This window comes from Vulpes lagopus, chromosome 16 (assembly GCF_018345385.1).
Source record: "Vulpes lagopus strain Blue_001 chromosome 16, ASM1834538v1, whole genome shotgun sequence".
Classification (NCBI taxonomy): Eukaryota; Metazoa; Chordata; class Mammalia; order Carnivora; family Canidae; genus Vulpes; species Vulpes lagopus.
Window position 1 is genome coordinate 50,667,549 of NC_054839.1, and position 144,179 is coordinate 50,811,727.

The following is a 144,179-nucleotide window of genomic DNA, read 5'->3' on the forward strand; positions in this document are numbered from 1 at the left end:
TGATAAAATGTAGGTTTTAACCTTTTGGGAAGTCTTTTTCTACAATGTCAGCAGCAACTCCAGACCTGTCAACTCAACAATACTTTACAACTAATGCCTTTCACAATGTCTGAGGTAGAGAAAGGAATCACAATAATACCACCTAGGATTCTGTGAGATTGGAAACGTAGTGGCATACATTGGCTAGTTACTTTGTGTATGGAAATAGGTGAGTCGACAATGACATGAAGAGAAAAAAAAAATACCTGCAGTAGAAAAATCAAGTCACTGGAAAGAATAAAGGTATTTTATCAGGGAATGTTGAAGACTAGTGCATGCCATGTCTGAATTAAAATAGTCAACTATTAACATGTCATTTTAGTGCTTATCTCCAGAGTTTTCAAAGACTCATTTTTGTTTGCATCAAAGCAGAAAATATTAGTCACTGAATGGTTGATAATCAATCTGGATTTTTGACTTTTCTGTCTCTATGGTTATTTATTCATTTTTAGACACTTATTTCTTCTGTTGCCCTCATAGGATGTCAATATCAATTGACTTTAACTTTGTCAATCTTTCATCATGCAAACCCTTGAACTACTATTTCTGCTGCCCATTTAAAAACAATTTTATTGACCAAAGGAAGGATATTTGGTATAGCTCTAGAATTCATTCACCACCGAGATCTAATTATGCACCGTCCACTCATTTAAGAGGCATTTATTGAGTGCCTATTATTTTCAGCTATTGTACTAGATACAACAGTGGGCAAACAGACATGGTCTCTTCCGAAAAGAGGCAGGAAGTACTTAGAACTGAAAACCGACCATGCAATAAAACTTGATAGGAAAAATGGTTTGAGGACAGAATAAATGTTCTAGTTCTAGTGGTGAGAAGGAGCAAGCAAGGAGAAAGAGAAAGCAATTTGATTTAGTAATTAAAGTGGAAGCGGCATTTGGTTCAATATGCCTGAACTTGTCCATAGATTAGCTGAAATATGTTATATGATTTATAAATTCCTAGAAGAGCTCCTACAATAAATAAATAAATAAATAAATAATAAATAAACAAACAAACAAACAATGCCTATCCATTTCAAATTTTCATAAAAAATCTTACGGTGGTTAAAACAAATTCTCTTTTAAATGCAGAATCATCTAGAAGAATAACAGATTACTATTGATACTTATTTGTCTCTCAATTGGATTATTTTGGGATTCTTAAATGACAGTCAACTGAAACGAAAGCCCGGTTTTTACTGGGGACCAACATAACAAGACTATAGCATTGGTTGGGAGATTTTAATATACCAACTTCATGGAAAACAGCTTAGGGCAGAAAGACATGCAGAACGAGGAGCTGTGACCCCAGGGAGAAATTTTTCCTGCTTGTATAGTTACATGCTCACTAGTCAAGGTTATGCTAACAAAGTTGTAAGATTTATTCTTAGACTTTATTCAAGAATAACACAGGGATTGATTTTAGATAACTCCCTCTCGAAGAAATATAACTTTAGAAAGGAATATGCATAGACAGATGATAGGTAGATACACAGAAACATTTCTATGAGATAATTGGCAATAATATTCTCATTGTCCAGGAAAGAAAAGGATATAGTGGGTACGTGACTAAGGTAGGAGAGTAAATAAATGAAAGATTGGGAGGGATCTGTTTTTCCTAATAATGTTTTGCTTCATAATAATGAAAACTTCCTTCTTTTAATAGTGTCCACTTCCTTCCATATTCTTCTCTGTTTCCTTCATTTTCTCCAGTGTTTGTCAGACATAGTCTTCTCACCTCTTCTTTTCTGTCTCCATCTTTGTCTTCTTCACCATCCCATCACCTGGTTATGAGATATGATCTAGGAGCTCTTTTATTTATTTATTTATTTATTTATCTTTTTATTTATGATAGTCACACACAGAGAGGAGAGAGAGAGAGAGTGAGGCAGAGACACAGGCAGAGGGAGAAGCAGGCTCCATGCACCAGGAGCCTGACGTGGGATTCGATCCCGGGTCTCCAGGATCGCGCCCTGGGCCAAAGGCAGGCGCCAAACCACTGCGCCACCCAGGGATCCCCTGATCTAGGAGTTCTTTAAATGCATAGCTCCTATCAAAAATCACTGAAGACCTAATTAAGGATATACATTTAACACAATTAAAATAAATAGTTTCTTTAATACCTTATGGAATAGTTCATTGTATGGAATGCTTTCTATTAGACTTCAGCTTCTAGAATGCTTTGAATTCAGAATTATTTTTAAAAAATAATTTTTAAAAGTTCTTTTTCAGAAGACTTTTGCTAGCATTAAGTTATTCAGTGGATTAAGGTCAACAGTGAAGGAAGTATTAACTAGAAATCTACTCCTGAAAAAATTATGAAGTTTATAATGTAAGATATTTACCACTGAATGTGTAACATAGAAAGAATTCTGCACTTGTGGCATTATTTTCTCCTCAGTGTATTTATATAATAAATCTACACTTAGATAAAACTCTGTTTCTATATTTAGAAAGACTTAAATGTTTCTCAAATGTTTAGGTAAATCTCAAAAGTTCTATTATGTCTCAGAGTTATTTTTTAGAATTAGAAGTAATACATAGAAGTTGCTTAAAGTTATTTTAACCTCAGAATTTTTAACATACATTTTGAAAATAAGTATTTTTGTCTTATTTAGATACTGTATTTTACGTATGTATTTTCTAATCTTTAAAGATATTTTCTCTCACGAATAGCATTTTCTTTATTTTGGATGATGAGCTATACAATTTCCCTACATCTTTTTTGCCGGCTGCAAGATTTTTTTTAAAAGATTTTATTTATTATTTATTCATGAGAGACATAGATTGAGAGGCAGAGATATAGGCAGAGGGAGAAGCAGGTTCCCTACAGGGAGCCTGATATGGGTCTTGATCCCAGGACCCCGGGATCATGACCTGAACTAAAGGCAGACACTCAACCACTGAGCCACGCAGGTGCCCCCACTTGCAAGATTTTTATTAATGACAATCATGTTTATATTAACACAAATTATAGAAAAAAACCCTAAATGTAGAAGATTAAGCCATATATTATATTCCTTTGTTTTCTTTCAGTGACAAAATTAGTAGTGGGTCCATATTTTTTCTAATAGACATGGGAACAGGTACTAATGATGCATTGAATTCTCTACAATTGGATCAAGGTTGTAAAAATAAATAATAAACTATTCATTCTAGGTTAATGCATTTCTATTTCCATAATCATTTTAATTATGCATAGCAGAAACAAATGGTTTATCCAAGGAATCTAATGTATTCAAAGAATATATTTAGCTTGAAGAAGAATATGTACAGGTCCAGGCTTACACTTTTATATGCCATCACCACTCTTGGGATGAGAAATGAAGGGTTTTCACAGTCAAGGGCATTGAACAACTAATTTCTTTTTGTCTAGCTTTTATTTCTTTTGATAAATATTTTCCACTTTTAGCTTTTGGTTCATAGCTCTAATTTACATTTCATGTTATTTAAATTTTCTTATTGAAGGACATTTGGGAGTAAGGTTAAAAGTACTGCAATTTTGGTCAATAATATTTATTATGTATCCAGAGTATACGGTGAGTACATGCGTCTGTAATAAGAAACTGAAGAAATAAAAAGCACAATTCCTTCTCTTCAAGAAGCACAATTTTTATCCAAACAGCTGCATCATCTCACTTTGAAAGGAGATAGACATCTTAAAAGTCCCATGCAAAACAAGTTGTAAACATAGCTGCATGCTTAAATGCATGAGTTCATTATTAAAAGAGATCCCACAGCCAATTAAAAGTTAGGTTATTTTATTAACCTTATTTAACTTAGGGATCCTTTATATATAGTTACTGGTGGGGATATAGAATACTTTAAAGTGGCAGTATAAGGTCAAGTTCATCAAAAATGGTTCCACGGAGGAGCAATTGAGATTACTGAAAAAAGAGCTGATTATCCAACAGAGAGCTGTAAGAAACACATTACAGAAAAATTTTACTAATTTGTCTGATAGAACACATCTCATAAGCTCTCATTTTGTTTTGTTTTGTTTCCTTTTATTGGCACTTGGGTGTTTGAATGACCTACTATTGTAAGTCAGAAAATCCTGGCCCTTCAAGGATTTTGTTTGGCCTAAATAGTGTTCTTAATAACTTTATATGGGGCAGACAGCCCCCAGTTTACCTAGTTCCTAGGTTCTATGTTGTCTTACATTCAGACTGAAAGTATTTAGGTTTACTACCCCTGATTATAATCCTTATATTAGTTGAGAGCCTACTATGTGCAATAATGCTATAGAAGAGGGACTTAGTTCTTAGTTCTTATCTTCATATGGAGCTTACAGTCCACTAGCAGAATAGCTACCAAATAAATAATTACATGATTAACTTGAACTGATGTTAATTAAGTACCTCAAAGGAAATTACACATGAAATTGGAAGTTTAACAATAGGATTTAAATGAGAAAAGTGATACCTAAGCTAAAACTTGAAGAATTAGTTAAGTCCTACGAAGGGCTATCCAGGCACTGTGCCCATTTCCTAATGAGGAAAATGAGGTCTGGGGAGACTAAGTGACATTCATGACCAATTAACAGAGGAAGGAAATTCAGGTCTCCTGGTACTCAGGATGACATTGTTTTCACCGTCAAGTGTTTTTAACATCCATTTAAAATGATCCAATCCTATAAATGCAGTGTTTTTGTATACTAAAGCTTGCAGATGTATGAACTACTTCAAAAAAATTAAATGAGCAGAGATAATTTGATTGCCTTTCACTGTTTTACGAGGTCTTCTCTAATTGTCATGGCTAAAGACCATAGGACAAATAATGAGACAATTCATTAATTAGGATCAGTTTTTAACCTCCTTTAACTAGTTAAATCATTTGTTAAAGAGGTACCTTTATTATCATCTTAAATAAAAGTGCATACGGTGTATAAATGTTTCCTTTTATATAAAAAAAACTAAGAAAATTTTATTTTGGACACAGAAGGTAAAAACAATCACATGCCCAAACCAGAGACAATATGAAGGTTGTGTTTCAGTGAACATATGACCTATTATACTGGATAGAATTATAATTAATAAATATGTCAATTTTTCTTTGCTGGTTTTTGAATATGATTTTCATTTTGCTTTAAAACATGTGATTGCATGCCAAAAGTTTGATCTAAAGAGGTCAAAATCTCTAATTTTCCTATGTGTACTTGGAATGCACATGATCGGTCAGAGGCACTCTGATAAAAATTATTGGTGTCAGATTTCCCAAGGGCAGTTTTTCTAGTCTTGGGCTCCCATTCCTTCCCTGAGAATTCTGTAAACAATTCAAAAGGCATCTTTAAATCAGTGAACCACAAAGAATAACTTTTAAAATCTTGTGATTTTTACACAAGTTTATCTCACCTGGGAAATAACAGAGTCGATTCCTTTACCACGATACTCCGTCTGCTCCTTTGATTTAGGCAAATAGTAGACAGAGGTTCAAAAAGTTAAATGAATCCAAATCTACCCAATGTTCTACTTACAAATATGGGATGGATGAGAGGTGGGGACAGTAAAATGAAAAACCTTAATGTGTATACTGCTTTCACTAGGCATTGTTTTTTATATGAAACATATATTAAATAATTTAAACTTCATACCAACCCTATAAGAGACATATTATTAACCTCATGTTATAGATGAGAAAACCAATGCACAGAGCTTAATAAATTAGCTCCATTTCTATAGATTCTGAAGAATTGGAACTCAGGCAGATGATTCCATAGTCACTGTCCATTTAGAAGGTATCTTTGGAATCAGCCTGCATTCAAATCTGGATCTCTAAAATTTACCAGTTGTGAGACCTTGGATAACCTAATTCTCTTCTCTGAAAATCAAATTCTTTATCTATAAAATGAGAACATAAAAACTACCCACCTCATAGGGTTACCAAGAGGACCAATTGTGATAGTCTGTGTAAAGCACCTTAGCAGAGTGTCTGATAGACAGAGAGCACTCTACGTATTTACTCCCATGATCACTGTTATTATGTTATTATAGACTGAGAAATGGCCTTATCAGCCCTTTGCCCACTCATGCCAAGAAAGATAGCTATATGTCTTCCCAGAGACGTTGGTGCAAACAGTGATCAAAATCTGAAATATCCTCTATTTTAAATATCCTTAAGCTGAAGTCACAAGACAAAAAAGCATTCTGAGTAACATCAAATTAAATGAATAAACAAACAAACAAAACCACTTCCATTGATTGACCTAACAATTTCAAGTTGCAAAGGGGATTCCCTGACAGGTGAAACTAGTTATTGATTCATCTCCTTGCTTCCACTTCTCCCTACCTTGAATAACAAAGTATTGTTCTGAAGAAGAACATTAAAAATAGAATTATCATATGATTCACTAATTCCACTACTGGATATTTACTCAAAGACAACGAAAAACCTAATTCTGAAAAGATATATGCAGCCCTATGTTTATTGCAGTCCTATTTACAACAGCCAAGATATGGAAGCAACACAAATGTCCATTGATAGATGAATAAAGAAGCCTGGTGTGTGTGTGTGTGTGTGTGTGTGTGTGTGTGTGTGTGTACACACATACATACATACAATGGAATACTACTCAGCCATACATACAATGGAATACTACTCAGCCATTAAAAAGAATGATATCTTGCAATTTGCAACAACATGGATAGACCTGGAGGGTATAATGCTAAGTGGAATAAGTCCATCAGAGAAAGACAAATACCATATGATTTCACTCATATGTGTAATTTAAGAAACAAACAGATGAACAAATAAAGAAAAAAAAAAGGAAACATAAAGCCTGATTCTCAAATACAGAGAACTGGTGGTGCCAGATGGGAAGTGGAGTGGGGGGGAGATGGGTAAAATAGATAATGGAGATAAAAGTACACTTATCTTGAGAGCTGAGAAATGTATAGAATTTTTGGATCATATTGTACACCTGAAAATAATATAACAGTATATGTTAATTATACTTGAATAAAACCAAAAAATAATTATCTTTCTGAGAGACTATCTCATTATCTTTGTTGTTGGCTTTTATTCTTTATACAGTTTGGAGATAAGTGCAATGTTCTGCGATATAGATGGTGAGAACACAGAGTATAGCAATAGTAATCAAGAAAAAAGGAGAAGTCAGAGATATCATAATAGGCCTTTGTTCCAGTCACTGTGGAGGATCAAGGGGGTATAATAGCACAAAGCGAAGAACAATTGATTCTCGTAGATTAGAAGAACAAATAGATGGTGATGTCAATATTGTAGACAGAAGGACAAGAGAAAGAAAAGATGGAAAGTAATGTTTCAAGTATGTTGAGAGTCTCATCTCAGAGCAAAGTGTCAAGGCTGAAGATCAAGGCTGAGGGTTTCCAACTGTATCTAGACGTCACAATCAATTGTGTGTTTAAAACTTGAGAGTCTATTAATTCTTACTCTAGAATCCTATACTCTATACATTTTATGCTCATTTATTAAATGGAGTAATTATTCCAATCCCATTTTTTGGAGCCCATCCTATTTGACTCACACAGAAAGGAAAAGAAAAAGAGAGGATCCCAGCCATTGCACACCATCAACAACCAGAACATCAAAACAAAGTTTATGGTAATTATCCTTTGCCAATTTCCATATACCATTCTATTCAGGCTTTTTATAACTTCTCCTTTCATTAAGGGTAAATATTCATCATGTTCCTTGTAACTTGGTTTTATCTATGTATCAATTATAATTTATAGAAAGTGATGAGACACGGATGCGGTGTGCACTTACCTGGTTTCAGAGTCCCTCAGACCCAGTCTGTACTCCAAACCTTGGGAAAGGAGGGTGCATTACTGCCGAACAGATATTTCATTTATCCACAGTTTGACCTATGCCACAGCTTCATCTCATTCCCACAAACGCACTACCCTGACTTTTTTCCTCCTGGCATATAATCAATAGTAAGGGCATTATTCATGTTTTCCACACCTATGTGAAGTCAAAAGTTCCTAAGTTCACCACAAATCCAGGGAGCCCTCCTGCTGACCAGACCTGAACCCTTTATTAAGACTGTCCTCTGTTAAAATATTGAATGTAAAGTTGATTTCTTAGTGACGCTCTGGTACTAAAGTATCAAAATAAGTTTTCTAAGAAATGTGTTTTAAGTGAATTGCTCAAGAAATTTATTTTTTGTTGTATAGGCAAAGAAGTTGTTGTTAGTTCTTTAATCAATTTTGAAATAAGAGATAAGTGAGTAGGCTGTACAAAATTATCCAATCACTTTGTGAGGTTATACTAATAAAAATAAAGAGCTTCAGTTTACAAATTCTATAATTTGACTGGCTCTGAATTATAAATGCCAATTCTTATCCTACAAATGCAAACTCACCGAGGGAATATCAATGGAAAACAATTACTAGGTGGATTTTTGTGCTTTGGTTCCACAAAATAAAATACATTTAGTGTTTTCAAATCAATGCTGGAGGAAATGTCAAGATGGGAGTACACATTTACTCATTTTGCAGAGATGTCCAAAGCTATTAACTTTCTGCACTTTAATTAGAAAAGCAATGCAAAACTATTCCATTGCTCAATTGTAGGAAATTCAAGGCATTTGGTATTGGGAAAGAGTCCTGAAATCTTATAGATCCAAATGTATTTTTAGTATATTGGCAACAGTTACTAAAAATGCATTTCTATTTTTATGGCTATAAGCTTGATTCTTTAAGAAACCCTAGGCATACAAAGATAATGGATATTGAAAGAGGAAGATAATTATAGGAAAAGTAGGATGTTTAGGCAGTTTTTAAAATATGATTTAAATTTTCTTACACAATGTATGAAACCACTCAGTTTTAAACTGAGTTTTAGGGTGGGAATTGCCATGGTTGCTAAGGTGGTTCTCAAAGATCATTATTAACAGATTGTGAATTTTCCTGTTTGTTTGAATTGCATCTTCTTTTCTTTCATATGCAATTATTTAAGAATGAAACATCCTTCTGATGTTCAGTCACACTAAGAGAATTAATATGCCATATGCCTTAAGTCTGAGACACTTTCCCTTATTGTCAATGCTCAGATGTGAATATAGGAAAAGGGAACTAGAGTATTTTATGCCTCATGGTAATCCTCATTCCTTTATTAAAATTTTTACACTTATATTGAGCTTCACAGATAAGCAATGGAGATAAGTGGAGAGCTAAAGGAGATGTGGGAAGAGAGAAAAACAAGCAGAAGAAATAATGCTCTGAGACATCTGACACCTTTGAAAGTTCCTATGAAGAATCTCAGGTGCCACAGGAGAACAGCAGGATCACGGCTCATCCCCACCAATTTCAAAAGTGGTTGTCTAGGTGTTTGTTAAAATTCCTTGTCTGAGTTTTGAAAAGTAGGTTAGTGATTACTTTGTTTCTTTTTTAAGGAAAAATCTGATTCCTGACCTGAGACTATGAGATGAAGCCAAGAGATCACCAAATAAGATCTTGAAGATAAATAAAAACACTCTGTTTAATTCATTCAAATTCAGTAGCCTGAATTCTAGCTGTAGGCCATATGTTGCATGAGAATGGAAGTGATTATGACAGAGTTCCTGGCTTTAAAAACTTATGCCAGGAATTGTGGTGGACTGTAGCTTCTGACACAAGTTATGCAGCTAGTGGAGTCCAAGGCTGAATTTCTAAGCCTACATTGCTTGCTTACTTTTATGGTTTTAGTGTTTCAAGTTTAATGGGAATAGCATGGACTTTGGGGTTAGATGGTCCTGATCATTTTACCAATCTCCTCTTAGTATTCACATTTCTCACCCATGAGATAAAACCACCATCTGTGACACTCCCTGTAGGCTCCGCCTGGAACTTTTACCTTTCCTTGGTTTTAACCACAAAAGTCAAAATGGTTACTACAAAAAAGTAAACGGTACAAAATAAAAACACTATCATGTAAAGCTCTCCTTCACTTTTGTCACCCACTACGACCCTACTCCCGAGAGTCAATTTTGACAAACAGATTGGAGTGTACTGGCCTTTATTTAAAAAAATTAGCCTCTGGACATATAAGAACTGAAGACTACATCAACCGTGAAAAACTTTCCATTTATTAGATGTAAATGGAACTCTTTCAAAGTAGAAAAAGAAAATATTTTACTGGTGGCACATATCTTAAAATGTAATAAGAGATCACTATATACAAGTATGAACTTATTGTTTAAAATAGAATTTTCCTGGGGCACATGGGTGGATCGTTGGTTGAGCATCTGCCTTTGGCTCAGGTCATGATCCCAGGGTGTGGGATCAAATCCCGCATCGGCTTCCTGCAGTGAGTCTGCTTCTCTTTCTGCCTATGTCTCTGTCTCTAACTCATGAATAAATAAAATCTTTAAAACAAATTAAAAATAGGATTTTCCTTATAAAATTTAAATGCACCTCTCCAAAGCAAGCTATCATCAGCCTCTGAAGTTGGATGGAGATGGATATATTTCAGTTTAATGTGGTTGTTACAGTATCTGGCTCAGGAGACATGTAGACTAGATTCAGATTTTAACTCATCTGCTTACTAAATGTATGAATTTGTGAAAGTTCCTTAGGCTCTCTGTTTCTTAGCTTCCTCATTATATAATGACTTAATCATAACACCTATTTCATAAAGTCATTGTGAACATTAAATGATTTCAACCATGTAAAGCAATGGCCTAGGGGAAACAATAAATGTTAGCAATTGTTTTCTCTAATAAAATAGAATTGATAAAATTAACTATGGTTAAATAAAAAATAAATTATTAACAGTTCCTTTTCTACTTCCCGATATCATAAAAAAACTTTCAATTTAAAAAAATATTAATACAATAAAACATGTTTAAAATATGTGTACAAACCAACATTTAAGTATATTATCTCACTTTCTAGAGAATCCACACAAATTTAGTAACAAGGCAGCAAATGGAACATTTTCCCTCTGGGCTCTTACTACAGCTTTTTGATACATCTGCTTTCATTATTTAAATAAAGTTATAAATAAAGGTTTTTCTAATGCATGGGTAATGTGTCTATTTAAGTCATTAAAGTACTTTAGGTCCCTTATCTCCTTTTGATGTGAAAAGTTTACTATACTATTTGATTTTTTTCTTCCTAGTATACTTTTATCAGAATGCTCTTTTTTTCCCCTATCCCAAATCAAGCAGCTGTCACATTTACTAACTCATGCAACTGATTATAAACTAAGCCAACAATATAATGACAGGAAATCAATCTAAAATTGTAGACAATATGGACATAATAATTTTGTGTCCTTGAACACAGAGAGTCATTTTTAAAAGATAAGGGATTATTTAGTACTTAAAACTGAACAACGGTTGTAACTGTATTTGAAGATAAAAAATATTGTCCTATGTTCTCAGCCTACAATCACCTTTTATATCTTATAAATCTTTGTACACATAAATATAAAAAAATTGTTTTGATGGTTAAAGTAAAAGATATAAACTCTGGTTATTTAAATCTGATAGTTCTCTGAATTTTAATAGCTGACAGTAATTAAAATATAAAGACAAATACAATTTGTCGTGTTATACTTCAACAGTATTGTTTTACATACACAAAAACAGAGAACTTAGGTAACTGTGGTTCAAATCCTAGAAATACTGCTTTCAGGCTATGAGTACTGGTAGCAGGTTACCTGCTCACTATGTTTTTTGTTTTGTTTTGTTTTATTTTATTTTATTTTATTTTTTTAATATATAAAATGGAGATGACAACAGTACTTATTTGAGAAATTCACATACAGTGTCTAAAAGTGATAGAACATTCTAAACATGCCATTTATATTTACTACCATTACTATTTTTGTGCGCTTTCTTGCTCAAGTCCAAGCGTTATCTTTGCCAACAGCCTTTGTCACACAGGAGCTGAGTTCAGAAAGAATATCCTTGGGTGACTGATCATTGTTTTGGAAAATTCGAGCACAAATACTCTGGTGAAGGAAGCCTTCATTGGCATGGAAAGATAGACATAAAACACTGAAATGCACAGGAATCAGAACATTTTTCAGAGAAGTGAAAGTAATCCACACAGCATTAAAATCACTGAAATAAAGATCAGATGACCTACTAGTAGTACTTGGCTATTACCTTAAATTATCTAAGCCCAGCTTTTTTCCCACTTACCCCATGGTTTGTGAATTTACAATAAGTCACCCACAGGAAATGTGGTTCTAGAGCTCAAGAATGAAGTTGGGGAAACATTCTTGCTTTTTGCCTATCCATATGATCACAAGAACAATGTGTCAGTCCTTTGGGAGTCACGATGTCACTTTAGTGTTAAAAACTAAAAAACTTTTCAATGATTCTCATTGTTTGCCAGAAATCCAAATTTCTCTGGTCTTTCCTATTTCCGTTCAAGTACACTGGATTTCTGTTTATTCATCCAATTTAAAGGGAATTAAACATTTCTTTTTATCACAATGTAAAACATTTTCCCATTTTTTTTTACTTGATTTTTTGATCTTTGACAGAGTATTGGCTCCAATAGGGCAGGGGCAATATGAGTTTTGTTCAATTCTTTTTTAATTTTTATTTTTTAGAGAGGGAGGAGGAGGGGCAGAGGGAGAGAAAGAATTCTAAGCAGGCTCCATACACAGTGCAGAGCTCAATGTGAGGTTTGATTTCACAATCCTAAGATCATGAGCTGAGCAGAAATCAAGAGCCGGTTGTTCAACTGACTAAACTACCCAGGCACCCCAAGTTTTATTCAATTTTTAATACTTAGCTCTAAGCACAATGCCTAGTACACCATAAGTGAATAATTTATAATATTTTATTTTATTTATTTATTTTTAAAGATTTTATTTATTTATTCATGAGAGACAAAGAGAGAGAGAGAGAGAGAGAGAGAGAGAGGCAGAGACACAGGCAGAGGGTGAAGCAGGCTCCATGCAGGGAGCCCAATGCAGGCCTGGATCCCAGGACTCCAAGATCATGTCCTGGGCCAAAGGCGAGTTCTAAACTGCTGAGCCACCCAGGGATCCCCAATTTATAATATTTTAGAACAAATTAATCTACTACTGTAGTTTTGACTACCAACTTCAATTTGGTATATCCCAAAGCCTTATTTCCATTCTAGGGCTCTTTCCCAAAATTTGTACTTGTTTATCTATTTGTTTATCTGAATTTCCACTAAACTCTTTACCTAAAGGTTCCACAAGAATGTGAATGTTAGTATTTCCAAATAAATGTATAATTATTTCCCCTTTCCCTTGTCTGCCTCTTATATTAATCTCAGTTAGTGACATGTCTATCAAACAAGTCAACCCGGAAAGAAATCTAGTAGCTATTCTTAGCGTCTTCCCTTACCACTCATATTGGGGGATAAATCACAAAAATCTATCTTGCAAATTTGGCCAATATTGCTCCACTGAATACGATTTTTTAATCCATCTCCAGGAAAAATAAAAAGTGGTTGACAAATCTTCTCTGAGAGGAGCAAGAATCAGAGAACATGGGACAACTATACCTTACTTTACATTTCATCTTGATGAAAGGAAGCCAAAGAGGTAGATTGAGTTACACATGGCAGCTTTAATGAGGAAAGAATAAAGTACCTGCAGGGCCCACTGAAATAAGAGCTGTTAGCCAAAGGCTAACAGAATTTAGGCGAATCAGAATTACTATTTTCGGGGAATTTACTTTGTGTGCCAAGTGTCTTGCGTATGTTAAGACATACAATAAAGTACTCCTCTCTATACCCCATGAAGGAAGAGATGTCCAGCATAGTAGAGCAAGATTCTAGTACAGTAATACAACTGACAATGTTCTCCACAATACTTGTTAAAAGAATAAATAAACTTGTATTGGTAAGAAAAATGGAAGCTTAGAAAGATTAAGTGATATACCGGGGTTTCTGCAGCATAAAATGTGGCGGAATTCAAACCAGTTTTTCTTGTTTCAAAGTTCTGCTTATAATCACTATAATGTATTGTTTCCTTTAGAGTTAAATACTTTCTGTGCCCAGAAGGTCCCAGGATTCCCGAGATTTCTATAAAGAATTGTTGTAAATAATAGTAAATCAATTCAGTGACTAATCTGGGACTAAAGAAGCCAAAGTTGATTAATACTTCTAAGCTGTTGAATGAGGAGGATGGAGACACAGTCCACTGATGGAAAAGGCCAAATTTATGACCAGATTTTTTTTTTTCTTGTTGAGGGTAAGGAGATGCATTCTACTGCAGATTTGCAGAATGTGAGGCTACAATTAGACATGGAAGAGACTATGCTGATAGTAGTCTCGGTTTTCTAAAGTGATTAAAGCTAAAGACAAACATTTGAGCATCACCAACATGGAATTGTTGATGCAAGCCATGGAAAGAGACTGATGCCTCTTGACAGGGAGTACAGAGAGAGAAGCAAGAACAACACTTCAAGAAATAGCTGCATGGAGAGGATGGAGAAAGAAAATAACACCAGCAGAGAATACAAAGGAGGAGCAGTCGGAGATCTCATATTGCTTCTTAATCAAATGGTGGAAACCACAAAAAATTCAGTTGTTCAGGTCACCAGGGTTAATCGAGCCATCAGTGTTACCAAGCCAAAGGTGTGACTCATTCATCCAACTAATGTAAGGGAGAGAGATGAAAATAAAGAGGTATTCTTAGTTTTAATACTGAATGTGGGCCAGCAGTACTCTCCAGGGTATACCGTGCCAGCTGCCAAGAAAGAGTCCCTGCATCATCAGTTCCTTTGGCAGCCATTTGGGTGTTTCAAGTCAAACCTTGAGCAAAATCTGCACCTTTGCTCCCTGTGGTGTTCTCAGATCCTAGCAAAGAGGCCAGCAGTGTAACTGGCAAGTAGTAGGGATGATAAATTAATACACACATGTAGACTGAAGCAGTTCTATCCTATCTGTGTCACACCCTGCCTGGCCAGCAGCTGCTTGAAATAGCTGAAGAACTAAAGAAGTTGGGAAAATGAACACTTTCTTATTTGAGAACCAGAGATTTTTCAAACACTGGAATCACCTATAGTGTTTGTTAAAATTTTAATTTCTTGGCTTCGTCTCTAGAGAGTCTGAATCAATGGATCTACACTGGGCCAGGTACCTGCAGTCCTAAAGAGTTTATAGATATTTCTGGTTTTGAATTGGCCTCTGAATATATATTTTTAAATCACTGTCTTCAATAGTATCTGCTGAGAAAATCTTCATGGATAGAATATATATCTGAGCAGATACACTCTTTTTAGACATCCAAACACCACTTTGATTATTAATGTTTTACTATTATATCATTCACTTCAAAGTAAATGATTAGTGTGCATATATTAATTCAACCTTTTTGCAACTTAATTATGTGAAGTTAAATACACTATTGTTTTCTATCCTAGAAAAAAAGATGACAAAAATTAATCAAAATCTGAGAAGTTTGAGGACATCATAAATCATGACCCAAACCCTCTCATATTTGTACTTTTGATAGATTACTGAGGGGAGCACATTCAGGAGGCAAGGGCTATCCATAGAGAATATTCTGCTTCAAATTCGAATCTAAGAATAGATAAGATTCCAGCCAGCTGCAACTGACATGACATGGAGTGAGGGATGCGGAACTTTCAGAAATAATTAGGTCCCAACACATTCAGAATGTTATAAATAATAAATGAAACCTTGAATTGGCTAAAGAAACAGAATTGGTGCTAACTTGAGAGCACAGGTGTTATGTGTTTGGTATTCCTTGCCTTGCCCATGAGGCAAGCAGACACGTTCAATACAACTTAATGAATCTTCTGGGAAGGCCCCAAATAGATTACCTCACAGGAGCCCAGTGCAGGAAGTGTCAAAGACTGGCTAACTGTACTGCAATGAGAAAGAAGATACACTCCTGAACATTATTGACTATAGAGGCAGAGTAATTCATTGTTATGCACCAAAGCTCAGATAGATCATTAAGAACCTTTACTTCGTATCCTCTGAAACACCAAACAAGATTGCCTGATAGTCATGTTTTTGTGTGCGTGCGCCTGTTGTTTCTTGTACTTCTGTTTTTAAGAGCTGTCCTGTCTCAGTAAGGTGATAATCTTTCTTATTTTACAAACTTGAATATTTATTATGGGTCAAGCATTATTCTCAGTACTTTGTAGACGTTAACTTATCTATTCCTCATAACCATTTTATGGACAAAGAAACTGAAGCAAAAAGGGGTTAAATACATTGCCCAAGGATATGTAGCAAGGAGTGATAGTAACACATGTGGGAACCTTACTCCAGGGATGGTCAGCCTATCACTTTGTTGTGCTGCCAAAGTTCTGAGGAACTAGAGGCTTAGCATTTGCACACTTATGTCCTTATCAACAGACTGTGGACAAGAGAGTCTCACGGCATATCTGTAGAGCAATGGGTTTATTAAGATGTTTCCAAGGTGAAATGAATCACACCATGAAAGGATATTGGTGCTGTCCAAGGTCAGTAGTTGAGATGCGTGAAACTAATGAATACTGTATTTGTGCTCTGTCCCTACCTCTAGAAGGGCTCTCTAATTAAAGACAGGATGGTACAACAGAAACACTAGAATCAAACTGAAGAGACTCTAGTTCATCTCTGACATCTCTGGTTACATGTATATAATCGTGGGTGATTTCTTTGTTAAACGATTAAATGAGAAAGAAATGTTAGTTGTAGCTTTTGTATGTTATGAACAGAATAACATTCTTTTCCAAAAGAGCAACCCACACCTTATGTGGAAGACAATATATAAAACAAATTAAAGCAGAAGCATTAGAAAGGAAGGGTTTGCATAGTGACTCAGTACTAAATACTTTGGCTTGTTTTCAACTCTTTTTTTTAGATGATCCTAAGGTGAATTCACAGTAAAGGACTTCACACTTGGCAGTGAACTGTACACTACACTGAACACATCTGTGAGTTCTGGACTTTCTGAATTGTTCTTGATCTCATCTTTACGTGTACCACGTTCTGTTTCCTACAATGGTTAGTGTTCTGAATTAGACAAGGAGAGGAGTTTTCTTCCCAGAGCTCAGCAACAATCACTGCTATATTTAAAACCACACAAAAATGGCTTTATAGCCATGGCAAATCTCTATGATTTAAAAGATTAAAGATACTGAAAAATAACTAAGTATTATGAGCCTTCCCCCAAGGTATTATCACTGCATACTTAACAATACCGAATGGTACCCAAAGCTACAACAAAACTACCTCGGACATGACCTCCAACCATTATAATGTTATCACTAAAGATGTCAGTGCATTGTGCACAAGTGCTAATGACTCTCATAAATTCAGAGAAATCTGGGAGCAATGGAGTTGATCTACTACTACTATTTCATTGACATTCCTAAGGAAAGGGTAGGTTAGTCAAATGGAACAGAAAGTAAGCAATAACAAAAGCCAATAAGCCAAATCAAAATTGATCTCATAGTATATATTCATCCTCATGAAATAATGTTAGAACTTTATTAATTACAAACATATTTATATATTCATTTTTACCCACTAAACCAAAGCTAGAAGCACAGATGAGTTGAGGTTCCACGAGTATTTGGGCATGTTTCTACAATATTAGTGCAACTGTAAAGGGGAATGACAGCATCTCCATGGGGACTGTTTCAGTGTTAAATAAAAATTCAAAAGCTTTTGCAATAAAACATGCCACATAAATACTATTATTATATGTTTCTTGGTATTACGAAATTTGATGAGTTAGAAGAAAAGTCTCCTAGGGTCGATGTGCAGGGAGTGTATCTTTTGATTTTATCAAATTTTAAATTCTCATGTGTGGATTTCCTTTGAAGAATTATTATATTGTTAACAATATATTATAGGCACTATCTTTCTTTGAGGTTAAGTTTTAAAATGTTAGTTTTACCAAAAACATAATCTTAAACAACTCAAACAAGCAATTCACCACAGTGAAGGACCATAGAGAATTGAGTACATGGGAAGTCATAAGTACTTCACTTGATTGCATGTATACTTGGCTTTCCTGTGGCCAAAATTGATGCCACTTCTTAAACAAACCCTCTCATGGGTAAATGCTTGTGGAGTTCTGTGGCAAAATGCTATATAATTCTTTGCACATAAAGGGAAGTTAAGCTGGAAGTGAACCACAAAAAGCAAGTTCATTATTTGAACTGACTTCTGGGCTGGATTTTTCACATCTTCCAAGTCTCCAGGATTTTCAAGGAGACCAAGAACTCTCAAATGAACACACAAGGGCTAAGCATAGCATAAAAACCTGCATATAAATTTCGGGGCTTTGATTCTATTTCTCTTTAGTCATCTGGAACCTCAACTCATTATATACATTTTATATTTTTTGAAACATTAAAAATATTTTGAGGTAAGCTCCAAATCCTGGATAATAGCTCAGAGTTCTTTAGGAGGTAAAATGCTATCTAAATATTGGGGGAAATAAGAATTATTCTTTTAAGCTCGTGCATAAAACAAGTACAAATGTATACAAGTCATAAGACCAAAAAATCTAGGCCAAGTGTAAATAACATTTTGGCAATTAAACAATAAGTAGGCTGTTTTTTTGTAATAAGTTTCCTTTCACTGATACTTTCTACTCTGATGAGCAGAGCAAGAATGTAGAAACAAGATTAACTCATTATTCCTATTATATTGAATATCTTCTGTGTACCAGGAACTGGGCTAGGTGTAGGTGTTATCGAAGAGCCAGCACCTCAATCTTCCTTAATGCAACTACCAGTTAGGAGGCAGGTTCTACAGGCAATAGATACAACAAATAAGTATTCTGCAAGGTGTTTGAGCAGGCAGGGCCATCTATGTGTGAACTGGATTCTGTGGATGGAGCAAAGGAAATGTGGGCTGTGGACATAGCTTCTTGAGGAGCTTATAATTCAGTTGAAAAGAAAAGACAATCACGCATAAAACAAAATGGTACCAACAGGATCAGTGCTCACTTGAGTAACCAAATGATAAAGACAAAGACTGCTTTGAGAGTTCAGGAAAGAAGGAAGTGATATTAGTTGTGGGATTTGACACAACGACTTTTGCTCAAGACTCATTTGCCCTGAATTTAGCAGACAAATGCTGGGCTAGTACTTGAACATATCACATTTTGATAATTTTTAGTTTACTGCTGTATTAAGCCATTTCAAACTCTTGTTTTAACTGCATAGTTTAAATGGTGTTCCAATGGACCCTTGGTTTTAAAAAGTTAAAATATTATGACCTCAAAAATCTTTTTTTTGGTAAATTTAAATCAAGATAGAAAATATATACATGATGCAAATTGTACCATCATTGTAAATGACATAATTTCTTGCTATATATAAGCTGAACTTTCCATTGACTCTCCCATTTATATGATGATTTCCATAGTGAAGTGAATTGCATGAATTCTCTATTTCAGATGTATTCAGCTCAAGGAAGTGAAAAAAAAATCCTATCCATTAAGGTCATTCTTGCCTGTTGCAGAGCTCTGAGAGCTGTAGCTTTGAGGGCTTGAATGTTATCTTTTGAATTAAGATGATGCTCTTGAGAAATAGGCCTTTTTATACTTTGTTTTACATTTAAAGAAGGGTATTTTTCTGAGGATACAAGTCCAATATCTTGCCAAGCTTCAAATTTAAGTTAACTGTTTTTGTAGCTCTTCTTTATTTCTTGATTTACTTTCAATTATAATACAAATGGATATTTGAAATTCTCTAATCTATGTAGATTATAAATTGACTGCATTGATTTTTTTTATTTAGTGATTAAAATCTTAAAACAATTGCTCTAAATCTTTTTGTCTATCTATAGTACTAAACCATTTTAGGCATAATTTCACATTATTAGAACAAGTTCAATTCTTTCTAAACCTTGGAAACAGAAGTAAAATCTTTAACACATTTAAGTCTAAAGGATGATACAACTTCTGCTAACAGCTTTCAAGTACAACTGCTTGTAAAAAAGTTTTACCATTGATTTGAAGTTTGGTAACTGCAGTTCTCAATGATTTCATCAATAAAAATACTAATAAACCAACCAATACACAAGATTGTATTACAAGAAATTAGGAAAAAAATAAGTGACAAAATAAAACTATTTTCTCCTTAATGTTGTAAGTTTGACCAATTCTAATAAAGTTAAGCAAAATTTAAAATAAACAAGTATGGCATTTATAGCTCAAACACTATAGTTTTCTTTGCATGGAATTTTGTTTTAGTTAATAGAAATATATATTAGAGTGTTTACAAAATATGTTTCTTTGAATGTTTATATAATTGGAGAAATGGTTGCACATTTGTAGAAATATATAGACTACTGGTATGAACAAAGGCATATAATTTTATACCAGGGCTTCTAAGTGGCTCTAATATGCTCATTAATATAATAATAATAGTGATACATATTTTCATCATTTTAATGATTTATTTGGACATACATATCATTTCAGATATTTTCAATTAGAAGGAACAAAAAAATAGAACTAAATAAACATGGATTAAAAATTAAGTTCAGAGAATTGGCTTCTGGCTCCTTATGTAAAGAGTTTAGAAGTTCTCACCCTGTCCTCAACAAACTTAAAAATCAATAACTCTTCTTGGATCCCAAAGAAAGCACTGGACACAGGGAAAACCATTGCCCCCATGATTGTAGAGATAAGAGAGGAGAATTCAGAAAGCCATGGCTTGCCACAGCAGCCACTTATAGCAAGAAGCCACCCTGGGAACCAATACCAGGGTAGGAAAACCTGAACTATAGTTACAAATTGTTTGAGTCTCAGTATGCACAACTCTGGGAGTTTAAAGCTCTAGGTGGTGGGCAATCATAGGGGACCCTGTAACATGAGGAAATATATGTGAAGGAGTTTGACAAAAACTCTGAAGGAGTTTTTACAGTCAGTATCAGATAAAAATCCCCTGAACTTCAGGCAGTGAGAGGGGAAAATAAAGCATTTTTAATTACACCAGAGCACTCTTTTCTTATTAACAAGGTCTGCTCTCAGGGGAAAAAAAAAAAGAAGCAAAGTATAACATGCTGGGGTATTTAACAGAGCCCACGTGACCCAGAGAAGAGAAACACCCAACTCGAGCCATTCCAGTCAAGCCATGAGGGAGAAGGAAAATACCAACTTCAGCCCACTGTAGCAATCCTGTTCCATCTAAGGTGTAAGCAAAAAATAGAGAAACTTTCATGAAACTTACAGTTCAGAGGCATAGGCTCACTAAAGGATTGAAACCTAGTCATAGAATTCTAGAAAAGTTACACTCTCCCCACACCTCACCACCACATTACTAAGGCACATTTATGGCAGTTCCTGTTCTCTCATGCACATAATGCCTGGCTATCAAGGAAAAATTAAAGGCAACAAAAGTAAAAAATAAAACAAACAAACAAACAAACAAAACACAGTTTGAAGAGAAGAGTATGCATCAGAACCAGACATGGCATAGATGTTAGAATTATCAAACTAGGAATTTAAAACAAAAATAATTAATATGTTAATGGCTTTAATGGGTAGATAGTAGACAAGAACAAATGGGCAAGATAAGTAGAGAGACAGAAATCCTAAGAAAGAAGTAAAAATGAATGCTAGACACAGAAAACACTATCACAGAAATGAAGGATGCTTTTTGGTGGGTTAGTTAGTAGACTAGACAAGGGTGAGGAAAGAGTCGTCTCTAACATAAGAAGATATTTCCACAAAATCTTTGAAAATTGAAAAGCAAAGAGAAGAAAGACTGAAAAAAGGCAGAAGATCCGAGGACTGTGGGACAACTACAAGAGGTGTAACATACATATGATGGGAGTATTAGAAGGAGAGAAAAGAAGAGAATATTTGAATCAATAATGACTAAGAATTGAGCCAAAATGTCAGACACCAAACCACAGATCCAAGAAACTCAAAGAATAACAAGCAGGATAAATGTATACTTAGGCATGTCCAAACCACAAAAAATCAAAGATAAAGAAAAAAATCTGGAAAGAAGCCAGAGGGGGAAAACAAACAAACAAACAAACAAACAAAAAAACCCAAACACCTTACCTATATAAGAATAAAGATAAGAATTGCATGCAACTTTTCTCTTCAGAAATCATGTGATGAAGAAGAGTGGAATGAAATATTTAAAGTGTTCAGAGAAAAAGAGCCACTAACCTAAAATTCTGTGTCCTGAGAAATTAGGCCTTGAAATTGAAAAAGAAATACTTTCTCTGACAAACAAAAATTGAGGGAATTTGTTGCCAAACTTATAAGAAATATTAAAAATATTTCAGAGAGAAAGAAAATTAATAATGTCAAAGTTTGATCTACACAAAGGAAGAGCACTGAAAAAGGAAGAAGGTAAAATAAAAACTATTGTTTTTTTATACATAATTAATATAACAGTTTGCTCATGATAATAACATCAATAATGTGACTGATTATGCATGTTTATATATGTTGCAAATATACATATATGCTTACGCATTTTTATATATAAGTGAAATGAATGATAGCAATGACACAAGGGATGGGATCAGGGAACTTGGATCATTTTGTTTTTAAGGTATTCATGCTATCTGTGAAGTGGTATAGTTTAAATATAAAAGCAGTGTTTAGAGGGTTATTTGAAAGTGGATTTGGGGGACACCTGGTTGGCTCAGTGATTGAGCATCTGCTTTCGGCTCAGGGCGTGATCCCGGGGTCCTGGGATCAAGTCAGGCATCAGGCTTCCCGCAAGGGAGCCTGCTTCTCCCTCTGCCTATGTCTCTGCCTTTCTCTGTGTTTCTCATGAATAAATAAATAAAATCTTTAAAAAAATAAAGATTTAGATTAACTATAAATATATATAAATATATATTGTTCATATATAAATATAAACTATATATATAAATATATTTTATATAAATATCTATAGCAAATCTAGGGCGACCATTAAAAAAAGTAAAAATAGTAGTATAACTATTATGCTATAAAAGGTGAGAAAATGCTCAATATAAAATGCTCAATTAAAACCACAAAAAGCTAAAAAAAATAAATAAATAAAAATAAAACCACAAAAAGCAGAACAAAAGTTGAAAACAAAACAAAACAAAAAAAGAAACAAAGAACAAAAGCAACAAATAAGAAATGGTAAGAACATGGTAAATATTAAACCAAATATATCACTTTGAATGGCAATGGTCTAAAAGCAGCAATTAAAAGACAAAGACTATCAAAGTATATCAAAAACAAGATCGAAATATGTGATATTTATAAGAAGCACAATTTATTTCTTTTTATATTTTATAGATTTTATTTATTTATCCACAAGAGACACACACAGAGAGAGGCAGAGACATAGGCATAGGGAGAAGCAGGCTCCATTCAGGGAGCCCAATGTGAGACTCAATCCTGGGACTCCAGGATCATGCCCTGAGCCGAAGGCAGACATATAACAGCTGAAGCACCCAGGCATCCCAAGAAGCACAATTTAAATATAAAAACACATATAGAAGAAAATACACCATGCCAACCCTAATCAAAGGAAAATAGCATTAGCTACATTAATTTCAGAGAAACTTTATGCCAAAGCAAGTAAAATTTTCGGGGATGATGAAGGCCATTACCTAAAGATTAAAGGATCAATTTTAAAAAAAAAAATAAATAAATAAATAAAGGATCAATTTTCCAAAAAAAATAATCCTTAACATGTATGCTAACATGAAACTCCTAACAAGAGAGTTTCAAACAATGAGACAAAAATAAAAGTGCAAAAAGAAATGACCAAATCCACTATCATAGTTGGAGACTTCAGCACCCCTTGCTCAGCAATGGACAGTAGCAAGGAAACAGTTAAATTCAACAATACCATCTGTTAACTGGATATAACTGATAACCAGAGATTACTTCATCCAAAGGCAGCAGAATATATGTTTTTCTCAAGCCTCCATGAAGCATTCACTGAGAGACAACATTTGGTGCCATGAAACACGCCTTAACAAACTGAAAATAATAGAAACCATACAACGTCTGCCCTCAGACCATGATGGAATTATAAGAGAAATCAAGAACAGAAAGATAGCTGGAAAATCCGCAGAGAAATTAAACAACGTACTTTTAAATAACCCATGGATCAAAGAAGAAGTCTCAAGAGAAATTTTAAAATAGTTTAAATACATGAAATTGAAAACACAATTTATCAAAATCTGTGGGATATAGGAAAAGCAGTGTTTAGAGGGAAACTTATAGCATTTAATGTATATATTTGAAGAGAAAGGACTACATTCTATAATCTAAGTGTCTACCTATGGAAACTAGAAAGAAAAGGGCACATTAACTCCAAAGTAAACCAAAGAAAATAAATAATAAGAATCGGAGCAGAAATCAAGGAAACTGAAAACAGGAAACCAATAGAGAAAATCAATAAAACCAAAAGCTGGTACTTTAATAAATTCAATTAGCATCTAGCTAGATTAACTAAGAAAAAACCAGAGGAACCAACTTACTAATATCAGGAGTGAAAGAGGGGAGATCACTACAGATGTTATGGACATTAAAAAGAATATAAAGGAGGGGATCCCTGGGTGGCTCAGCGGTTAAATGCCTGCCTTTGGCCCAGGGCGTTATCTTGGAGACCCGGGATCGAGTCTCATGTCGGGCTCCCTGCTTTGAGCCTGCTTCTCCCCCTGCCTGTGTCCCTGCCTCTGTCTCTCTCTCTTTCTGTCTCTCATAAGTGAATAAATAAAATCTTAAAAAAAAAAAAAGAATACAAAGGAATACTATGGACAGCCCTAGGCTCACATATTTGATAACCTAGATGAAACAGACTAATGCCTTGAAAGATAAGATTTCCCAGGAAATCTTTCAACAGGAAATTGACAATCTGAATAGGCTTATATCTATTAATCAGTCATTAACTACTCAGTAATCAGTGTTTATTGAATCATTAATTAATAACCTTCCAAAACAGAAAGCACAAAAACTCAAACGGATTTCCTGGGGAATTCTAGAAAAGTGTTTTTTTTTTTTTAAAGATTTTATGTATTAATCATGAGAGACACAGAGAGAGAGGCAGAGACACAGGCAGAGGGAGAAGCAGGCTTCATGCAGGGAGCCCGATGCAGGACTTGATCCCAGGTCCCCGAGATCACACCCTGAGCCAAAGGCCACCCACCCACTGAGCCACCCAGGTGTCCCACAAAGTTTTAAATAAGAAATTATACCAGCTGTCTACAACGTCTTTCAGAGGACAGAAGCAGATTCATTCTCTGAGGCTAGCACTACTCTCATACTCAAGCCAGACAAATAATGACAAGAAAAGAGAATATATGTACCTTCCCCTCAGTTTTGCTATAAACTTTAAGCTGCTCTAAAAAGTATTAACTAAAAAATGCACATTGTACACACACACACACACACACACACACACAAACTAAAGTAGTTTACCATCTCAATAAACAAAGTCTAAAGGATGAACAGTTATGTTTGATTTTATGACTCGACAGTGTTATAATGCAGCCATACTTTGATTTGTGATCCTTAATGTGTCAGAATTTCCTCAGTTTTGATTCCAGGATGAGACACGGAGGCAAGTGTTCCAGATTCAATTCTAAACAAAATTGTTCATTTTTCCCCCAGTGCTTTATTTGTTGTCTTCTTTGCTTTTTCTCCTCCTTCTCTTTCTCCTTCCTTCCTCCCTCCCTCCCTCCCTCCCTTCCTTCCTTCCTTCCTTCCTTCCTTCCTTCCTTCCTTCCTTCCTTCCTTCCTTCCTCTCTCTCTCTCTCTTTCTCTCTCTCTTATGGAACAAGGAAATCTGTCTGGAATTTACTAAGCTCATCTATCCTTACAGCCTATTTGTACAAGTTACACCATATGATCGCTTGGCATGAAGGTCAAAATGACCATACCAGGTTTACACTAGTCATCTGGACTGTGATGAGGGCTCTGGCATCAACCACTTGTGTTTCTCTTTCCTAGAATGAGACTTGTTATGTGGAGGTATTTGGAGAAACAGTAATCTATAAAATGAATAATGTATAAGAATCCTCTACAGTACGTACACCTGGGGACTAGAGGAAATAGGTCCCCCTGTGTTTTGGGATCTGGGATACTGTTTTTGGTGATAGGAAGTTAAGAATAAGCATCTGGTGACAGTATAATTTATCTATTCAAGAAACTAAAAAATACAATGAGCCATCTTTGGATTTTTCTCTTAAAAGTTATTATATCTTTTCCCTTTATGTAAAGCTAAACACAGTATCATGCTTCCATTGAAACCTACATGGAAGTAAAAGGTGATATGGTATAAAAATTTTGAGTAAAAATAATAGTTTTGTTATTTGACTCCACTCAATATAATATAAATATTGAACTCATACATCTTTTACACTTAATGCTTTCCTGGGAGATAAATCTTGAAACTTCAATCACTCTTTTGACTATTATTCTAAAATTGGAATTCTATTCATATAGGAAGCAGATGGTCCAAACATGTAAGAGATATAATTGTGAACACAATAATTATTTTAAAATGAAATAGTTAAATAGAATTTTTTGAACAATGTTTTAATATGATTGTAGGCACAAATACTGTAAGTAAATACATAATACTGTATGTGAAATATGGTTGCCTTAGGGGCAACCTTGTGGCAAAAGGATCTGCATTCTGCATATCATTAGGTCCATCCAGCTATTGTGACTCTTCTCCCTTCCTGCATCATCACAAATTTATTTATTGATTAGTGGTAACATCTCTTCTGTAAAAAAGGCCTTAGTCAAATTCTCTTAGTCAAAGAACTGCTCCATAATCATATTTATCATATTTAAAACATATACTTTGAACATGGGACATATTATTGCATCTAACATAAAATGTCTTGCATTAAAGTGGGATATTTTAAAATATGTGTATCTATCTTTGTAATATATCTAGCATAAAACTGTGAATATAACAGTTACTTCAAAGATATTTGGGAATTCATTCCCTCCACTTAAAAAAAAATCAGGACCTTAATTTACAGTTAACGGAATTTATCTCAGCTAGCTTATCATATTTTTCTTAAAATTTTAGTTATTTAATGTAATTCAACCTTATTACAAACATAAACTAACAGGATTGCTTTAAAAAATCTATCTTCCCCTTACTTCATAGGAAGAATGTCATTTTGTGCTGCTGTTATGAAGATTTGACTCACAGAACTTTGGACTGTGGTCAAGAGGAGGGTGCTTAGAAAGTTTTATGGGGATTAAGTATATAAAGGAATACTTAATTATGTTGGAGGGAACTTTCTTCTTGAATTATGAGAATTTCCACAAACAGAAGAATTGGAAGTAGTAAATATTCAAACAAAAGCACAATGTGGAAGTAAGATGATTTTGGGGGGAAAGATGGCCAGTTCACTGCAGCAAAATTTGGACACAAGATTTGGATTGAAGATGAGACGAGACTAGAAATGTTCATTAGGTCAGGTTTTGATGACCATGTATTTTGAGCATATGCTTGGCTGCCTTGATAATATTTCTACAGAAATGCAAGCAATTAATTTCTTTCATCGTTTACTACTAGAAAATATTATTTGCTGACATATGCTTTCAATTTTTTGATGAAGATAGCTTGAACATTGCTGTTCAAGCTTCCTCTTCTTTTACAAACTTGAACAGATTTATTATTTTTCACAATTCTCTGATTCCGCTTGGCATGTTGATGTGAGTAGAAATACTAATAGCAAGATGTTTGTGACTTTATGAATGTACACATGAGGTAACCACAAAACATTTTAGTTAGAAATAAACAAGTCTCCCTGCTTTTTGCTCAAATGATTATTTCAACAATTGAGGAGAGATTTATCAGCAAAATCTTACTATCCTCAATTTTCAGAGAATAGGTTCCCTGTTGCCTTTTTATAGCCCTTTCTCTAACTCTACATAGGTGAAGAGATCATGAATAGACAGGAAGAAGAGAAGTTGGGTATGGGAAGGAAACACTTGGGTTTAAGAAATAGGTTTAAATATAATTTCCTCTGGGATGCCTGGGTGGCTCAGCAGTTAAGTGTCTGCCTTTGGCTCTGGCTGGGCGTGATCCTGGAGTCCCGGGATCGAGTCCCACACTGGGATCCTACAAGGAGCCTGCTTCATCCTCTTCCTATGTCTCTGCCTCTCTCTATGTGCCTCTCATGAATAAATAAATACGATATTTAAGAAAAATAAATAAATATAATTTCCTCTGGATCAGGCCTAGGACAAAAATAATAAACCAGCATTTGCAATAAAATAATGACAAAATTCTTTACATGAAAATGTTATAAAAGAAAAATCTCTGTATGTAAAGAGGGAACTAGTTTACTGTCTCACTGACTTTAAAAAAATGTTATTTGGGATAAATAGATTGTCTTTCTTGATGCTGAAATGCGGTACTACATATTTTATGCTTAAGTAATACTGTCACTTTTTATTTGCAAACTTATCCATTTTACCTATAGCATTTTTGTGTATCCATTCGTTTCTAGTGAACCAAACAAGACCTTAAAACTATAGGATTCCTAAGTCAGATACTTATGTTTACATTAAAAGAGAGCTGAACTCAATAGCTCAGAAACTAGATTAATCTTTTATTATTCAAACATCACAAATGAATCATATTTTTAAATCACACTATTTCTGTTAAATATATATAAATAAGGCTCAGTTCTACTAAGTCACTTAGGATACAATTAAATTTGCTTGACACCCTTGGCCCTTTATACTCTTTTTTAAAGGCAACTATTTCTTCTTCTTTCTCATGTTTACCATTTGGCCTAGTAATCATGCATTTGGGTATTATTTTAAAATTTTAGGAGTTGTAAAAAAAAAAGCTGTGTTAAAATATTTACTTCAGTGTTAACACGGTGGAAAAAAATGAGAGCCACTCCAAATATCCAATGATAAGTTAATGATGAATTAAAGTAGGGCATAATCTCAATGTATACTTTCACCCACAATTACATAGATTATATGATAACATGGAAATAAATTCAAGCTGGGCAAATATTTTATATCCATTCTAATGGCAATTATATAAATTTTGCTATAAAAATGTTTAGAAGGATGCTTTGCAAAATGGAAATACTCATACGGAATCACAGAGAATGATAAAGACAGAAAAAGAAAAGATATATAACAATTGTGTTTTAAAATGGTAAAATTTCAAAAAAATCAACATTTCTTTCATGTTGAAATAAACTCATTAAAAGTAGCTAAAACTACAACAGGTTTGACAGTTATTTATTGTTCTTCATTGTGCATGTTTTTATAACTGTGGTATTTGATGACTTAAGGATTTGGTAAATAAAATGGTCTCCATAGGCAAGTATCCAAACAATTATTTAATGAGCTGTAAAATATGACACATTGACTTTTTCCATCAAAAACTTCTTGATATGCTAATAGTGTTAAATATTTGGAAGTCATGTTGCTGTTGCTGAATATAATAAGTGTCTTGAGGTTAGTGTGAGATGTTTTCATAACTTAAAGGCAATAGACCACTTACATTTGTGATTATTAAGATTGGTTAATGGGAAATACCCAAAGTTAAATAGCTAAGAAATAAGATTTCAAAAGAAATAAATGCTAATTTAGAGCCAATGGGACAATATTTCATCTTTAACAAGGCTATTTTCTGTAACAGGACCATGGTAGGACACTTCCTCATTTGTCCAGGACATACCGAATTAACACTCTTTTTGAGGTATAATTATTAATAGCTTCATCTTTCTCTCCCAAAATGTACAAGTCTAAATGGTAAATTATATGGTCGACTTAAATTATGTTTAATGATTAAGGATCACACAAAACACACTCAAATTTCATCTGTAGAATGGAACAGAAAGTGATTTTGAAAGTAAGTATGTAAAATTATGAGAAATATGAACTTGGTGAATTGCTGCAGATGTTCTTAGAAGGGTCTGTTTCAAATCCAGATCTTGTTTACCTGACTTCTGACAACCTTCTAATGGGGGTCACATTATGAGAACCCTGCTTTTTCAGCACCGAGCTCTCTGTCTGTCTTTGAAGTTGTTATACTTCACTTTGATCTTAAAATCATTTTTCACAGTGTTTTGATGATTACTAATGGTTAAAGTCACAAAGTCAGAACACGACTTTACTCATTCTCTTTTGCAGGCTTAATGGGAATGTCATAGCTAAACTCCTAAGTTCTTCTTTGATAATATAGCTGAAGTTTTTTCAAACTCATTTTTCCATCTTACAGAGAATAAAAGATATATACACATTTGTGGGGTGAAAAAGAAACCAAACATATCTTGGAAGTTTTCTTTTTCTTAGATGGAGCTATGCTATCATGAAAACAAGAGCAAAGCCGACAAAGTATGCAAAGAGACTAAGCTATGTTTAGCATGGTTTTAGCTGTTGGTCATAAAGCGAGATTACAGAAAAATCCAGAATAATTTCAAATAGAAGGCTGCAGACTTAAATCAATGATTAAAAGACCCTTGAAGATTTTTCATAAGCTAACATCTCTTAGGTTGAAGCTTCTACATGATCTGACAAAACAGTCCATTTCCTATGCCCTGCTTTTGTTAAAGCAATTTTAATAGCTTTCCTATATAAAAATGTTGGGTCATCATCATTATCAAATGGGATATGGTTCCCGTACAACTCATAAAACAGTGCTATGATATGAGAAGTAGATTAAATAGACAAAGTCACTGCCCTGTTAGTACTTTAACTCCAGGAGGCAATTATTGGCAAGCAGTGGGAACCAGTGATGACTTTCCACTGAGGGGGAAACGAAAATGCAAGCAATACCCACTTAATTGTGTTTACTATGTTTCTGGAAATGCTGAAGAAGTTTCTTGGAATTAAAAATTGTTTGGCTGAAGGGCCACTTAATTGAGAACTCTGTCTAGGGGAGATGAAATTTAAAGGAAAAGGCATGCTAAGCACACAAAGCAGCAGGTGTATGGATTAAACATCAAGTTAACAGCATACAAAGTAGGGAAAATTTGTGAAAATCAGTGATACAGGGTGTCTTTCAATAAGTAAGGTTGTCGTGATACCCAGTATAGCTCATTGTTTCCAAACAGAAATACAGGCTGAAGATAAAGGGACACAAAAGAAGCTATAGCAATTATCTGTCCCTGCTTCTGTTTAAAGGCAATTATTCCACCTATAGCATTGATCTCATCCTCTGCTATGTTCTCTGGGGTTTGCCTCCCTTATCTTCAAGTTTGCTGTTGGTTCTAAATCTTTGCATTCTTCTATAAACATTCTCAAGTCTATTCTTTACTTTATCCAAACAAAACAGGACACTCTTTTTTCACCTTGCACTCCAGTTTCCTGTCTCCACCCATTTGGGTGACATTCCTTACGGGTAGTCTATCCGAAACTTCAACCTAGAAGGAGTGCCCTACTTGTTTGTATTTTTATTTTATTTTGCCGAAGTGTATGCAGTATCAATTAGTTTCACATTGGTAAGTATGTGATAAGGAGTATGTTTTGACCACTTTATAGTTAATTTCCATAACAAGGCATTGGAAAAAGGTATAATCTTATTAGCCCCATTTTAAATATGAGAAAAATGAGGGCCAGTGAAGTTAAATAATTTGCCTCGTTCGTAAACTGTAGGAGGAAGATTCTAATCCCAAGCACTCTGGCTCCAGATTTACGTGCTCCTAACTCCTCTGCTCTCAGAAAATTCTCTGTCACTGCTTTAGAAACTGCCAAGCTGTCAGGAATGTAGAAGCACTGCTAGAGAGCTCCATCAGTTGATGCTAAAGAATTGAACAAGGCCCAGACCACACTTCTTTGTTGGCTACACTGGCAACTCAAAGGTTTATCCTTAAAACAATGAAAAGTATGGGTGGGTATTCAGGGCACAACAGTCTGTGTTTAGAGTGCAACAAAATATTTGAATGACACACATACTGAATGACACCCTATATATAGTGCCAGGTACTGTATGAATGCAAATTGGTATCTCTCTGTAGTATTCCCTCTACTGAGTAATCTCTCACCAGATTCAAGGACAGGAACACTATGGTTCTGCAGCCTTTTCTGAGCAATGAAATTCACTACCCATTCATCCGTTCATCTTTTTATTTATCGTCGAATGCAGAATTACTAAGTACCTAATGCGAACCAGTAATATGTTGGATGAGCCCAAGTTCATATGGTGTAGGAGACCATCCTGATATTCTGATATCTAAGTTAAAGGGAGAAAATGACCAAGTTACATATTGTATCCCTCACCTCCCACTTAATAACAAGGAGAAGCAACCTGGCAGTGTTCTATTGATGGTTCCCTTGATGTATTGAGACTGACTGCATTCTCCTCTAAAGTTTTTTGGTTTTCTTTTGCCACTTACCAATTCTTCCTTCACATCCCACCTTTCAATCAAGTTTCTATGTCATTGTCTATTGAACTTGGGTATTGATCCCACTTCCCTAAGGATAACTTTCATTATTTCCCAGTTTATTGCTGAAGTCTCCTTGATGATGACTAGTGCCTCCTTGTTGATTGCTCCTGTTATCTACCACCAAAGTCTGAGGGCCATTTCATGCCTTTGGAAGTTTTCTATAGCTGCTAAGTATCTCAGAGAACCTAACAAAAAGGAGCAGAAGAAAACTGATTGAATTTTAATTGGCCTGGGAATGCAGTTACACAATCATTTATCTCATCGAAACTACAACCTTTTATTGGCTTGTCTCTAGGAAAATGAAAAAAAAAGTATAGGATAATAAATGCATTATGTATGGATCTATATTATTTCCTTTTTATTCATATTCTATATATTCCAAATTCTGATAAAAATTAATGTAGGCTAATAGAGTGCCAAACTCACAATATTTAATACATGTTAATTTATCATAATAGAAATAGTCCCAACTAGGTTAATTTCCTCTTGATAGTAACAAAAAGGTATACTTTATTGGTAGCAATGTTGGTCACTTGCAAACTGTATGTACCTAATCCTGTGAAAGAAACAAAATTTAATTACCTCAGTGAAGATGACTACATTGTGGTTGACTAATTTACTGATGAATAGAACTTGCTTATTAGAAGGCCAGAAATGCACAGCCCTCTTTCGTTTAATAGGATATAGTAGAAAGAAATTGAATTTAGGTGTCAGATTGGATTTAAATCCATTTTTTTCAAGGTACTTACTAATATTTTAAATAGAGAAGCTACCCATTTGTAGAAGCTACAACATTTCTGAGTTCTCTTCTCTCATCTGTAAAACAAGGATAGTATTGTCTGCTTTAAGGATTCAGGTTATGAAATTAGGTATCTTATCTAAAGTGCCTAATGAATTATCCCACATATCATAAATATTTAGTACGTGGTAATCATTACAGTTTACAGTGCCTCAATCCTTAGCCATGTAAAGTTACATTATTTGTCCAAAAGCACTGTTTTCAAGGAAGTATTTTTTTTTACTCAGAATTTTTCTCTGGCTTTTCATTATACATAAAAGAAAACACAAAATACTCATAACAAACTCTTCCTTCCAAATAAGTTCATCTTCTTAACACAGGAACAAACCTTGGTATCTCCCTTTCTTCTTTTATATGATTTTCAATCTGCTGATAGTTCGATTCTCTCCTCCTTCATGCCTGTTTAAGTCCTATCCTATTTCAAGGCTGAACCTAAATAATTCCACTTCAGTTCACAATAATCTTATTCTTGAATGTTTTATTTATTTATTTTCCACTCATATTGACACATAGCTCTACAGTCAGAATAGCTGTATACAATACACTGTTTCTCAAACAGTGGGGTGGGCAGTATATTCTCACATGTGGCCATGAATTGTCTATCCAATTTTATTTTGAATCATAGAATGAAAAATTCTTATTTTGAATAATCTTAATCTAATAAAAAGTTCTTATTTTGAATAATCTTATTTGAATAATCTTAATCTTATTTTGAATAATCTTTGAATATTTTGAATAACCTTTTTACCAATTATTATCTAAGAGTTCATGGCCCATTCTTGCATTTTGTATTTACAATTATGTTGAGGCCAGCAGAGCACCTATAGAAATGGCAGTGTCAGGATACTGAGAGGTATATCTTACTGCCCATAGTTTTAATGTTAAGATAATTACAATCATCTGTATTTACTCTTGTATTTATGCAACACTTTACCAATAACAGAAACTAAACTTATTTTATGTTCATAGTAATATAATTTTAGGCCATTTTAGAGTGTAATATTTCAGTTCTGGAATTGTGATAGTCATTATTTGTACTCACCCATGTATATTGTAACATTGGGACCTAAAACATCCAGTCATCATACAGTTATATGGGGTTGCATGACTGGTTCTTACTAATATTCAAAGATGAGGTAGTGAAAATTATTCTGTATATCATTCCAGTTATTTCTCTACTTGGATACATTATGCATGGAGATCCTAAATTTGTATGGTGAAAACTGCTCTAGAGAGTCACCTGACATAGATTATGTGATAGAATTTTATGTGTTAAGTCATTGAGATTTGAAGTTTGTTATTGATGTAGCAAAGTCTACTTATACAGACTAACAAAGAGCCCGAGAAATAGCTATCAATTCACATTTTAGTAATTTTGTTTTAAAAATAATAACATAACCCAATAATGCTGTTAATTTGAATTATATTTTGTTGCTTTTGGTTCTATGTGATTTGTAATTTTATAAAACCAAATATTACTTTACTTTTAAGGTTTCATAAATCTATAAGTGCAAGAGTTTCACCACTATATTTATTTAAGTATCATTATCGTAATGTTAATTTAATTCTACAGTAGGAATCCACAGATATATTTTGATGTTTTAATGAGGGTACACATATTACTAAAATTTGACAAGCAATAGTTTTAAGTTTTAATTCATTGATTTCAGATTAAGATAGATCTGAGGTATATTCTAAATAGCAGCCTTGCTGTAAGGGGCTAGGATATAATTCATAAAATTCAAGACTCATTTTTTCCCTGTAAAACTGATGTATTAATGTCTTCCTTCTGTCAGACTTATGAGGAATAAGTGAAATATTTTTGAAGGTTAGTTATAATGCATGTCCGTAGTTCAGTGAATGTCAAATAAAAAAAAAAAACTTTTATAAGTTTACGTGTGTCTTGTTTCTAAAACGTTTGATAAGATTTTTAAAGATGTATCAAAGGTTTTATATATTTTTGTTTTTACATTTTTATTATACTTCTCACAATGCTCACTAAGAGAGCTGCCATAGAGTAAGCTCTGGTTTCTAAAAATGTATATTGCATTTAACTGAATCATGACTTATTTCCCCACAAACACATGGTATAACCCCTACCATTTATTTACTCTATAACTCAGCTACTGCCTCCATGCTCTAAGCCCAGGTCCAGAAACCTCAGCTTTTTCTCCATCTCATTTTCTCAAAGCCGTATGTTCTGTACCAAGACAAAAAAGATAAGAAGAAATAAGAATAGGAAAGGAAACAAAAAGAATAAAAAAGAACAAAAAAGATAGAATCCACACTTATGTGATTGTCAATGGATGACTTCTCAAGTTAACATAACCCATTCATTCAACAACCAAACCAGGTGCTAAAATTAAAGTGTTGAGCAAAAGGAGAAATTGCTCTTGCCCTCATGAAGCGTATTATGGGCTAGCAGAGATGGATAAAACAAAGGATCTCATGCAAAAATGTGAATTATAACTCTGATGAATACAACTAAATAATACTTCTAAAAGAGCTTATATTTGGATAAAATTCATTGTTAGAGAAGTGAGGGAGAGTTTTTCTGAGGAAGTAACAATTGACTTAAGACCTAAGGAACATGAACTGGCTGAGAGATTGGTAGACAAAGGTAGGAGGTTTCGTAGGGAGAGGACAACACAATCAAAATTTATGTGGTCAGAAGGAACATAGTGGGAAAGTCTCTAATCTCTCTAGAATGCAGAATTGAATAGAGGGCAGTAGGACTAAAGCAGACAATAAGGAAAATAAGGGTGTGTAGTGCAACTGTAGAAATAAGCCGGGTTCTATATTCATGACATTATGAAGCCTGAATATTCTTTTCTATAAAAGTGTTATATTATATATTCCTTCTATTAGATTTATGGAGATTAAATGAGATACTTTTGAAAGTTTATTATAATGCATGTCCATAGTGCTCAATGAATATCAAATTAAAATAACTATTAGTTTACTTCTGTCTTGTGTCTAAAATGTTTTAATAAGTTTTAAGACTTACAAGACAGAGGTTTTGTTTTTTAATATCACAGGGTCTTTCATTTATCCCAAGAGCAATGGGAAGTGATTGGAATATTTAAATAGGGCAGAGAAAAGTAACATTTTTTTTATTGTTGTTTTTGTTGTTGTTGTGTGTGCGTTAACTGAGGCTGTAACAGTATGGAAAGCAAATGAATGTATGTGAGCAAATACAGCAGGTATAAGCTATACTCCAGGGAAATAATGATGAGAGCCTGGACTAGAGTGGTCATGGTAGGGAAGAAAAGAATATAACACAATAAAAATCTGTTTAAGAAGGAAAACTGACAGAGCTTGGTGTTGGGGAGAGAGAAGATGACAAAAGCAGCACCTACATTTCTGATTTGTGTATATGGTAGTGGTACACTCATCATCTTAGATAATGTTAGAACATAAGATGAAGAGAAAAGATCACAAAGTACATTTTAGGAACATTGAGTTTGAAATGCCTTTGAACAAAGAAAGATACAGGTAGGCGAGTGGACATACATTTTGGTGCTGGAGATAGAAATCTGTGCCAATAACTAAAAGTGTAGATTCAGATAAGACCTCTTGAATATGAGATTTTCTGTAAAGATTTGACTGAACCAGATTCCAAGATGTAAGGAACTCCAATATTTAATGTCCAGGGAGAAGGATCTATAACTGCAGAAGTCAGTAAATAAGGCTATTGAAATTAAAGACTGTTTAATCAAGAAAGGAATAGTCAATAGAAGTCAAGTAAGATGAATAGTAAAAAGTGACATTTGAACTTACAGGCACAGATGTATCTATCAGCGATCTTAGGGAAATCTATTTATTTGAATGATGGGAACGGAAGTCAGACTGAGCTGGGTGGAGGGGTGAATAGGAATAAAGAAATAAAAGGAAGGTAAAAATAATTTCTCCTTAAGTTTAAAGAAAAATATGAGGAAAGTATCAGAACTTGGACTACCTAAAGGAAGTCTTTAAACATTGGTATTAGGCAGAGGTGTGGGTGTGTGAGTGTTTACTAAAGTAAAAATTGCCTATTTAATTTCCAAATTAATTGCATCTCATCTTACAAAATAGGTATATCCTTCAAAAGTGAATATGAATATAAATTTTGTCAAAATTTTTTAGATACAACATGAAAATGACTGGGAGATAATCTCTTAATGAGATTCCTTTTTTTTTTTTTTTTTTTGAGGGAGAGCGAGGACACACATGTAGGGCGCTGGGGTATGGGAGAGAGAGAATCTTAATTAGGCTCCATGCACAGCGATGACTCTTACAAGGGGCTTGATCAGGACCTTGAGATCATGACTTGAGCTAAAATCTAGAGTTGGATGCTTATCTGACTCAGTCATCCAGGTGCCCCAAATTGCTGGTTATTTCTGAATTTTCCACTTCTGTGACAATTTGAGAACTCTGTATTACACTTACTTGTATAGCTTTCTTTTTAAAAATATTTGATTTATTTATTCATGACAGATACAGAAAGGCAGAGACATAGGCAGAGGAACCTATGTTCCTCCCAAGGGGAGCCTGATACAGCACTCAACCCCAGGACCCCAGGATCACAACTTGAGCCAAAGGCAGATGCTCAACCACTGAGCCACTCAGGTGCCCCATTGTCTAGCTTTCTTTAAATCAGCTACACCCATTCACATCCATGGCACTAGACATTGGCTTTACTAAATGCCATAACTTTTAGTGCTATCTAAATTGTTAACTGAATTTATTTATTATTAAAGTTGGACTCCATTCTATTATTGATTAGTATTGTGTTTTTACATTCCAACTAAGGGTTGATCAAATAATATTTTTAAATAAGAAAAAAAAGACTTGGATTCCTTGGAAAACTATAGAAATATAATTGAACTTCTCTGATAAAGGTAGTGTAAAGGTATTAACTATTATTAATATCTTTATACTTAATCTTCCTACGCACATTTTCTAAATGGTTTTTAATATCTAAACAAAGAAATCCAATTTCTCACCCTAGAAATGGGTATATAATCATGAACTACTACAGGGAAGTATGTTCAACCCTTAATAACAAAAAAATAATTTAATGGCTAAATAAATAAAATCTTATGCGTAGAATTTTGAGGATAAGCTTAAAGGAAAGCCACAGATTTGATCATGGTAAAATATTACCCATCACTAGAAATTGATATATGGATACAAATTGGTTCTTTCTTATGGAAACCTGAAATCCTCTATAACTTCTACTCATCATCCCCTAGGGCAATGGAATGAGTCTGCTTATTAGTCACCTACTGAGTGGATCTCTGAATACTTGAAGACAGTGTTTATATTGCTCTATCCCAAGTATTCTTTCTCTATGCTAAATATGACAGCCTTCTTAAAAGAGAGCTTCTACTTTTTTCTCTTATTCTTTCATCTTCTGACATGTTTCAGGTACTTTTATTCCATCTAAAATACGACACTCAAAACCTAAGGTAATATTCTATTAATTAATTAATAATCATTAGAATTGATAAGTGAATTCCATAAGGTTACAGGAGACAAAATCAATGTACAAAAATCTGTTGCATTCCTATACACTAATGTACAGAATTGTTGGGTCACTATATAGTACACCTCAAACTAATATAACACTATATTTAGCTATACTGGAATTAAAACAAAAAGCATAAAAAACAAAAAAATAATCATTTCCATAAATATTTATTAAGTACTTGCTAGGTACTTAATTCTAGGTACTAGGGATAGGGAAGAAAATAGAGGACTAATCCCTATAACTTACAAATCACAGGGTAGTTGTACATTTTAATTTAGAAAAAAGATTTGACCTTCTTTAGCTCCTTTTCTCATCATTTGTAAAGAGAGTTCAATAACTATGAAGGTTTTCTTGGGTTTCCTTTTTTTTAAGATTTTATTTATTCATGAGAGACACAAAGAGAGAGGCAGAGACACAGGCAGAGGAAGAAGAAGTCTCCATGCAGGAAGCCCAATGAGGGACTTGATCCTGGGACTCCAAGATCATGCCCTGAGCCAAAGGCAGATAGATGCTCAACTTCTGAGCCACCCAGGCATCCCTCTTGGGTTTCCTTTTAATGTATTTTTCCCATTTCCTCATTTCTCTCTCATTCAGAAATAAAGTAGGTAACAAGGAAAGACTATGGCAGAGATTATATTAACCAGCTCTTACTTCCACTCAAGTTATTTATTTTTGAGAATAAAGCTCACAACTAACTGCTTGTAGGTATAGTCTAAATATGGGGTCAACAAACAAGTGTTCCACTACCCTCCAAGAATTTGGACAACAGGGAAGAAAGATTATGTTTTGAAAATCAAACTATGTAGCCAACATTAGTGTATGGAACGGAAGAATAGTTATTTTTAAAATTATGGAAATAATAAGCCTTGGGGTAAGCAAACTGTTTTTCTGGTTGGACATATTAACAATTAAAAACAAACAAAGTCAATCAGAAGGGGAACATGAGTACTGCCAATCTTAAAAGCAAAGCTTCTGGATGCTTCCTTAAGCAATACTTTGGGCAGAGAGCATCTTCTAAGGTTCTTACAAATTCTTTGTATGGGTATCTTCGCAGGTGTGTATCATTAAGGAGATAAATACCCCAGTTATTAGAGTTGCAGCAATTACATATTTGAATCTCACAGCTAATTCACTTTGCTTTTCTGAGTGTTTGTTAAAGTCCAAACTAATTTTGCAATAAATAATCATTTAACTCTCTAGGCATTAGTCAGCAACTTGAGTTCAGTCTACTCTGAGAAACTAAAGACTTCACCTCTCTAAAACATCAAGGCCAAGGAAGAGCCAAATCAGCCCTGGAGCCCTTGAGGGGTCGTCTTCATGGCGAGGATTTCACGAGGGAGCAATCTTCTATTTTACTATGTGCCTTGAGTTCTTTTTATTAATAAAGACCTAAATCTTCCAGACATATCCAGACCTTTAGTGATGACCATTACCGTCCTCACTAAAGGCAGAACCCCACCAAGGCATCCCACCAAGGCAGAACTTTGCTCCCTGGGTCTGTTCAGTTCCTATAGGTTACCTCTTCTCCAGGCAGAGTGTCTAACTTCCTAAACACTCTACATTTTTTTTGTTTAATCCTATGTTTGTTTAGCATGCTGCCTGTGCAGGATTAGAGCACATCTAATTGTTAGAATTATTGTACTCCCCACATTTTACAGATTGGTTTGTCTCATCCTTAATTATTTATCTGATGTATTCACTGATGACACTGGGTAAAACTCTTGTCATTCCGCACTAGTTAAAATTAAAAGTAAACCGTGACACCATTTGAAGTACTGTTGAACTTTAGCTCTCTTTCAGTTAAAAGATTCTGAAAGAACAGGTGATCAATTCTGAATTTTAAAAATAAACACAAATTATTTTCTCTGTTGAGTAATTAATGCATAATTACATAATTACTTTATCACATGGCTCCGATCAAATAATTATATATGGCCTTTATGCAGGCTCTCTGTGCTCTAAGCATTTTGCACACATGATTAATTGGCTAGAGAATTTTTTCTTAAAGGGATGATTATCCACTAAATTACTTTTTAACATTAAGGAACTATATATTTATAGATGAATTGAACAACTAGCTCACTGCAAAAAATGGCCCCAAATCTGCATCCTTCCACATACCACACACTTTGTAATATGGTTTTGCAGAATTTCCTATCAAGGGGTAGAACTCATTCTCATTTCTTAAATCTGGGCTGGATTTGTGACCTGCTTTATTTTATAAAATATGGCAAAAGTAATTTGCCAGACCAAAGGCAAAGCTTCCAGGGCTTCCACACCTGTGCTTACTTTCTTGGAACTATGTTCAACCACCAGAAGGACAAGTATAGGCTATCCTGATGAACTAAGTCATCTCATGCATATCTAGAGAGCCAGATGAATGTCAGACATGTGAAGGAGATCATATTAGGAAAAGCCATCCTCTAGACAGCCAATCTGGTAGTTAATTAAAAATACATAAGTAAACCCATTTGATATCAACTGAGCCTAACTCAGATCAGCAAGACTACCTAGGTAACTCTGAGACTAAAAAATGCTTATTGTTAGACTCATTAGAGATTGGATTATGTTGTTGAGGGCTGAGAGGCACAATCAGCCGACTGACACAATCTCTCTTAGATATTCTTACTCCAATCCACAGAAGACATTTCAAAATAGTATAGACTATATTATTTTCCATTGCTAGCTAAACAACTCAATCTCTGAATGTCCACATGCCACTCAAAGATGTCTGAAACCTTTTATTTGTCCAAATTGTGTTCCTATTATATTTATCACTTTACTCAAGCTAAGAAAATTTTTTTCTACATTTGCTAGTTTCTCCCATTCAATTATTTACCCTAGCCAATGAAGTCTCCATTTAAACATTGATCAAACAAACTGAACGCAGGGCGCCTAGGTGGCTGAGTTGGTTAAGTGTCTGCCTTCAGCTTTGGTATTGATCCCAGAGCCCTGGGATCAAGCTCCACATTGGGCTCCTTGCTCAGCAGGGAAGCTGTGTCTGCTTCTGCTTCTCCTGGTGTGTGTGTGCATGTGCTCTCTCGCAATCTCCCACTCTCTCGCTCTCTCTTTAACAAACAAACAAACAAACAGGAAGAAAAAAATCTCAAGTCTTCATTTGCACATACTACCGTAGTTTGGAACAATATTATCCCTCTGCTGAATTAATTAATTGCTGTGTCTTGAGTTTCTCTCTACAAATCAGTTCTACCAGATGTTCCCCCCACAACACACACCTAATTGTATGCCTCCTTCCCTTAAAAGTAATTCTTTGTTAAGTTTAAATATATAAACCCTTTCTGTCAGTAAGTACATATATATTTTTCTGTGTGGTAGAAACACAAAGTTCCCCAATATAGATAAAATACTATCTATTGCAGTACCATTAGCTTCATTTTCAAAAGAGTCTATTTGGGTAGTGAATTTATTGGTCATTCAAAATATATTTCTGCTTTGATGGGTTAAAGAACAATAGAACCACATTGACAGTTTACATGATATAAGCCAAAACTTGGTGCTTCTTGCATAGAGTTGAAGTTCATATGGCTTTGCAAATCCAATATCAAATTTTGTCATTTGCATGTTCATTCTCATCCCAAATACACCATCCTTCCTAAGGTGTCTTTATTCCTTTACTCAAGATGATTCATCTGTCTCAAATGTCCTTTCTTCCTCCTCCCTAGGAAAAATTCTGCTTATCCAGTGAAACATAGCTTTAAAAACACCATCTCAATGACACCTTCCTTGATAATACAGTCAGAAATAATTCCCCATCTATGAGCTCTCACAGCAAGTTTTTACTAATATTATTATAGTACTTAACTCATTGTTGTTAGTTGTATAAGAATTTGTCTTCCCTGATTCACTGCGAGATCTTTGAAGGTGATGATTATATAATTTTAATTTTTTGTATTCTTAGAATCTAATAAAGGGCCTGGCAGTAGATATAAGTAACTATTCTATGTCAATAGCAACATATTTTATGTAGAGTGAGGAGAATTTTCCCTCATTGATTCCTAGTATATGTCTCTATGGAGTAATTGCAAGAGGCAATTCATGAGCAAAGTATTTGGAATTTTTTTCACATTCCATATTATATTTTAGACTAACAGCAGCACGGATGTGGGCAGTATTCCCAGTTTATAAATGAGGAAACTTGGAGAAATAAGGGGAATTGACAAAAGGTACAGAGGCTCTTTAACTCTACAGTTTGGTATATTTTTACATGACTAAAATCTTAGATTTAAGAAAACAATTTCATCATAGCATACATAGCATGAGTTAAAATCCTCAAAGTATTCAACTAACTATAGGGTTCATATATACTGAAAAGTTAAAACTGTGCATGAAAACTTTAAGGCGTATTTTTCACAGCATACGTTATTGAACCATTTTCCCACATATGGGCTCATTGTAATTCTAGTATCTTGCTAGCCCAAAAAAGACCCTGCTTGTAAAAGAAAAAAAAGTGACATAACAATGATGATTGTAAATTATTTCATATTTTTCAAGACATGAAATGAATAAAAAACACGTTGACTTTAAATATAATTCTCTTAACAATAAAACTTCAGTTTAAATTTGTTTGAAAGAACTTCTTCAGAAGTTTTATGAATGACCTTCTTTACTGCATGGCTATAATCCACATTTCCTTAAAACAATTTCCTTTGAGGGTCACCTGGGTGGCTAAGTCAGTAAAGCATCTGCCTTCAGCTCAAGTCATGATCCTGAAGTCCTGGGATTGAGCCCCATGTCTAGCTCCCTGCTCAGTGGGGAGTCTGCTTCTCCCTCTCCCTTTGCCATGGCCCCTGCTTGTTCTCTCTCTTTCTCCCAAATAAAAAATTAAACTCTTAAAAGAAAAAGAATTTCTTTTGCTCTTATTGTACCATGTACATGTTTTCTGTCTTGAAGTTCGGTTAGGGATTGAAATGCATAAGGTAGGGATTTGTCTCCTCTGCTGATTCTGCGATACCAGCACATTCTTTCCAGGCTATGAAAAGAAAAAGCACTGTAATGCTAAGAGTATGTATCAATAGAAGCAATAATGATACTGACAGTAAATTGACAATAAGCAAACTAACTTTCAGTACATCTGCTGGTATGCAGAAATGATGATCTCATTGATTTTGGCTTGGTTACCTATTTATTTATTTTTTTGGTCTTTAATCTAGAATTCCTGCCAGACTTTTACACCATACTCTTTTAGGATACTGTAGCTAAAACTCAAAACAAACTTTAAAAAGTTATGTAATGCTGCACTTAATAAGATACAATTCAGTAGCTGAAATCACCTCCTAACTTCAGAAAGGGGTTACATATAGGACAATTAGGCAATCTGTTCATCAGGTGGATCCACTGATAGAGCAGTTTTAGAGCAGTTACATAATTCAATCACATGCTTATCTGCCACTTATCTGCATATGGTGTATTCACAGTGTAGAAGATATATTTGGAGATTATAATATTTTGAAAGGGTAATCAATTTTGTCTCTGTGAAAGAGTGATCTTAGTTGTGAAAAAATGATCCACACAGTTGTGAGTGAATGACTTAAATTTTAGACTGATAGTATTACCTACTTACAATATCTCTGATGAAAACTCACTGGACTAGCCACCAGCATTTCTCTCTTAACATGTAATCTTTAATGAAGTTTTTCACCTAATACCTTATGTATTTAATTACCTTCCACTCTCGATGAAGAGAGAGAAAAGATTAGGTAAAAGGTAGAAGTTTCTCAGGATACTCAGTTTTTTTCTATACTCTAGTCAAAACTGAAAATATCAAAAAAGCTAACTTGAGGCCTTTTTCCCTTAAATTCCATGTAAATAAGACTATAATATGGCTTTTTTTTCTCCCAATAAAGTAACAGAATTATTAGTGTCAGTTATAGTTCTTTGGATGTAAGTAATAGAAATTGATTATAAATTGTTCAAACAAGAAAAATGGATTCCAGGCAGTCCACAGGCTTGTTGGACAAATGAATGTGATTTGCCTCATGTGGGTTATTTGTTCATCCTGTGTAATATTGGCGGTATTGGGTACTGGGGTTTCTACTGTTTGGGGTAGTGAGTTAGGACTTGTACCAGAACAAAGGGAAAAGGGATTTTAGACTAAAACAACAAATTCCACTGAGGGAGTAAGTGAATCATCTACCAAATTTACTCTTTTATGATTATCATCCCACTTATTACCCTCCTTTGTTCTTTACAGTTACCTCTTGTAATCAGAAAGGAAGTGAACTGCTATTAGCAAAGTGTAAGGTATTTTTACATGAACTGTGATTTTTAATTATTTAGTGATTTAAGAACAAGGAGAGATCAGAAATGACCATGAGAGAATATCTCACAGGACCCTAAGGGGGTTTGAGTAAAGACAAGTAAAGTAAATCCAGTCTAATATTACTAACGTAAGATTTCCTCTTGGCATGTTTCAAAGTGAAGAAAACTGTCCATGGAATTAGTACAATGGATTCAAGTTCCAAATTTTATATCTCATCTTATATAAACCTGGGCAAGTCAATTAATCTGTCATTTTATTCATGTGATAACAGGAGAAACAATTTGATCCACCAATAGCTTTATTGTAAAAAGATATAAGTATTTTTATAAGAAATGATTTTTGAAACACAAAGACTTAAATGAATAGGAGTCATTGAGCTCAGTCTAACTCAACATTTGTTTATTTTATTGTCTCTTTTCTAAATTACATTTTAAATTTTGGAATTTGAGCTCTTGATAACATTTCCTAAATAACTCAAATAACATCATAACCACAGTCTTAGATAATTTCTACACTAGAAGTTTCAGGAGGGCAGTGATGACTTCTGATTTATTTATAGCTTTAGCTTCATGTCCTTCAGAGCCCAGTATTTTGAAGGTACTAAATAAATATTTCTTGATTGAATGAAATTCATTCAGTGCTTGAGATCTTGAGATTTAGTGCTCAAGAAATCCATTCTTATCCTGAACTGTAGAGCACCAAATACATAGATTCAAGAAATTTCGTTTTTGGAGAAGTTGAACAAGCTTGTAACAAATTTTATTATTCTCTATTTTATTTTGAATGTAATGAAGTAACAATGGCAGGGGTTCAGTTTTGAAATTAAAAACATAAGTGTTCCATAAAACATAAATTATTTTTCTGTATTCTGGAGTAGTAGCACCAATTTGCTTTTATGCACTGTTTATATAAATAAATAACCACAATGGTGTGTTTAGTTACACAAAAGTACGCACTTCATTTACCTGTTTTCTCCTGAAGAAAATGTAAATATAAAACTATATAGAAGCTCACATTGAGGTGCTATGTGTTTTATTTAACAATATGAGTTGGATGTGCATTTAGCAGGTGCCTTAGTTGGGCTGCTATAACAAATCACCAGAGACTAGGCACCTGAAACATTTCTCATAGTTCCAATTTCAAGGTGTCAGCAGATCCAGTGTCTGTTGATGCCCACCCGCTTCCGGTTTTGGAGATAGCTATCTTCTTGCATTCTCCATGGTGGAGAGCAGAGCTAAAGAGAACAAGCTCTCATTCTCATTTTTCTTGTTAGAAGGGCATAAATCTCATTCTTGAGGGCTCCACCTTTATGACACAAATACCTCCCAAAGTCCTAGCCAACCAATCACCATCACATTGAGGGTTAGAATTTCAACAAATGAAATTTGGTGGTTTGGGAGGCACATAAATATTCAGTCCATGGTAGCCAGAGTATACCACAACAGATTTACAAAATCAGTCGCTGAGTAAAGCTCTAAATGTAAGTGCCCATGAAAATGTGGGTTTTGTTGTTGTTTTTAACCAAATGTCACACAGGTAATCTGCCGATCCCAAGGACTGATCTGCTCTTGACCTTATGATGGAAGGAACGTTGTGAATAGGATTCAGATTGGATCGCCATGTCTCTGCTTAGATTGTTGACACCTCCTTCCCTGTGTGTTATTTAAAGTTAAACAATCCAGACTTTGGAAGTGTACTAGGAACTGGTTTGATAGCTTTTGTGGAACCATGTAAATCAAACATGTCTTGTGTATCACAGTGAACGGTGTTCCTTCAGGGTATCACCTAGAGTAGAAAATGAGGGGGGCCTTTGTTAAACAGAGGATGAAAAAGAACACTTTCTGGGATAAGTTGGGTAGAGTTTACAACTAGGTTTAAGTTCCAAAGCTCTTCTGTTAGTGAAAGGGGAGCTGGCCTCTGCTAAATGTTGCATATTGGGGAATAAGGAGAAATCAGTTGTAGAGGAATCTCATTATCTGTGGATCTAAAAGTGGTATCTTACCTTTAAAAATGTAAGTACCTTTGTGAATTTTATATTTCTGCGTATGAAAAAATTATATCTAGCACAAGAATAAAATGTGCAAAATAGAAGCAAATCTAGAGAAGCCCATCACATGATGGCAGATGACAGCCTTAGAAACCTAAAGCAGATATCTAGAGAGGGAGGTCTGGCTGAACTGACCACTCACAACTGTCATGGATTTCTAGAACCAAAATCTATTCCCTGGGTACCTACTTCTGGAGGAAAAAGATCTATACAAGTTTAGATTCCTATTTTCATTTACAAGATAACAGCTGAGACTATAGTTACCTGGATATTACAATGTAGATGGACCCTTGATGGCTGGATAACATGGGATGATGTGGTCATAATTAGGGCTAAATAACAATTTCACTATTCCTCCTCCCTCTCTCACCCTATGTCTACTACATACACTCCTTGAGGCCCACAGTTACGAACCATTTGAAGTTCTATTACTTCAGACACTCATTATTCATTTCTATATTCAGGCAAAGAACTAAAGAAAAATCCTTAAAAAATAAATCTGTCAACTTCTGCAATGGCCTGAGTTAAAAGAGCCCCTGGAAACCACCATTCTATTCTGATTTTATGAATTTGACTATTTTAATACTTCATATAAGTGGAATTACACAGCATGTGTCTTTCTGTAACTGACTTACTTCACTAACACAATGTCCTCAAGGTTCATCCATGTTGTAGCATGTTGAAGAATCTCCTGCTTTTTAAAGGCTGAATAATATTTCACTGTAATTTTATACTACATTTTCTTTATTTATCTATCAATGGGCATTTAGGTCATTTCTGTATCTTGGCTATATGCAACGAATATAAGAGTGATAAAATCTCTTTGAGAGCTCAATTTCAATTCTTTTAGATAAACATGCAAAAGTGAGATTGCTGAATAATATGGTAGTTCTATTTTTAATTTTTTGAGGAATCTCCATTCTGTTTTCCATAGCAACTATACCACTTTGCATTTCTACCCATCAGTTCTTAAACAAGTTGGCTTTGGAACATATCCATGGTGCTCTTTCCCAATCGTTTTCCATTAAAAAAATTAATTCCTATTACTTTTGTATACACAAAAACTTAAAGTGCCAAAAACCCTATGTATTTCTGTATCTGTTTATTTACCTTGGAAATGGTTGCTTTGATTTGAAAGTATTGCTTTATGGGTAAGAATATCTATCTATCTATCTATCTATCTATCTATCTATCTATCTATCTATCTACCTACCTACCTACCTACCTACCTACCTATTTAAAAAGAGACTCTATGAAAAACAAACTTAGTTCTCATATATTTCGAGTTTGGTTTGGGAAAAATTCAGTTGCTATAAGAAGCCAGATTCAGACAGATGATTCCCTCTTATGGTCTTATAATCACTAGGAAGGGTTTTGCAGGGAATTGGACATGCAGTGAAGATCATGTAGAAACTCTGATGATGCGAATTACTGCACTTGCTAGGATATTTTTAAAAATTTAAATTCAACTTAGTTAATATATAGTGTATTATTATTTTCAGGTATAGAATCTACTGATTCACCAGTTGCATATAATACCCAGTACTCATTACATCAAGTGCCCTCCTTAATGCCCATCACCCAGTTATCCCATCCTCCCACTCACCTCCCTTCCAATAACCCTCAGTTTGTTTCCTACAGTTAAGAGTCTCTTATGGTTTTCAAGTGATAAGGAACTGAGCTATGATATAAATTTCTTGCCAAGTCTTATTCTTATGTCTCTTCTCTATGTTCACAGTGATTATAAAATTTCGTTTATAATAACTAACTCCAGAAAAAAATATATATAAAAACTTCGGGAAGACTAATGATATAGCTTTTTATCAAGTGTAAACAAAATGAAGCAATTCTTGATCTTTTTTCAAGGTGGAATTGTGAATGGAAAGAGCTTAGTACAGAGATTTGTCCATGCCCTAGAGCTGGAAGTCAGGTTGGGTAGATCATTTTCCCTACCTGCCTTTGTTTCTCTGCCTATTAATGGGTAGAAAGAACTTAAGGAGTCACTTATTCAAGTGCTATGGGGGCCAAATATAATGTAAATGAGCAAAAAGAGCCACTGTAACACAGTAGCAGTGGGAACAAGTCTGCAGAGAACTAGCAAGCACATGTCATTTTAAACAAGGCCAGCTGCTAGTTAGCAGCAAATTATTGTAGAAAAGCAAGCCCAGTATCACAAGTTTGCAAACTCACAAAAGAGGTAGAAAAATTCTGGGTTTTGGGTAAAATATCCTAGTTTTTAAATGTTAAGAACTCAGTGTTTTGCACACTACCTACCACAACATGACACAGAATTGTGTTCTTGGCTTATAAGCTTCCATTTGGCAACCTATGAGCAAGTGGATCTCCAGTTATGGTGCTAATAAGCCTTAACTGGAAGTATTGAGCAATTAACATCTCTTTTATTCAGAATCATGCAAGCACTTCTGAAGACTTTAAGGATATCATTGGGCTAGAGACTGGAAAAACCAGTTCATTAATGCCAAAAACTGGTTGATAAAGTACCGGTTACATTCTTTATTAATTTAATTATTTGGTTGTATGCTTGGTACTAAAAGTCACTACTATTTTCATGATTCTTTTAATATTTTTTATGTCATGTGTGATTACAAGCATGTAAGTATCTGCAATTTGAAATAACTAGGTAAGTTGAACATGCTACATATTGTTCTACATTCCATATTTTCTTTCAAATCAAAAGCTCCTGAAAAAAAAAAAAAAAGTATTATTACCAAAGCAATCTCCAGTATTGTAATTCAGTGACAAGTATAGAGAGCTCGCTGCACCTGCTAATAATGGTAGCCTCTATCAGAGTCTTTGCCTACAGTCTCTTTGTCAGGAAAAAAAAAAACAACAACAACAAAAACAAAACAGCTTTTTGATCTAATTATCATCATTTCCATTGATTATGGTGTTTTTCAGAGAATTAGACTAAAACATAGTGTTGCTTATATGACGAGATCAAATAATGACAAAGGCACACATACAAAGAGTGTTTGATCTCAATGACAGACTAAACCTTCCAAATTGTTAATTATTAAGACATCATATTGGGAGAGGTTTTATGGGGCACAGATATAAAGCTTTAGCATGGAATTTGGATGAAAAATAGACTTCTCACTTTTACTTTTTAAATGACTAATTTGCTCCAGAGAGCGGTAAATAAAATTCCTATACCTGAGATTCCTTTTAAATTTCTAGAAATATAATATTAGCTCTGGAAGTGGGACTAAAGGTGATCTTTTGTGTTAGTCATGGTGTCTACACCTCAAGGAAGCAAATTCATCTGACGAAATTTAAAACTGATAAAACACACGCCCAAACCATTTCTTACTTAGCTAGCCTTTCCTGTTGAAACTACTTTCCACTCTGAAAGAAAGCATTTTTATTCTTGGCATTAACATTTTCACAACGATATGTGTTAATTTACAGACTCTGTTTGTTTCCCCTGGCTCAGCACTTAACTGAAATATCATTTTGAAACTGTGAGGTTTGGTTTTTCTTTTATTAATGGATTACTTTTCTATTTTTTTCTAGTGTCTTTCTGATAATATATTTCATATTGATATTATATATGCTAAATAAGATTATCCAGGTCTCTTAATTTTGCCTTCAAATTGTCTTATTTTTGTGTTTATTTTTCTGTCTTTTAAATTTTCCACAACCACTGTACTAACTTACCTAACATACTTCCTCAAAACTTTGCTTTCAAACAAATACACACACACACACAAAAAAAAAACCAAATACACACAAGCACATACATGCACACACAGAAAGAGAAGGGACAGGAAGGGATTTTTTTCTTTTAACTTGGGCAGTAACATTTTGGGAAGCTTATATTTTGTTCTTGTTTCAGAATGCTTCTTCATTCTAGTAGTTTCTTTTTTAGGTAATATGCTTTCTTCTCTAATCTTTATGAGAATGCTAATTTGGAATTAAAATGTATTTCTCTATTTTCATAAAGCAATATTCTCTTTGTAGTTTATAGCTCCGTGTGTTCTGAAATATGATAGATCTTTATAATTACCACCTCAATTATGATACAGAACAGTTTCATCATCTCTCCAAAAATTCCCTTTTGCAGTCCTTCCATACTCCCAATCCTTGGCAACCATAGATAAATTCTCCAGCCCTATAGTTTGTCTCTTCCAGAATATAAATGGAATCGTATGGTATCTTGTTTGAATCTGGCCTCTTTACTTAGCAAAAATGCATCTGAGCTTCATCTATTTTACTGGGTGTATCAATAGTTCCTCTAAATTATAATGTTTATTAAAGAGTTTTCTCTTTTACCAAAAACATGTTTGATCTTCCCAGGATCAACTGTTCTGCTTTGTTTTTGGCTTTTGGCTTACATAAATAAATGCCTGACAATTGTTAACTACTGTTTATATTTATAAATGAAGAGCCATTTTATTAGTAAAATAAACCTTTCTACCTGGAGTAGGTCCTTTTTTCATGACTGATCTTCCACATAAGAGAGAGAATAATAGGTTCCTGTGATATAGGAGGGATTACTGACTGTTAATTTTTTGGGCGGAATGTAATAGGGGATTGCACACATGGGGTATAGAGTCAGGTGATCCTTTTTCAAATGCCAAAATAAGGATTTTTGGTGGTATTGATATTTACACTAAAAACCTTGGTCTTTCCTGGCAGATTATTCAATGTCTTTCTAGAGCAAGGTTTATTTTGTTTCCTTTTAACTAGAAGTAAAGGCCATTTCTGCTTTCTCCTCCTTCCCTCCCCCTCCTGATCTGTATGTATGTATGTATATGTTGAAAGGGTAAGTGCCAAGGAAGATGAAAATACATGTTAGGTATACCAGGCCAGTGGCTGTAGAGAATGTCCACCCATTTGTGGACACCACCATCCACCATCCACCATCCACCCTGATGTCCCTTCACAGCTATGCTGGAAAAGGACATCTCCCAGTTTAGCAGAAATATTTGTCTCTACCTTTTAAACACTCTGAACCAATTGGTTTTTGTTATCAAGATTCATCATTTCAATTTCTGAAATGCTCTTGATCCTGCTTCTGTCCTCAGTGTTTAATGAATAGTCTCTTCTATACATAATCATCATTCCTTCATGAGATTTAGGAAGGAAGAGGCAAAACTGTGTGCATTCTCAGCCATTCAGAATCAGACAGGACTCTCATTGCGGGAATGCCTGATCTCATGCAAGAACTGAGTGACCCTACACTAGGAGTTGTAGGATGGTCTTCATTACTTTCCACAGTACTATGGTTCTTCCTGTTTGTCACAGATCCCCAGAGTCTAAATTTAGCTAAACTTTTCTATTTAATAGTAACCTCTTGAAAGCTGAAGAATCTTTGTATCCAAGGTGTTTGCATGTGGGTGGGTGGGTGGGCGGTTGGTGTCAAATGAAGAAATGTAGATGGTTTAATAGACAGTAGAGCATGTTTGGTGTGAAGAACCTTCCATATACTTCTCAAGTACCATGGAGAAATGTTCTATTCTGACATTTGGTTCACAGTAATAGGGAAGAGTGAAGGAGGTAATTATTACTGGAAGGAAAAATGTTAGGTTTTTAACATGCATTTTAGTGCTTGTTTTTCTTTAAATATCTTCTTCAAAATAGTTGACATCATATAAAGAAACTGGGACTTAGGAAATATTTCCCAAATCATTCAGCTCATAAATAGCAGAGCCACCACTCCAAAATATTTCCTCTGGTTCCTAAGACCAGACTCAACAAAAGGATCAACTATGTCCTGCTTAGAAAGGCTTACTTAGAGGCAGGACTTTGACTCAGACTAACTCACACAGCAAAACAAAGTCAATTTAGTAGGGCACTATGAAATGTATGTGCTTTGATTTTTCATTTACTCTTTTTCTCTTCTTTTCTTACCAAGATTTATGCTTGTTAACAGCTTAATTGTGCTGTTATTCATTATCATATAATCCAACCGTTGTAAGTGTACGATTTATAGTAAATTTATAGTTGCACAACCATCCTGACAATCCAATTTTATAAAAATTTTATTACTCTAAAAAATTCTCTCATGCCTATCTGAAGCTAATATTCACATTTACCATACCTCCAGACCAAAAAAAAAAAAAAAAAAGATGTTTTATCTCTATAAATTTGCCATTCTTCTGGATTAAAAAAAAACATATAATACATAGTATTTCATATGGATTCTTTCACTTACCACAATGTTTTCAAGGTTTATACTTTTGGGGGCAAATATAAGGGGTTTATCCCTTATCACTAAAAGAGTAACAGGCTTAATGGGTTCCACATTTTATCCATTCACCAGTTTATGATTTATTTGTAGTATATATTGGTTTTATACTCTGTAACTTTACTGAATTCATTTATTCTAAAAGTTTTTGGTGGAGTACTTATGTTTTTCTATATATAAAATCATGTCAGCCACTTATAGTGAAAGTTTAACTTCTTCCTTTTCAATTTGGGTGCCTTTTATTTCTTTGTCCTGCCTAATTGCTCTGTCTGGGACTTAACAATACTATGCTGAACAAAGGTAGCAACAGTGGACACCCTTGTCTTGTTCCTGATCTTAGAAAAAAAGTTGCCAGCCTTTTACTGTTGTGATATTACATATGAGCTTCTCCTATATGGCTTTTATTATTATGTTATGGTACATTCCTTCTATATTCACTTTGTTGAGAGTCTTTACCATATATAGAGGTGGAATTTTGTCAAAAGTTTATTTTTGTCAAAAATTTTGCCTCTATTGAGATGATCATAATGATTTTTATCCTTCATTTTGTTAATGTGATAATCCCACTGTTGGATTTACAGATGTGAAACCATCCATGAATCCCCAGGATTAAATCCCATTTGATCATGACATATGATCCTTTTAATGAATTGTTGAATTTAATTTGCTAATATTTTGTTGAGGATTATTTCCATTTGTGTTCATCAGAGATAGTGGCCTGTGATTTTCTTTTTTGTGTGGTGTCCTTGTCCGGTTTTGGTATGAGGGTATTGCTGGCTACATAAAATGAGTTGGGAGCATCCTTTCTTCTTCAATCTTTTGGAAGAATTTGAGAAAAATAAGTATTAAATCTTTTATGAATGTTTGGTAGAATTTGCCAGTGAAGTGCCTAGTCCTGAACTGAAGTTTGTTGGGAGGTTCTGATTACTAATCACTAGTAATCAGGTGTAATTATTCCTTACTGGTAACCAATCTGCTCAGATTTTCTATGTTCTTATAACTCAATCTTGGAAGATTGTATTTTTCTAGAAATTAATCCATTTCTTCTAGGTTGTCCAATTTGTTGGCATATAATTGTTCATTACCAGTGTTTAGTAATCCTTTGTGTTTCTGTGGTATCAGTTGTAACTTCTCATCCTTAATTTCTGATTGTATTTATTTGGTCCCTCTCTGTTTTATTCTTAGTCTAGCTAAGGGTTTTTTCAGTTTTGCTTATCTTTCCAAAGAACCAGCTCTTAATATCATTGATCTTTCCCATTATCTATTCTGTCTCTATTTCATTGATCTTTGCTTTGATTTTTATTATTTCCTTCTAAATTTGGGCTTTGTTCTACTTTTTCTAAATCATTTGGGTATAAAGTGAAATTGGTTATTTGAAATATATCTTGTTTCTTAAGATAAGCCTGAATTGTCACAAATTTCTCTCTTAGAAGCACTTTCACTGTACTGTATAGATTTTGGCACTATTTTCATTTGTCTCACGGTATTTTTTATTCCTCCTTTGATTTCTTCATTTACGTACTGTTTAGTATAATTTTGTTTAGTCTCCATGTATTTTTTAAGTCTTTTTCTTTTAACTGATTTCAATTTCATACCCTTGTAGTCAAAAAAATTTCAAATGATGGACAACTTTAGGTTTTGCTTATCTGGAAAACTATTTCTCCTTCAATTTTGAGTGATAATATTCACAGGTAAATTATTCTCGGAGGGAAATTTTTTTTTATTTTTACCACATTAAATATGGCATGGCATGCCTTTCTGGCCTGCAAAATTTCTTCTGAAAAATCTGATAACCTTATGGAGGTTTCCCTTGTATGTAAGAAGTGGATTTTATATTGTTGCTTTTAAGGTGCTCTCTTTAACTTTCAACAATTATAATGTGTTTAGGTGTGGATCTTTTGAGGTTCATTTTAATTCAAACTCTGTGGGCTTGTTAGAGATGTCTGTCTCCTTCACCAGGTTAGGAAAGTTTTCAGCCATTATTTCTTCAAATAAGTTTCCTGTCCTGTCTCTCTTCCTCTGGGACCCCTATATCTTGTTCTTTAGTTTGAAATACATTCCTCTGTTTCCTCATTCTTACAGGACTCTATGGGTTTCTATGTATTAGGTGAACAGCTACCTTTCCCAGTCTTGAAGGAATGGCCTCGTGCAGAAGATGAATCTTATCATTCAAATTTCCCCTAGCTCTTGTTTGTCTCTTGAACCTTTACAGTTGTCTAAGCTGTCTGATTTAGTCTTGAAAGGTCCCAGTTGCTTAGGGTGTAACAAGACCTGTCAGTGTTCTAAAAGGGAGGGATATCAGTCAGCACCTCATTTCAGGCTCACTGAAAGCCAGATTCTCAAGCAGCAGCTTTTAAATTGTGCAAATATAAACAGTCCTGTGTCCTGTGGGACTACAATCATAAATCCTGCTGGCCTCTACACTAGGTAATCTGGATGTATCTCCTGGTGACTGTTGCAAAATAAGGCTCCAGACAGGTACATTAGCTCCTTTCTTGGATATCAGTGAACTATAGCAAGGTCTAGGGAGAGTGCAATGCTGGTAACCCTCAGTCTACATTCCTGGGATCACCTCTAAGCCTCCAGATGTTAACCTGAAGGCTGTCCCTCAGGCTGATGCTCCAATCCAAGTAAATAGGACATTTTCACTGAAGACTAGGGCTTTGTTTCAGTCTGTTGTCTGTGCCATGCCCAGAGGTGGCAGCCTGCCAGGAGCTGTGTCTCCAATTGTTTTGGCCCTGGCTACTAAAGCCAGCCACTCCAGGGACTCATGGGCTGTGCACATGCCTGCCAGTTTTAGCGCATTCACAGGAGAGCACAGGAGTAGGGCATCACCACTGATGTTAGTAAGGTAAAAAGAGAGTGCAAAATTGTGTATGCTAGCATGAGTATGAACATGGTAGAGAGCACAAAAAGGGTGCCTGCCAGTATCTCCATCCCCAGAGAGAGTCCCAACAGATCCCTACTCCTCCTACAGACACTAAGATTAGCAAATTAATTTCCTTTATACATGATCTAGGCACTTTCTAAACTGATGCTTTTGTGTTGAGTTTCAGAGTGAACTTACTATGTGAGCCCTTTCAGTGAGAAATCTCAGTTCCCTATAGCCCTTTGGGTTTCTTGGAATAAGCCCCACTGTTTTTCAAAGCTAAACATTTTAGGGTCTTGTCTCTCCAGTTCAGGTCCCAAGGGTTGGGCTACCTGATGTGGAGTATAAACACCTTGCTCCTCAGGGAAAAGTTCTATGTTTGTGAAATCCCTCCCAAATAATGGTTGCCACTCAGGGAGTAGGATTTTTAGCAAGACTACATCTCTGCATCTCCTACCAGTTTTGATGTGGACCTTTTATCCTTTGTTGTGGAGGAGTTGTCAGCTAGTTTCCAGGTCTTTTTCAAAGGAAACTGTTCCACATGTAGCTGTAGATTTGGTGTGCCTGTGAGAGGAAGTGATTTCAGGATCTTCCTATGTCATCATCTTGACAAACTTGAGGTCTGTGGTCTATGATAACTTTGCATTTTGTATATACCTCTATTTTAACCCCACCTCATGGTGCTGTATATTTATTTTTTAATTTCACCACTGGAAAGTAAACTCCTTGGTAATAGTATCTATCCATAAAGTCTATGAATCAATATACTTTTGTGAAAAAAATATTTATGTGGATATCTAATGGTGATAGAGTTACCTAAACAGCAATAAATATACAAACACTTTAGCTATCTGAAACTAAACTCTTAGTATTTATCAACATTAAGAATGATAAAAAGGACCCGTCATTTTAATACACATTCAAATGTTTTTGAAATGAGTATGTTCTCACTAACATACTTCAGTTTATTTTTATCTCTTTGCTTGATTGTTTCACTCTGGTGAGGGTTTTATAGAGTACAACTGATAGCTGTGCACTACTGGGTCAAAGACCAGAGAGTAACTTTTCAGTTATGCTTCTTTTATTATTTTCTCTTAGACACACACACAAAAACACACACACACACACACAAACATTTTAAAAATATATCCAATTCTGCATGAATATTATAAAATTGTAAATGATGTATGTTACAAAAAACTTGTCTAAAAACCAATACACAGGGGCAGCCTGGGTGGCTCAGAGGTTTACCGCTGCCTTCAGTCCAGGGTGTGGTCCTGGAGACCGGGGATTGAGTTCTATGTTGGGTTCCCTGCATGGAGCCTGCTTCTCCCTCTGCTTGTGTCTTTGCCTCTCTCTCTCTCTCTCTCTCTCTCTCTCTCCTTTCTCTCTCTCTCTCTCTGTGTGTCTCTCATGAATAAATAAAATATTTTTAAAAATACGATATTTTAAAAGATAAAATTAAAATAAAAACCAATACACATAGAGTACAGATGTCCTTGAACTGCTCTTTGTAACACTAAGCCATGAGAACTATTTCCTCTAAATAATGGACAACAGTACTTTTTAAAAAGGAAAGTCAAAAGAAAGAAAGAGACTCTGTAGTTTCTTTAGAAGATGGTTTTGGTTTCTTCTTTGCCAATTCGTATGCCTTTTATTTCTTTTTGTTATCTGATTGCTGAGGCTACGACTTCTAGAACTGTGTTGAACAGCAGTGGTGACAGAGGACATTTTGCCATGATCCTGACCTCAGGGGAAAAACTCCCAGTGTTTCCCCATTGAGAATGATATTTGCTGTGGGCTTTTTGTATATGGCTTTTATGATATTGAGGTATGCTCCCTCTCACTCTTTGTAGATGACATGATACTCTATATAGAAAACCCAAAAGACTTGACCCCAAAATTGCTAGAACTCATACAGGAATTCAGCAAAGTGGCAGGATATAAAATCAGTGTGCAGAACTCAGTTGCATTTCTATACACTAACAATGAGACAGGGGAAAGAGAAATTAAGGATTCAATCCCACTTACAACTGTTCCCAAAATCTTAAGATAGCTAGGAATAAACATAACCAAAGAGGGAAAAGATATGTACTCAGAAAACTATAGAACATCATGAAGTAATTGAGGAGGACACAAAGCAATGGAAAAACATTCCATGCTCATGGATTGCAAAAGCAAATATTATTAAAATGTCTATGCTACCTAGGTCACTCTACACACTCAATGCAATCCCTACCAAAATACCATCAACTTATTTCACATAGCTGGAACAAATAATCCTAAAATGTGTATGGAAACACAAAAGCCCAGAATAGACAAAGGATTGTTGAAAAAGGAAACCAAAACTGGTGGCATCACAATTCTGGACTTCAAGTTCTATTACAAATCTGTAATCATTAAGACAGGATGGGACAGGTGCAAAAACAGACACATAGATCAATGGAACAGAATAGAGAATGCAGAAATGGACCCAAAACTCTATGGTCAACTAATCTTCAACAAATCAGGAAAGAATATTCAATGAAAAAGACAGTCTCAGGATCCCTGGGTGGCCCAGTGGTTTGGCGCCTGCCTTTGGCCCAGGGCGCGATCCTGGAGACCCGGGATCGAATCCCACGTTGGGCTCCCGGTGCATGGAGCCTGCTTCTCCCTCTGCCTGTGTCTCTGTCTCTCTGTCTCTCTCTCTCTCTCTCTGTGTGACTATCATAAATAAATTAAAAAAAAAAAAGAAAGAAAAAGAAAAAGAAAAAGACAGTCTCTTCAATGAATGGTATTGGGAAAATTGGACAGCCACATGCCGAAGAATGAAACTGGACCATTTTCTCATATTGTATACAAAAACAGACCCAAAATGGATGAAAGACCTAAAGATGAGATAGGAATCCATCAACATCCTAGAGGAGAACATAGGCAATAAACTCTTTGACCTCAGCTGCAGCAACTTCTGGATAGACACGTTTCCAAAGGCAAGGGAAAGAAAGGCAAAAATAAACTATTGGGACTTCATCATGATAAAAAGCTTCTGCACAGCAAAGGAAACAGTTGACACAACCAAAAGACAACCTACAGAATGGGTGAAGATATTTTCAATTGACACATCAGATAAAGTGCTAGTATTCAAAATCTATGAAGAACTTACCAAACTCAAAACCCAAAGAACAAATAATTCAGTCAAGAAATGGGCAGAAGACATGAACAGACATTTCTCCAAAGAATACATACACATGGCCAACATAGCCAACAGACTCATGAAAAAATGCTCAGTGTCACTCAGCATGAGGGAAATACAAGTCAAAACCATAATAAGATACCGGGCAGCCCGGTAGCTTAGCGGTTTAGGGCCGCCTTCAGCCCAGGGCATGATCCTGGAGACACGGGATCGAGTTCCACATCGGGCTCCCTTCATGGAGCCTGCTTCTCCCTCTGCTTGTGTCTCTGCCTCTCTCTCTCTGTGTCTCTAATAAATAAATAAAATCTTAAAAAAAAAAAAAAGAAAACCACAATAAGATACCACCTCACACCAGTCAGAATGGCTAAAATGAACAAGTCAGGAAATAATAGATGCTGGTGAGGATGTGGAAAAAGGGAGAATTGTCACTGTTGGTGGGAATGAAGCTGGTACATCTACTCTGGGAAACAGTATGGAGGTTCCTAAAAAAGTTGAGAATAGAACTACCCTATGGCCCAGCGATTGTACTACTAAGTATTTATCCCAAAGACACAAATGTAGTGATCCAAAGGGGCATCTGCACCCCAATGTTTATAGCAGCAATGTACACAATAGCTGAGCTGTGTGGAAGAGTTCAGATTCTATTGACAGGTGAATGGATAAAGATGTGAAATATATATATAATGGACTAGTATTCAGCCATAAAAAAAAGAATGAAATCTTGGATTTGTAACTGTGGATGGAAATAGAGGATATTATGCTAAGGATATTATGCTAATCAGAAAAAGACAATTATCATGAGTTCTCACTCATGTGAAATTTAAGAAAAATCAGAAGATCATAGGGGAAGAGAGGAAAAAATAAGGTGAAATCAGAGAGGGTGACAAGCCATAAGAGACTCTTCCTCATAGGGGACCAGGCAACTGGGTGACGAACATCAAGGAGGGCATGTGATGTAATGAACACTAGGGATTATATAGGACTGATGAATCACTGATCTCTACCTTTGTAACCAATAATACATCACATGTTAATTAATTGAATTTAAATAATTTTTTTAAGAAGTTGGTTTTGGTTAGCCTCTAGACAAGAACTTTGTACCTCTCTCAATGGAAATATGCATCCGGTACACTAGTCAACATTTCAAGCTAAATATTAGACAGAATGATCAATTTCTGTTGCTTTTAATCTATTTAAATGCTAGGACATGTATTATTTTTTTAAAGATTTTATTTATTTATTCATGAGAAACAGAGAGAGAGACAGAAAGAGAGGCAGAGACACAGGCAGAGGGAGAAGCAGGCTCCACGCAGGGAGCCCAATGGGGGATTCGATCCCGGAACTCCAGGGTCACACCCCAGACTGAAGGCAGGTACTAAACCACTGAGCCACCCAGGGATCCCAGACATGTATTATTCTATGAAACTTTGTAAGTTTAGCATCAGACTGAAACAATACTACACCTGCTCTACATATGGCAGCCATTTTTATATACAAACTCCTCCTCTCTGGTGTGTATACACACACATACATTGACTCTTCATCATTATTTCCATAATTTAGAATTATTCACATGCATAATCTATAAATGTACTACTTTAGAGGTTTTGTGTGTATGTAATCTAAGAAAGCAGTAAATCAGTTTGTAATAAATTCAATGTGTAAGAGACTAAAATAAGAATATAGACATTATATTTGGATTTTTAGGACTAATGTTTACAAAGTAGTTTCTTACTATCAAGGTTCTCAATCTTTTTTTTTTTTTTTTTCTATGAGATTCACTGTTAAGGAAGAAGTTAACATTCTGGATACATTTCTGTGGTATATCCAGATTTTTAAAGCATTTGTAGTACTGATGCCAAAGACAAATATAAGTCAGATAACACAAATTTCCAACTAACTGTCTAGACACTTTCCCAGTAACTAAAGGCCCATCTATGTGACATACTACATGGTTTGCCAAGCAGTGAGCTGGGGCCCAGGGTTAAAGAAAACTCAGCCTAGTCCACTGCAGCAAATGAGAATCTCAGAAGTATTCCAGTTCAATTCCTCAATCTCTATTTTACTCCCCAAGTCTTGCCCCAGGAAGAATCAGAAAATTCTCCTTTTCTGCTATTTAGCAAGTTGGAATGAGGAGTTTCTGAGTGTTCTATGAGTTCAGGTTAATGGTTCTTGCTATAGCAACTTGAAATTCAAAATTCATCTACCTAAAGAAACATACTGGGTAATGCTTCATGATACAGCATCGACAAAAGTATAATGTTGACTAAATAGCATATTCTGTACTTGAATGTCTATCCATCAATTATAATTTTTTCTAAGAGAAATAAAAAGGCAAAGAACAATCAAGCAACTTGAAAATGGACTTTTGTAATGCAATAAAGTTTTAAAAAGCAGATGTCCTCTAATGGAAGTCCCACAGGAAAATGATTCTCTTACTTTGTATTAATTCTTCATATATTTCAGAGTACTATTCATAATTCCTAAAAGGATTTGAATCACATTTTTAAAAGAAGGTTGAAGCCTCTCAGACAAATAAGAGGTAAGAAGCAAACAGAATACAAATCTTAGAATTTTAAGTTAAAAGCATTTGATCTCTGAAGTCAAATAATAATAGTTGCTAAAATGTACTCTTAGATCTATTAGCTGGGTAAGCTCATATTTTGTTAATTCTGTCTGTTGTTTCATCTATAAATTAATTTAATAATATTGATATGAAAAGGAAGTCATAGCAAAGGGAAATGATATAAAATTTTAGCACACGACTATCCGTAGAGTGATCATATTAAATTTTAATTCCTTACATCTCAGTTTCCCCATGAGTTTTTTGAGAATCTCTGTTACCTTCTGCTATTTGGGGGGTAAGTCAGTTTTAGGATTCAGTTGTTTTTATTTAGAGAATATTAATGCTGAGTTGTGTTATTTATTAAGAATCCTTTATCTACTTGGAGGAAGACTGACTCCTGTTTTACCCTGCTAAGCCATTTGGCTCATATACAGAAAGCTGACAAGAAAACCATCAGAGACTTTGATTGATGGCCCAATAAACAGATTATTGGTCATAATAAATTCATCCATCTTATATTTTGAGTGACTTACTAGTTATTGGTAGGTATTGTTCATAAATAGATAGTAGTTCAGTCTGTGTCACCACCAGGAATACAAGAGCAGGTCATTTATCACAACTCCTCAAATACCTGTAGTATGTTATCATTATTCAGACAACCGTGTTTTATCAAGTCTCCATGACCACTGAATTAGTCAATATTGAACCAATACTATAATCCTCTAGTCACAAAATTTTCATCAACTAACCAATATATGATCTTATTTTATGTATGCTTGATTAATACACTTTATTTAGTATATATTTGTGATTCATTAACATTGAACTAATAAACAACAGCACTATAATTTATGGTTGAGTAGGAATTTCTCTGTATTTCCTGCAAGGCACAGCACAGCCTTTTTGGGCTTAGGATCCCTAGACAGTACTTTAGTACCATGCTTGAGGACCATGTTATACAGTGACATCACCATTAGAAGGCACAAAAAATAAGGCACTAAAAGACCACCAGAAGGACAGTTGTTTAGTATTAGAGCTGTAATAAGAAGGCAGTGTCACCTTATTTCTCCTTAGCTGATGACCTGTAGGTCTGGCAACTCGAAATTTTGCCCCACTGTTCATGTTCTCCAATGACTGTAAAAGTACTTTTTTTTTATTTGGGGGTTACAAGTACATTTTAGCAAGTACATGATTTTTTTTTTTTATTTTATTTTATTTTTTTTTAATTAATTTTTATTGGTGTTCAATTTACCAACATACAGAAAAACACCCAGTGCTCATCCCGTCAAGTGTCCACCTCAGTGCCCGTCACCCATTCCCCTCCAACACCCGCCCTCCTCCCCTTCCACCACCCCTAGTTCGTTTCCCCGAGTTAGGAGTCTTTATGTTCTGTCTCCCTTCCTAATATTTCCCAACATTTCTTTTCCCTTCCTTTATATTCCCTTTCACTATTATTCATATTCCCCAAATGAATGAGAACATACACTGTTTGTCCTTCTCCGAGTACATGATTTTCAAATAAGGAATCCACATAAATGAGGACTGGCTATAATTCTAGATGGCATAATTCTTAAGAATCTGCCTCTAAATATATATTTGTGAAGGATGGTGAATATTTGGAAAATCTTACCACAAAATACCGAAAAGAAAGATGATAATATTGACAAACCAAGAGTAAATACCTTGAATCTGAAGTGGCTCTGATCCATTTACCATGTGATTTTCTCCAAAAGTGCTTACTGGCCAGGGTGTAAGATTAGCAGTGTTGAATGGCTATATTGATCCAAGGAGAAAAGTTACAATAAGTATAGTAGAGAATAGGGTACAAAGAATTGAATATGTGACAACAGAATAGTTGAATGTAGCATGATGTCTGTACTAGTTTAGGAAGTTGATAGGAACAAAAGGAGTTGAGTTGGAGAAACTTAAAGCTTCAGTGAAATCCAAGAGATTTACTTAGAATACAAATTGAAAGAGGTGAAGATAAGTGCAGTTGTGATCAGAGGTTATATGTTAGAGTTTAAATTTACAGAGGTATAATAGTTTGGGCTGCTCACAAAGCCCAGGGCTTCCCAAAGATAAGAAAGAGTATGAGTGGGTTAAACTGATTGATTCCTTGTAAAGAAATGTTCAGTGTGGGAGATTGCTCACATTTATTCTGATGATTAAAGTTCTTGGAGTAGAGAATAATGTGAGCTAGATGCCAACATCTATTATGAATAAAGGATGGGAACTCTGTAGAAGTAGTTACAAGTAGTGATAGAAGATGGTGTAGTCTACAGTCATGAGCCTCAGGAGGGAAGTTCTTTGTATGTGAGGGAAGTAGAAGAACCATCTGAAATTGGAAACAGCGGCCTGGGAGGACACCAATGTCATCTTAGTCTCCTGTGTTCTCAGTGGTGTAGGAGGATGAGAGAATACAGTGTTCCCTTTAGGAGAGCTGCAGGGGAGATTAGTATGCTGAGGCTGAGAGCCAAAGTTAAATTACGTCAACTATGTTCAGAGAAAATCATGTGCAGAGGCTTGGATTTAAGGCGCAAGTTTATAGTGAACCATGGATTCAAGGGAACAGGAAGAGAGTATGGGAGTGACAGTAAAGGGGTGCGGCAGAGGGCAGTAGGGAGAAGGTTGGGCAAGAAGGGAGAGAAGCAGCTAGGTTGGGTTTGTATATGCAGTCGTGTTTAGGGATAACTCAGTTAAAGGACTTGATGGATTTAACAAGTGTCACCATTCCCACCAGAAACAGGTGGAAAACTCAGGTAGTAATAGAGACCTGAGGAGTTTAGCAGTCTAGAGTCCTCTTTTATCTGGTATATCTAATCTTCCCCAGGCATACAACTGCAATAGGACCAATTGCTGGGCATGTATGTTTAATGAGAAAAACAAAACAAAACAAAACAAAAACTGTGTATGTCCAATGAACTAGGAGTAAACTACTGATACAATCTGGCTCAGTGACCTTTTCCTAAGAGATTTTGGGGCTGTGATGAAGACACAAGGCTGTGTATATCTGGTAATAAAGCTTTAAGATGCTACATTCAGGAGCTGGTGGTAGCCATGTGTCCTGTCATGTAGACCAGAGGAGGGTTGTTTTGTTGTTGTTGTTGTTTGTTTGTATTTTTTAAAGATTTCATTGATTTATTTGAGACAGAAAGGGGGGGAGAAACATTGAGCTGGGGGTGGGGGGGAGAGAGAGAGAGAGAGAGAAGCAGACTCTCTGCTGAGCAGGGAGCTGGGTATGGGGACCAATCCCAAGATCCCAAGATCACGAACTGAGTCAAGAGCAGACACTTAACAGACTGAGCCACCCAGATGCCCCAGGAGGGGGTATTTTAATTTATTTTAAGCAGGCGCCAAACCGCTGCGCCACTCAGGGATCCCTTTTTAATTTATTTTAAAAGGGAATCAGCAGCTTTGTTTCTAGAGGAGAGTGATTCTTCTAAGGTTAAGAGAATAAATAAGCTTCAAGAACTGTAATTATACTTTCATGTTAAATGTTAAAGTTTAATTTTAAATAATCCCTTACTCTAAAAGAAAATGAATGTGACTAATTTTGTTTGTATGTGTACTATTATGTGCACATATTATTGTGTGTACATGTGCACTTACATATGAGTATATGTAGTGCCAATACCTCATGTATATGCTGTTGCTTTGTCTTATTTATAAACTGTTATTTTTAATTAATGGTTTTGTTATGGCTTTCTTCTGTTTCTTGACTTCAATCTTTTTCTACACTGTATTCCTCTTCAGTATTTTATAATGTTATATTTCTCTTCTCTTCCTTTTCTTGTATCTTTTATAAACAGGAGATAATTTTATCTTCTATTTGGTCTAGTAATATTTAGTTGAGTTCTTTTTCCCCTTGAATTTTTCAACCTTATCAGAAAAAGTCTTTCTTTCTAATCTGCAACTCGAAATCTGTTCTAGCTTCTTGATTTTCTGTAATCTAGGGGGATGGGGCAGGGAATATAAGGAATGGTCAAGGCTATATACAGCTTTTTAATTTTTTTTGAGAACATGGACTCATACCATTTTAGGGATGCTGCTAAATCATCTAAAAAGAGTATTACCTAAAACACAGACAAAAATGTATCATATGTCTAAGGAGAGTACCTGAACTTGGACCATTCCCAGCTGGGAATCCTGGAAATGGGAGGCTCCCAGATCTCATCCTGCATCTATTTCTGAAACACGGAGATATTAACATTCTTAGTTATTGATAGAATATTCTATTTCTAGGTGATTTTCCATCTATTATGCCAGCCCATTTCTATTTTAATTGATTACATGTGCTTTGCAGAGAGCTGTCTATTAGTGAAGATTGCAAAGATTTTTTTTTTTTTTTTTGCTTACCCCTTTTCTCCAGTACAGCCTCTGGAGATCTAGCCAGGGAAGTGGGATCCAGTCTGATGAGGAAAAGATTTTTCTTTGCTTATCCACAATTTTAGGGAGAATAACTGTACTTCAGCAATAAAAAGAACAAAAACATTTTGCTAAACTCTACTCTTATGTGTTCAGATCTATCAGATTTTGGTGAGAGACCTTCTGCAATCTGGTTTCATTCTATCACCTTTACCCAGGACAGTCAACACTCCTTTTAAATAGAGGGAAAAAAAATGAGGCTGAAAGTATGACCACCTAGTTCACCCCGAGTGACTCAACAAATGAGAGTGTTCTAGTTTATAGAAACTGTAGAAGTGTTAGGAATACAATTTCAGTGGAGTTTTTAGTGAATACATTTACGAAAAACATAATTAGGATCATTTAAAATTACATAAATTTACTAGTAAATATAATCTGAGAACCTCAAGTGGTTTTTTTTCTATGTAATTTTCCTGATTTTTAAATATTGAGTGGAATATGAATCTAGATATTCAAGGTGAAAATATTAAATTTATGTCAATTGAAGTGTAAGAATCATAAATCTGATTCCCATTTTTATACCATCACGAGACCAAGAATTATATGCCCTATCTGGATTGACCAACAATACAAAATAATTACCACTATTTTACCCAGGAATTTCTTGAAAAAAGTTAAAGCAAATAAGACTACACCTTTGGATTCACCCATTCTCTACCTAAATGTCTGAAGCATGTTCTTGGCAGAACATACTAAATTATTATTCTTTTCTTAAATATCAAATGAAGGCCCACTAAATCTAACTATGAGTTCAGTGTCTTCAGTGCTTTGTCTATCAAATGGTTTAGGTTCATACACTATCCAGAAAAGAGCATAGACCTTTAGGATAAATTTCAGCAGTGATTTAAGAAATAAAAATCAAACTGTCCCTGGTAGACATTAGATGTTTTCCTTTAAATTGTATTGATATGGAAACATTCTAAAGGTCACCTTTAGTGGGAAAATCCCTTTACCCTGAGGAGCTATAGATATGTTTAAGGTCTTAGAATCTCTTTCTTTTTTTCTTTTTAACACTTTTTTAAAAGAAAATGTGTTTAGACCATCAGACTAGTGCTTTTATGCTCCCCACTTATCTCCCAACTGAGGCTTTTATTCTTAACCAGTGGGTTGGCAGATTCCCAATTTCTTTTTGTTTTGGGGGGAAACGTATTTTTTCTTTCACTGCTTTGGCTCAGCTGGTCTGCTGTCTGCCAGCCTTTAGAGATGACTGCCTCCATTATTATTTTATGTGTATTGGATTTGGCAAATATTGTGACTACAACTGTTGCCTATACTGAGTTCCTCTTTTTCACTGACGAGAAGCTGTTATGTCTTCCACAACTGAGATATCCATCCATGGCTCACAATAGTTGTAATTTTTATGGGGGAAAACCCAAGTTCATTCATCCTCTTCTATATTTCACATGGCTGTTTCTTTATTAATAAAACACTAAGAGTTTTTTTTTTTTCAATCATTTCCATGAATTCTAAGTCCTATTTCACAATCCACTCTACCCAACAGGGCCTAAACATGCAGGTGAATGCAAATGAGAGAAATAGAAGATATAAAAAGAGAGTGAACATACTAAAAGTGCTGGAACAGAATCCAGACCATCAATGATGTCGTTGTACTCGATGTAGCAACCACAGCTATGACCAGGGCTGATGTGGTTTGCACACTGGTCTGCCCAGTCTCATTTGTACACAGACTCAGCCATTGTTGGTGAGTCGTAGGGTTCAATATGAACAGTAGAAGCATGTCAAGCACCCTGGTTTGCTACTGCATGCATGAAAGCAGAGTGGCAGTCCTTAAGGGGTCTGAGTAGAAGACAACTGAGCCACCAAAAACTCAACTCAACCATAACTTCTTCAGTAAAGCCTTCTCTCTTCCTAAGGCAAAGTTTGGTGATACTGCCTCAGTTTGCACATAAGTTACGTATATGGCTAATATGACACTTATAATATGCTATCATCATTATCTTCTTACTCATCCTCAGGACCTCAGCTGGAGGTGGCTAGAGAAGGGAGATATCAGATCTCTGCTGATTTTTTAAACCATAAGCAAAATAGTGCAAACGTAGCAAGTACTTTCTTCTTGGTCTTTTGGAATTTTGCATGCCAAGACCCCCTATTCACATCAATATAAAAATTTTACTTTTAACTGTCCTTCCATGCACATTGACTTAATAGTTTACCTTTGCTGTCAGACTACCTGAATTACAGAACTGAAGCCCTGGGTTATATATTATAGTGATACAGTCTATTTTTTTTTTCAGATATATAAATCTTCTCAACAGACATTAGGGTATATACCTAATATTGCACAAACAAGCATTCAGTATGGGGCAGTAATCCTTTACCAAACTCCTAAGGTCTAAATTCTGGAAAAAAAAAAAAAAACAAGTTGTGGGCTTTTTTTAAATTATTACTTTCTTTTTGAAACTCTCATTTGGCAGCACAATCCAACTTCACCAGAAATGAATTGCCTATTTGCTGGCAAAACTGAACCCAAATTGCTATATGATTACTTATAGTCTTTATTCTATGGTATTTCAAAAGTCGTATGTTATACAAATAAACTAAAGTGTTCAATTATGGGGTGTCCCAGTCCCCACTGAGATGTTAGATATCATAAAGTATATTTCCCATGTTACCTTGATAAAATCTGAAAGATTCTAAATTTCCATGTTTTTTCCCCAACTGTTTGTATAAAAAACTGTGAACCTGTAAACATTCAATAACTTTTTTGCTAAATTAATGACTTCTATCCGCATCCACCTTAAAACTCAAAAGTGCTTCCTGTACCAAGGGATGCTATCTACAGTATGCAACTACCAGTCTAACTCCCTTCCCCTGACTCCCTCACCTTCTCCTCCCTCCCTTACTTCCTCACTTGACCGATTATTTTGGTACCATGCAACACGGAATAAGTGTCTGCTTTCGTGACTTCTGTGACTTCCATTTATAATTAATATTGCACAAAGTATCTTTTAATGTACAAATTGACTAGTTGTAATTCAATTTCTCCGGGAATCTGAAGTAGAAATGAGACAATTTTCATAAGCAGCTCATAAGATTCTTCACAGCAGCATTGGTAAGTTGGCCTAATATTGATAGTTTTATGCAAATTATCACAACATGCCACAAATTCTTGAAAAGAAGATCTTCTAAGAATACACAGTATTTAATCTCCCTTTTACAGACTTTCATCAAACAGGATATCTTCTAAAAGCAATTATCTAAATTATGCATGGATAGCTCAATAATTTAATGTCTACATATTTTTACTAAAACAATTTGTCTCAGTGTATCTTTTTAAAAGTGCTTTAAGAATTCTAAATAAAAGTAACTAGATAAAACAATTATTTCCGCAACAAATATACTTTAAAATTGACTTTCACACTTAAAAACTTTACAAAGAATTTATGATAAATAATACGCACTTTTACTATTATGCAGTAGATGAGAAATTTTTTTAAATGATTGAATAATGAACATTTAAAAGTGTCAGGTTTAAAAGCAAGTACTGAAATGAATACAAGGAAAAAGCAACTTTAATTAGTAATTAGTCTAATTATTTTCCATGATTGTGATATTATTGTTATTATTTAATTTGGGAGGTCTTTTAATATGTCTTATTTTGGAATACTTAGTCATAATATACATTGATACATACTGTTGCTTACTTTCAAATATTTTAAAGTGATAGCATGGTCCATGAAGTGCAAACCTATAATCTCTGAAAGTATAAGTTCAATGGCTGCCTTAAAGCGATGAATTAGTTTTGTCTTTTGAGCTTTTGAAGAAAGTTGGCCAATTGAACTCATAATATAGATAGATAGATAGAGATATATAATATATTATTTTATTTATTCATCAAAGTACTTATATATTGCAGAATTTTTTCTAGAAATCCAAGATGGTAATGAATCAGACAAGATCTTTGTTATTCAAAACTAAAATCAAGTGTAGTGAAATTGACAAATTACTAAATAAACTGTACTAGGGAGGAAGTGGAAAAAAGGTTAAATAGGAAGAAGTAGTGGGCTTGAGAGGCAAAAAAAGAGTGGATAGTACTAAAAAAGCTTCAGGGAGGCAGCTTGTTGAAAGACATTGTAGAATGAGAATGTATGTGTACTTGGGGTTGGTTGGCACAGTATAGCGCAGGATCGTAGGTACTTAATACAACAGCAAATGCAAATATTTACATGAAGGTTCATGAGACACCAAATGTAAATTGCTTTGTTATGCTGAGGAACAGAGTAAGATTGAGAAGAGTTTCGTGCATCGGACAAGGTTAGAGATAAACCCAATGAAGGCCAGACCATAGAACCATTTGTGTGGTCTTGATAAGTAGTTTGGGCTTTGCTGCATGAAAATGTGGAACCCTTTAAGGGATTTTAGCCCAAGGAGAATTAAAATAGACTGAAATTACAGAAATATCTATGCATATTCATACTGCATGATAAAGTTGAGTCCTGTAAGACTAGAGTCAAAGAAGACTTCCACAAGAGTCCATGTGAGGTAGAAAAACAGTCCAAGAAAAGGCAATACTAGTAAGTTGGACAAAATGGAATTTAAAAGCCAATAGAATGATAAGGGCCATATGCTTTGGGTCTGAGGCACATCTATGCTTGAGTACTGACTATATTTGCTACTTACAGTACAATGTTTGGGAAACTATTTATCTGCCCACTCTTGGATCTTCATTTGTAAAATGAGAATCATAGTGTATATTCACAAGGTTATTGTGATGATTAAATGAAATAATACCTGTAAAAGACTAGGACAAACCTGAAACATTATGAGTCTCAATAAATGTTTTTTTTTTTTTTTTTCTTGTTAGGAGTACACCTCAAATGAACAAAAGAACAAAGCAGAAATAAAAATGGCCAATAGTAGACATTTGAAAAATGTTACAACTGCAGAAGTGCTCAAAAATATGCAAAATAATTTGACACCAAAGGATAATTTATACACGGCAGATTAGTCAACATTAAAAGAATGAGGGAAAAAAAAAAAAAAAAAAGAATGAGGGACACCTGGGTGGCTCAGTGGTTGAGTGTCTGCCTTAGGCCCAGGGCCTGATCCTGGAGACCCAGGATCCAGTCCCACATCACATCAGGTTCCCTGCACAGAGCTTGCTTCTCCCTCTGCCGTGTCTCTGCCTCTCTCTCTCTCTCTCTCTCTCTCTCTCTCTCTCTCTCTCTCTATCTCTCATGAATAAATAAATAAAATCTTAAAAAAAAAAAGAATGATTAATACCCAGTGTGGGCAGATAGATGAGCCCATGAGCCCTGAAATTTCAAGGGAAGAGTATGGTTGTTCTGGAAAGTACATGGACCCAAAGCCTGAAATGTGTAAATTCTTTGACACATCAATTTCAAATCTGGAATGTTATACTGTAGAACTAAACAGAAAAATATCGCAATATAAATAAGGATGTCATTGGTAGCATTGTTTGTGGTAACAAAATATTGGAAACAACCTAAATATTCAACTAGGAAATGTTTAAGTAATTTATGTTGTAATTTACAGAGCAAAATGATGTTCAGCCTTTAAAATGATGAAATAAATAGATATTTATTACTGTGTCAATATCTAAGTGGTATTTGGTATTTGAAAAGCAAATACACTGTAAGCTAATTTTTTTATTGAACTCATAAACATACAATCACATATGGTAAATTGGATATATCTGAGTAAATTCAGACTTATTAGAAGTTGTTATAGTAAAAGAATGAGGTTTACAAATAGAGAACTGTGAAGGGAAAATTAATTAATGAAATTCCCTTTGGAAACAAGAGCTCTTTTTACAGCATTTGTGTTATAAAAAAGGAAACATTTTACTCACAAATGGAAGTAAAGAAGGTGAGGCTATATCATGTGATCCAATAATTTCCTGACCCCAGAGAAAACAAGTTGAGGGTCTTTGTGTTTTGTTTTTTTGGTTGTCGTTGTTTGGAACTTTTGCTCTCCAGCTTAGGCTACTTCTCCATTCATTTCCTCTCTAATACTCTGACTTTCTCTAGCTTTCCTTCTGCCACAGGTACCTTGCAGGCCCTAAACATACATTTTTTAGTTAAATGTTTGGGCCAAGAGGTGAAGGGTGGCTTATTTTGTTAGCTGCTTCTGTTAAATTGTTAGATCCTCTACTCAGAGAGACCGAGATAGCAGTGTGGGAATGTTTTTAGAGCATAGTAAAGAGATGCAAAACACACTAAAGAAGACATCAATCTAACCCACATCCTCTCTTTGGAGGCCCTCTCCTTTCCAGTCCCTAGTGATATAACTCATCTTGGTTAGCTACAGTAAGGCTGATTCCCTCCAGTTTATTTTTCTAAAATTTTGTAAGAGTTATGGGGAAAGACAGGCTTTTTTCCTCCAGGTATATAAGTTAAAAAGAATATTCAATCCTGGAGCTCTTGGTGCCATTTTTTTTTCTGTGATAGAAGACATTGCCTGGAAAATGAAGCCAACACAGAGGAAGGATGAGGAAGAGAGAAAACAGTTGTGTCCTTATTATATTGTTGAGCACCTGTATCCCAACATGTTGGAAGAGATTTAGGGTCCTAGACTAGTGGTTCTCAAAGCATGATTTCCACTCCTGGCAATTTGTTGGAAAATCAAATTATTAGTCCCAATATTAGACCTATTGAATTACAACTCTGGAGTGGGCCTGACAATTTTAAGACGACCGACAGGAGTTCTCAGGAATGCTACAAGCTGAGAGTCACTGTCTAGACCTTTTAAATATATGAGCCATTAGATACCTTATTTATATCTCTTTCTTTTGAAAAGCCCTAATTAACGCAGCCACTGGGATAAATTGAGTAGGTGGGGTTATCTTAGCCTATTAGTAATACAGACCCAAAGGAAATTGGAATAATTTTTTAGTGGCATAGAAATGTATGGGTACGTGATTTCATGGAGCAACTTTCAGAAGTCCAGATATATAAGTAAATACAGCAAATTTTAAGAGTTTTCAGGGAAGTTGTCTCAGACAAGCAAGATCAAGGAGTGGGACCTTAGCTGAAGGTTCAAGAAGGCAATGAAGCCATAGAGGAGGTGATTGATGGAGATATAAAAGGTAAAATCAAGGGACAAGATAACAGAATAACATCAATCATTGTGTGTAGGGGGCTGTGGTTAAACATTTTTATATCTGAAATTGAGTTAGAGCATTAATAAGAGATAACAGTATCCAAGATAAGGATATAAGAACAGATGGCAAGGGTTGTTGGTATTGAGATGATCAACTCTGGATTCCGAGGTCAACCATGTAGACATCCACAAAAGTTTAGCCAGCTGACAAATTCCATAATGAATAAGAGAATAGTCAGGACATAGGTAAAGAAAAGCAAAAGGTATTTTGAGGGTGTCATAGCTAGATGAAATGAGCCTCAGAAACGGATGCAGATTTATAAAAGTGGAAAGTTTGGATTAAGAAATAACACAGGCAAAAAAAAAAAAAAAAAGAAATAACACAGGCAGGTGTGAAAACGGTAACAGCATAACTGCAGTACATTGCAGATGAAATACAAGATGATAAAAACCTCCACCAAGAGGAACTAAGAGAAGCAATGCTTAAAGGTGGAGGAGAGAGGGTAGTGTTTCTTGAAGGCCCAGCGTTGGAGGCAGGCATCTTGCCATGCTCAGTAAGAAGTGACACTTCCATTGTCTGGAGAGACTATTGTTATGTTAAAAGATGACAGAGAAGCAACACAAATAAGCATACCTTATTTAGCTTCCATTTTCTCTGCTAAGAATAATATTCACAGTGGAAGCAAGTTAAAGAGGAAATTGAAGATGAAGATCATTTATGCTCTGTTACTGTACATTAACATTTACCTTAGTCAATACATGATTGTAGTTGATCTATTTCTATAAATAATTTGTAGAAACTCTTCACAGGAGGTTCATTTTTATGTGTGTGAATAATGGGGGTGGTGCATTCACTTGCCACTTAGACAAATCAGCCTTGATGCTTACTGGGTGGTAAATGCAGCCTGGCATTTCTATCCATTCTTCTTCTGAGGATTGTAGGCTATACAGTCTCATGGCTGTTTGCTGGCTGAGCATCTGTGACTATCTTTACTATAGAGTGCTAAGTTATAAGTAGGGTGCTCAGGTTTTTTTTTTTTTTTAAGATTGATTGGTTGATTGATTTTAGAGAAAGAGAGCATGTGCAAATGAGGTTGGGGAGAGGGGCAAAGAGAGAGAGGGATATGAGTAGACTCCCCACTGAGCAAGGATCCTAACATGGGGGCTTGATCCCAAGACTGAGATTATGACCTGAGCTGAAACCAAGAGTCAGAAGCTTAATCAATAGCTACCCAGGCGCCCCAGAGTGCTTTGTTTTTACATAGTGCTCGTTATAATAGACATCAGTGTGGGCAGGCCTGGTGGCTCGGTGGTTTGGTGCCTGCCTTCAACCCAGGGCCTGATCCTGGAGACCCAGGATCGAGTCCCACGTCGGGCTCCCTGTATGGAGCCTGCTTCTTCCTCTACCTGTGTCTCTGCCTCTCTCTGTGTCTCTCATGAATAAATAAATAAATAAAATCTTTAAGAAAATAGACATCAGTGTATTACTATTAGAGTCAGAGTTGAGAAACTTGTTTTCTGTAGTAAATGAAAATATTCATTCAGGCATGGTGTAGATAACAGAAATCTATACGTTTGTACATGTGTCAAACTATTCTGTGGGTTAATAGTTAACAGTCATTTTTGTTGTCCTTTCCCCAGAAAATATTCTTATAAATAATCCTAGGTCAATGACATAACAACTTTAGCAAAAAGAAGTGTATTATTTTCACCCATTGATCAGACCTTCCCAGATTTTACACTCTTGGGAAAATAATAGAAATAAAAGTTGAAGAAAACAGAAAACACAAAAATATGTCTTTCAAATATTTTCCTTCATAATGTTATACGTTCAGGAATGTTCGGTTTTTGTTTTTGTTTATTTGTCTGGACAGTTACAGTCCCACTACTGGGCTTTATTTAGTTCCAAAGATCCAGACCAACAGAATAAATAAAATAATAAAGTGTATTTTATACTGAAAGTTGTATTTAAGATTGATTCATTTCTGCTACATATTCATGGAAGTCTACTTGTCCTTAAGCTACAATGTTTTTCTTCCCATTTAAGCAAGCACCACATATGTAAATCTAGTCCCACCACATTAAAAAGCACATATATTAAGAATGTTAAACATTCTCTATACATCAAAAAATGCTTCTGAGTGGCTCCCAACAGAGCATGTCTATCTCCAGCTAATGAGTTTTAATGTATGATTTTCTTGTACCTCGCTTTTCTTTACACATCAATCTGTTCATGGCATCTGTCATGCAAACAGTAACAGGAAAACCGCTGGGGCTGTCAAGGAAATGACACCTTTCTCCTTTACCAGCGTCTGAAAATGATGCCCAGATTTCTCTGAAATTCTCCAGGCAAACTATGTCTTTCTTTTAAAACCAATACCATCTGCCCAGGCAGACATTTGTGAGCCAATTGTCACATAAAAGATTTTAGCTGATTTCTAATGCTCAAGCGTGTTACATTAGGTTATCAAGCTTTCACTTAACTAGATGACTTACCTTACACATTTCAAATTGAAGATGGTTATTAGAGCATAGAATGCTATGGTTAATCTTAACCAAACTATAAGATGCTAACAGCAGCAGCCTTGGTTTATATTTAAAAGTAAAATCACTCAGTATCTCTTTCAACTTAATACATACATATATATATATATATATAATGATTTCTGAATGTTTATGCTTTTTTTCAGAATGAAAGTTGAGACCATTGTAAAATATGTATAATATAGTACCTACTGTAAATGGGTGTAACTGAGTATTATTTCACTTTCATGTTTTTTGATTAAGTTTAAATTCAGATATAAACTTAACCAATATAATAAAATTAAGTACAATCTCAATAAAACACTCAGCTGCAGCAAGAAAATCCCTTCTTAATCATTCCAATTACATGGCTAATGGTATTCAGCAGATAATGTATTCACAAGAGTATTCTTTTTTACCTGGTTTAGCTAGCTAACTCAATTAACATAATTCCTTTCCCCCAAATCCATAAAATTCCTCAAGTATGTATCATCTTAGACAAAAAAAAATATGCTTTCTACATGTATATACATGTACATTATATATCATGTCAGAACTTTTTTTCACTTGAAAATTTTTATTAGCATTCTGTGTAAATACATCCACAGCATAAATTTTAACGTAGCCCAGGATTTCCTTGTGTGCATGTACCACCTAAGTAACATCCTTAAGGAGCTGTTATGAAGTTACAGAGTTTTCCTGTTGCAAAAAGCATCCAGATGAACATTTTAATAAAGTTTTCCAATTCCGTTCATTTTTATAACTCTTCAAGGGTTATAATTGATCATTGAAAAGGTGTGAATATTTTAAGAATTTTTATATATACTATATTTTAAAAATTATTAAATTAAAATCCTTCATCATTGCATAAATGTTTCCATTTCACCATAAACTTGTCAACATTAGATATTTTAATTAGTCACTTCCTGATAATTGAAAAATATTCTCATTGTTTTGTTTCCTCGATAACTAGTAGGATTTAGATTTTCCTTAAGTTTCTAGAACAATTGCACCACGACCAAGTGGGATTTATTCCTGGGCTGCAAGGGTGGTACAACACCCACAAATCAATCAGTGTGATACATCACATAAATAAAATAGAGGACTAGAATCATATGATCCTCTCAATAGATGCAGAAAAAGCATCTGCGAAAACACAGCATCCTTTCTTGATTAAAATCCTCCACAGTGTGGATAGAGGGAACATACCTCAATATCATAAAAGCCATCTACAAAAAGCCCACAGTGACTATCATTCATAAAAGAGGAAAAACTGAGAGCTTTTCTGGTAAGGTTAGGAACATGACAGGGGTGCCCACCATCACCACTGCTGTTCAACATAGTACTAGAAGTCCTAGCCGCAGCAATCAGACAACAAAAAGAAATACAAGTCATCCAAATTGGAAAAAAATAAGTAAATAAATAAAAAACCTCTCACTCTTTGTAGATGAAATGATACTTTTTGTGGAAAACCCAAAGATTCCACCCCAAAATTGCTAGAATTCATACAGCTGTTCAGCAAAGTGGCAGAAAATAAAATGTACAGAAATCAGTTGCATTTCTCTATTAACAGAGAGAGAAAAAAAGAGAAATTAAGGAATCAATCCCATTTACAATTGCACCAAAAATTGTAAGATACCCAGGAATAAACCTAACCAAGGAGGTAAAGGATCAGTACTCTGAAAAGTATAGCACCTTAATGAAAGAAAATTCAGGAAGACACAAAGAGGTGAGAAAGCACCCATGCTCATGGATTGGAAGAACACATATTATTAAAATGTCTATGCTACAAAGCAATCTACACGTTCAATGCAATCTCTATCAATGTATCATCACTATTTTCCACAGACCTGGAAAAAATAATCGTAAAATTTGTGTGGAAACACAAAAGACCCTGAGTAGCCACAGAAATGTTGAAAAAGAAATCCAAAACTGGTGGCATCACAACTCTGGACTTCAAGCTATACTACAAAACTGTGATCGTCAAGACAGTATGGAACAGATACAAAAACAGACACATAGATCAATGGGACAGAGGAGAGAATCCAGAAATTGACCCTAAACTCCACGATCAACTAATCTTCGATAAAGCGGGAAAGAATATCCAGTGGCAAAAAGACAGTCTATTCAACAAATGATATTGGGTAAATTGGACAGCCACGTGAAGAATGAAACTACACTGTACACAAAAATAGACTCAAAATGGATAAAAGACCTAAAAGTGAGATAGGAATCCATCAAAACCCAGAGGAGAACATAGGCAACAACCTCTTTGACCTCAGCTGCAGTAACTTCTGGCTAGACTTCTGCCTCCAAAGGCAAGGGAAACAAAGGCAAAAATAAACTATTGGGATTTCATCAAGATAAAAAGCTTCTGCACAGCAAAAGAAACAGTTGACACAACCAAAAGACAACCTACAGAATGGGTGAAGATATTTGCAATTGACACATCAGATAAAGGGGTAGTATTCAAAATCTATAAAGAACTATCAAACTCAACACCCACAGAACAAATAATCCAGTCAAGAAATGGACAGAATATATGAACAGACATTTCTCCAAAGAAGACATGCACATGGCCAACAAACTCATGAAAAATGCCCCACATTACTTGGTTTCAGGGAAATACAAGTCAAAACCACAATAAGATACCACCTCACACCAGTCAGAATGGCCAAAATTAACAAGACAGGAAACAATAGATGTTGGTGAGGATGCAGAGAAAGGGGAACCCTCTTATACTGCTGGTAGGAATGCATGCTGGTGCAGCTGCTCTGGAAAACAGTATGGAGGTTCCTCAAAAAGTTAAAAATTGGGACACCTGGGTGGCTCAGTGGTGAAGCATCTGCTTTTGGCTCAGGGCATGATCCTGGAGTCCCAGGATCAAGTTTCACATTGGGCTCCCCATATGGAGCCTGCTTCTCCCTCTGCCTATGTCTCTGCCTCTCTCTCTCTCTGTGTGTCTCTCATGAGTAAATAAATAAAATATTTTTAAAAAGTTAAAAATCCCCTAAAACCCAGCAATTGCACTACTAAGTATTTACCCAGAGGATGCAAACATAGTGAGCTGATGGGGTACCTGCATTCCAATGTTTATAGCAGTGATGTCCACAAGAGCCAAACTATGGAAAGAGCTTAGATGTCCTTCAATCACTGAATGGCTAAGGAAGATGTGGGGTGTGTGTATGTGTGTATGTGTGTGTATAATGGAAAATTACTCATCCATCAAAAAAAGAAATCTGACCACTAGTAATGATGTGGCTAGAACTAGAGGGTATTATACTGAGCGAAATAAGTCAGTCAGAAAAAGACAATTGTCATGTGATTTCACTCATAAGTAGAAGTTAAGAAATAAGGGAAGTTAAGAAATAGAGGAAGAGAGGGGAAAATAAAATCAGATGAAATCAGAGTGGGAGACAAGCCATAAGTAACTCTCAACTGTAGGAAACAAACTGAAGGTTGCTGGAGGGGAGGTAGGTGGAAAGATAGGATAATTAGGTGACGGGCGTTAAGGAGTATACTTGATATAATGAGCACTGAGTGCTATATACAACTGATGAATCACTAAGCTCTACCTATGAAACTAATACTACACTTTATTAATTAAATTTAAATTTTAAAAGGGTTTCTAGAACAATTTATTTGTGTGTGTATGTGTGTGAGACTTATGTCTTTGGCCATTACTCCATAAAAGTGTTGATCAATAACTGTTGACTCTTTAAAGATATACATCTTTTATATAATATATAAATTACACAGATTTTTCTGATTTCCATTTGCATTTCAAGATGACTTAATATCATGTTTTACTTGCACAGTTGGTCAGTCATTTTTATCAATATTGTCTTGTGCAGTTTCTATCATTTTTTATCATTCCTTATCACTCTTAGAAAATTTTTCCTTGCTCTACAATTATAGAAATATTAAGCTACATATTCTCTTAGAACTTTTATACTTTTATTTTATATGTCTAATTTTAATATCATTTAATAATGAATCTTTCAACTACTTACTTGAAATATCATCTTTAGTACATGCCATATTTTGATAAATCACGAGATACAAATCTCTGTGTTATATCCCTTAGGCTATTTGTCTATTCCTGTTTGAACAACATATTCTTTTAATTATTTCACACATTTAAATCTTTCTTGGAAAAATTCTTTTCTGAACTTCCTCCCCTAACTCCATTACTCTTTGTTTTAAGGATTGCTATAATTATTCACACATGTTTATTATCCCAGGTCAATTTTAGAATAATTTGGTTAAAGTTCCCAAGAAACAGAAAAGTTTTTGTTAGTTTTTTACCTGAATGTCATGGAAACTTCCAATCATATCCTATTACCTATTCTCCTTTCTTCCTTTTGCAATAAAAGACCCAAAATGTTAGCAGCATGCAGGTTGCTTAGCCTTAAAGCTAACTCTCTATGACTATGTGATTAAATTTTAACTTGTGAGGAGACCTGGGTGGCTCAGTGGTTTGGTACCTCCCTTTGGCTCAGGTCGTGATCCTGGGGTCCTGGTATTGGGTCCCACATCAGGATGCCCATAGGGAGTCTGCTTCTCCCTCTGTCTGTGTCTCTGCCTCTCTCTCTCTGTATCTCTCATGAATAAGTAAATAAAATCTTCAAAAAAATTTGTACTTGTGACTGGAAGTAATGAGTGTGACTTCTAAGTCCTTTCTTTATAATCAGTTGTCTTAGATCTCTCATCTTATAATTGATACATGAGAGAAAAAAAAAACCCTTCTCTTTTATTTAAGACAGCATATGATATTTCTTGTAGCACAATGTCCCCAAACCTAACAAACAGAATTGTATTCTCAGATGTGGGAAGCTTACAAAAAAACAGAATATGAAGCATTGGCTTAGCAAATGTTTAGTAACTAGAAAGAACATAGATAATACTATAGTCCCTCTATCCAGTCACCCATTTTATGGAAGGGAAAAGCATTTGGCAGAACATTTTCTTGTGATCACCTAAAAGGTAGGCTCATTGTCCACCAAAGCCATACTAATCAAGGAACTGGTTGAGAAAATGTAGAATGATTACCATGGCTGCTCATTGTTATTTTTCAGTAAAATATAGTGAAAGAGACTTGTAGCCAAAAATTGGCCAGTCTGCAAGCAGAGATGGAGAAAAAACAAGCTTTGTTTATGGGAGGTTCTGTCTGCCAGTGGCCTGAAATTTAAATTGATTGAATGTTCCGAAATCTGAAGCCTTAACGGGCTGGAAGTTCCAAATGCTTCTGTATGGAAACAGCAGGAATTAAGTTTAGAGCTCAAAAGCAGACTGAAAGCAAACAGCAGATTAAGGATGTTGCCCTCAGACATGAAGTCATGGTTACAAATCCCTCAAGGGAGTTCCCATTACAGGACAGAGAGGGATGACTAAATTCAGAAGCCAACCTTAGAAGAGAGCATTTCCTGAGCAAGCTTAGGAAATGTTACCAGAAGAGATCTTTGTGAATGGTTATTTCACACAGAACTTACTAGAAGGAAGTAGACCAGAGACCACTAAATTTTGGAGAGAATTGTATTACCAAATAAATTACAAACCTAACCACAGAAGCCTATTATTGCTCTGCCTCCAAAGCAACTCTCAGGTCATGAAGCCGCCATATTCCCCAATAGCCACTGAAAGAGTGGCTGCAGGGCATAATCAGTGAGGGAGAACCTGCAAAGAAAGGGCCAAGTAGGGGCTATCAAGGACTGTGGAGAAGGAAGTTCCTTCTATAAATCATCAGGGTTGGCAAGATAGGGATTAACCCAGGAAATCACTCCCTCTGGTGCAAGGAGTCTTCTGTCAAGCAGGATTTAATATCTGTAATAGACTAAAGGTTCCCATACCTCCTCTTTTCCAAATTGAAGTTATTAACCTTTTCTGCTCCAAATCTTCCATTAATATTGGTGTCTTTGATAATATTAGTTCCTCAATTTCTAGAACTCATTCTTGGAATGGATGCAACTAAAAAAGCAAAAACTTTTTAGCTGTGTGCTAGATGCAGAAAGTGTTTGTGGCACCCTGAGTTAACTTTCTAAATAAAGTGTAAGTGTGTGTGTGTGGGGGGGGGGGTATGGGTGTATGTGTGCAAGCATGTGTATTATGGGACAGAAGTGTCTGGACTCAGACTAAAAAATATTTGTTTCCATTCTTTCATTCTTCCTTTAAGTAAGCATGGCAATTTAAAAGTTTGGTCTCAGATTTTTGACACTTTTTTACTGACAGTAGGTTCTATGTCTTCTTCTCTTGAATCTGGTGGGGTTTGTTGGTGTTTACCAAAATAGTACAATAGAGATGACACTAGGTGATTTCTTAAGGCTTCTTAAAGTGATTTATTAAGATAATGAATTTTCTGTGACATTCACAGGGTAAAAAAAACCCTCCCTAAGGAACATCAACACTTGCCATGTAAGCCAGCCAACTGCCCAGAGGCTGCCATGTTGAGAGAAAGCACCAGCTGGTACATGTGAAGGGACCACATGGCAAAGTTCTGGGATAACAAGACAGGGGAATGTCTGAGCAACCACCAGCTGCTCCATCACCCCATAGCTCTTCTCTAACTCCCAATATCTTCTCACTCCAACTGTGGCAGAGATGCTGAGCCAAAATCACCCTAAACCGTCTCATTTCCTAAGCTTCTGAAAGTCTGGGAAATAACGTGATTGTTGTTCTTTTAAGCCACTAAGTTTTAGGTTGTTTTGTTATTAAGCATGTAGAAATTCCACCCTGTTTTGGAATAGAGACTATATTCACTTCCTAGTCTCCTTGGCAGTCAGATGTGACAACATGATCAGGCTCCTGCCAAAGAGATGTGTGCAAATTCTGAGACATCTCTTTAAATAAGACGTGCCTTAATGTCTCTATCTTCTTCTAGCTTAGCTTCTTCTAGCATAGAAAGCAAATTTATAAGCCACATACGAAGGATGACGGAATCACTCTGACATCCCAGGGCCTCTCACCTGTGGAAGGTAAGACTGAGAAAAATAAATTTCTTTCTATTCAAGTCACTGTATTTGATGGTTATTAGAGTACTTCAGCCTGTACTGAAATAAATGCAATGACATTGACTGAAAACAGTCAATAATACTTATTTTCTCAAAAATGCAGATATCAACCTCCATTATCTTTTCTTTCCCAAGTGAAGTTGTATAGTTTGTTTTTAATGTAGTTATGCATATTTTAATACATTTGCCCTACGGTGTTTCATATTTTTGATGTTATGATTAGGAAGATATTTTGATATTTTTCATTATATTTTTAAGTAGTTATTGGTATACTATAGGAGCAAAGATTTTCAGATATTGATATTTAATCAATAAGCTCTATTATTAACAATTGACCTCAAATAATCAATTGTTTTCCTTTGGTTCTTGCCAGTATGATGAGATACTACTCACTCTTGTTCTCTGGCTGACCTTGTTATAGAAATGTATGATTGATCTGATAAGCCTTTTTTTTTATTATGGTAAAAAACACCTAAAACACACAAATCTACCTTCTTAATTTTTAAGTATATAATACAGTATCATTACCTACATACACACTGTTGTACAGATCTCTAGACTTTTTCACCTTGCATAACTGAAACTCTATATCCATTAAAGAGCAACTTCCCATTTCCCCTTCCCTCCAGCCACTGGTAACCATCATTCTACTCTCTGCCTCTATGAGTCTGACTACTTTTGATACACTATATAAGTGGAATTATAAAGTATTTGTCCTTGTGTGACTGACTCACCTAGCATAATGTCTTTAAGCTTTATCCATGTCATAGCATATGATGAGGCTTTCCCTTTTTTTTTAAGATTTTATTTATTTATTTGAGAGAGAGCAAGAAAGAGCATGAGGGGAGAGGAGAGGGAGAAGCAGGTAGTCAATAAGGGGCTCTATCCCAGGACCTTGGGATCATGACCTGAGCCCAAGGCAGACACTCAACAAACTGAGCCACCCAGGCATCCTGGTTTTCCTCCTTTTTAAAAGTTGAATAATAATTCATTATGTATACCACATTTCTATCCTGGTTATCATGAATAGTGCTACAATGGACACGGATGTGCAAATAAGTCCTCAAGATCCTATTTGCGATTATTTTGGAAAAGTATCCAGAAGCAGAGTTGATGGATCATGTGAGAGTTCTATTTTAACTTTGTAAAGGAACCTCCATTCTGTATTCCCGACTTTAAAGCTTATCACAGATTGGTTAAGAAAATGGTGGCAGAGTAAAAAGATTCTAGGCTAACCCTGTCCCTTGAATAAATGACAAAACTATCAACTCATCCTAAATATCCCAGAGATTGACCTGAAGACTGGCAGAAGAAATTCCACAACCAAAAGTAGAGAAGAGGCCTCACTGAAGAAGGTAGGAAGTGCAGAGACATGGTTTGGGAGAGATTGTGGCTGTTGCAGTGGGGAGGGAGCCATGGTCACAGGAAAGGGCGAGAGACAGACTAACACACAGGGGAGCACATGGGGAGAGTGAATCCCATCACAACCGGTTTAGAAAGTTAGACGGGGCTGAATTTCATGACTTCTGGCAAACAGCAGGGCTTAAAACCTGGAATGTCAAGGGTTGGGGGGGCTGGGTGTGGCTGGGATAGAGCCTTCAGGGCATTGCGTCACTCTTGGAGAGAAGATAGGTAAGCAATTCTTCAGACGTGCAGCTTGGAAACAGTAATCTGAAGAGTGCCTAGAGGACTAGAGCACATAATGGGGAGCTGATTCGCTCATCTCAGAGCACATCCCAGAGAGACAGCAATAAGGAAGAGACCCCTCTGGGAATAAAGGTACTAGCTGAGGCCATGTTGCTCCCCTACCCCTCAGCATAAGCACAGGGTCACCTGTGGGAACCGGTGCAGTGTGCACACTAGCTACCTAACAAGCTTACACCAAGCATGTAAACATATTTACAGTGGCCGCCTCACACCACAGAAGAACCATCTTTCCCAGTCACATGTCCTCAATCCCAGCATAGTGGGTGCCCTCCTCCTAGAAGACCAGCCCAAACCCCTGCTCACCCCTCATCTCCCAAACAGTTTTACAGAGGAGCACCAGTTCTGGTGATGGCAAAAAGTGTCATTTCACGAACAGAGAAGAGCACGCTTGGTTAAAATACTTCCCATTCAGGCCAGGAACCAAACACTACCTACACCAGGCAAACAGCTCTGCAAACAACTGGCCTGAGGGATAAAGTGGCCAGGTCAAAAGAGCAGAGCACACGTAGCACACACTGGAGACCTCCTGAAAGCACTAGGCCCTGGGGAAGTTGGGACAAAACACAGCAGGGCACTACTGGAACTCATCTTCATAAGGTCATTACTCTCAAGAACAGGAAACAAAATGGATTTTCCTAAAACAGAGAAACTGGCAGAGAGACAAAATGACAAGACAAAGATATTTATCCCAGATGAAAGAACAGGACAAGGCCACAGTCAGAGAACTAAGAGACAAACCTGATGAACTGAATTATGAACTGATTATTTATTTTTTAAAAGATTTTTTATTTATTTATTCATGAGAGACACACAGAGACAAAGACACGGGAACAGGAAGGAGAAGCAGGATCCATGCAGAGAACCTGATGAGGGACTCAATCCCAGGACTCTGGGATCATGTCCTGAGCCAAAGGCTGATGTTCAACCACTGAGCCGCTCAGGCGTCCCCATGAACTGATAATTTAAAGTAAGGGTTGGGGTGCCTGGGTGGCTCAGTCAGTTAAACATCTGACTCTTGGTTTCAGCTCAGGTCATGATCTCAGGGTCCTGGGATTGGGCCCCATGTCAGGCTCCAAGCTCAGTGTGAAGTCTGCTTGAGATTCTTTCCCCTTGTTCCCTCCCCCTCTGTTCCTCTCCCGGCTCAGTCTTACTTTCTCTCTCTTTCTAAAATAGGTAAATAAATTAAACCTTTTAAAAAGTGAAGTAATGATCATAAGGATGCTCACAAGACTTGAGAAGAGATAAGACCACATAAATGAGACTCTTAACACAGAGATAAGGAATAAGAGTGAGATAATGGGTACAATAAAAGAAATGAGAAACATGCTTGATGGAATGAACAATGGGATGGAAGAAGCAGAGGAAAAAATTAGTTATCCAGAAGACAGAATAAAGGAAAGTAACCAAGCTGAACAAAAGTGAGAAAAAAATAATTGTCAAAATAAGAATAGACTTAGGGAACTTAGTGATTCCAATGAACATAATAGCATTCATATCACAAGAAGAAAGAGAGAAAAGGGGGAAGAGTATTTATTTGAAGAAATAATGGGTGACAACTTCCCTAATCTGGAGACAGACATGATATCCAGATCCAGGAGGCATAGAGAACTCCCATGAAAATCAACAAAAGCAGATCCACACCAAGAAATATTGTAATTAAATTGGCAAAATAGAGTGATAAAAAAATCAAGAAAAGCAAGACAAAAGAAGACAGTAACTTACAAAGAAAACCCTTTTGTAAAGCTAAAGCTAAAATTTTCAGTGGAAACTCTCAAAGTTAGAAGGGAATGGAAGCATATATTCAAAGTGCTAAATGGGAAAAATCTGCAGCCAAGAATACTCTACCCAGCAAGGCTATCATTCAGAATAGCAGGAGAAAAATTGAATCAGTAATTAAAAAAAAAAAAAAAAAAAAAACTCTCAACAAACAAAAGTCCAAGGCCAGATGGCCTCACAGGTGAATTCTATCAAAACATTAAAGAAAAGTTAATACAAAAAAAAAAAGTTAATATCTATTCTCAAAATATTCCAAATAATAGAAAATGAAGGAAAAGTTCCAAATTCATTCTACAAGCCCAGCATTACTCTAATACCAAAAACAGATGCAAACACCACAAAAAGAGAGAAATATTGGCCAATATCCCTGATAAATGAACATAGATGCAAAAAATCTATAACAAAATACTAGCAAACTGAATTCAACAATGCATTAAAAAAAATCATTCACAGTGATTAAGCAGGATTCATTCTTGAGTTGCAAGTGTGGTCCAATATTTGTAAATCAGTTATTGTGACATATCATATCAGTAAAAGAAAGGAAAGAACCATATGATCATTTCAATAGATAAAGAAAAAGCATTTAATAAACTGCAAAATCCGTTCATGTCAAAACTCTCTGCAAAGTATGTTTAGAGGAAATATAATAAAGGATATATAGATAAATATATGTGTGTGTGTGTGTATATATATATATATATATATATATATAGAGAGAGAGAGAGAGAGAGAGAGAGAGAGATGATATAGATATAGATATAGATCCACAGCTAACGTTATCCTTAATAGGGAAAAACAGAGTACTTTTCCCCAAAAATCAAGAACAGTATAAGGATGGCCTCTCACCACTTTTATTCAACACAGTTGTTGAGTTTCAGCCACAGCAATCAGACAAGAATTAAAAGTCATCCAAGATGGTAAGAAAAAAATAAAACTTTGATTATTTGTAGATAATATGAGACGATACATGGCAGACCCAAGACTTTTAGAAAACAATTAGAATACTTTGATTATTTGTAGATAATATGAGACGATATATGGCAGACCCAAGACTTTTTTTTAGAAAACAATTAGAACTCATGAGTTTAATGAATTCGCAGGATACAAAATAAATGTGCAGAAATCTTACATTTTATATACTAATAATGAAGCAGCAGCAGGAGAAATTAAGAAAACAATCCCATTTATAATTGCACCAAAAATAATAAAGTGCCTAGGAATAAATCTAACCGAAGGGGAGAAAGACTTGTACTCTGAAAACTATAAAATACCAATGAAAGAAACCAAGGATGACAGAAACTAATGGAAAGACATTTCATGATCATGGATTGGAAGAATAAATATTGTTAAAATGTCCAGACTACCTGAAGCAACCTACAGATTTAATGTAATCCCTACCAAAATACCAATGGCATTTAACAGAACTGGAACAATCCTAAAATTTATATGGAGCCATAAAAGACAAAAATAATCAAAGCAATTTTGAAAAACAGAAAACCTGGAGGCATCACAATTCCAGATTTCAAGTTATATTACAAAGCTGTGTAATTAAAACAGTATGTTACTGGCACAAAAACAGACACAGAGATCAAGAAAACAGAATAGGAAATCCAGAAATAAACACATATCTATATGGTCAATTAATCTTTGACAAAGCAGGAAATAATATCCAATGGGAACAAGATAGTCTCTTCAACAAATGCTGTTGAGAAAGTTGGACAGAAATGTGCAAAAAAAGGAAACTGAATCATTTCCTTACACCATACACAAATACAAATTAAAAATGGATTAAAGACCTAAATGTGAGTCCTGAAATCTTAAAAATCCTAGAAGAGAACACAGATAGTAAATTCTTTGACATTAGTTAAAGCAACTTTTTTCTAGATGTGTCTCCTGAGGCAAGAGAAACAAGAGCAAAGATAAACTAGTGGGACTGCATCAAAATAAAAAGGTTCTGCACAGCAAGGCAAACAACAAAACTGAAAGACAATGAAATGAATGGGAGAAGAGACAAATCGAGAAAGAGACTCTTAATTACAGTGAACAAACTGATGGTTACCAGAAGGGAGGGTGGTTGGGGGATGGATGAAACAGAGAACAGGGATTAAGGAATACACTTCACTCTATTGTACACTGGAAACTATTATGACACTGTAGGTTAACTAAGTGAAATTAAAATGAAACCTTGCAAACATTTTTTTAAAAAGTAAAACAAATTACAAAGTTATAGTAATCAAAATAACGTGACAACAACATAAAATAGAGAGATCAATAGAAGAAAATAGACAACAGAGAATTAAACCCATGCCTATATGGTCAAGTGATCTTTGACAAGTGTGCCATAACTAAAAATTGGGAAAAGAGTGTCTTTTGCAAATAGACAAAAATTGGATGGGAAAAATTGGTTGGGAAAATTGGATGTCCAGACATAAAACAATGAAACTGGATCTTCATATTATACCACACACAAAAATTAACTTGAAATGGATTAATGACTTAACGGCTGAAACTATAAAACCCCTGGAAGAAAACTGATGGTTAATCGTATGTGTCAACTTGGCTGATGTCAGATGGTTGGTAAACATTTTTGGATAGGTTTTTGAGAATATCTCTCAAAGAGATCAGCATTTGAATCAGTAGACTGAACAGTAGAAAAATTTGAACACTAGAAAAAAGATTGCCTCATCAATCCAAGTAGGCATCATTCAATCCATTGAGGGACTGAATAAAACAAAAAGATGAAAGAAGGGCAGATTGATTCTGAGGCATCTATCTTGTCCTACCCTCAGACATTGGCACTCCTGGTTCTCAGGGAAGGATTTACATTATCGGCCCCTGATCCTCAAGTCTTCGGACTCGACTGGCTTTTCTGGCTCGGCAGTTTGCTGATGGCCAACCTGGAGGTTCTCTGGTCTCCATAACTCTGTGAGCCAATTCCCATAATGAACCTCAACTTCTGTCTACTTACCTACCTACCTTATTTCTTCTATTTCTCTGGAGAACTGACTAATACAAAAACATAAGGGAAAAGCTTTATAACATTGATCTTGGCAATTTTTTTTTGTTTGTTTGGTTTTAATTTGACCCTAAAATCAAAGGCAACAAGAGCAAATATAGACAAGTGGGGCACCAAACAAAAAAAAAAACTGCTATGCAGCTAAGGAAGCAATCAGCAGAATAGAAAGGCAACCTACGGAATGGGAGAAATCATTTGCAAATCATATACCTGGTAAGAGGTTAATTTCCAAAATACATAAGGAAGTCCTATCATTCCATAACAGAAAACAAAGTAACACAATTAAACGAGGGACAAAAGACTTGAATAGACATCTCTTCAAAAAAGACAGAAAAATGGATAACAAGCATGCAAAGATGCCAATCATCAGAGAAATGTAAATCAAAACCACATGAGATATAACCTCACACTTGTTAGGATGGCTATTAAAAAGAAAAACAACAACAGGAAAGAGCCAGTGTGATACGTGAAGGATGTGAAAAAATTGGAACCCTTGTGCACTGCTGGCAGGAATATAAAACGGTATGACTGCTATGAATAAGCCTTTCTTTTGATTGTGATGCTGATATTGTGTCTCAGGTGGGAGCATTTCTGTGATGATGGGGATAGTAGATGGCATATAAAACAGAGCACATCTTTTAGCGAGTTTGTTTTAAAGATAACAAAGCCAAATAAACTTAAGATAATAAGGATTTCAGAGAGTTTTCATGACTCATGGCCTGATTTGGGATTTGGAACCCAAGCCTCAGATATGGATAAAATATCACAAAGTCATTATGCCTTCTCTATAGCACAGAGGGAACCTTGTGACAAGAGGCTAAAGATAATAATCACATTCAAGTATCAACTCTTTTCCATGTTCATTTAAGATTTTCATATATGCTTAGATTTGATGGGCTAATATTTTGCTCTGAATTTTTGCATCTTCATTCACGTGATATTCGTCCTAGAAAGTCTTTATATTACTAATCTCATGTGTGCTATGTTTTGTTCAAAGTTAGGGCAATTTGGCAAAGGCCAATTTTTTCAAGTGCCACAATGGTCTGAATGACAAAAAAAAAAAAAAAAAAAAAAAAGCCAGATTCTGGAAGGTATGGATGAATGAATGTGTATATGGATTTTTCTGCACCAAGTGCAATTCTTTAGGTAGATGTCACTATGGGTTTCCTACGACTTCTTAAGTCTTTTAAGTCATGTCTTTTTCTCAAAAAGCCCCTTTTCTTTGCAATTTTTCCATTTAATGTTTAAAAAGGGAAATTATGGTCAATTTTTAAAATACCCTTCTTTAGAGAAAAAAAATGAACAGAAATAACAAATCTTCTAGAAAATTACATAACTTCTAGGGATGGCCAGATCTGTAGAAAAATTATTTGACTTTATATATTTATGTGTTTATATATATATTTACATATATATATGTAAATTTTGACAATTATACAAGAATTCTGACACTTCTATAAAAATGCAGGGCTTGCTTATTTTGTACATTCCACAGTCTCAGTATCAATATATCCTCAACTGAGATGTTATCCTGTTGTCAATAGGATGTCATCTCAACTTGTCATAGGGTGTTTTAAAACAGAAGTTAAAAAAAATAAAAATAAATAAAACATAAGTGAGCCAATTCTTTGTGCTACCCTCTATAATATGCCTGATCGATGAGTAACCAATGGCTTGGTCACATAATTTTTTAAGAACTGCCCATGAGACTATTCAAGCTGGGAGAGTGGCCATTCTTGGGTATGTTTGTTTAGAGTCATCTGAGTGCTTTTCATTCCCTTCTGAAATATGAATTCTCTATGTTCTTTAGGACATTTTCCATGCTTATGGCTAGAAAACATTAATCTTGCCCTATAATTTTTCTATACCTTTTTCTATACCTTTTACTTTCTATACCTTTTACTAACCTTTGCTAAGGTCATGTGATGTAGGGGACTTTGATGCAATCATTGGTATTACCCCCTCCTAATTTCAAACTCTAAGGGATATTTTTTAAATAAAATTTAAGTTAATGTATATCAGAAATATAAGAAATATCAGTGCCATAATTACAAAGACAAAAATTTGCCTAATGAGAATTACACTACTTCTCCCTCTTTTCTGTTCACTACAAGCAATTCTAATAACAATCAAAATTCACAACCTTGTCAATCCCTTTAGAGCTTGTTTTTTGTTGCTTTTTTTTTTTTTTTACTGAGACATTAAGTAGTATGAGATATTTAATTAACATTAATTTTTCTACAATCTGCTTCTAAGAATCAGTACTATGTTAGCAGAAAACAAATGGAAATTGAGGATTAACAGGGGGGAAAAAAAACCATCCTCTGGTGTATTCCAGAATGAATATAGACAGACTCATCCTAAGAATTTTCTACAAATGGAATCTAAGTTACCTTGCTCAAGACCACTGATGCAATTTCATCCAGGCAACTGTCAGTTCTCTTGAGAGATGATTTTGTAGAAAATTCCTTAAAAGGGTAACGAGGTAAGAGTCTAAGTAAGCAAAACTGGGGTCGGGGTTGAATCTTTTTTGCCCAGTTGAAATCACTACAGACAATTCATTTTTGCAGGGAGGGGTTGTTTCTCACGGTCTCGGCAATTATCTACTTAAAATAGTTTGCTCGTCTTAGAGCCTAACAGTTTGAATCAAAGCAAAGAGAGTCCCCAATACATGCACCATTTGTTTTTGTTGATTTTGTTTTCACTTGAAACAAATATTGAGGTTTACTTCAGTCCCCTAGATTTTTCATAGGAACGTTGGCTTTACAGATGCAAATGCATCTCCCTATAGCATTAATATGGCTTATTAATCTTCAAAGAAACTATGCTTTTTTTTTTTTTTTTTTAAATGCACTGTAACAGCCAAGTCTAAAATGAAAGCTTTCAAGTTTGTTGACTCTGGAGCTGTTTTGATTTTTATTTTTTTTTCCACGCTGCCATAAATGCCCTTTTCCCTGATTTGACACTGGGAATAAAAAAAGTGAATTCTGTCAGCATAAGTCACCTAAGGAACAACATCTGTGCTCATCTTGCTTCTAGTTTCCCAGCACCCTAGATATTCAGAATAACTGAACTTACTGGACCCCTACCAAGTTATCTATCTCTGACGGCTGCTGTGCTGTAAATTCATACTGAAAACTATTATATTCTCCCGAATTGCGGCAGCTCCCCCGATAAAATGGGAACTTTTCCACAGATTTTCCTGTCAACTTCAACCCAGAGGTAGGATTTAGGAAGGTTGCGTGGCTCGGTCTACTGACAGAGAGTGATTTCCTCACAGTCTTCAGAGCACCCTTCCTCAAGCCCAGCATTAAAAAAATTGCACACACATATTCCAGTAAAAAGGCTCAGGTTCAGAAAGGTTGTCTTTAGGCACTTTCATTTTTAAAAGCCCTGATAAGGTGGCTCGGGGAGGACTCACAGGAGTTGCTTGTTAAGTAGCCTTCTAGCATGCTGCTGAGCAATTTGGCAGTTATCTTCTCACAGACTCATTAGCTTATGCTCTCAGTCACTCATTTGCAGATTCAAGCCTGAGTTTCTCAAGGTGAAAAAGAGCTTCCACACCACACCTTAGAAAGGCCACCATCTCTTTGAACAGGTACTTTAAAGGGTCTTGGCAAATGGGTATCACAGTTTAACTCTCAATCCATGCTCAGTGTAGATGCTCAAAAAAAAAAAAATCCAGTTTTATCAAATACTTAGTGAGTGATTCAAGAGGAGTTTGCTTTGGGTTGGAGTGTTAAGAATTTTATAAGAAGAGGTAAAAGCAGGCAAAGGACAAGAGGAGTGGGTGGCCAACCTTCCCAGTTTGCCCAGGACTCAGGGGTTCCCGGATGTGGGACTCTCAGTGGTAAAGCTAGGAAAGTCTTTGGCAGACCAAATGAGCTGGTTACCCTAAGTGTTTTATTTTGTTTTGTTATTTAACAAAATAACACAGATGTACTGAGGTATGATTGACAACGTTTGTATATATTTAAGTGTACAATGTTTTGATATGCATGGATATTGTGAAATGATTGCCATAATCAAAGTAATTAACCCACGTAATATTCATCACATAGCTACTCTAATTCTTAGGCGTCCTCCAAATTAACTCTATCCTCTACTATTTAAAGTCGACTTATAGGAAAAAACTGCTATCTGCCCTTTAGCAAATAAACTACCGAGAATGGAATCAAATATTTCCTTCCATCAATTCTGCTAGTCAACAAATATGGTTAAATCCGGTTTGTCTCTTTTTTTTTTAATTTAAATGTTCTCACAGAGAATTTTTAAAAGTAAAATTCTTGCTAAGCACCTAGAGAACATCCCAGTTGACACTGGTTTAAATTCCAACTGTGTTCTACATGTCAATGGATACTCACGCTTCACAATCCAGACTGAGAAGCACTGGTCATCCCTGTGTGCTCTATGAAGTTCCTAACTCCATAGCAGTGATATGGAGTTGTGTAAACGTCACATTTCAAGAAGGAAAAAAAAAAAAAGCCTGGATATTTTATAGGCTATCAGTTTTGACAGTGAAAAGTAAAGATTTAACCCTCCCTGTTGTTATTGCCTCAAGGAACACTTGTAGAAAATAAACCGAGATAGTTTCCACAGGTAAAACCTAAGCAATAAAAAAAGAATGCAACATCTGCATCAAAGGAAACTCTAAGAAAGTTAAGACTCCAGAGTTTGACCTGAAAACCACCACAGCTTGTCTGAATTACATGGCCACCTGTCACAACTGTGCCTGAGATTCTTCTAAAACAGTAGGGGTTTGTCACATAAATGGAATGTGTAGGATTTAAATTATCAGAGACCATGAGGCCACCCCAATGAACGTGAAAGTTTTCAAAACAGAAAATGACAGGACTTAGTGTCTCCTAAAGCCATGTGATACTCCCTGTTGACAGCTGCCCAGAATCCCCACGGTGAAAATAAATATTAAAATGACAATATCATCACTGGATTTCTAACAAAGTTAACATAGACTAATTCATAAGATTAAATCCATAAATATCTCCTTTGCACAGACATAAGTCATTTGCCAATGGTACATAAGATTGTTGACTCGGTTTCCAGTATGGGCCGAGTAGGTGACCAACTAGACGGTGTGACAGAAGCTGTTGCCCCAGATAATTTTCTCAAATATATTAATGGTCTTCACCATTAATAACCATTAGCTGACACTGACATGCCACAACATAGGAAAACATCTCTTGGTTGCCTCATCCTATACATTCCTCAGAAAGATGACAACCAAAGCACTTACCTTAGGGTACATTGGTTGAAGAAAGTGCTTGCTTTCTGTTTTCCATCATCTTTACTGCCTTCTCAAATGCCTCAGTGTCTGGAGCTAAAAACCTAATATACATGGGTGCCTGGGTTACTCAGTCAGTTAAATGTCTGCCTTAGGCTCAGGGTTTTGGGATCGAGCCCAGGTATCGGGCTCCCTGCTCAGTGGGGAGCCCTCTTCTCCCTCTCCCTGTCACTCTCCCTGCTCATGTGCTCTCTCTCTGTGTCAAATAAAATCTTAAAAAAAATACCTAATATACAAGGAGGAAGGCATGAGCCAAAAGAAGGAGCCATATAATCAGAAAACTGAGAACTCTTTTTGTGAAATGCCCTATTACACCCTCCATCCCTAATGTGACCACTTTGAAGAGATGTTCCAAGTCCCTTATCAGGTCTCTGTGTTGGCTCGGTCCCATACTTGACATTTCTTACTCTACTGTGCTTTCTTTACTGAACTTCTTCATTTGCTTTAAATACCAACTACTTCATGGTTTATTTTGACTGAGATTCCTGGTTCTTGAGATGTTCTTTTCTTTGCCACCAAATCCATTTTTTTTTTCCTTTAAAGATCAAATTCAGAACTACGTGTGGTGGCTACTTCATTTTCAATATTTCCTAGTTTTTTCATTATATTTATTGCTTCATTCTGATTGTTAAATGTAATGTTTTCAATTCAGAATATTAAGAAAGTCCCCCCAAATTATATATAATTTCATTATGCACATATCTGTAGATGCACACATCCTATGAATTCTCCTGTAAGTTCTCCACACAAGGAAAATCACTATTTACATTCAGCTTATATCCTCCTAATATATACAATTTCTTCATGTTCCTTGACAGTGTTCAGCCTGACTGCAGACCTATTGTCAACACCCATCTAAGTGCTTCAAGACGTTTTGTGATTCACAGGAGTCAAAGCTAGAAGGAGCCTTGAGAATCAAAGAATCCAACTACTTATTTTACAAGCAGCGCCTCACCCTAGATCAACCAGCTTCTAAGTAGCAGAGTTAGAACTAAATTCAGATAAGGCCAGAATGTTCAGGTGCATAGGCTGTACAATATAGAGGAGGCTGTGCACCAAGGTTCAGTCCCGCATCATCTGGAGAGAGGGGCACAAAAGCACCATCCCCTTACTGCACACTTGTAGGCTTTAAGTGCCAGCCATTGCAGTGGGTGGAGAGGAAAATGTGAGCGAGTGAGTTTCCAATCCACTGACAGCACTGGGTAGGTGTGCAATGAGCCTGAATCCAGGTTGATCATTTCCCAAGTGGATGCTTTCTCAGGACTCTATGTTTCTCCATGCATCTTTCTTCCTAACATGATACATTTTTAAAAACTAGTCTTAGTTAGACAGTACTCTGTAATTTTATGAAATGTTTTACACATACATATGTTTGTAAAAGATGCATACATATGCATGTTAATACAAGAAATCCCCCCAAAGCCCACAATTTTTAATTACTATAATCCTACTCTAAAAAAAAAAAAAGTTTAAGCAACACATGATTAATTGGATTGGTTGATGACTGGAGTGTGCACGTGGAAAGCAGACCTGATAGCAGGTCAATGATGAGCTCTTAAAGTTACTGGACCTGACAATGATCTTCACTTCTCCTCCTGAACATCCGGCAAATTGCCTTATACTCTGCAAAGATCTGTTTAAATTAATTCTTATACCATATAAAAGGAAATACTAACTTTTAAGGCAACATAAAAGTCACAGAATAATTAGTTGTATCTTTTATTAAGAATAATTTTGATTAGCCAAACTAAAATATGTGTAAGGGAAACACTTATATAAACTGAAGAAAATGATCGTTTAGGGAGGTTAAAAGCACAGCACTTGCTATTGACAATTTTGTATCTACATCTGGACTCTGTTATTGATATTAGTTAATAGTGTGATCCTAAGAAAATTCATCTGTGAAATGGAAATGATAATGGTACTTCTTTGGGCTTTTCTAAATGTTAAAAAAAAATGTGTACTATGGTAAACACTCAGTAACTGTTAGCTATAATTATTACTGAAGTTCTGAATTCATAATTTAGATATTTTTGTTTGCCTTATCAAATTGGACTCTACCAATAAGAAGATGTGTTTAAGTAGACTTGTAAATAACCAAGGAGAAATGGTGTCTCCCAATGGCTTATTCTGAGAGGTTTTTCTGTAGGTTTCCTTTCACACAGGTAATTGACATAACTGTTGATTTTTTGAAAGTTTTGAACTATAACTTGATTCAGGAAATAGGAGAAACAGATGTTCGTCTTCCAAATTAAAAGTGGGATATCTAATTTGAAATAATTGAAAGTATTAAAATATAAATATCATGAAAATGTTTTAATAATTTTCTGCATCTCAAAATGGAATCAATTACTCATTTTCCAGAAGAACAGTGTAGCCTGTTGAAACTACATTATGATCTTGTCTGAAGAAAGCAAAAATATGTAATTGTCCATGGGTGATTTCATTTGGCTTTGAGGGACCTTCAACCAATCACCTTGGTGAGCTTACTTTGTGAACAGGCACAAGGGTTAATTAGAGGATCAGTGTACAGAAGCAGGTTTTCATTCCTGATGGAACGAGTTTGGAAGAGGAAGCTCTCCATCTTCTCTCCTCCCCAAACTTAGACCTTAGAGAATGGATGATTCCAATGCATGCTAGGTAGTAGAATCAGCTTTCTTGGGCTGATCAGCTGATCAGCTAATCAGCAAATTATTACCCTTTCTCTTTTAAGGAGATGTGAATTGAATGGTTAGAAAGAAAAACTAGAAGTATTACATTTATTAAGTAAATAAAATTATCCTTTACTCATGGAATGGAATATGCTGCAGACTTTAAAAAGGGAGGAAACTATATAATATAATGGAAGGATTCTTGATAAGTAAAAAAAGAAGCAAGGGGCAGAACAACATTATGACATGATACCAATTGTGTAAAAGAAGAAGGATAAAAATAATAGAAGCATATTTGCGTATATAAGCATAAAATCTCTCCGGAAGAGAATACAAGAAATGGATAATACTGGTTGTTCCTGCAGGCAGGGCATGAGTGGCTGGGCACATGCGTGAGATTTTTCACGGAGTATCTTTTAAATTTTGAACAACGTGACAGCCCTGCTTACTCAAAAATAAAGGAAATTAAAGTAAAAATGAAAGATACTTTTATACTTTTTCTCAAACACTATCTTTTTTTTTTATGCAGCTGCTGCCTCCTGCTTGTTTGTTTTCTTCTAAATATCTTAGTGAGTCTCATAGTATTTTTGTACCATTACCTTACATAACAGAAGCCCCTTCTAATAAAAATGTCACACTTCATACTGAGGTCTCTGCAGGTTTTATATATATATATATATATATATATAATTCAGCTGTTAAAGTTGCATCAACATTTCATATCAGATTCCTGATATTTACCTATATCTTTCAGCCTGATGTTTTATGAAACTTCCTTCTTTTCTGAAGAAACAGAGCCAGGGTCTTCCTAGACCTTGAACTGTGATTTATTTTCTTTGTCCTGGTTTGACCCACTTCTGCATTTCGGAGACTGCTAACTCTATGCCCTTGAGGATAGAAAAAAGTAAATCTCATAAGTTCCTGGAATATAAATTACAAGTGAACCAGATAACTGTAGTGTAGGAAATTGACTTTATTTTTCCTGATGTAGACTTTCAGAAGTCTTCCCTTTATTTCTAATTCATCAATCCAAGAATTGAGGAAGTGAAGCAACTTTTCAACTAGTGGGCTATTTGTTCATTTCATAACATTTTAGATAATTATTTTAAACTTTTTCACCAAGGCTCTGTTCAGAATAGGAGAGAATAAATTCATACACTAGGACATTGGGGAATGGGGAGGAAATTCCAGCTGTTCATTAGCCAGCCTCCCCTCCCCCAATCAAACCTACACACACACACACACACACACACACACATTTAAATGTATGGAAATTTTACTATTTATATCACAAGAATATGCACCAGGGGTTCAATGGCTCCCTTTGGTCTGTGGTCCACACACTATACATTTTAGTGACAGGAATTCACACATACCAGTTTTAAAAGTATGGAATTACATCAAAAATATATTGCATCAGAAAATAATAGCTACTAACATAGTACTTAGCAATTTGTAAATTGCTTAGACATAAGCTTAGACATAGCTTCTCATCTGATGAAACTACCTGTGAGATAAATATGTTAAGTCAGTGACCAGTACCTACTCTAGGTTAGTTATTTTCCATTCACTGCCTAATACTTGCGATGAATCTGATGAAGCATCACTAGCACTCCCATTTTACGGATGAAGAAATTAAAGCCATAGTAAGTCCCAATTCCAATTGAGAGATAGTGAATTTTATTGGCCTACTGGCCCACCATGGATAAGGAGTCTGGTCTAATTAATTGGAGGGAGTTTGGGGCAGGACTCTATTAAACATCTGCCTTCCACAATGGTTCAGCTTGACATAGAAGGTGAGAGATCCCAGGCTCGTTTTGTCCCCAAAAATGTGTAGCATGTTTTGTAAAGTCATCCCATTGTAATATTTGGCAACCAATTGGCCCCTCCTTCAGCTCTAATTTGAAATCTAAGTGCATCATGGATTATTATAAACCCTCTGCCCAGAGGCCAAAATGAGCATGGAGAACTATTCACTAGGCAGATGATATTTCAACTCAGATTTAAAGAATGAGAGAGAACTTGTCAGACAGACAAAGGGATAAAGACATGTGACAGAACATAGAATGTTTCAAAGATACAGAGTAATTAAAGAATATGTTCAATAAGTGTGGAGTAAATGACCACACTGAACAGTATGGCTCTGGAGAAACATAAGTGTGGCTGAGGAAGGCTGGTGTGGAAGGGGAATCACAGGAAGGAGTTACAGGTTTTATATGGCCATGCCACCATACTTGGAGTCGAAGCTGAAGGTGATAGGGGCCACTGCTGGACTACAAAAAGGGAGAATAAACATCCAGATTTGTCTTTTTGAAAGATTATTCTGAAGTGAGCATGGAAATCAGATTGCACAGGAGTAAAATAGAGACTAAAGGCCATTTGGGAAGCTATTAGAATAATTTAGGCAGGAGGAATTGAGGATGAATGATGACAGTGACCATGGTGAGGAAAAAAGTATGACCTGGCCAATACAAAAGCTGAGTTGCTAGGGATGGGTAACTTGGATCTTCAGGGAAAAGATCACTTGCCTAGGAAATAGCTATTTTCATCACTGTGAATAGGGTCAAGGGGCATAATTACTCCTTCACAGAATGTATATCCTTAGTCCTACAAACAAATTGTTACTTACAAAGTAGTATCATGGCATTTGAGAAAGCTGTTTGGAATTTTTGTATCTGAAATTTATTTTTACCTGATTAGAATTACTGTATTTATCAATTCTGATCAACTTTAAATAGGACTGATAATTCTTATTTCGCTTTCTCCAAAGACTGAATCTAAAATTATATCTATATTCATTTGTATAAAGAGTGGATTTTTCTAAGTTTAATGTTGAAAAATACTAAGTAACGTGCTCCTTTTGTTACACAGGATAGATTTTAAAAAGGAGGGGAAAGCCTTTCTTAAGGTTGTCTAAGAAAAAAAAAAACAACTTCACGGATAAAATCATGCCTTCATTTAGAGCTGAGAGAAAAGTTAGGATAATTTGTCTCAATGGAGGCGGAGCACATCTCTGGGACTTGTGCTTTGTTAGCTTGTTTGCTGGACTTTTTTTCTTCCATCTGCTCATTTGCTTTCCTTACTTTATTTATCTGTGAATGGATAATTATCCCCCCACTCTTTTTGTCCCCTTTACTGTTGATATTCTGTTTCTGTTAGATTTGTTTTCCCTTGATTGTTTTCTTACAATCATCATGCGAGAGGGTGATACATTTTTTCCCTTAATTATAATTTTCTTTATCATGCAAATGTCAAGATTAATAATGGCACAAACAGATAAGAAAAGGTCTCCTTAGAGTCTCTGTAGTTTTACCACATAATGACACATTATTTAGACCAAATCACTCAGTTCTTTTATAGATACATATTGAAATCATCAAAAAGAAATTGAATGATTTTGGATTTTAAAAACTCAGTAGAGGCAAGCATTAATGCCCAAATGCCAGGTAGCAAAGTTAGTACCAAAATATTCACAATATTCCAATGAGATATACTTCTCTAATGACCTAAAACAACATTAGTCAATATTTTTCATGTCTGTAAAACATTATCTTATTGTTATCAATTACCATTAAATCAGTAATAACCCTAAAACCTGCATTTTCTTTCTAAACATTTTGGATATTAAAATTGTAGCTCTCTGAAACTAACAGATCTTTAGGCTTTTCTGAAAAAAACCTAGTTTTTGAGTGTCCAAAGACTCAACTGGAATAGTTTAGTGATAGAATGATCAATGAACATTATTATTTAATTTTGGCAGGAGAATATTTGGAGACCAATTGAACGGGTTAGTTTTCCAACCATCAAAAATCAGGAAGTTGACATAAAAACTTAATTTAAGTATGAAAGGAAACTGTCTATATGCATATCTATATGTTATACTATCAATGCAGGAAATCTATATTACCATTAATGGAGCTCTTCATGATATAGATACATATAAAAATTACAAACACAAAGCATAATATCTTATGAAGCATATTGTATTAGTTTTCTGATGTTGATATACCAAATCACTATAAATTTAGTGGCTTAAAAAGCAAAAATTTACTTTTTCACATTTCCATAGCTTAGAAATCTAACAATGATCTCAGGATGAAATGAAAGTATTAGCAGGGCTGCATTCCTTTCAGAAAGATCTATGGAAAATACATTTATTTGCATTCTCAGCTTAGAGAGTAGAAGTTGCTCACATTCTTGGCTTGTGGCCCCCCTTCCTCCATCTATGTTGACTCTTTCTCACATAGCATCACTCTGACCATTTCTGCCTTCTTCTCCCACTTTGAAGAACCCTTGTGATTACCATGGGGTCCACCTGGATAATCTGGGGTATACTCCCTACCTTAAGTCAGCAGATTTACAATCTTCATTCCATCTACAATCTTAATTCCCCTCTGCTATGCAATTTAATAAAATCACAGGTTATAGGAATTAGGACACAGGCATTTTTGGAGGAGTTATCCTTATTCTGTCTGAAACATTTTATGCATTTCTCTCATTGTGAAATTTGTAATTACATAAAAATTAAATTGCCTTTTATGTAATTTACATCATTATATAAATTTCTAAATTAAGTAAATTTGGTTTTGAGTGTTATATAATTAATGGAAATTACCTGTATTCTTAAAATAGTAATAATAATAGTAATAATAATGCTTATACTCTTACAACTAATAACTTTATATTTTAATAATTTGTGTATGGAATAGAATCTTTAAGGCCAACTTTCCCAATGATTCAACCAATATAAAAAAATTTATTTTAGCTAAAAATTATTTGGTGTATTCCTAGGATCTCATTAAAATTCTACATTTTATATCTATGCATTTGTATCTATATCCAATATTTACATCTATGTTCTAAATCACCTCACACCCTTGGAGAAAATTATGACATGCAGATTAGCACCCTTGTTAATCATCTTGATTTTAAGCACTCTGGTCTAAATATGAAAAATTTATATGGATAAGTGTGTGTGTTTGTGTGTGTGTGTGTGTGTGTGTGTGAGAGAGAGAGAGAGAGAGAGAATGCATGTATGATAAGTAATTTGTTTTCTTCAAAATAATATTTGAAATGACATCTTCAGTGAATAGCATCTTTGCAAATGTTAAGCAGCGTTACTATTTAGCTGGGTTATCATGCACCTAGTCTACATTGCTAGGGCAACGGAACCTAGGAAAATTGTGACATGCTTTAGATCTATAGTTGTAAGGTTTTCTATATAAGATTTTGCTGAGTACATTTTTGAGGCTCTTGACTACTATCATCTTTATTAAAAGCCCCAGGTTTCATTCCTTTAATTTCTAGTGCCAAAAAAAATCTTTACCTTTCACGAGTCACCGGTGCTTTTTGTTTACTGATGCTGAATCTTGTGCATGTCCGAGCTTTCTTCTTTCCTTGGCTCCTAGGGATCAGAGAAGCAAATTTGATGTTGACGTCTAGCAACTTAATAAAACATTGTGTTATGAATCTTTCTGTCCTACTTTATCCTGGTTTACTTAACTCTCATTTTCATTTTTTCCTACTTCTTTATTTTTATGTCATACCATAAGTATGTTTCTATATGTTACATCAAAATTATTTGAATATATAATCTTTAAAAAGTGTGTAGAATTGAATATTTTGACAACTCAGCTGAATTATTTAGGATAAAAATGAATTAAGCATACAAATGTTAAATGTTTTGTCTCAGCTACCAAGATCTTCTAAACAATAATTTTTGGGGGTTTGGGGGTGGGGATATTTTACAGATCTGGGAGTAGAGTAGGGATGACAAGGTGTAAGAATTCGTTTTCCTATGGAATCTGAGAATTTTATGGTCATAACAGTCTGATTTAATATAGTCAATGCATGGAAATATTTATTATCTTAAACCAATGCTTTGGATAAAATGGTCTGGTGAATTTTAAAATATCCATCTTTCATTTATTGTGATCCTTTGTCAACCTTGCAGCTTTAATATTAGTGGAATATTTCATTTGGTGTGTGAAAATATATTTTATATTCTATTCCCAGAACATAACTTTTATTGGCTTCCTAGCAAGTTACATACCCTTCTGAAGTAATCAGTGAAAATTTAAATTTGCTGGAAATCAAAGAAATGGATAATTTAACACATATCTATCGCTTCCTACATACACCCTTGTTATATGAATATTCATCCCAAAGAATGAAATTTCAAAATCCCATCAAGTAAAGGATACTCTTTGGTTTAATAGTTAAGCTCTTCCTTTGGGGAGATCTATATCTTATTCTCAACTCCATTATTGACTGGTAGATCCAGCATTAGCAATGAATCCTGAATGGCAGTCTCACTAGGCCTTTATTGGGCATCCACAGGGAAATTAATTCCCTCAGTACATCTTGGCTTCTCAAATTTCTAATATATACTAGGCAAATAGTATGTACAGAATTTCAAGTTTTTCAAGGAAAGATGTTTGGTAAGGACAAAACATGCTATAAAATATGTAATTAAACATAAAAAATATACCAAAGCTGCCATGTGGTGAAAATAAATAATTTTTAACTTCTCAAAAGACAAGTTTGTATGGTACCTCAAGGTCAATCAATGTCACATCTATTATCTCTTCATAAACTCAAAGGTGATCAGGTTTCTGCCTCACTGACTAGGCTAAGACCAGAGTATCTGTTATTTTTCCTCTATTTTCTTCATTTTAATTGTATTTTATCAGAATTGATTTTAAAACCAAATTATTTGATATTTGTTTAATCATATTCAAAGACCTATCTTTGAGAACTTCACCAATTAATTCTCCTCCAAATATTTCAAAGCCTTGACAAAATAAACATGCAACAGAAAATCTTGCTTAGCACATTTTTCTCTTTTAATGTAAATTGAATGGGCCAAATTTTATGGTCTAATTTGATTTTTCCACGCTCTTATAGACACAGTCACAGTCTCAAAGGGGTTTCATCACATTGAATTAGTGCAAACCAAAGTGCATTAAATGATAGGCATTGCAGAAGTCCTACGTCAGATAAAAACACAGCATTTTCAATAAAAGAGTATCTATTTTCCCGCCTGTATGCTCACAGAGAGACAAATAGTAGGCTTTTGGCATTACACCTTAAGGTCTTAAAGTCAAAAGCTTTATTCTTGTTCAGTGATAGCTTTTAAAATGAAAGAAGAGGGTTTTGGTTTCCAATGACAATTGTTGTAGGATATTAGAGGTCCTTGAAAACCCAGAGATAGACATCCTTACCTGTCTTATAATGTAACACAACTAGCATCAGATCTGATAACTCAGACTTAAGCTCAAGGTCTTGCAACTACTATCACAAAGATTCTTATTCAGATCTTGAAAGCAAGAATACTTACAATGTGGTCCGTATATGGTAGAATTTTTTTTTTCATCTACAATGTTAAAACATTAAAGGAAGTTCTGTTTGAAAGGTAAAGCCAGGTACCTATGTGACAGATAGCTGGGTGGTATCTGTGGCACGGATGAATTAGGTGGATCCAAGATAATAATCATATGTCTCCTCATTATTTTTCTTTTTCCCATTTTATATGGAGCCTTTTTCATAGTATGAGGTAGGAAATTAACTTTATTTTTCTGGTACCGATAATTATGAGTTAATCATTTCCTCCAAACAATGCAGGAATCATAACAGGTTTTCATTTACTTCAAAACTATCCTTTCTCACCACCATTATTTCCAACTTGTTAATGTCATAAAACTACACATATATTTAAGTTAAATTTGTCAGTATGACTGAAGTATAATTGATGTACATAAGTTTCAGGTGTATAACACAGTGATTTTATATTTTTATGCATAATAAAATGATCACCACAGTGTCTAGCTTTTGTCACCATACATAGATTTTACCCAGTATGACATGCTGGTTCTTGCATCGACTATTTTAGTTGTTGGGTTTTTTTTCAAATTTTATTTTCTTAAAGAATTGCATTTAGTATTTCCTCGGGCTAAAGTCTGTGATTGGCAAATTTTATGAATGTTTGTATGCCTAAAGGCATATTTATTTCACAGTCATTTTTGAATAGTAGCTGTGGCTAATCAACCTCAAGTTAAAAGTTATATTTCCTTAGCACTTTGGAGATATTATCTCATGTCTTCTTGTATCTATTGTTTCTGATATCATACTATTTCTCATTTCTTTATGGTAATTTACCTCCCCCTCTGATACCTCTTAGCATTTCATCTTTATCTTTGATGCATTAAAGATTCATCAAGGTGTGGTTAGGGTGTGGGTTTTCTTTTATCAATCCTGGCATTGAGCTCATGTCTTTCTTATATTCTTAAAATTCTAGGTACGTATTTTGTTCAAATATAGCATTTCATCCGTACCTCCTATTTATTCCTTTATATCTCTTAAAAAATAATTTGGAACATCTGGAACTATTCTCTATTCCTCTCATTTTTACTTCATATTTCTATCTGAGCTCCTGGACAGAAAGGTAGAATGAGCAGATGGCAAGATCTCCTCTCTTACTCCAAACATATAACAGTGCTAGATGGAATATTCTAAGGTACAAAAGAGAAAGGGAGTTCTTTGTGGTCCAGAAAAAAAGAGTATACATAACAGATAAACTGGTAAGCAAGTCACATACAGACACATCTCACAGGACTGAAGAGGCAGCTTATATATGCTACTTCCAGGATTTTAATGCCTGTATCATGCTGCAGTTGCAAAAAATAGTAGAAAATTGAAAGTGGTTCCCTACATTTTAAGCAGTCAGGAAAACATATAAAATACTTAAAACAATGATAGAGAGTATAGTAAGCGCCGCATAAATGTTCCATGTAATAAAACTTAGTTTTTAGGTTTAACTTACGTTGTGTGTGTTAACCATAGGCAGGAATTGAAAATTTCATTCTCAATAGTCTAAATTGAACACACATGTTAAAACAGAGAACTTTCCAACTTAACACTGCACAGTCTAGTTATGAAATCTGAACATGTTACCTACATGTCGTAAAACTCACGAACTAAGAAACAAATATAATAACTAGTATATATGCATTTTTTTTTTGAAATATGCATTGAATAACCATGGAGCCATCCATAATCAAGGTTCTTTAAGCTGAGATTTGACTATGGTCTCCTGTGGATGACTCCCACAAACAGCTAAGAGACAAATGATAACTCATTTCAAGAAGTAAAATGCTAGAAAGACAATATACAGATTAATCAAGTTGTAGAATTTGAAACCTAGTATAGCTATAAAAGTAGTAAAGCCTGAGTTTCTATCATAAAGAGAACCTAAAACCGCAGTCCTGAATTTTAAATCCCAAAGTGAGATCCATCCTAGCCTGACCACGTACTTGTTGACATTTTCACATTTTTCCCATCTTGTTAACTCATGGCTGACACTGGACCATGATTAGTTGGGGTTCTGATTTTGAGAGGCTTTTTCCTATTCAAATACACTGGAGAGAGTGAATTTGGCTCAGGGTAAAACACCCTCAGGATAAAACAGGCTTCGGCCATGCAGACTTATTACTACATCAACAGTTCGGTCCCCTAAGAGGGTCATAATCTACTATTTCCTTTTACTTGGCTTATCCCTCTTTCCATCACTGCGGTGATGAACGCCTATCCTCCCACTCTATAAAATAAACCTGTTTAGAAAACAATATACCCTGAGTCCCATATTTGTATCAGGGTATATCCTTGTATTTGGCTGAGAAGTCTTAATAGAAGGTTTTTAAGAATACTGAACAAGTCACAGTACCTAAAATTTACAGGAACAGGAGCAATCAGACAGATCTTTTAGCTCTGAGAGACCCCTAAGAGTTAGGTTCTATAGACTGACTCCTGCTTATGCCCCCCTCCAAGTTTTGATAGAACTTATCTTGGTTGTATAAGTATATGGTGAATTGTTGGTAAAGGAGAAAACTATATTTCATAAGGGTAACAAACACCTCTTCCATAAAAATTATAGTACTAATGCAATTTTCTTCCTTCTCTACTTTTCTGACTCCTCTTCAAACTCCTATCCCTGCTAAATGAGTTTTTCCCTAGCATGGAGCTGATTCTTCTGTTTTCTCTCCCTTGCCAATTTTGACTACATTTAGTACTTCAACTGTCACTTTTATATAAATAATTGCTAAATATACATTTGTAGTCCTAATTTTATTGTTGAATTCCTAGTGTGATTTTAAACCTTTCTTCAAGATTTCATACATTTCCACAATTAACATAAAATCAAGTATACTGCAAACCAGCCTACTATTTTCCTTAAGAAATACATTTAGAAAAAAAATTAAAAAAAAATTTAAAAAAAAAAGAAATACATTTAGGAGGGGAGGGAAAACTGAATGGGAAGTCATCAGAGATGGAGAAAAAACCATGAGAGGTTTTTAACTATAAGAAAAAAACTGAGGATTGCTGGAGGGAAGGTGGATGAACAGATAGGTTAATTGGGTGATGGGCATTAAGGAGGACACGTGATATGATGAGCACTGGGTGTTCTACTCAAATGATAAATTTTTGAACACTACATCTGAAACTTATGATGTACTACATCTTGGCTAATTGAATTTAAATAAAAAAAATAAAATATAGTCATAACTATCTCAAAAATACACTTAATCATGCAATTCTGTTTTTTTCACTAAAAGCCACACCACTCATTATGTAGCCAATCATGAAATCTTTCATTCACTCATTTTTTTTGCCAAATATATATTTAATAGCTCCTGTAAGATAAATACTAGTGATAAAATGGAAAGTGAGACAGTGCATTTATTTATTCTTGTACAAGGAGCACAAAATCTATATCTAAAAGAAGATACACTACATAACTCTAGACCTTATGTGTGTGTGTCTCTGTGTGCATGAATGCATGCTATGTAGAAATGAACACTGTGCTATGATAGACATCACCAGGGACAACCACAAGGGCTGTCAGGGAAATCTATCACTTAAGGAAACCATTTAAAATTGTATGTATGGACAGACTGTAAAAAGATCCTAGGACTCATGTGAATACAGACATCCCAGAAGACAAAGCCAGTACAATGGTTCTGACATGGGAGAGAGCATTTTATTCAGTTCTAGAAGGGAAAGAATAACTAGAGAGAAATAATGTCATGAAATATGTTGAAAAGTTTGACAGAGTCTAGGGCATAGGAATCTTAGAGCTTGGATTCAGTTCTAAGTATAAAAACAAGTCGGCCCTGGAGATACAAATTTATGAATTATTATCATCACCTAAAGCTTGGTATTACATGAATATGCCTTGGGAGAGTATAGATAGGGAGTAACTTAGGACAGATATTCTGTTTCCTCAATATTTTGTGGTCAAAGTGGAGGATCTCCCAGTGGGCAGGGAGGGAAATGAAAGCATGTTCAATAAGACAGAATAACTGGGAGAATTTTACTTAAAAGAGTGTTAAAGAAGAAAGAATCAGCCGAATCGGATGCCATTAAAATTGAGATATAGGATAAAGTCAAGTACTGTCTACTACTAGAACTAAAAAAATTAGGGGTCACTAATAACTTGGGCAAAACCACACCTGGTAGAGAGAAGATTTCAATTAAAGTATCCAAATTTTATCTTTAGTAACAATTTATATGGAAATCGTTCTAAAATATGTTCTTTACTATTTTCTTAAATTAAGAAACAAAATAATTTAATCTATCCCTAATGGCTCAATCATCATTAGGTATATTAACTCTTACCTTTTATTTCTACAATGTGAAGTTATAGAGGTACATGGGGCTTCCTATCCCAGTGTACCTCTAAACGGGGATGCATATGTCTGTGTGTATGATGGCTCTTTGGTTTTTGAAATGTATTGGCTTTTCCATTCTCCTCTCTTAATGTTAGGCTGCTCAGCATGAATTCTTGCTTTGTTAGTTTAGTTAAATAAATACATACTTGATTTAAAACAAACAAACAAAAAAGTCCAAGTTTCGGTATATATGTATATAACTTTGTGTAATTTGTTGAAATAAGAGGTTAAGGCAAGTTGTCTCAAGAGTAAAATTTTTTTTTCCCACAAAATGGCTGTGAAAACAAATGAAGTCTATGAAAGCATCAGTAAAACTATAAAATGATGTGTAATTATAGACTTTGGTGTTATTAGCTCCTGAATATTGCTAATTTTAGGAACTCCAGCTCTTCCTAATTAATTTATTCTTCGTATTCTTCTCTAAGCTAGGAATTTTGGTGAAGATTTTTATTATGGGTAGTCTAAAATAGGAGAAATGACTTTAGGTCAGAGGAGGTCTTGCTTTTTTGTTAACTACAAAGATTATTTTGGTCCACATACTCTCTTCCCTTTTATGAAAGTATTGTCAGGTTTGTTAAGGTTGCTTCTAAGTGACATCTGGAAGTGAGAGGTTACTGTACTCAGCCTTTGCTGAATATTATGTAGCAAGACTCACAAAATATAAATGGCATTTTTGCCTTTCATTGCACTGCTATGTCTTCCCATTTAATTTCCAAGATGATTGTTCAATAAATAAAGAAATAAGCTTAATCAGTGGCAGCTATTGTTGAAACATTGGTTTTCTCATTTTAAATACTAATCTCATGAGCCCAGGAGCTTTATAGTACAGTTAGCTACTCAACAAAGTAATTGTTGAATATGCTAAAAGAGTAAAATTGAATTATCTAAACAATTGTCAGAATGGTACATAGAATGGCAGATTTTGTTCTCTTGTTTGTTAATTTACATAAAAGTTTGTCAGTGCTCATGTGAAATGGATATTTTAAGGTGTAGAAATCTTATTATGAGTCAGTATTTGAATTTCAATTTTAATTAAGTGGGGGAGAATAAACACCTGTTGAATGACCTCCTAAATACAAAAACAAAGCAGACCAGAGTTTAGAGTGTCACCAAGTCAAAGTGCCTTTTCTCAGCTTGCATCTCGTCTTATCTTCACAGTATAGAAATTTCTTTATAGATTTATGTTTCAAAGAAAAGCAATCAAAGGCTTTATTTTCTAAAATTACAGAAGCCATATGTTTACTGACAATAGTAACAGGGCTGTAGACATGCAATAAACTCCAAAATATAGCAATCATTTTTGAATTATTATTATAAGTATTATTTTTGGAGGGGACGTATATATGACATTAAGTTTTCCTTTATCTAGATAAGTAACAAGGTCTACAAAGAAATATTACGTTATTGTTAGGGAATTACTATGTTCTGTTAAAGGGGAGGTTTTTGTTTTTGTTTTCGTTTTCTCTACACCATCAGGCATTCACCAGAAATTAAACTGTAAATCTCTACCACGACTGAATTAATGTTTGGATATAGTCTATAACCATCCGGCAATCTCTGCAAACTAACAAAAATCAAGTTTGTGAAGAAAATTGGAATTGTGCCCATTCTGATTTTAAGATATTCCTGAAGACCTCATTGAGCAATGACTGTTACAAGTGTATAGAAATTTATCAAAAATCACGGACTAGAAGATACTGGATCTTTATTTATCTGCTTTTGTTGGTTTGATTTGTTAAATAAAAGAAAAACACACAGAACTGCTAAAGAATAGGTAGAGATATTCTTTGGTTTAAGAACATTTTAGGTGGGCAGCCCGGGTGGCTCAGTGGTTTAGCGCCTGCCTTTGGCCCAGAGCCTGATCCTGGGGATCAGGGATCCTGGGCCCCGGGATCGAGTCCCAAGTTGGGTTACCGGCATGGAGCCTGCTTCTCCCTCCTCCTGTGTCTCTGTCTCTGTCTCTCTCTCTCTGTCTCTCATGAATAAATGAGTGAAATCTTAAAGAAAAAAAAAAAAAAGAAAAAAAAGAACATCTTAGGTGCCCTGAAACCAATCAATTTAGAAGTTAGGATAGTGATACTTCAGAAATAAATGGAGAAAGATTGTGAAGAAGTGACATTAAATGTTGATTTTAATCTTTCTAGTATTAAATACTATGTTTATAACATACTATAAATTCACACAATTCTGATATGCCCTCAAAAGTTTTGGCATATTCATCTTTAAAAAGTATGGCACTAAAGCCATCGTCTTCAGAAAATCTTGGAAAAGCATACACGATTCATACCATTTACTTTTAATTCACTAGGAAACGTGTGCAAAAAAGTATTATAAAACTTCTTAAGATTTTCTTGTCTTCCTTTCAATCTGGACTTGATTAAATAAATTTGCAGATGTGGCTGTTTTTACATTTAATTGTTCTACAAACAGATATATATATATATATATATATATATATATATAGTATATATATATATATATAGTATTATTTGTATCCCCCACAGTGTTAAACGGGGCTTAACAACTCTTGTGGGTTTCATATCAATGATTTTCCTCCCAATTCTAAATATTACTAATATTAACAGATTTACTACTTGTTTTCATTATAGGGAGGGGGAAATTAAGTTATGGACAACAGCAGTTATTCTCCCAAGATCCAGAGTTTGGCAAATAGGAAAAAACTTGAAGGAAATTTCTAATATAATTTATATTCAGCCATAGTTCTTTAGTTTCTATAACACTTGAGTGAAAATTTCCCTTAAGCCCTATTTTTCTTCAAGGTGTGAAATGAAACATTCTACAATACTGAAACAGATTTGTGGTTATTTCCCAGATGGAAAGTAAGGCCAATGTCTAACAAGGCTATTTAGGTTGAAAAAGAAAGACAAATAGCAAATAATTTATAATTTCTAGAATAATAGAAGAAGAAATAAATCTGATAATAAATTTACTTCTTGTCTTAAAATTCTAAAATCCTATGAAATATGAACAATGATGGAATTAAAATTAATTATTGGATGAATAACTGTAAGGTAACAACACACATACATTATTTTCCACACTTTAATTATGTAAAATATGTCAAAGCCTATGTCAGATTTTGAGATGTTTTAGAGATTATAGTAAAATAAACTTGAAACATTAGGTAATTTTATTCTCTAGTTCATACTTAAATTCCAATAAACTCCTAAGTATCTATAATATCATTCTTTACATAAGAGAAAACAGAGCCCTTCAATAGGTTAAATCATCCACTCAAGGCTACAAGTTTACTAATAATATTAGCAGGGTAAGAATGTTCTGAGTTTTAATCCATTACTCTTTATAGCTTATCAGGTAGACTCAAGAAGAGCCACAATATTTTTCCTCCCTCAAAAACATTTTCATTCAAGAGTGAAAGCAGTCGGGGTGCCTGGGTGGCTGAGTTGGTTAAGTACCTGCCTTTGGCTCAGGTCATGATCCCAGGGTCCTGGGATCGAGCCCCCACATCAGTCTCCCTGCTTAGTGGGGCAGTCATCTTCTCCCTCTCCCTCTGCTTGTGCTCTCTCTTTCCTCTCTGTCAAATAAATAAGTAAAATCTTAAAAAAGAGAGAGAGAGAGAGATTAAACTGAAAGTAATCTATGGTAGAAGGAAATGGCCAGCAAATCTCTTTACCAAAACAAACAAACAAACAAAAAAAGCAAAAGCAGAAACAGAAACAAAACCCAGGTATTAAACTTTACCAAATTACCCAAAACAACAAATTTAGGACTCTGGAAGTTAAACAAAGGCAAACCACAAATTGAGAAGTGCTTACAAAGAAAAAGCTGCTAAAACTTCAGGTAAGAAAGGTAACAGTCTCTGTCCTTTCTCTGTGAAGTTGCATTCATTCTTCTAAACCACCTCATATGGCACTGAAAACTGTAAAATATTTGGCACAAAATAACTCTATCTAAATCCCTGTACTGAGAAGCTGGACCAAATTCTATCATGACTTCTAGTAGCTTACAACCTTGTTCCTAGATTGACCCTGGTCCTATTTAAAATGCCTGTCTGAGAAAGCTTCCAATTTTAAGTTCTTTCTTTGCATCTTTGAGATGTAAATCTTCCACCATCCCAAACTATCTCAAAGACCAAGGGACCATCCCTTCAAAATGCAAATGTCTAGAAAGAGAACTCTTGCTCTCTCTCCTCCCAGTCCCTGTAAAAGGAGAAGTGCCTAAATTTTTGTGTGCCTTGCTTCAATATGGACAACTGCCTCCTGTCGTGGAGATACAAGAAGTTTGTTTCTCCTCTGTATGGTGTCAATTAACAAACCAGATGGCTTAATCACATGGACCAACACTACCCCAGCCCTTAAAGCCAGCCCTTCACAGCCTCTTCTTTAACCCACTCCGTGTTTAAAGGTCCTGCTTTTTATTTTACTGGAATTGAGCTTATCTCTATACTGAAGTCTCTTTCCCCTACTAGAACAGAGTTTGAATAAAATCTGTCTTTACAGACATTAACTAGGATCTGGCTTTGTTTCTAACAGCACAGTACATTTATCAGGCTTTGTTTCTTTTTGACGGCAGAGTAGATCTATCCAAGTGGGACTAACTCTGAAAATCAGCAACTTTGCTGCCAGAGGAGGGTGAACTGATTTGAAGCAAAGAAAAAAATCCACACCCAGCAGCATTGTTAGTAAAAGTAGTAGCAAGTTGGGTAGGGAACAAATAGAAGTTCCAATTAGGATGCATGGTAAATAATTCGAAATTTAAAAGATCTCCAGTTAATGAGAGATCCAAAGAAGGGCTAGATAAATTCTTACCTATACCCAGATAACTATGAAATGACAAGTATGCCCTAAGAAGAGCCAAGAGCCCCAGCACAAAGTAAAACCTGAGGTAGTTATTAAAATTGCCTGAACTTTAAATGCACTCCTCAACCCACACGCTGATCTATAGTTAGAGAATGAAAGTCTTACAAGGGTGAAGTTATTATTTTGCCCTATCATTGGCTAACTGCTAAGCTATGCAAACACAGAAGCAATCCCTAGGAAGTCATGTTTAAAAATAAGATCAAAACCAAAACACTGATGAGAGGTATCAATGGCTATACACGGCAGGAGGAAAGAATTTGCAAATTAAATACAAGCACTTTTTTAAAAACAAATTCAGGGAGAAAATCAGAAAGTAGAACTTCTATTTTATCATATCTAAAGATTCATTTGTCAATAAAAAATTATCCAAGTGCAAAAACTCAGGAAGTTGTGACCCATCTGCAAAATAGTAAAATTGACCTCCAGTGGGACCAGATTTGGGGTAAACAATTACTTCAAATTGGCTGTAGTTATGGCCAAAGAATTAAAGGAAATAATGTTTCAAGCATTAAAAACATATGACTAAAATAACAAATATGGAATTTCAATAAAGAAATATAAACAAGGGATGGCTGGGTGGCTCAGTGGTTGAATGCCTGCCTTCTGCCCAGGGCATGGTTCTGGAGTCCCAGAATCGAGTCCCACATCAGGGTCCCTTCATGGATCTTGGTCCTCTCTCTGCATATGTCTGTCTGTCTGTCCCTCTCTCTCTCTCATAAATAAATAAATAAAATTAAAAAAAGAAATATAAACCATAAAAAGAAAGCAAATTGAATTTCTAAAGTTGAAAACTAAAATAATCAAAATGGAAAATACAGTAGATAATCTGAACAGAAAATTGAATGGACGGAAGAAAAAAATCAGTAGACTTGAAGATATAGTAATACAAATTATCCAAGTTGAAGAATACAGAGAAAAAGGGTAGATAATATAACAATTATATAAACATCTAAAAAAATGTATCAAAATACACAAGGCAAAAAAATGACAGAACGAAAAGAGAAATAAGGAATCACCAATTAGATTTGGAAAGAACAAGAAGCCTGTAAATCAGCAAGGATAAAGATTTCATCAAAACTATTAACTTATTTGATCTTACATATATAAAACATTCCCCCCACTAACCATACAATACACATTCATTATAACTGATATGGAGTATTCTATTGGATAGCCTCATAAATTAGAAAAAAGGTGTAAATGAAAATACAATATATCTGAAGGGGTGCCAGTAAAACATGACTTAAAATAGAAATTTAGAGCACTAAACTTCTATATATTCTCAAATAAATAACTAAACTTTTATCTTAAACTAGAAAGACCAAATTAACCCAAAGCAAATAAGAGAAAATATTAAGATATGGTAGAAATCAAGAAAATAGAGGGGCACCTGAATGGTTCAGTCAGTTGAGTGATCCACTCTTGATTTGGGCTCAGGTCATGATCTCAGGGTCATGAGATCAAACTCTGTGACAGGTTCAGAGCTCAGCAGGGAATCTGCTTTGTATTCTTTCTCTCCCTCTGCCCCTCCCCCCACTTGCTCAGTCTCTCTAAAATAAATAAATCATTTAAAAAAATGAAAAAAATAAAATACAAAAAAGAAGAAGTTAAATCAAAAGTTGGTTCAATCAACAGAATTGATTTAAAAATCTTTGCTTGATAAACTTGAAAAAATTTCAAAAGACAAAAGCTTTCAAAGCCAGTTTTGGAAGAGAGGATGCCACTAACAACCTTGAAAAAAAATAGGATTTTAAGGGAATATTATATATAATATTGTACAAAAAAATTAGAAAACATAGATGAACAATTTCCTAGAATGATACAAACTTCCAAAACTAACTTAAGAAGAAATAGAACATCTTAATAGATCTAGTGTAAGTAAAGAAATAGCACTGATAATTTCAAAACTTGTTAGAAAGAAAAGCCCAGGTCAGATGACTTCACTGGTGAACTCTATCAAATATTTCAAGAAGATATAATACCGATCTTACACAAACTTTTTGAGAAAATACAAGATGAGGAATACTTCTCAAGTGTGTCCCCTCAAAGTTCATAGGTTAAAACCTAATCCCCAGTATGATGGCATTTGGAATTATCTCTGGGAAGTAATTAGATCATGAGAGTAAAACCCTCATGGATGGGATTAGTGGCCTTATAAAAGAGACCCCAAAGAGCTCTTTTGCCACTTCTGGCATATGAGGACACAATGAGAGCACAGTCGTCTGTGAACCGGGAAGTTCCAGGCAACTGGTGCCTAGATAATGTGGCTTGGCAGCTTCCAGAACTGTTTAGAAATAAATGTTTGGTATCCGTAATCCAGTCTATGGTATTCTAATAGTCCAAAAGGACTAAGACATGCTGTGTGGTACGAATCATAAAGATGGTCCCTTTCCTCAAATTCCCTACTCTATTTCAAATGGTAACTTAGGTACTACTATTAAGGCAAGTTTAAAAATGTAATATAGATCCCAAATCAGTTGACTTTAAAATACTAGGAATAGCAAGGAGCTGGATCTATTCACATGAACCCTTCCCCAAAGCATTTTTTTTCCAAGCTGGTAGCAGAAAAATAATTCAAAGAGATGGCTTCTTTTGACCATAAAGAAGAAAGGAAATAGCTATGTTATAAACTACAGGTGGAAAGGGCAGCTCATAGATGTTAAGACTGACCCTCAGCCAACACTCAGCAATAAAAAAATAAATAAATAAATAAATAAATAAATAAATAAATAATAAATAATAAAATAAAATAAAATAAAATAAATAAAATAAAATAAAAATAGGGAGATCAGCATTACAATATAGCAAAAGAGTGAATTCTACCAATAATGTGAGAATTTGGAAGAGAACCCAAACCTCATACGGGGACCACAGAACCAACAGACATTTTGATTTTAGCTTGTGAGATCCGAATAAGGGATTCAGCCAATTGACACCCTAACCCATGAAAATGAGATAGTACATATGTGTTAAGCCACTAAATTCGCTGAAATTTGTTAGGGTAGCAATAGAAAAGTAAAATAACAGCAAATCCAAAGATACCAATAGAAAAGAAATCTATAGACAAAAAGAAAAAGGTTATTAAATCAAATGCAACAACATATGTAAAGGATGATATGCCATAACCAAGTAGGATTTATTATGGGAGGACAAAGTTGGTATGCCATCATCTGTCTCCCGTCAGGCCCCTTACTAGCACAAGGTTTAAAGAGTCAACCAAGATGGTGACATAGGAAGATCCTGATCTCTCCTTCTGCCACAGATGCCATAAATGTCTGGCATTTCATGAGAGCAATTCCCTCTGAAAGAGATTCAGAAACTAACAGAATGATTCCTAACCATAGAATGAATGAGAAAATACTCAGAAACAATAAAAAATAATAGTAAAGAAAGTGGTTGCAACTGAAGGGTAGGGGAAAGGAGAAGAGATTGGCAAAGGTTATAAATTTTCAGTTATAAGATGATGAAAGGTTTGAGATCTAATGTATAGCATGGTGACTACAGTTGACAACACTGTATTGTATCACTGAAATGTGCTAAGAAAGTAGAACTTATTATTATTATTTTTTAATCAAGGTGGAAAAGGTAAATAAATATGTGAGGCAAAGGATGTGTTCATTAACTTGATGGGAGGAATCCCTTCACAATGTATGCATATATCGAATTACCCAATTGTGCAATTTAAATATCTTACAATTTTGACAAAAGATTCCTTTAAAGTCGATAGAACAATTTGCAGATGAAATTTTAGAAAGGCCTATACAGTGAACTGTATAAAATACTGAGAGAAAATTAAATATCTAAACAAATGGTGCAAAATCCCATCACTGGAAATATTCAATCTTAAGAGAACAATATTTTCAAAAAGGAGCTATAGATGTAAATCCCTATCGAAACTGTCATCCTTAATTTATAGAAATTGGTTTAACCATTTCTAAAATACATAGGATCTGGTTCCTGCCTAATCTATCTACTCTATCTGTGGCTACCTTTTCCCAGACTCTCTACACCTGCCATATTAGCCTTTTTAAGCCTCTACTATGCTTTATCCTCAGGCAGATTTTCTTGTATCTGTTGTTTTTTCTCCCTTCTATGTTCACTCCCATCATCACCTACCTTCTTCCAATTATCCTTTAGATTTCGGATGAGATGGCTTTTCCTTAAAGAACATTTCCCAGGCCAATCTCCTGTCTCTGCTGTGTGTTCTCTCATTACCACTTATCTCTCCTCCAGAGTCCTTATTGGAATCATACTTAAATAATCAACTGAATTACCTGTTGTTCAAGGCCAGTTTCTCCTACTAAAATGTACACATCAGAAAGCCTTAATAAATAACTTCCAAGTTTCCATCTCTATGTGCTAGGAATTCAGTGGTACTGATGGCTGTTAATGAGAAGTCAATAAGGGATTTCACTTCGAGTTGAATATTAATTATGTGATGTTTGTCCTCAAGACCCATAGTTCAGTGGTATTTTTTCCAATGTGCATATCTGTTTAAGACAGAGTGTTACCTGGAGAACATACTTTTTTTTATGTGTTTGATTATAAAAATAACATCTGGGCAGCCCGGGTGGCCCAGTGGTTTAGTGCCGCCTTCGGCCGGGGGTATGATCCTGGAGATCCAGGATCGAGTCCCATGTCAGGATCCCTGCACGGAGCCTGCTTCTCCCTCTGCCTGTGTCTCTGCTTCTGTCTCTCTCTCCTCTCTCTCTTTCTCTCTCTCTCTCTGTGTCTGTCATGAATGAATGAGAATGAATAAATCTTTAAAAAAAAGAAAAAACATATAAAAATATTCTTTACAGTTGATTGCTTAATATTTAGGATGACTTCCACTGATACCAAATTAAAAATAATGGAGACTATCATGATGTATTCTTTAATATAAGAAATGCACATGGAAACCAAGAGCTTTATTAGATCAGGAATTTCAAAGCATCCTCTATCTAACTAAAGATGATTAGTTTCTCCGAGTGAAGAAAGTATGGATTTAGAAATAAGAAACTTGGTACCTACTTTCTATATCCCATCTGCAAAATATGTCATATCTTTAAAAGGCCTTCCTCCCAGGTTTATAGTAAAGATTAAATGAGATAAGATGTCTCAAAGCTCTTTATAAACTCAAAACCATACAGATGTCAGTCATTGTATGTCCATTATAGAAAGAGAGGGGATGAAATAATTCTCTTTCACGTTCCCAATGGTCACAGCCTGGAAACATGTTTATGAGACTGTCTACACCTTTCATGGGAGATCTGCTAGCATAAGGACTGGTTTGGAAAGCATTTTTAAACCTAGAGGAAATGTATTGTAAAGATCATGCTCATGCAGCAACTAGAGGTGCACTTGACCTTCCCATGCACAAAGTATGAATATACATACCGACATTACAAATTTAAGTATTCTAATCATGAAATTCAAAGTAAACCTGTATAGGACACACTGAAATCGCACACACAGACACAGACACACCACACACTCTCTCTTTAGCTGAATCAAGACATTTTTTCCTTTTCAAGTCAGAGAAAGGGTGCTGATGGGCCTGACTATAAACTTCAAGTTTCGATTGCCCTGTGAGATATTTAAACAGCCTGGTTAATGAGGGAGGAACGCCTATTAGCGCAGAACCTAATGCTTCTAACTATTAATATTGACTGCTGCACCAGATTAGACATTACAGAAACTGCTAAATTAATCACCTACACCCTGTCCTTTGAGAACCAGGAAAATGTGTTCCCCAGTCTATCCCAGAGTATACTTTAGTGATGTGAGGAGAGGCATAAATTTAGAAGCATTATGTCCTCCTCCTCATAAAATGCCTGAACTACTTCATTCTCATTTGAGCAATGATGCAAGATCAAGGCACTGGCCAGTCCCATGGCATATAGAATCACTACTGGAGAAATCGTTATTTCACATACCTGCGCCCTACCCCTGATTCTTTATTTAAGAGGCATCCAGCCATTTTGTGTAAATGTTGATGATAAGCTAAGCTTCTACAGTTATTTTGGGGAAAGGAGATGAAGGTTTGGAATAGGCCAGATGAATTTAATGAATATCTAACTTGTGAGCAGAAATATCGGAGCTGACAGCAGCAAAATTACAGAATCAGAGAAGCCAGAAACATTAAAGTGTAACTAGATGACATCCTTAGGACCACAATTTTTAAAGGGTGGCATGGAATCTTCTGCATATCAAATTAGTCATCAGGTCAAATTGCAAGTGAATTCACCTTCTATGTACAACTTTGGAATTCCCACAGAGAGGACTTGGAAGGCAAACGTATCCCTAGGTGAACAGTCAGAGCACCTGATTCCTGTATAATTACATGGAATGAGAATTTGATACATGACAGTAATTACCTAGCTGAAGGTGCAATTAGCCATTTGTGACCTCATTCTGAGTGGCAACTAATTAACCCTTAATGTCAAAAATGTCAACCTTCATCAAGACACCAAAGAGAAGTACTACACGATCAGCTAATACTTGTTCCAACCTATTAATGGGTGAATCTGTCATTAGAAAAGTGAATATATCATTTTTATATCAGCATTTATGTTAAGATGAGGAATATGCTTCATTTCTTTTCTTTTGTGGCTGCATTCCTCTTCTTTATCTTTCTGTGGGTAAAAATCCTTTTTCTAAAATAAGAGTAAGCTTTCATATACATGTAAAATGATCATCGCCATCTAAGAGAAAACAAAATTAGGAGGTATATAGAGAATTTGTCTGTAGCATGTGATTTCTCGTGATTATAGAAATGGCACAGAATCTGAAAATATTTGAAACTAGGCTATTGTTATTATCATTCAACATCCCTAAAATATTGGCCTAATTGGAAACTGATGCTGATACTTTTTCTTGTAAATAAATACTGAACTATTAAGAAAACTTCATCTAGGATTGTATGGAGAAACCTAAAACCATCATCCTTTTTAAACCACCAGACACTGGCCCACAATAATTAGTAGTCTATTCTTTCTTCTATTTACTACCAATAAAAACATGAGGTTGGAAAATCTGCATAAAGCATGAGTTTCCTTCAAATAAGAAAAGTGCAGGCAGCCCAGGTGGCTCAGTGGTTTAGCGCCACCTTCAGCCTAGGGTGTGATCCTGGAGACCCAGGATCGAGTCCCACGTGGGGCTCCCTGCATGGAGCCTGCTTCTCCCTCTGCCCGTGTCTCTGCCTCTCTCTGTGTGTGTCTTTCATGAATAAGTAAATAAAATCTTTAAAAGATAAGTGCTATACATTTTCTTCACAATCCTAAGGTTCATAAGAGTATCCTCAAAGACAATCTTTCAGATAATTAGCATGGACCTATAGCATTTATTCTGAAATAAATCCAATTATAAATAAGATCAGTGCGGCAAACATTTGTATTAAAGGTTAAAAACAAAATCTAGCTCTGATATTTCATTGTCTTGGATTCATCGCTGGAAAAGTATATGTGCACCTGAAATCTTGTAGGCCATTTGATTTGATTCTTTTTTCTCTTCAAGGTTGTTTCAAAGGTCTAAACTTAATCCAGGTATTTCTTTTTTTTCTCCTGCCTCCTCCCCTAAAAATAGGGAACCAAACTGTTTTGGTAAGCACCTTACAAACTTATGCGTTGAAGCAGCAGCTTCAAGACAAAAGTACTTAACAAGTCAAACATTGTATTTGTTAACGTGTATGTGTGGCAAAGAGTTGGGATTGCTTTAACTAGAAGTTCAGAAAGAGTAACTGATTAAAACTTGTTACAAAACATGTTGACAACCTTTATTATTTAAAATCAATTCAAAGACCTATCTTAGACTTATAAACATAAGAGTAAAGGCTTTGCCCTTTAATTCCCTTTAATAAATTCTAAAATCAAGCATTTCTTTGTATTTGGAAAGGTATTTCATAGTGTTGCTATTTTCCTGAAAGTGCCAGGGAAAACTGTGCACAGATGGAAGTTTCTATGTACAGTTCAAGATGAGAAACACCTCTCTAGACTTGATAATCTTTCAAAACCAGTAAGAAGGTAAAGCCTCTTGTAGACATAGTGAAGCAAGGAGTCAAAGCCAAAGAAAAAAGCCAACTACTACTTACTGACAAATCACATGGAAAACAAAATTCTTGCTTGATAATGAGATGCAAAGTCATGTGATTACAGGACATGCTCTGCTTTCAAGGGTTATTATGTTTGTTCTGGTTTTCCATTTGTTCAGGTTAGAAACTAAAATTATATAACACAGATGGCAAACTTAGCAACCAAAATGGCACATTGCACCATTTCCACTGGCTCCTTTCAGCTCTCTTTCCACACTTTGAAGGCCTGCACAAAGGAGTCCTGCTGCTGGACCACTCAGCCTTGCTGCTCCTTCTCAATGGTGGAGGACCCCTCCAGGCTCTCTACTCAGTGGGCGTGGCTCACTTCTTATTCTAAATTACTGTTGTTTACTCAAAGCTACATATTTCCACATAACAGTATGCTGGACAAGGGAGAAATTTACATGCCAAATATGTCTCCAAGTAGTTGATTCTGGCTTTTCTGATTGAATCACGCATAAAACAAAAAAACAAAACAAAACAAAACAAAAACTGTGAAGTCTGTCCATAGTCACACATTTTATATGTGTGAATAGAAGTCATTTTTTCATCAACAAGGTTTTCAATGTTAGTGCATTCTATCTGGATGCTTTTTATAATTGCTAACTGGGTAAATATTTTAAGAACAAAATATTTTTAAACATCTGGCTCAATATTTCAAAACACTAGCTGTGAGTTTGTTCTATAGCTGAAAGTACTTTAATTGGAAAAGACAAAACTTTGTTACTAGTAAGAAATTATAAAATATTTTAAGGCAACAGATAATTCAAGAGCTCACTAGGGTTACTGGCTACGTCGAGAGCTTACAGCTGAATTTCTGCATTATTCCAATTTTCAAAATATAGAGAAACATTTTAAAATTGACTGTTTAAGTATCTACTCTTTCTTTTTAAAAATAATGTTCAACTCTTATGGGACTGAATTTTCAAATTCTAGAAATATAATTTACACTATTATAGCACATATTTTAGTAAACAAGGGGACTGGATTTCAAATACAGTTGGCTGCAGCTATCTCATTTGCAAATAATCATAGCTACATTTTAAAAGAATGCAAAACATCATGAATAGGAAACAAATCACCCCTATATTGAAATGCAGAATTTGTCATGTTGTTCTCCTTATGTGAAATGTCCCACAGCAATCTCCTTTCCTATTACTTGTCAGACAAATCAAAGTACCATAGACACAATTATATGCAAAGATCCTACAGATACGGTCGTCGATAAATTATTGTATTGCTCTCCAAGACTTTCTCATCTGTTACCATATAATTGTTGATATTCACAAGGGTGAGAAATTTACTATTGGAAAAATATAATCATGTTTCAGATGGCCAGAGGGAAAGCTTCAAGGAGGAAGTTGGTTTTGAGAAAAATTTTGATTCTGAGGATCATCCCGATGGGAAAAGCATTATTTACAATATTCTTAAAGGAAAAAAAATGTGCACGTGTATGGGAGTGTGTACATGCATGTTTGTGTATGTTGTCATGAGAGAGTAGGAGTGCAGAGATGAAGTTCAGAATAGGTAAATCCATTGACACTTAAAATAAATTAGCGGTTACCAAGAGCAGGTGGCAGAGGAGAATAGAGAGTTTTTGCTAATGGACAATCAGCTTATTTTTGGCATGATGAAATTGTTATGGAATTAGGTATTGGTGATGGTAGCATGACCTTGTGAATATGCTTAAAACTGCTTAATGTACACTTTAAAAGTACAGAGTTTATCATATGTGAATTCACATATTTATAATTATGTGCTGATATAAATATGGAATTACCTAACTCCATTAATGGAGGAAAAGAGAAAGCTCTTCCCTACAGTGTAATTCCAATTAACATAGAAGAAATGATGGAAATAGAGAATCACCATTTAGTAAACACCATGGTAACAACAGTGTCAGGGAATATTATCAAAATATACTAAAATTAATGGGCAAAACTATGGTTAGGAATATGAAATTCACAGTGTTTATTCAACAGAGAAGCCCAACAACAAAACAAAACAAGCCTTTTTTTTTTTTTCTTTGGAGGGGTGGGAGTAAAGGTCCATCTCCTCATATGGGTGTTAAAGGATCCTCCTTACAGTACTTAAAACAACAAATTAACCTTAAATCATGGTCTAACATAAAGCATAGCTAAAGAGGTCATCAAATTTTATAATTCATCATCTTCCATCAATTCTAAAAATGTTATCACACTATAATTCTTTCTTTCTTACTCAATTATGATAGTGCAATTCAAGTTTTCAGTTTCATAAGTCTTAGTGGTGTTTCTTCAGATTCCCAAACCACCACAGATAGGATGTCCTTTTGACTGGAGTCTTCCACTAGCACTTATATAGACAGGTATTTTGTTTATGCTGAAATGGAATCCAGTATCCCATCCTCTTAAATTATTTTGAAATGAAAAGTCTTCAAGCACTGGTGTAAGATTCTATCACATTGTCTTTACATGGATATTTTTACAATGTCTTTATAATGTATAAATAAGACACATATAAAGTACTCTCTGTTATGTCATCTGTTGTTTATAAGAGAAAAGTAGTTTGAAGAATTTACTTTTTATCCCCAGTGATTCTTATGGAAGAAACAAAAGAAATCTCATATATCAAAAGAAATTTTTTCTACTGGATATTTAATTTGTATGTTCTTTTAAATAATTTTTCATTTGAATTTTTATTCCATTTTATAAATAAGCTGGTATACTTATATCTAAGTGAGATTTCAATTACAGAAATTTGTAATATAAAAGTAATAGCGAAATTTGGATATGGTGATTAAATCATGTAGCTATGGGCCCTTCAGCAATTCAATTTGATTTAGCTGAATTTAACTCCATATATTATGCATTTATGTTGTATTTTACAATCTATTAGATGATAGAGGTAAAAGATGAATAGGATATTGTTCATGTTTTCAAAGATTTTGCAGTCTAGTCAGGTGCAATATGAAATAACTAACCAAAATGCGCATACACAGTAAGGAGTCAGTATGGTGGACACCATCAGTTTTAAGATAATCCATAAGCAACAAAAACAATCTGGTTACTTTCTTATCACTGAAGATAGGCAACTATGTATATTTTGATTTGAAACAGGTTTTGATTCTATTTAGTTGCATAGATATCTGGATGACATACAATAGATTCAACACATAATTAAGTAAAAAAAAACACATTCTGATGCAGATTCACATTTAATTATGAGTACCCTATAATTTTCAAATGTCTAATAATATTTACTATCGAAACATAGTAGCTTTTCCTGGAGAATACTTATCAAATACTACTCATAATTAACAACACTTAGCTTATAATATGTAATGATATTATAACCCAAGGCAGTATAGAGCTCAAGGCAAACTAAAAAATATAGAAAATGGAAAATAAAAAGAAATCCAATGAAATTTAACATTTTCAGGTCTTTAAATAGAAACTTTCAAGACAAATTCACAGTACAAATGCTAGAATTTGTGTATGTGTGTGTGTGTGTGTGTGTATATAAATATAAAACATATTTACATAAACATATTTATATAGTATATAAAAGTATTTTATATGAAAGTTAATGGGGGGCTGGAGGGGAAACAATGTAAGCATCTTATATAAGTTGCTCAGGCTTTTGAAATTCCTGTTACAAATCACATGGACAAGAATGTCTTCTACCCCATAACAGGAACCTGCCTTCTAGTCTGCTTATTCCCTCATTTTCCACCAAAACCTGCTCTTTCCTATTCTTGTGGTATTGTTCACATATTCTTCCATTCATGCTCACAAACCTCTACTATTCCCTCATTCCTCTGATAGCTTTGACCATATCTGAAATACATTCTCACTACTTCCAGGAATCATTCTCTAAGGATGCCAACCAAGAGTGGTTTCTTTAATTGTTGATCCACTATGGACATAATTAAATGCAGTTTTAATTATTTAGCAAATTATATCTATCTTTCACATTAATTTTTAAGGTCTGTATGTCTTGTGTTCAAAAATATATTTTAATTCTTCAATAACAGTGAATGGGCCTTATTTTGTTTTCCACATTTTATACTCGAGACATACTAAGTAATGCAATGCACAAAGATTTGCAAAATGAGTGAATGATCATGATGAATAAATAACTAAAAGTGGCTTAAGTGTAGAAGTAACATCATATGAAAGCTGATTTACTTATTTCACACCATGTTCAAGAGCCTCTGAGACATTACCGAACCATGAAGAGAGAAAACCAGAAGAAATCATATTGAGACCTAACAATGCCCTACACTATCTCTTGTGTCCTATCAGTGCACTAGGGAATCCTATAACCTTAGAGCATAACACATAGCATCACTATAAGAAGTGAGTTTTCAGGCCCAGTATTCATGAGTTATTCAACAAGCTAGGCTTTATGATAAATTATACTTGGGAAAAGTGTTGGTCTTGATGTTCAAATATTTATCTTGAACATGCAGCCATCATCTATAGTTTAATCCCATAGATATTAGCTGTGATCAATTCAACACTTCTCCATTTGTGCTAAGTCCCCAAAAGATATAGCAACCCCATCATCAAGAATCATGCAGGCAATTATTGTGGTTATAATTTTTCGTCATATGATGCTTTCTTGGTCATTAACAATGCAGTAGTGGAAGGGAGAGAATGGAAACAGTACTATATCAAATGATCTTACTGTTTGTAGACTCAGCAATCTATAAGAAAATGTAAAAGTTCAACAATAAACAAACACATTATAAGGAAGAACTCTAGCCTACTTAACCTCTTGTGTGTATTACACATTTAATAAATTTCAACTTGAAACGATGCAGTTTCAAAAATAAATGAAATGGGTTGGAAGGCCGACATAATTTAAATTTAAGATTTCTCTTTGCTTTACTAAATATTAACTTAAAATAAGAAAATCTAAACAATTATACACACACCCACACACCTACACCCACAAACCTACACCCACACCCCTTTCCAAGGAATAAAAAAATACCAATGGTTCCCTAAAATACTTGGGGGGAAAAGGTTTGCCATTAAATTGGGGCAATTGACATCTCTGAGAGGTTTTTAAAAAAAAAAAACTTCCCTTTTGTAATCTATATATTAAAATTTTTAATGTAGACAACATTGCAGGGTGATTAAGACCACAGTCTCTGAAGCCAGAGACTTCTATCTTGAATAAATTTTGGTTCTACCTCCCATAGGCATGGGACTGATGCATCAGGTTTTTTTATCTGCAAATGAAAAAGACTGCCCACTGAGGCAAAATCTTCTGTTTCACAATATCCATTTTCCCTTTCTTTCAGTAGCAAAGAACTATGAGTTTCAAATAGTCATGCAACATCCCGCAGAGTGAAACTCTTAGGCTCCCTCACAACCAGGTGTGGTCGTGTGTCTGAATTCTGGTCAATAGTATTTGAGAAATAATAGATGTTATTTCTACATCTCCTCTGAAGGACAAGTAGCTTGCCGAGTTTTTCTGTTTTCCTCCATCACTGGTTAGTAATTGGCAATAACTATAGCAACTGCACTGGATCTAAAGGTGGAAACCACTTAATGAGGATGGCAGAGCCATTACACTAGGCTGAATCTTCTCGATTAATAACACAAAGAGTCCCTATCCCCACCATGAACAACTGAAAAGGAGAGAGAAAAATAAACTTGTCTTCTTTAGGCGCTATCATTTTTTTCCTCTTCTAGAAGCTCAGCCTATCTTTGTACTATAACTAATACACTATTTCACAGTATTGTGCTGGGAATTAAATGACCTAGTAAGTAGAAAGCACCCAGAAGAGTGTCTGGCAAACACTAAATTCTATAGAGTTATTTGCTATTACTATTTCAATTATTGTTATCAACTTTTTTAACCTTGAGGCCACTAGCAAATACCACTGTACTAGGAACTCAGAATGATTTATAAAAATGGAGTCCCAACATTCATGATTAGGCACTTAAACTTTATTCATATAACACTGACACGGATTCCCTTTCTACCTTGCTGTGACACAAAAAAGAAACTAAGGTGGGCTACTGGAAAAACACAATTATATTTATTTTGCTCTTTCTCTTCCCTAATTAATGTAGAAAGTAAGAGAAAATGAAAATAAAGAGTGACTTGACTACTAGTGTGGTCTTTGGAGCCAGTCTTAGTTTCAGGTACAAACACTGAAATTTATTATGTAGGCAAATCATTTGAATTTGCTGGTCTTTAGATCACCGCCATTACATGATAATAATAATAATAGTACCATACATAGCTGTCATTTTGTTGCTTCTGTACATCCTTTAAGTTTCTCCCCAATCTGTGGCAGCTATGCAGTGTGGACTATACGACCCTCTTTTAGTCCCAGTGTGGGGGCAGGGGGTCTTGCCACAGTGATTGGTTCATGAGATCTAAGCCAACAAATACATGATGGTATCCCAGCCTACTGGTGTGTGTGTGTGTGTAATCAACATGAAGCCTGATATTGTATGACGGTGTGCAGAGAGCTGTTGCCTCTCTTACAAATGTGGCTAAGGAAGTTAGATGCTGCTTGAAGTCATCTTCCAGTCAGAGCAAGGTTAAAATCCAACCAAAAGCAGACCTTACGAGAAAAAGGTCAAGTTTCTTATTGACCAATCAACCTTTGGAATTTCAGTCTTATAAATCCCCTTTAAGGTGTTAACCAGTTTGGTCTGAGCTTTTTTGTTAGATGGAATTAGAAGCAGCTTAACTGTCTTATATTTATTGTATATAAATTATTGTACAGAATACAGTGATTTGCATACAGTAGAAACTCAATCACTATTAGTTTTATAAGGAAAAACAAAAGTAGTCACATTTATATGTAATAAAATACTTTTGGAATACTATTCTTTGAAAGAATGTTAAATATTGATAGAATTAAGTTGTTCTACGCTTCTAAAACTAGTATACGTACTTTCTAAAATACATTATATGACTGCCTAGGACACAGGAAGAGTTTGCCTGGATAGTATTTTTCTATTTTATATATCAAACATCACTGAATCCTAAATCAAACTAAGTCTAATTTTAGTTCATCCATTTTTAGTTGTTATTGGCAGTTATGTGTATTTTAGGAAACCTCCTGCCTATTTATGGATGGCTTGAACAAGGTCAGTTATAAACTTTATTTCTAAAATCACTAAAAAAAAAAAAAAAGAAAGAAAAAGAAAGAAACTCTCACACTGGGTAAGCAAAGCACAGAATGAAATTAAATGTATTTCATGTAATGGTGAAATTCAAGATGAAGAGCAGAGGAATCCTGGGAAAAAGGAAGGTTGGCTTTAATTAAAATGGAGCCTTGGGAGCTAAAATGCAGCTCTTTCTGAAAAGACAAATCCAGAGGGTGAAATTTCAATGAGGTATAATCACAACCTTTGCTGAACAGCACACCAGGAGAGCGCCCGAGTAGGCACAGTCTCACCGCTAACAGATAGATACCCACTACATACATCTACATCATATATATTGTCTTCCCAGTATCACTTAAATATCCACAGTAGAAAAATGTACATACTATGTTGGCTGTACTTTTGTTACCTTTTCTTCTTGGTGAATTGATCAACTCTGAGGCTACTATGTAAAGGCAGCATTGCTTAGAGATAGCAAGTTCTACTATTAGAACCATTTCAAGTGGGAAGAATCCAAGTATAACACACAGACATAGAAATATTATCCTGCTCGATGAGTTAAAAATTTTAAATAATCTAAATACTATGCAATTAGATCATATTGAAAAAGAATAAGTTATGACTAAATGACATATTACATAGAGAAAAATGATATGAAAAACAGACTTTTGAAAGAAGAGGAAAAAATAAAATTTCTTTCCATTTCAGTTGGATGTTTTTGTTTTTTTTTTTTTTTTAGAAGCAACCACACATATGTTCAGAGCAATACTTAATGCATCATGGGCTTTGGATTCCAACATTTCTAAATTCACTTTTAGGTCTGCCATTTTCTGGATCTGTGATGAAACTTTTCTTGGCTTTAGAATATTCATAGAACACACAGAGCTCCCTCTTTTGGACTTGCTATGAGGATATAAAAAAATGTGAGAGCAGCCTAGCTTGTAAAAAGTGTGATGGAGCTCCATCTTGGAAGGGTATTTTATGGGCTAGGCTGCTTCTCAATCCATTGTGAAGTGGAACACCTTCCACATCCACTTGCACAACATCTAAGAGTGATTGTATGAAGAAAGAGGAGCATGATGTTGGTAGACAACAGTGGTCTACGCCACAGGCAGACCCTCCAGCCACCCAATATCTATGTGTACCCTTCTTTCTATGCAAATATCATAGCTAGGCTCTTCTGAGGGGAGAAGAACCAATGTCCTTTCCAGTACCTGCAACCATATAAAATTTTAGAGTCTCTGGGTAATTCATTATCTCTTCTCTCAGGTCTTGGTCATATTTTCTCATGGTCCAATACCTTATAAAATACATACAAGCTCTCTACCTTCTCCCACATGTAATGTATACATCATAATGGGCAAAGTAAGGATAAAGGTAGTAAATACTCCTATTCTGAAAAAGCAAATCAGAAAAAAAAAATAGCAGTTATCAGACTTTTAGCACGTATGGACTCCTACTGGGTAGGTACACTGTGATAAACCCCTTCCCTGGCAATGAAGGGAAGATTCTTTGATTAAATTCAGATTCTACTCCATGGTCCATTACTGTTTCACTCTCTCTCATTCTCTCTCAATTTGTTATATCATGGTTACCTTGTGGTTGTCTGAGTTTTGAGTATAACAGGAACCTCTTTATGAATACTTATTCTTCTTTTTTTTTTTTTAGATTTCATTTATTTATTCATGAGAGACACAGAGAGAGAGGCAGAGACATAGGCAGAGGGAGAAGCAGGCTCCATGCAGGGAGCCTGAGGCAGGACTTGATCCCAGGACTCCAGGATCACGCCCTGGGCCGAAGGCAAGCACTAAACCGCTAAACCACTGAGCCACCCAGGGATCCCATGAATACCTATTCTTGTGCTTGCTATAACACTGACTCTCCTCTCTCTCTCTCTCTCTTTTTTTTTTAACAGAGAGATCTTCAAGGACCTCTGTTTCTCAAAGCACTTTTCACTTTTATTTTCTGAACTTGGGGATCCATCAACCCATGGATTTTCCAGTGACTTAGGCTCTTAGTCTCAAGGATATTGCATTCTCTTGAATCCCTGAAAGCCAACCAATTATTTCCTGAAACTACCTTTTCTGCGATACCCTGCCAAAAGTTGCAAGTCACTGATGCACAATAATCTCCTGTTTTTTTTCCGGTTTCCTTCCACAGAGCTACAGTCTTGAAAAATAGTTATGCCCTCTTCCAAGTTGTCATGGGCACATTTTTACCAAATATTTTGCCCCACCATGATACAGGTCCTCAGATTTTCAGCCTGCTATATATCTTAATACCCATGATTACCCTTGTATGACCACTGAGCTAATGCAATACAGGTTAGTATTTTTACATTTTTAAATTACAATTGTATCCTACTTCAAGTTATTGACATCATTACAGTATTTAGGGTTTGCTTGCTTCTAATCTTCAGTAGACTCCCAAATCTCAGTGTCTAAATACACTAGATGTTCTTTCTTAGTCATGGTGCTGATTGAGTGCAATAAGGCACCTTACTTACTGTTGGGGAAAGAGATCAAAATGCACTTTGAACTCAACTCTGCTGAAACAAACGGTGTTTTAAGAATTGGGTGAGTGGAGAAATACAGACCACCTGTTTTTGCTAACTGATTTTATACAACAGAAAAGTAAATTTGTCTTGTTTTCAGGATGGGAGGTAGTTTTACAGCTTGGAGGAATGTACTTGGCAAAATTAAGGCCTCAACCTCCCTAGAAACTGGGAGATAGCAGCTGTATGTTCCTCTATGATCACATTTTATTTTATTTTATTTATTTTATTTTTTTTTTTTTTATTATTTATTTATGATAGTCACAGAGAGAGAGAGAGAGAGAGGCAGAGACACAGGTGGAGGGAGAAGCAGGCTCCATGCACCGGGAGCCTGATGTGGGATTCGATCCCGGGTCTCCAGGATCGCGCCCTGGGCCAAATGCAGGCGCCAAACCGCTGTGCCACCCAGGGATCCCCTATGATCACATTTTAGAAGGAAAGTCCTTGAGAAAGACATCCCTGGGTTGTAAAACTGGCAAGAAATGTTTTAAAAGATTTACATCTCAAAGGGGCAAAGAACTTACAATCTTAAGTTTTCTAAAGCAAATATTCTAAGAAAAGGGCAGTCATGAGCCTAGAATCTGGAAGAAGCTTGTCTAAAGTTCAGTCAAGTTGAAGAAAACGTTAAAACTTTTTTGGACAACTGTCACACAGGTCGCAAGGCTCATAACCATCCTACCGTCTTTAATACTAGGCTTCCAAGGTCACAGTGGAAGGTCAATGGAAAAGACAAATGTCATAAAGGAATTCAGTGAAAAGTTTTTCACGTCTTCCATGCACACGTCACTGTATAGTTATTACATACATATTTCATTAGAGAGAATTTAGAAACTTGTTACACCTACTTGCAGAGGGGGCTGGGGAATGGAGATGTGTGCATGAATTGTAAATGGGATTTTGATAGCTCATGTTCTCTGCCACCGTAAAGAAAAGTACAAAGCAGTTAAAATATAGAAATATTGAAAAATCTTTCCTCCCTCACATGAAGCAGCAGTCAAGCTTAGGGGGTAATGAGAACTCAAACTAGTAAGGACTACTGAGTGAGAGTGATTTAAACCATCGTCAATAAGACATATCAAGCGTGGAAACTTTTACAGACATCAGATTTTAGGCGGACATTGCAGAAAATTATGCATCTTTAAGATTAAGCATCTTAATTTTCAAGAAAAGAAATCAAGTTTAGGTAGTCTAAACAGAAAGGGGAACTAAGTTTTAAATATTACGTAGCTTGTTCAATCCATAAAAATTCTTGGAGAATACCCAATTAACAAAAAAAAAAAAAAAAGAATACCCAATTAAGAACAATTCACTAACTCCAAACAAAAGTGATCTTGGGAAGAAAGCTCTGCCAAAATCAGTGGACAAATGGCATGGTTTTCCTGCTGATTCTGTCAACATTTGTTGCAGGAGGTTACCACCAGAGCTATCTTGAATACGGATATTGGATATCATTGTGCCCTCTCACCTAGTTCTTTGGTGCTTGCTTCTCTGTGTCACCAGTGGTACATTCTGGAGTGGATGCATCTTATTGTTGGGGAGTAGGTCACAGATTCATATTCCAGTTGCAAGGTTAGTCCAGAAAATTGAGTTTCTGGCATTTTTGCATTTCAGAAAAAAAGATGGTTTCTTCCTGATAACATGAGGGATTTCACAAATATGACAAAAGTGTTTAGGTGCTGGTGGTCAAAAATAAATAAGAGAAAAAGAATGGTGGTCTCAGCAGCAGCCCATTATCCTAGTTATATTATCAGTTCAAGATGGAAAGACGACCTACAGTTACAGGTAATGTTTTTTAATTTAAATTTTTTTAAGGAAACAGACAAGAACTTACTTTTTATATAAAATGCAATTATTTTATTTAAAGAGCCAAATTTTTATCGATATAAAAAAACAAAAAGTTATTTTAGTTGGGATCTATAGTCAAACACAAGACCCAATCTTTCTTCAAGGTGAATCTATTACAAGGGTACCTGAAAAAAAATTCAGATGAAAAGTGTCATCTATTATCATTCAAAATAAAGATATTTGTTTGTTTTAAGCTGTATTTTTTTATTCATGAGAGACACAGACTGAGAGAGAGAGAGGGCAGAGGGAGAAGTAGGCTCCTCACAGGGAGCCCAATGCAAGACTCGATTCCAGATCCCAGGGTCATGACCTGAGCCGAAGGCAAGCACCCAACCCCTGAGCAACCCAGGTGTCCCAAAATAAAGATATTTGTATCTTAGTGTTTAGTTCATTATTTTCATGTAGTAAAATTTCAATCATCAAATTGACAAATGACAATATTAGTCTCAGATTGTTGAAAAAAAAAAACCTGACACAAACATCATTTGGATAAATTTAACAAGATTTATTTATCTGTTAGATGCAGGAGAAAACCTGATCAGAACATTGACTTTCTTTGAGATGGGAAGGCATTAGCTTCAGGATCCCAGAAGTCTCAGCAGAGGGCACACAGTTCAGGTAATGACATCTGAGTCAATGAAAATCACCTTAGATTTTCTGACAGCACAAATGCTACTCTTTAAGCCCAGTCTCTTTCCAAAAAGGCAGGTCAATCTTGGTCACAAACTTGCCTGGATAATGACTAAAGATTTCAGTCATGGGCAAGTGCACCTCAGCAGTCTCAGGATTATGTAATACTTCATAAAATTACTAGAAAAACTGGCCCTGAACAAATTTCCCTTCCATCACGTCCAGGTTAAAACAACTTGAGCTAAGAAAGTTCACAAAGTCCTTCCCCTAGGATCAGAACAAGAGTGACATATACTGAAGTCTCAAAGTTATATTTGTGGGGACTTTCACCAACAACTTTGGAAATGGAAGGGAGCAAGATAGTAGCAGAGTGAGCAACTTCAATAAACCAAGCACTTAAATACCAAGATAAAGCAAGGTAAAATATATACAAACTGATTGTAAACATTTAAACGCTAAGAAAAGGTAATGATATAGTTAGTAATTTACGTTTTTTTCAAAATATCTTTGCATAGCAAATTCCTGCAAATTAAACTATAGTGCAAATTGGGACCTATGGAGATAAAATGATTTGCACAAGGGAAAAAAGGATAGTGTGAGAACAAATATCAGAAATTGGGTTTTCTAATTCCTAACCTGGTACACAATGCACTATAATGTATGTCATACAACATAGATTCCAGGCTGGAAATCCAGGAATTCTTAGGCACTTCTGAAAAACATTAGGATCATGAATTTCAGGCTAACCATTAAAATCACATTTAATTAATTTAATTTATAGTATAACAAGTATAAATCTCATGTCCTCCATCTGTGAACTAGGGCAGCATTAGAATTATATCACCCCAAATTAAACTTGTTTGTTATTAAGTGGATGGCATATCTAGATTCAAAAAAAGGTCATATATCTAGATAGAGTGTGTATAAAATGTATGCTGGACTGATTTTTTAAAATATAAATTTGGATAGCATTTAGAACAGATAGGAAATCCTGACTATAATTCTTTCCTGGTAGAACCACTATCTGGAAATTGATTAAAAAATAACTTCCACAAACCAGCTACTAAATAATTGCCAAGCCAGTTTTCAAGTGAAGACCCAATGCAAAGATACTACAAGAAAATTAGTTATTCTTCCACAGTTCAAGATAATTGAGTTTATGTTTGGGGCCCTCCCAGTTTCCCATTAGCACCCTTTCTTCTGCTTCCTAAATTGTACCCAGATCCATATTCTCAGGTGGCTCCAAACTAATAAATAGTCAAGGAGTAACCCATAAAAGTCTAAAACATGACCACTCTAATATTTGCATTTTAATAATTACAAGCTATCAAATAACAAAGAGCTCCTAAATTTGCTCTTTGAGACCTGGGTAAGTATGTTGGAAAATACTTTTACTTAAAAGGTTTTATCTAGCTAGCATCCTTCAAATTGAACAACCCAATAACCTCTTGCCAACTCATAAAACAGTTTCAGATTTGGAAAACCAAAGAGCAGGCAAAGTACAAAAATAGAACAATAAGACTTTAAACTATAAAATACGTAGGTTAAATAAATAAAATGCGTAGGCTACATATTAACATGTTCTATTTAGATAAGTTTTATACTTATCTAAATTGATTTTTTTATATTATTTATTTGAGAGAGAGAGAATGGGTGAGTGAGAGAGCATGAGTAGAGGCGGAGGGGCAGAGGGAGAAGCAGACTCCTGACTGAGCAGAGAGCCCCATGCAGGGGTCAATCCCAGGACACCAGGATTGTGACCTGAGCCAAAGACAGATGCTAAACTTGAGTGAGCCACCTAGGTGCCTCCATTTTACACCTTTCTTAAATATTTTTTATGAAGAGTATACTATTTCATCCTCATATACACTCTATAAAAGGAATAAGGAGAGAAAGTAGAAAAACAGACAAATGCTAAGCATGCATAGATGGGAGCTTCAGGGAATGATTATTATCCCCACTTTATAGCTGATGAAACTAAGATTCAGGTCCATGTTGAACAAGCTCCAACTGGGAATTTATTACATATCTCATATGGAGTATTTTACTTATATTGTCAGTATAAACTTTCACAAGAATCTTTAAGTTAGGCATTATTGTGGACATAACAATTGGGGCAGAGAGATAAAGGACTTCTTTAAGAATATACCTGTAGTATTGGCTCTTATTTCTATTAACCAAATCCACTTTCTTTCCTTTTTTTTAAAGATTTTATTTATTTATTCATGAGAAACACAGAGAGAGAAAGAGGCAGAGACACAGGCAGAGGGAGAAGCAGGTTCCCCATGGGGAGCTGATGCAACACTCAATCCTGGGACCCCAGGCTCACAATCTGAGCCAAAGGTAGACACTCAGTGGTTGAGTGTCCCTCAAATCCACTTTCTATAATCCACTAACTACCCCCAAAAACCATTTCATGGGCCCATAGTCATGCAGTTTGCAGTTAGCAAATGAATTAAAGGGGACTTTTAAATCTTCTGGCCTTACAAATAATGTTCTTTTAACAACATTTTGTCAAAACGATGACAAACATCCCAGTGAAAAAGAGAAATTTAATTAGGCTGCTTGTCTACAAGAGGCCAAACATCTGGACATTTGAAACCAACTGGATGGCTGAATGTATTTTTTATACTTTAAACCTAAATGTGAAAAGTAAGTTTATATATCTATTACACATAGAATTGTAATAACAAAGCAAAATATAACCAGACTAAAGAGCAGAGTCAAGAGCCATTTTTATGTTGTTCCAGCTAAGAGGTAAAAAATATCCCGTACCTAAGATCTAACATCTAGCAATGGTAGCCAATATATTTACTAGGTAAATAAACTAAAGGCCACACATCTTTTTTACACAAATCAAAATCAGTAAACAATATTGGGAACTCCAACCCCCTACATCCTTTGTCCACAATATCATTCCTACCAAACATGATAAGGGAGAGTCACTGAGAACTGGGCCACAAGGAAAAAGATGAATGAACCAGGGAAATAACCAGCCTTCACAACATAATCCTGCCTAGTTCTCTCAAGGATTGTTTTCTCATTTTATTTTAATGACTACTTAATCAAGATGTATTAATTTTTCCCTGGAATGGTCCAAAAAGTCAGGATTGAAATTAAATCAATTGGAGATCAACAGGAGAATATTTCCAGGGTTGGAAATCATAATAAATATGATTGATGAACTGACAAATCCTGCAGTAGTTGAAGTAAAGCAAAATATGAAAACAATTTAAACAAAATATGCATTTAGGCTTTCAAATGACAAATCATCAACATGTGCTAAACTGCATATTAGACAATCCTCGGGTTTATAAGGCCTGTTTGCTGTGACTCCAGGGAGCTCTAAGTTTTCCCAAAGGATGTAAGGAAACCCTCAAAATATTATCAAGATAAAATTCATGTTAAAAGATCTAAGTGTTGGTATGTGAAATCACCAAACAAAACAAAGAAACCATTAGTTATAGAATACAAATTCTATTTTTGGCGTAGGACTATTATATAGCAGTTGTCGGTTTAAATAATTATTGATGAAGAAGATATTGAAATTCTAAAAACTTTTGGGTACATCTAACCAATATTAGAAATGTGACATCCATTTGATTTAGTACTTATAGGACAAGTGTATTGACTATTTAAAAATAATTTTTACAACAACCTGCTTGCAATATATTATTATGTCGAAGAAAGTAGTTCCTTTTTCAGGAAACACACAGACTAAAAGAGCTAAGGTGCTGGGAAATAAATGCTCTACAGAACATCACAGTTAATCAAAGTAAATTGGCAGGAAATACACCACAGAGGTTCTAGGCTCAACATCAGACTGGCCTAACTGCAAATTCTAAATCTATCTCCTGTCCATGAACAGCCCCTTCATAAAAAAAATCTGGAAAAAAAATCATTTTTCTTTTCTAAAATACATTTGGCAACAAAACCTAATCTGAATTGATGTGAGGCCTTTATGTATGTCATTTACTATGAGTATCCATCCATGTGCTTAATTATAGGGTTTTTCTAAACTACCTTAGGGTGTTCCATATACTAAAGCACATATACTGTAGCAGCTTTTTAAGAGCCGGACAATTTTGATTTCCTAAATATATTGATTCACAAAGGTGTATAGGAAGGGCAGGGCCTTTCTCTGTGTACTTGTGTTTATGAACACCCTGACCTTGGATAAGCAGCTCTACTTGCCTCCAGAATAATGATACCTTACAGCATGTGGGGAGAGTAAACAAGGTCATGTTGAAATGTGTCTGGGACACTCTGTGTGCTCATTACATGGCAGCTATTACCACTAACTGGATGCTAGAAAGTATGGAGGCCAAGAGTACTACTTTTCCTCTAAGGACAGAAATGCTTTATTTACACAAACTGTATTTCTTGAACTCCTGTTACACTTTGAGGGACTGTATGGACTTTGTAGTCAAGATGACAATCGGTGCTTTGAGAGTACAGAGAAAACACATTTTACACCAAATGATTTAGGAGCTCAGAGACAAATTACTGAAGGTTCTATCTAAACTATTTCAAAAAAAGAGTGGGAAGGAAGGAATAAGTTAGATGAACAAAAGCTACTTCGTTTTTCAAGCACTGACTGAATATCAGCAGTCATAGAGAGAGGGTAGCACAATCAATATCCCTGCTTTTCAAGGTACTGCCTTAAGAAATACATATTCCCGGGCAAACTCACATGGTCAGTCATCTTAGGTAGAAACAAAATATGGGGACACCTGGAAGGCTCAGTGGTTGAGTGTCTGCCTTTGGCTCAGGGTGTGATCCTAGAGACCCAGGATCGAGTCCCACATCAGGCTCCCTGCATGGAGCCTGCTTCTCCCTCTGCCTATATCTCTGCCTCTCTCTTCCTGTGTCTTTCATAATTAATAAATAATATAAATTAAATCTTGTTCTAAAGAAACAGGATATGATGCTTGATAGCGACAGATGAAGCTAGAAAAGTAACAAGAGGTAGACAAGTGTTTAGATTTTTATGTGAGCTTGTTTTAAGAAAGGTATAGGGTCAGAGAAAGGACATGCCTTCTTAAGACCTAAAATGAGAGAAGTTAAGTACCATAATAAGAGAAATCAGTGTTACTCTCTCAGAGCATCCCAGTTGGTAATTAGAAACCAAGCTGCATATACCCGTGATGAGGTCTCAAGAAGGGAAGGGAAACAGTCCAGTGGCTACAGACTCAGGGAAGGGGTGAGAGAAAAATTTTGCCTTAAGCAAAAGAAAAAAAAATTAAAAGGTAAGTAAGAAAACATATTGCCAGTCAGAGTTTGGCTATACCCTGGATTTTGTATCTAAAATGAGGGTTTTAAGATAACACTATAGTGTTCTTTTTTTGAGTTCACTTGGTCTATAAATTTTAGTTCAGAAGTTATTATGTATTGAATACTTGTGCCATATATTATCCTCAGTTATGCTATGTAAAATTTTGATTGCTGACATTATTAGGAAATAAGAAGCATACTTACGTAGATATATCAAGAGACATTAGGGGTCAGGAATAGGAAATAAGAGTTCTGTGCTATATCTAGGGAGAAAACAGCACTCCTCAAAAATATAACCCAAATTTTTATCTGGTGGAAGAGCTTCAGTATCCAAGCACGGTCATAGACAAATCTGGCAGATTTCTAGAAATGGCCTTGCCAGTTTTAATCCATTCTACTGTCAGAAATATCTTTGGGATTACATATATTCAATATTATCAGACTCTATGATAGAAATGGCTGTTATCTTGAGCTAGGTTCAACCCAGGATGAGTTGCAGATGTAAAAGTGAAGAATTCCTGGAAGCCTTGGACATAGAACTGCTTTTCTCTATTCCCTCCTAAGAGAAAATCCTACTCATCCTCTATAAATTTAAATTTATTGAGATCACATTTCTTTCCACAGTCCTCAGAAATGTCTCTTATACTAGTGCCCATGTAGAATCTAGACCTCAAAACTAACAGAAAAATAAAACCAAGAAAAGCAGCAGTTTAGTGTGGTTTGTTGTGGTGACATGAATACTCAAAGACAGAGCTAATAAGAAACACCAGACCCAAACTACTAAAGACCCCTTCTTGGCCATGCTCAAGTGCACGAATTCTCTTATTTGCAATGGGAAATTAACTAAATGTTCAAAGCAGTACTATAATGATCACCCAGTTAGGGCACTAGTAGTAGAAAACAGAAGGGAATGTGACCGATTCAGAAGACATTAGGACAACAGAATCAACAGGACCAAGGGGTTTCCTGCAGGTGAAGGGAAAAAAAAATGCTTATTCTAAGTTCTAAGGCTGAGCACTTAGAGAAATGTCTATCCTCTTTTGAAAAAAAAAATTAAAAATGCAGAGCTGGATTAATTTAAAAATATATTAGAAGGTCTTTTTTGTTTTTTTCTTTCCTTGTTGGATTTTAAAAGGTTAGTTACTATGGGACCCCATTCACTGAATTTTTTTTTATTAATGATAATGAAGTGTAATTTTCAAGTGACAATGAATAGAAATCCCTAGGGACCTTGTGAAAAAAAAAAAAAAGATTCCTGTACCCTGATGTCATAGATTCTAATTTGTAAATTAAGCTAGGGCTCTGGAAACCTGTGTTCGAAACAGAACAGAATAAATCCTCAGATGATTCTTATATGCAGCCAGCTGTGGGAAACACAATCAGAATATCTCTGCCTTTGGCTAGTTAAGCATCTCAAAACCGTTGAGGAATTTTAAGTACGAAGGACCCTGAATTATATGAAATGAGTAATAACACCAAAGTGGAAAAATTTCAGGATTAAAACATAATTTTGAAAGAAAAATAAATAGATTTATCTTGACATACACGGAAGTTTAATTTAATTTAGTTTTCATTAGTTTTTATTTTTAATTTGGAGGTAAAACCTGTTTGCCCTTAATTTCCTTTGTAGTCTTAAATACTTGTTCTGTAAATGAATATAGGCTTTTTAGTCAAAATTGAGTGAAATAGCTGGAGGCAATTTTTCTTTTTCTGTTGCATAAAGGTATTGGTTCATTAAATTGTCATTTGAGTAACTGTTATTATTTAATATTTATTGAGTACCGACAATATCTTAGGTACTGACAAACTATAGCCATTTCACAGCAGGTATAATATAGTTCTTCTTCTTATTCATGCTCCAATTTAAATGTCATCATCCTTTCTCTGATAAGCCATAAAATTCTCCTGTTTGTGTTTACTCTAAATTTTTCAGGCCTTGTATCCTATTTATATTGGCCCTCAAAAACTTTACACTTTAAAATAAGATGATGTGAAAATGGAATAAAACCACCTTTTAATTTCTTGGAACATGGGATAAAATATTAGGGAAACCAGGGCAATTAGAAAAGGCATTAAGAACAAATTATATTCATTAAATCCCTTGGCATTATTCCAAATGGAAATTCTTTTGAGAAGCGAAATCAATGTGATTATAACCCAAGAATGAAGAACAGTAGGATGAATCCAGGGGAAATATTAAACTACAGAATGCTGAAACATGCATAAAAGGGTTGGTTTAAGAAGTACTTCTCATGTCCACTGGCCACATGCACTTAGATATTCAAGTTTACCAACGTCTTTTGCTTTGGAAATTAACCAAAATTCTACCACACATTGTCCTGTTTGGCTAACACACGTGAGTCTATGGAGCAAGGAACTTGAAAAGGCTCTCAGCTTTCAGCAAAAACTGACAGGAATGTGACAAGAGCAGTTAAATGCATGAAAGTAGAAAATGACCCATACTCACCTCAGAGCTATTTCAAGCTTTCCAAGCATACATCCAAAATTACACCTATTGATCTTTATTTTCAGGGATAGAAGACACAAGTGTTCAGGAACTCCTTAAAATGTGTAGAGTTATAGTAAACAACATCTTCTAGACAGAATTTCTTTTTGAATAGAGTTCCTAAAGTGGACCAGGAGGCATCTCCCCCTCTGACAATATGGACAGGCAGATAGGTGCTGTGTTACATGGTTGCCACTGGTCATTAGTTTTCCGGTCAGGATGACCAAGTGGACTGATCCCAGTCTGAAAGGCCTGGCCACAGTCAAGTTCCTAAAATTAGCATCCTCTTTGACTTGCCTATTCACCTGAGATCTAGAAGTTAAACTATAGCACAGTGGTCTGAGCATACAAAGCAGGGCCCCTGCCCATTTCTAGACATGTTGGAGGCTTAGAGATGATTATTTTTTGACTAAAGGAAGGTCAAGACTATCCCAAATTGAATCAGAATGAAATTATATGACTTTACTCTTAAGACTACAGGACCAAGATTTGACACGCTATGGAGAAGAAAGGGCAAAGTAAAGCTGATGGGACCATTTTTTTATGGCAGGGTGACAAAGAACAGCAAGGAGTGAGAGGAGCATTCTCTTAATGCCTGCAGAATTCAGCAGCACTGCTCTGTGGGCCTTCAGAAAAGCAGCCTTCTCCCAGAAGCTGCATCAGTGGCAGAGAAAGGGGACTCCTTCCAAAAGGTTAATGGCAACAGCTTGTGAGCCACCAGAATGGACAATATGAAGCAAAACTGTGTGTGATCACTTGTACATCACCCCTGAGTGTTTCCGTACACAGCCAGAATGAGTTGGTGGGGAAAGAGTGGTCTTTACTAAGAGATGGGATAAAAAGAATGCGACATTTTTAATTACTACCTAGAGGAGGTGAGGTGCAGGATCATTCAGATTGTGATTTTGTGGATGTCATCTGATAATGTAGCAGTAGTGTAGTAGTAGTAGTAGTAGTAGTAGTAGTAGTAGTAGTACTTTCCCATCATTTTCAAATAAACTTTTTTATTTTGGAGTAATTTTAGTACAAAGTTCTGATATACTTGTCATACAGCTTTCCATAATGTTAACATCTTACATAACTATTTGTCAAAATTAAGAAAATAACATTGGCACATAACTATTAATAGGCCCTGTTCAGATATCAGTAGTTTTTCCACTAATGCCCTTTTACTGTTCAAGGACCGAGTTCACAGCAGCACATGGCATTGAGCATTATATTTTTTTAAATTACAGAGTAATTAATTCAAAAATATGTACTCTGTATTTAAATGGTGTGCAAGACAATCATTGCCTTCAAGGATGTCACAGTTTAATAGAAAAAGCAAAAAGAGAAGTGGCAATTGCAGTATATCATGATTAATGCTGTGAGAGTAGGAGGCACAGTGGCCCTGGAAGCACAGAAAGAAGGCTAAGATAATTTGGGGAAGGTGACACTTTCTCTGAGCTCCCCAAAGGGAGCTAAAAGTTAGAAGACAGTTGGCTGAAGATGGAAGGAGCAGTTCCACACAGAGGAAGCATATTTTCTGTGAATAAGTGTTTTTAAAATTTATTAAATTGCATACACAAATGGCTTTCAAAATCTGCTTTTGTTCAATTTTCCATAAAACATTATCTGTTTCATCCTCTTACAATTCTGAAAACACTTAAAAAAAATCAGTCACTAAATGTGGAATAGGTGGTAAATTCATTGGCGTTGACATTCCCTAGCCTGATTTATCTTACTCATGTTTAGTGTTGGATGCATAATGAGTGACATCAACACTCAACCCTCTGTTTTAATATAGGTTTGTATATGTTAATGCTAATAATTGATCACAACTGATTTAAATCGTAAACCTCTAGGAAATAATAAGATATTATCTCCAAATGTCTGATTAATTCCATATACCAATGGTCTTTCAATAAAGACTACTTAAGTGACTATTTTTCCTTTGGTAAATCTGGGAAACAGGAGATAATGCATGCATACATGTGTAAGTTTTGGAGAGAGATTACGTTCTTTATTTTCTTTTGAGAAAGTGTTGTGCTGATAATGATACGATGGGAGAAGATAGAATCTGAGCTACTGAAACTATAATTAAATATTAAATAGAGCCATGACATTTTCAGTTTAAGCAGGTACCCAGCTAGCAATACCTGAATTTCTTCCAACTCCCCATTAAAATGCCAATGAAGATACCCCATGTAATGCTTATAAAGCTCTGAACCAAATCATTCCTGAAATGGTCTTCTAGTTGAAAGAAAACACATGCACATAGACCTACACATATATTTCACATCTCAGAAGGTAGCCTTCAACTAAAACCCTTTACATGTGTTTCCTGATGACTACAAACACAGACC